We start from the raw sequence: 144,179 nt of genomic DNA on the forward strand, positions 1-144,179 counted from the left end.
ATGTTTCTTTATGACTTTATGATAGCTTTATCAGGACTGAATGCAAGTGACTTCAGCTGAATGCAGACAAAGTGTAAAAAGAGCAGGTAAATGCATTAATTTCCCTCCAATACAATACCACTATTACAAATATTTGACACTGTTAAGTCAGTTCAAATTCCCTAAGACTTGGCAATGAACTTCCACAAATAACCACAGCAACATGCGGTTCATTCATCAGAAGACTGCCTCTAGTCTAGCAGATTTAGACCCATTAGCTGAAGACCTAGGCACTGATTAACCCATGCATATGTCCATAATCCATCCATAAATATTCACCCTGGACTACAGCAGTTCTCTATTAGGAATGAACTTTATGCCCTAAAGAAGCTGAAGGCTGGCCAATGCAGATCACATCACCCAATATACAGTTCATTATAGACACTGCCAAATGATCAAGTTCATACAGCCTTAGAGTGAGGCAGCAGAAGCCAGTATCTCACGTTGCCTGACCTGCATCTCACAGATCTTACATGCCACCCAGTCAACCCTACGCTGAACCTAATTATTTGTTTTTAGCTACAAAGACCCCTTTCAGAAATCATAAGCTCTTGTTTCGATTTGATTGGCTCAAAGAGTATCATTCATATTCTCAAAACCCTGCATAGAATTTAATTCTGTTTTTGTATTAAAGTCCAAGGGAAAATTCCAGCAGGGGGACGTTCTGGTCTGAGGACAAAGCTTTCACAGAGAATCACAAAACTTACTATGGAAATAGCAATCACTGTTGTCAAAGCTAGTAACATCCATCCCTGTATGCACGTTTCTTATGAAGGTACACTAAAGTACACATGCTTTTTGAGGGGAAAACAATCCAAAACCCAACCCAAACAACAACAGAAAATACTAGTGCAGTCTGCTTCTTGATAGCAAGCGAAAAAGAGGAAAATTAAGTCACAGGAAGCACCACAGTGATACTGTGCTGTGGTTTATGCAAATACATGCAGAGGGAGCTTCAGATCAGGTTGAATAGCAGCTTCTGGAAACTATTGAGAGTGGCCGTACTAATTTAATTCCTCAGAAATTTTTCTCTATCTCCAATAAAAGACACACATTTTAACAGTAATTCCAAACTTATGTTCAATATAAGCTATGTTAATACGCAAAACTCCTCACAAAATAACCAACCACAAATAATTTTCAGAGAGTTATCCACTACTGCCAAGAAATTAGCTAGTGATATCTCTACTGATGTTCATATGATAAATCTGTCTCTCTTGAAGCACTGCCCAAGCAGATGGGTCAGTTTTTAAAGTTAAAAATTGACGTTTGAAAATGCCCAAGGAGGAGCAATGATGTTCATTGTGTTGGGACCATAAAGAAAGTTAATGTGTTCAGCATATTCTAAGTATATTGATATAATAAATACACATAAACTACAAAATGCAGGCCTCTATATTTTGGGGTATGCCTTTTTTACTAGACAAACCACAAATTTTTTTTAAAGATGATCCTCTGTGTGATTACATTTGATGTAATTTACTTTAGGGTGCTTGTTAGAGAAAATATTGAATTGGGAGAGAAAAGATTTGGGCTGGTTATAGCCTTGTAATGGAGACACTATTTCTGTGCCTTGCTCTGTCTAGTACTTCAGTGGTGATAATTCTTTTCTATGTTATTGTGACTATGATATAAAGTGGTGTAAAGATATGTTATTATTTCTATTAGTGTACCTATCTTTAAAAAATTATAGTGAAGCTTTTTACGGTCAAACCATTATACATACAAAACCCTCTTCAAAAATACCTTGATTAAAATAGGGGGGATGTATGGAAGGGTGCAATAAAACATCAAACAACCCCGTCCACCATGGTTGTCAGGAATAATCACAGACAGTTTGGATTTTTGAAACCTTCATTTTGTCAGAAATAACTGTGAAAGTTTACTCTAATTAAAAGCAGAATTTTGTCATATTAATCAAGTGCTGTGGTTCTAAATAATGCACAGGCTTTTGAGAACTAGAAAGCTTAATTTTTTCTGAAAGTGCAGTGCATACTGAATAGCTTGAATCTGTTGGTTGTTTTTTTTTTCAGTGTGTATTTTTAATTTTACTTGATAAACATCTGGGCCTGACTAGGGTCAATGAAGATTTTAAATTAAAAGAAGAAACACATCTACTGAGTTGGGGACTGAAGAATGCCCAGAAATTTAGTTTTAGGGAAATGTAAGTCTTAGAATGAGGACTGTTGTGCTGCAGAAGCATAACAAGTATCAAAAAACAGTCTAGGCAGCTTAGGTGTATTCATGATAAAAATGAAGCCAAGTAATAGTTCAACATATATTCTGATTTCAGGACTTATCAGAAATCTGCTGTCATTCTAATCCCAGCATTTTTAATTGTTCAGAGACTACTGAGAGTTTGTACTGGTTCAAAGAAAGAGTTAAAAAAGGTTACTCTTGAACAGAGTCTAGGTCAAATGCTCTCAGATATCTTTAGTCAAGCTCAGTCAATCTTCCTTACCCTTTCAGTTGTTTGAAAGGAGAGAGATGGTAGTCAGGTAGTTTCACATTCTCAAATATGCAGTTTCCTATGCTGCACTGGAACAATCACTTCGATCTTTCTGTGCCTCAGTTTTCTGGTGACTGTATTTTCTGATATACTGCTACTCCCATACAAGGCACTGTAAGCAACAAGCATTGGAACAGGCTATGAGAAGTAGAAAAAATAAAAATTTTAAGCCAATTCTTTTCTTAAATTTGTTAATTATTACATTCAAGTGAAATTATAATGGCATTAATTTTTTTTTGATCTTTCCTACAAGTGACTCTTTTTTGCTGTCATGACTCATTAGAATCCTAGCAAAGTTATGTTGAAATATACGTGTACTTATTTGCTAATATTCCTACTAAATGCGGTTTTTACTTGCTTGCCATTTTAAAACAATTACATGACTAAGCTAAAGACACAAAAATGTACCATGTATGTCAGGTTACAGCTATGGAACAACTTGCACAGATGGGGTGAAAAGTCAAAATATATTTTCTTTTCATGGCTGAACTTTTTAATGCTGATTCGTATCAGCATACAATTGCCACTTGAAGGTTCTTGTCTGTTCCTCACCCTAGTTTTCTACCTAGAACACATACACCATTTTTCCTTCCTTCTATTCTTTTGAAGAAAGTTTAATGAGACAGATTTATGCCAGTGAATCAATTAGACAAAAATCAGTGGTCTGGCCTGTGCAAATGTGTAAAAAGATAGCTGTTAGCAAGCAATGAATAAATCTAATCAATCATCAGACACTATGAAATTCCAGATATGTTTGCCAGTCTCTGTAAGAATTCTTAATCAACTCGCACTCTTCAGCTGTCAGTATAACAGAGAATGAACTGTTTAGAGGACAAGGAATCCTTAGTTTTCATTGAAAATAAATGTCCTGCAAAATCATCAGTAACTCAGCCAAAATTAAAACCATGAGCGTTGCTTCTATTTTAGAAAAATCTTTCTCTATAATTGAAATTTTGGCTTCTGTGTGAGGATTTCTTCAGTGGGTTCAAGAAAACAGCGAAACACATTTATCCCAAAACATTCTGTATTCTCAGTAGTCTAAAATCCCAGTTACTGTCTCTGAGTAAGCCGAGTCCTATCAGAAGGTGTTTACAAACGGCTGTTTTTAACCAGCGGCTGGGCTAGGCTTAACTCATTGACTTGCACTGTTTTCAGTCATGATTCTACCCTCTCCGCTTGGTGCCGTACCGTGGCTGGGCAGTTGTAGCAGGATGAAGAGCGGTAGGAGCGGCGGGGAGCTGCCGCGCGGGACCTTGTGCCCAGGCGCCAGGGCAGCAGCAGGCCAGGCTGCCGCGCAGGAGCCCGAAGCGCAGTTAACCTCTGCGCCCTGCGCTCCGGCGTCAGCTGCGCACCCACGCCTCGGCTGCGCTGGCAACCCAGCGTTTCCACCGGCCGGCTGTTTGGCACACAGCTGTTTTTATTTTTTATTTTTCCCCAGCTTTGTTCATTCCTTATTTCTCCGGGGCATAATCATCAATGCCTGGCCTCACGGAGGGACTGGGCAGCCTAGTTAATGATTGGTAAGGCGCTCAGAAAGCTGTGCGCGGCGGCGGTGCTGCCCGGAGAGTCACTCAGAGGGTGAAAGCAAGCCCCGTCAGGAGAGGGAAACGTTACCTCTCCTTCAGGCGCCGGGGCCGAGCCACGCGGCGGGGCAGCGCCCCGGGGCCGGGGCCTGGGCGGCGCAGGCCGTTGCGGCCGTTACAGCCGTTGCGGCCTGCTGCGCGGGCCGCCAGGGAGGGGCGCTGCCTGAGGAGCGGAGCGGAGGGGAGCGGCGCGGCGCGGCGGCGCGCGCCCCTCGCGCAGCCCCGCGCCGGCCGCACCTCCTGCGAAGCCGGCGCGACACCCCAGGCGGGCCGGGTGCCGCCGGGACCCGGGCCCGGGAGCGGGCGCGGCAGGGCGGCCCGGCGCAGGTCACCTGCTGGGGCGGGCGGCGAGGGGCCGCCGCGGCGCCCTGCTGCGAGGGCGCGGGGCGGCGGGGCCGCTCCCCCCTGCCCGCCCGAGGGGGGCGGCGGGAGGCCACGGCTTCGCCCCTCGCCCGCCCGCCCCGCGCTGCCTCCCCGTCGCGGCCCGGCGGCGGCGCCGGGAGGCAGCGCGGAGCCGGCGGGCTCGGCGGCCGCCCGCCCCCGCCGCCCGCGCACGTGCGCCGGGAAGGCGCTCGGTGCCGCTTGCAGCCCGGGCGGCGCTTACGCCCTCGCCGCCGCCTCCCCCCTCCTCCGCAGCGGGAGCGGCGAGCAGCCTCCGCCCGGCAGCGCCGTGCCTCCCGTGCGGGCTCCCGCGCAGCCGGCACTTGGCCGCCGCCGATGGCCGCGCCGGGGCGCTCCCCCTGCCTGGCGCCGCCCGGGGGGGCCCTGCCGCCGCCCGACAGGTAAGGCCGGAGCGGGGGCGGGCGCCCGCGCCGGCGCCCTGCGCTGCCGTCGAGGTGCGCGCCGGCGGCCCGGGCTCGGTGCCGGCGCCGCGGGACGGGACGGGACGGCGCGGCACGGCGGTTGCGGGAGGGGGCGCCGCGAAATGCCAGCGGGGCGCGTGGTCCGCTGCCCGCCGCGGCGCCGCAGCAGCCCCAGGGCGGCGGGGCCGGGCGCTGCCCCGGGAGCGGCGAGCGGCGGCGGCCCGGGGCTGACCGTAATTAGAAAGTTGTTTCGCGGCGCGGCAAGTGGCGAACTGCGCATTGAAACACATGACACCGCGCGGGCAGGAAAGTTAAACGCAGCAGAAAGTCCAAGCTTTCAGCCCCTAAATCATACGTTAAAAAGTTGTTCCATGGAGTAGTGCCAGTGAAAGGGGTTTTATGTGGAACATCTGCTGCTGCGGATGTGTCTCGCTTTTTTTTTTTTCCTTCCACCTTTTCCTTTTTTAGTGGTTTCCCAGTTTGAGGCGAAAAGAGACGACGTTGCCTGTCCTACCTTGTCAAACCGCGCCGAGCCACCATCACCTTAGTGCAGGAGCTTTCTCGCAGCGCTGGGCAGCTAAGCTGCTGCACCGTTAGCGATGCTGCCGTAATTGCTGTGTACCATCTATCTTTTACCTGTTAGGCTATTCTTAAAGGTATTGATTGGCTTTTTAGTGAAGGAAGCAGTGAGCTAGGCTTTTTATGAAGTGCCTGATCAGTTTCGGTAGACCGAAGTTTAGGAAATCTTAAAATGCTGCACGCAGTATTTTTCACTCCTCCTTAGCACTAAATTTCTCCTCAAATGGTTGTTCTGTGAGGATTTCCAGCTTCCTTCTGCATCATTACCTTATTCTGAGGTTTTCAACACTTTTATCATACCAAATAGCATGTGAAACCTAGAACGACAATGATGAAGGTAATAAAGTTAAATATTAATCTTGGAGCCATCAGCTCATGTATGTAGAAAAAACTAAAAGTATTTTGGCCGACTCAAATACTTGCGGTGCTTTGGGTGCTGCTCCCTAAATGAAATCCAGTAGACAAAGTGCTGTTTTATATTTTACATGTGAGAAAATTGTGCACTGTAATGTACACAGCATCCAAAACGACCACATTATTACTATGATACTTTAAAACAGTGCCTAACTGAGCTCTTTAGCAAATACAGTGGGGATTATCTTCACGACTCGTGCAAATGCTGCTTGGTAACATTTGCAACACAAATAGGTTTACGTAGCCGCAGACATCTTATACTGAGACCTTTATTTAATAAAGGAGCTATGGAGGGTCAAGTACAAAAGCAATTAAAGAGATAAATGAGTGTATTGCTTTGCACTATTTTGGCTTGTCGGTCACTTTGACTCCTGATTCGGGGGGAGGGGAGAGTGTGCATTTGCTTAACATACAGTTGTGATGTATTTGGGAAGTATTCCTGAGAAGTTATATGCATCCACTGTTGTAATATGTATACATAGGAACTGGCTTGAACAGAGGGGCAACAAAATATTTACTAATGTCTTTGGGAGCCAATATAAATATATCCATGCTCTTACTCTGCAAAGACTTGCACATATTCAAACAACTTTATATCCAGAGCTGAATATTTGGATTGCTTTCAAGTAGTATTAAGCACTGTGTGTTAATAGATTCAGGCTACTGATTAAAAAAATAACTGCACAAAAAAGCTAATTGCTGCAACCTGCAAGTATTGTGGTATTAGTGCATTATAGTTGGTTATTGCAATTTTAACAGCAGTTGTAATTATGCCTTGATATTTTATGTATTTTGTTGAAATAGGAGAAAAAAGAAAGATGCCAATATTTTGGAGATCCCATCAATTCCAAATCCGTTTCCTGAGCTGTGTTGCTCTCCATTTGCATCAGTTTTGTCAGCCAGCCTGTTGCCCAAGGCAACTTCAAGAAAAAAACAGGTAAGATTTATAAATTATTATTTGAAAAATATTAAATTGGTTTCATGAAGGCTTGAAGAAAGCCTCAGTTACCTATTAAAATATTCTTCTAATAAAGATATACCTTATTTCCATTATTGGGTGAAATTTTCTCTGGAGATCATCAGCGATGATGGAAAATGAGGTTTCGGGATCTGTGACTGAAGATGTGACTGTTCTTTCAGAGAGTCTATGTGTGACTGTATAACTTGTTCTGATGAAGTGGAACCACAGGCAGGCAGTACCTTGCATCCTTAGATGAAAAATTAATTTATTTTTCTTCCCTTCCTCCCCACCTCCAATTATTGTCATCAGTGCTATTGCACGGAAGGTTTTAACGGTCAGCGAGCAGCTGCTTTTATGTGAAGATCTAATTTTGCTAGTACAATTGAAGAAAAAAGAAATTAATGGGTAAGGAGCAGATGCACATGGCTGTATTTTGTATGCATGTGTGTATATAGGTCTATAGCTGATGTTACTGTGTTTATATAAAATATAAATAATAAACAATAAATATATTCAGCTATAAGCCAAGGGAAATTCTGAATGCAAAGACAGACTTAGCAGTATTTTTTCTTAGTTCTGTTCACATGCAGTGTGTTTGTTGTCCTGAGCAGGGGTAGAGGTTAAAAAGGACGAGTTTCCAATTAATGGAAATTACTGTTCTTGAAGATCTGTTTCACTCATTAAAAGCTGACCTGTCTCATTTCTCTTTCTTTTTTGAGACTGTAAAGAATTTTGACAAGGAACACATGTGGGATTAAGGGTACTACCTCCTTCACATTCTCTTTTCTGGTGGTCTGCGAGATCTGTGTTTAAACAGTTTTAAGTGTGATATTGGAGGTGTAAGAACTTACAGTGCTGCTGCTTATTCAGTGTTTAGATTTGCATCAAGAAATTGTGTGGAAGCTGAAGTTTCTTGCAGTTGTATTAACTTTTCTGAAGCTGATGAGCTATGGCTGTTCTTGTGCACCTGCTATGAAGAATAGATGCTAGAGGCTTTATTAGCAAATTTCTGGGTTGGCACATTAGTGAGGATTTTTTTTTTTTTCCTCCTGTGGAAAAACAGGTACCTGTTTGGAAAACTCCACTAATTTAAGCCTTCTACTTTGCTGTGTTTTGCATATTCTCTAAAAATAGCTATGGTGTCTTTCTGGACTATTACTGCTTTTAGTTCTTTCCTGCAACAGCAAAACTAATTTGAAATAATTCTGGTCAGCTTGTATCTAAACCCTGCTAATGCAGTGGGGTAAAATCATGCTAACTTCATGCCTGGGGAAGGTAGAAGCATTGATTATCTTTCCTCAGGGGCACGAAAAACACTGAATTGGTAACATTATCTTTGCAAACATAAGGGCTAGAAGTCACATTTTAAAAATTAGTTCAAATTACTTATTTTGCTTGTTTAAATTGCACTTACTGTTTTTATCTTTGTGCTTGCAACTGGGAACGGATTTCCCAAGCATGATTTAACACACAAAGGTCAACTCTTTGCTTTTATGGTCCATTGTGTTTAAAATCACTGACTGACTTGATCAGTTAAGTCAGCTAAATGTAAGCTTCAGTCTCTCAGAAGAAGCTGAAGTTCGTAGCTTCACTGATTTCACTTCTGTTTCTTTATAAAGGCTCTTGTTCTACCTTCTGTACAACTTCTGCTCCCAATCCTTCCTTTTCTTCTGGTTTTCTGTTAAGGAATGTAGTGCTCTTCAGTAAAAGCAGGATCAGTTAGTTTAAGAAAAACTGTTTTACCTACTGAAGTGAACTAAAGTAATAATAGTATCAATGGAGGGCCTGATCCAGTTTCCAGAGACCAGAAAAACTGTGAGAGGTCTTTCTGTTATTTTCAGGAGGCATTTTAACAAGACCATGTTTTTTGTCCAAAAGTCTTTTTCCTAGCTAACTGTTATGGCCACTGCTGGAGACATGGTACTGGGCTAGGTAGACCTTTTGTCAGACTCAGCATGGCTGTTCTTTTGTTCTTACTCTAAAGTTATTAAAGATTAAGGCGAAATGGGCTTAATGGTCTGAGTCAAACTTGTATCTTTTGATATCAGGTTTAAGTCCTCTAATATTTTTATAAAATTACTTAGGTTTAAAAAGGAGAATGAGGGAATGTTAAGCAGGTATGCAAAGAAGGGGAGGAATCTGGCTATGACTTCCCACAGTTGGCTGTGGAGGTTCTGCTTGGAAATGAGGTATTTCCGTGGTACATTCTTGTTTTGCCTACTTTGTATGAGGTCTGTCTGCAAATACGTAATCCATACACAAACCCTTCTTTGAATATAAGCCTGAAGGTAATGGATATTACTGTTGATAACTTCTTAACTCTTAAGAGAAACAAGCTATACTTAAGCACTCTTTTTTTTTTTTTGTATAGAGTGTTGACAGCTGCCAGAATTTTTTTCTGCTGCCGTTTTGATGATCTGCATATGTTTTCAATGACTCTTCTTCTAGAGTGCTCTCTTTTTGATTTAGTTTCTTTTTCTGTTCTGCTTTTAACTTCGGGCATAATAATAAAAAAAAAATTGCAGAATGAGTTTCTACTTGTGCCCCATAGATAACTATTATCAAGATAGGTGTTTCTAAAAGAAATGAAAGAATTTTGCCTCTTCTGTTTTATTTTTATCTACGGAAAACTTTTCTGCTTCCAGAAAAAAAAGAAATTGTCAGAAATACATACCTTCTATTTGTGATGTTACAGCTCATATTCATGGCACTTGTGATGTCTGAAAGGTGGAAGATCTTCAATACCTTTCTTTTTCTGAGTAGAATATTAACAGTATTTTGAACTCTTGGTTTTCTAAGCTGAAGTTCTTACTGTCTTCTGACGATCTTTTATCATAAGCCTCTTGAAACACTGAACATGCTGTTTGAACAGGATGTCTGTTTATGGGGCTAACGTACTGGAAATGAGCTTATAAAAGCCAGTTGGTATACCATGTAGCAGAATGGTTGGTTGCCTCTGCGCTTGGGAAGTAGGACATCAGTGTCTGAACATTGCTCTGTCTGCCTCGTCAACACAGCTGTCAGTCTCCTTTTTCCTCCTGCAGTTCAGAAAAGTTTTGTGTTACATCCTTACAGACTCATAATCCTAACGTGGAATCGGTGATTTGAACAAACTTTTGTGTAAGAGGAAGCCTTGACTATTTTTTTTTTTAATTTAATAAAAGGAGGTGGGGGGAAGTTATGGGGATGAAAATGAGAAGTAATAGTATGCAGTCAGCATAATGACAAGTTTTGTTCTCCTAGAGGGAGGACTGGGAGCTGGGAGAAGGGAAAGAAGAAATAAGCATTGAGCATGTTGAGAATGTGCAGACTTGTGGCTCAACTGACCTGTTCTCAATGGAACGTTTCATGGAGGGGATCCACTGGAGCTGATGTTACAGTATCACACCTGTGTTCAGGAAGGTGGAACTTGGAGAAGGGCTTACGTATTTAATTTTCTCTACTTTGTGGATTGTGTAATCCATTCTGTAAGAAATCATCAAGTTCAATATCCTTGGAAGAAATGTAGGAGGGTTGGGTACTTCTGGCATAAATGATATTATACTTATGGATATTCAGATAAACTGGATTATATGCTCCAGGATGAAAGACTTGCATCTGCAAAGGCCAAAAAAAAGTTCCCCTCATGTCCAGCACTGCACAGTCAACCAGCTGCATGGTGGGAAATGTTGCCTTCCTCTGAAGATTCAATCACTTGCTGTTATTAGATGTAGTATGTGAAGTCATGCGTGGAAAATATAATTATGTTTTGGAGTTTGTGTTCTCAAAGAAGTGACAAGGAACTGAATATATAAAATATTTTGTGCATTAATTATTTTAATTTCCAAAAAGAATGACTAGTACTTCTGTCTCTAATTACTAACAAAATGGATATTAGTGGAATAAAATGCTAATTGTCAGAGAGCAGATTCTAATTTTATGTTCTTTAGTGTAGTTTCCATTTTCTTTAGTCAAATGAACTACATACAGGTTACTGTAGTTTTTAAAGCTTAGTTTTTAACAGTTTTCATGATAACAAAGCAAGAATCATTTGCACTGGAGTGACAGTTCTTTCCATGCTCAAGGATAAGCCAAAAAGTGTTTCATTGCAAAAGTAGTTCAAGGTAATTAGTGCCTTGTTTCTTTAAATCCAATTAGAAGTGCAAAAATAAATCTCAAGTGAATCTCAAGGTGAAGAACACTCAACTCTTTGGAATGTTATCTTTGCTTTTTTGTCTTTCGTGATGTTCTAAACAAGGAGATATTTTTATCATTTAAAATCTAAATATACTCCCACAATGTTCTTTCCAGGAAATCAGTTGTATAAGGAAACCTTAAATACATATTTGATTGTAGTTGAACTTCTCTTGCCTTAACAAAGATTTTAATGTAAAGCTCTTTGGCAAAGAACAACTGAGAAGAGCTTTATGGCATAGTGCAGACATTTCTGTAAATGTTTATCCTTCAAAATTTATGATTAATACTGAGCATTGACTGTTATAACAGGAGTGCCATTTATGTTTGTTACGGCTGTAGTTCAAGGTCTTCTAGCGCACCCACTTGAAACTTCATAATTGTACAAATAATCTTATTAGCAGGCATAAATTGCTAAGTATCCGATACTTATGACAGATACAAATGACAGATTTTTGACTGAAATATCTGTTTTCTCTTGACTTTTAAGCAGTGCAAAACTGAAAGGATTTTTATTGAAATGTAAGAATTCATGAATTTCCAAGCAAGTACTTGCTGGTATGTTATTCTGGAATATGTGATTTATAATATTAACTAATCTTGATCATTTAATGCTTTTAGAACTTATTTTAAGAGTCACGATAAACTTTTATTTTCTGTTGTTGTGCTAAGTCAAGCTTTATTGTGGGCAATAAATGAGTGTTTACTAACATAATTACATTGGTATATACAAACTGTGTGTGGACAAGGTCTAATTTGTGGCGGTGTATCCTCTATGTAGCCATTTTCTACTTCCATTTTCAACTTTTGAAGGACAGGAGCTCTTTCTCATGTTCCTTTTCTTTAGCTTTAGTGGAGCTGTCAAGTGAACAATAATTGAACACAGGTTTGTTCTTACAATAAAAAGTATGGCATAGCCTCTAATTTGTTTTGGGCAGTGGAGGGAAAAAATCCATCCTCATAGTAAGGAGAGGCAAAGTGGCAAGACCTTTCCATCTCCTCTCCTCTGTCTGTTCCACCTACCTCGCTGTGCACAAACTGTGTCTGAACTCCCTGAATTGATTAGTTCTGGAAGGTCATGCCTTACGTACCCATCATTACTTTAATACATTTGGTTTCAAATGTTTTTATTTGATCTAATGAGGTCTAGAAACTTCTGTTTAAATAGCGTGACGCCGGGAGTTGTGCTGTTTTTGACTGCCTCAGGGCTGTAATATCTTTCCCAACCAAAAGATGCATTAGTTAAATTTACTTTATCATTCCAGTCTGCCTGTTTCTTCCCAGATTTCTTTCCAGACTTGAGAGGATCGCACACCTCCTCCTTTATCAGTTCTCAATTTTTTTACATCCAGCTCCTACACATATATCTGTTTCTCCCATGTCTTTCCTCTTTAAATTGCACAAAAAAGACTTTGAGTTTGGGAGAAAGAAGGGAGAGGGAAAATTTTTTTTCTAACAGTCTTTCCAACCAGTTTACAGATAAACAGAAAAAACATCCTGCACAGAACCAACTGGACGAGCACAAGATTTTTACTTGCAGATTCTAATATGAGTTCAATTAGACTGTGGCTCAGAGGGTGGGTTTTTTGCTCTACAAGTAGTTTCCATGCTGTGCTCTTCATTCAAGTGGTTTTTCCCTCCCACCAAGGAAAGATTTATTGCTATTATATTAGAGTAAAATTAGTTAGAGTCCTATTAACACTTGCTGTTTTAATGCATGTACCCATATGCTTTGACCAGACACAATAAAACTATGACAAAAGGTCACAGGTTTACATAGGCAAAAATCAGGAGGCAGAGTTCAACAATTTCTGATTTTAGCAATAAAGAATGTTACCTGATCAGGGGGCCTAGCAGAAACTGTCTGAAACATCAACCTGGGGAGCTGGGGAAACTTCTGAATAATCACCTGTTGGTGTCTTTTTTTTTTTTTTTTGTATTGTATTTTATCTTCTCTGCATTGGTTCATTCATTAGTGTCCTTCACAGATAGAAGACAAATTGCTTTCTGTCAGACTTCACGTCAGCCCTGAAAGTTATTACAAATTAACCTTGTACTTTGTTACTGTCCAAAAACAAGCCAAGCAAACAATCCAAACATTCTAACTTTACAAAAATAGCATGTCTTTATTTTTCTTTCTAATGAACAAACAAACAAGGTCACTCTAACTTTTCTGGTTACTGAGGTATTGCCTCTACAAACTCTTATTTCAATTCATCTACATCAGGCAAACATCAAGCTTAAATTTTTCCTCTTTGTAGCTATATAAAACTGAAAAATTACCAATTGTATGAAAGATTGGTAGTTTTTTTGCCCATGTTTGTCAAATAAGAATGTTTTTGATCATTCTTTTGGTTTTGATTATTCTTTTGGGCTTCATCAGCCTGAGGGTCAAAACCATAATGTCTTATCTTTTGTATCAGGACTGTTTTTTCAGCACTAGAAGCTGCCTTTTCTGTCCCATTTGGAAACTTATATTTAAAAGAAGGAACTTCCGGTACACTGCAGTAGATCAAGTCTTTGTGTAGAAAGCCTTCTCTGTAAATTTGGAAATCTGGTTCTCTAAAAAGCAGTGCCTTAGTATTGATCTCTTTAATTCCAAGTTCACTGTCTGGTATTTTCTTCCCTGGGTATCTCCTTGGTACTATGTAGTTACAAAGTAGCTAAAGCAGTGATAAGAAACAGACTCAGTTTCTTTGAATATGCAAGAGACTCTGCAGTTGAAGCCAACTGGAAGTGTAGGAAACTTCTGCTTTAAAGTTGCTGAGACACTTCTGATAACTTGGTTTTATTGACTTTGGCTTAAAAGCATTGACCTCTGACCAGTGGAGCCTGAATCTTCATAATTTTCAGGAGGGAAGGAGATGTGATGAATGCTAATGTTGTTCTTGCTTGTAATTGTTCCCAGGAATGGGTGCATTTGTGTACAGTTAGATTGGAGAACTGAGATGTTTAGATCATTTTGTAGCAGCTCCATGACTGCCATAGACAGATCTATGATTAGATAAATCCCTTATTGACAGATCTTTTTCCAGGTTTCTTCTGATAGTGTTCTGGTAGTGTTGTCAGTAATTGATACCACTGGGTGGGATGCAAGACTATAATATTGTAACAACAGAACACTAATGACATTTCTCTTTATGGAGCACTGTCTGAACACTATCAAAGCAGATAATGTTCCCATCTGATTTTGAGGGGCACACAGTTTAGGTTAGTCGCAAGCAGTGTTTGGTAACACTGGTAGTTTTCTATAGTATCTTGGTTTATTTATTCTAGATTATCATTATTATGCATATTGAAAAAAATACGTGGTTTGTTGTTTAAAGGCATTACTAAAATAGAAGACCCTGCTTCCATTGCTTTTTTGAAGCAATACTACTCCCAAAGTATTGAGAGCTTTTCTATTTCCAGAAAGATTGTTTTTCACTATCTTCAAAAACTTAAATGACAATGTTTTTAAACTTTTAATTCTAAACTTGCATGTTTGTGTTTGCATGTGTGTGAGAAGTGATGACATCGGTCAACATCCTTTTTTTGTTGCAACAGCAGTTTTCATTTTCAGCCAAATAAAAATGAGGCTGTGCTTTCAGTGCTTGTGTATTTCTTTTGTTTTTCCTCTATTTTCTTTTTTTTCGGTTTTATAAAAACTTTTGTGTTCGTGTTCTGGTCTGCTCTGTCATCTCATGAACCTTCTGTTTTTCATATTCTGCTAATTTTATAACATAAGCAATTTAACAGTTGCTTAATATTGAATGAGATGAAAGTAGTTGGTGATGAATAGTTAAATTACCTCAAATGCTACCAGTTTGGTAACGCTGACAACTTAGAAGTTTCTTATTGACTAATTTGCATGATGATTGTCAAGGTTTACAACTTCTGCCTAATTTGAATTAAAAGCTGTGCAATGAATGGAGAAAGTACCAAATATATATATCCATAAGTTTTATGATATAGCAACTGGCATAAGATGATCAGAAATCTTCGGATTTTATCATAATAAAACATTGTTATCCTAGTGTTTGATCTGAGTTTCAGCTCCATTCTTCAGTTAACAGCCAATTTCTATTAGAAGTTTTAGTGTCGTTCTTAACGTATCCTTGGATTCTTGCATTCCTATGTCCTGAAAGTTATTATTTCTGTTCAGATAAGACCTTGACAACTGTTGAAACTTAGTACGATGATGAAACAAGCCCAGGAATATCCCCATCCTACCACTGGATGTAAATGTTGCCGCAATAAGAATAATTTATATTTTGAGCAACCAAAACATATCTCCACATAAATATCAGCATCAAACCTGGTTAGTTTCACCAGGTGGAACTAACTTAATAGTGCATATGAGATCTTAGTCTTAAATATCTGTGAGTATTAACACAATTTTATATTCATTATACAAGTGTATCTTCTTGTCAGCTATTTACAATAGATAGCTGAGAATTTGTTTGTTCTGTCATGTGGTTACCTCAGAGCCACTAACACAATATTTGCGTGGGGGGGGTTAGTTTTTACTTCAGGATCTACTCTTTGCAATGGTAATCTTTATGCTGTAGCTGTGCCAATGTACTTAAGAGAACTAGGTAGAATTATAATGGAAGATGGCTATGGGAATGGTACAGGATATGAGACTAATTACCCACCTAGCATAGAAAAAGGACACTTCTTTTTTAAGTTGCCTCCTTCCATTTGTTCTATGCTTTACTTTCCATTGCTTTCATGACTGAGTTTCCCTTCTGTAAGAAAAAGTATAGAAACTATGAATAAACCTGAGATCTCTCACCCTTCCCACCACCATATTCCCTACAGTATAGTTAGTCGACATCTGATAACCATGTCTTGTCATCTGCAGATTACTTAAATGAAGATCTTTAGGGTAAGAGTAATCTTTTGTTGAATGCCTGTATAGCAGGAACAAGGATGCCCAGCCTATGGAAGGACATCAGCATGGTATGACTGACTAATGACTTTGAGCACTTTTTTGTGTGCAGAGGCATACCGTTTCTGATGGAGGGGTTTCAGGGCTCACAGATTTCAAATTTTTCTAGCAGCTGAACATTTCTATTAAGAAGATAGGATATAACTTAAGTAAGTGGTAAAAACTTGTAATCTTAAGTGTGGGATGACAGTTGACCACTGGCCATATTCTTCTTGTTTGTCTTGAACTTGTTTAAAGCTCTTACTTCTGAAGGAATTCTTTCCTCCGACTGCCTTCAATTTGGGATTGAAGATAAAGGAAAATCTTCAAGATATTGTATTTAAGTATGCCTCTCATGTTAGAGTCTTGATAGGAGTCAGCTCAAACAGGGAGATTAAAAAAAATGCTAATCAGGCCAAAGAAAATTTTGCAAGAAGGGCAGTTGTGGGAGGAGGGATTAAAAGGAAGAAGGAGAAATGAGACCTCTGCTCCAATAACAGCGTGAACTTTTTCTCCTGTTTCAGTCACAGGGCATTCGTTTGCAGCTAATCAGCCCATATTTTGGCCCAATAGTGTTCATGATATTTAATACCTAAGTCTCAAGAGAGAAATGTATGTCGGTTATCTTAGTGGTGTGCCTGTGCTTCTAATTAGTATACGGATGGATTTTTCCTGCCTATTTCTGGTATGTAAGCATGTGCTGCATATTGGTATGTTTATCTGTTTGTTTCTTAACTTGACATAATATCCAGCAGCAATACAAGATACAGTAGATTGCCTTATGATCAGAAGCAGATTTTTCAGCAAGTGCATTCTTAGGCTATAAATAGCTTTTTTATATTAGTTCTGTTATGATAACTCCTATTACTGATTGCATTAAGACCCTGAGTTTGTGAACAGCTGCAAACACTTGATAATGACACAGAATGGTATCAAATGTTGAGAAAACAGGCTGGAAGTTTGCAAGAATTTCTCATAATCACTAGTATTTACTGCTACAGTGAGGGGGAAGCCCATAAAATATGAGGGTTTTCTTATGATTCAATTGACAGAACTTTGTTATCAGTGTGCTTTTTGATCTGCCTTAAGCCTATTTTGTGAAAATAGGCAGTTGCAAAGTTTTGCAAGGAGTGTATGTAACAAGGATTTAAGATTCTGCAAGTTTGTGAGGAGAACTGGTAAGGATGGAAGGCTGCATTATGCTATCTGATGTTGGGAAATTTAGAGTTGCATTAAAGAACAGTATTCAGCTTTTTCCATTATCTAAGTTCAGATGTCGCTGCAGTGTTAACACTTCCATAATCAGTTGAGGGAAGATGAATAATCTGGTAAGGGGAGAAGTGAATATTTTTGCCATGCTGGTGTGATTTTTATTATTTGGCTTTTCTCTAACATAAACAACCTCCTCTGTGATTAGTGAGCTGTAGTATTATGAGGCAGGAATATTCTCTCCCATTTTGGGAAGCAGACAAGATCTGAAATCCTGACACACTCTGGCACCCAGTGTGTACTAGACACCAGGTCTGTCTGGTACAATAATTACTCATTAAGGCTAAAGGGAAAGTGTCCACATCCTGATTTTCATACTTTAATTTTGCTCCCATAGCTGTAATTTTTGACTGGTAGCACTTAATAATACATCTGACTGTTCCCACTGAGCTATATTTTTGAAGTAATTTTTTATTTGAAATTTTCTAACTGGGTTTTTGTATGTGTGTGTGACCTGTCCAGGAGGTAACAGCTATCCAATTTCAGATTGTCTTGGAAAGCTTTTCTACTTCTGCTTTAGATTGTCTTTGTGAAAACAGAATTGTGATAAGATGTTCATTTTCTGATTAAAACCTGAATTGCTCAGTTAAGGTAGACCTGGGAGAGAGAAAAGTCTTTTGGACTTCTCAAACAGGGAAAAAGACATGCTTTACAGAGTAGAAGATTAATGCCCTGGTTTGTGATGTTGAAGATGAAGGATTAAATCCTTTCCTCAATTTGAAATGATCTGGATTGAAACTGCTTGCTTTAAATTGAGTAGAGCTGTCTCTCTTTAGTGTTTCAGCAACCAACAGTTCCGGAAGAAAAAGAGATATTTCACAGCTGAAAACATAATTTTGTAGTATTCTGATAGGCTGTAGTCCTGGATTAGCAACTTTTGTAATGTTAAAACACTTTGAGTTTACTGTTTTCAGGTAACTTCAGAGCATGGAACTTTCAAAGGAAGTTTGTGTGTGCCACCTTCTCTGGACAATGGGATTCATTTTCACCCAAGTGTGCACAAAACTATTTATTAACAGGATTCTAGGATAATATTCTTCTCATTTATGGAAATGAGGAGCAACGAAGAAATGGATGTGCTGTGTGTTTTGTTTTTTTTTTCCTTAAAACATGATCACAAGTGAGTTGGAAGGATTTTGGAAAAGTGCTCCTTTTTAGTTACTTAGAAAGTTTTGTACTTTGTCCTTTGTACTTCTACTTATGAGACAATGACCTTATTAAATAATGTTTAAGATTAAACATTAATACATTCTTCAAGTAAGTCAAGTACCCAGTAGGAGTTTTGTAACTTTGTTCTTTTTTTAGTAGGCAGTGAGCAAACAGATAGAAGATTTATAAGTATGAAAGGTAATGGCAAATCCTATAATGTTTCTGTCATATTTTGGCACTAGATGGCAAAAGCTGATGTAAGGAATGTAATCCAGTTTTCTCTAAGGTTTACACAGTTGCTGTGTCAAATCAAGCCCTGTAGAAGGCAGAAGATACTCTAAAGGAATTGGGTCTAGTGAATAATAAACTCATCTTGGTTGGGGCATTGCTAATCTGGGATGGAGATACCCCAAGTTCTGAATGAGTTTTTAAACAGAAACTACTCAGCTTTTCAGGCCTAAAGGACAGGGATTTGTAGGATAACTGCAAATAAACAACATATAAGACTATTATTGGGGAGGAGAGGAATGAGTAGCTCTAGGCTTCTTCTAGAGAGGTGTTGTGGAAAAGTGGTGAAAAAACACTTCCAACCCTTGTATATGGGGCTTATGCATTGGTACAAAGCTTGTTTGGCTCTCTGCTGTCCACTTCCAAAACTCTTTCAGCAGTGTTACTGTTTTGAAGTAGGCATTGTGTTTACCCAAGTACCAAAATCATGGCCTGGGAAATTGTTTGTGTAGACTCCTTTGAATGAGATTGAAGAGGATATCTACTGTTGTGACTCCGAGACAAGGGAAAATGCATTTCTAATTCAGTCCAAGCAGAAGTGTTTCCTGACTGAACAAACAGTGAAGAAAATAACTTGTTCACGGAGCTCTCTTGCTTGCTTGACTCTCTGCTATCATTGGTTGATTTCTGTGTACTAGTGACATGAGAGGACCCACTGTTTCTCAGATGAAACTAGCTCCTTCGGAAGAGTGACCTATGAGGACATTAAAATTCAAGCCAGTGATTCAGCCATGGAACCAAGAAACTGTTTTGTGTGTCCTTGTCCACTCGCTTTCTTTCTGCAACCTGTATTTCTCTTTGCTTTGGTTCCATGTATATTACCGAACACATTTTCCTCTGGTAAATTAAGACTTGATAAAAATTTGTCTTCTAGTACAACCAGCTTGTAAACTTGCTGTCAGAAAGTACAGACTCTGAGAATTTCTATCTGAGAATCTTGTTTTATGTATGCATAAGGGTCAGTTTGACCCAGTCATATCATAGCTATAAATGAGGGGAAGAAGGAAGCTGACACTTGGGTTAGTTGTTCGGGGATAGCATTAAAAAGAACGGGTTCATAGTTCATGTGGCACATGTTCCTTTGGCAGCAAGAGGATAGCAATCCACTGAGAACTAAGAAACGACAAATTTGGAGATGGTTTTTCAGTGCAGGGTTTGGAATCTAAGGTTATCTTAAGTTTGCCCTTAAACTGATATGATGTGATGTGTTCTTTGTAATGCATAGCTCATACATGAAAAGGCTAGAAGAGGAAGAGCTGAAACTATGAAATGTGCTGTTTATTTTTTGCGCCACGAGTCTCTTATTATAGAAAAATTGAGTAAGCGGATAATTGTATAGAGAGACAGAATAAGAAAGATGATCATAGTTCAAACTTCATTGTGAAGTTCCTAGATACATATGTTGCTTTACAGATAATGTATTCTGTTTTAATGCAACTGTTTCTGCAAAGGAATTAGTTATCAACCCTGTAAGAGGTTGTACTGTATGTTCTGTTGGAGGAATATGACCTTGTTACATTTCTTTGTATCAGGGGTTGTGGGAGTAGAGAAACAACAAGTGACCCACCAAACTTTGAAATTTTTTCTTTTCTGTGGGGTGGTCCTGTTTCGGTTATAAAGAAAATAGTTATTTGGCAGACCTGTGCAACTGCACCCATGTGAAAAATACCCTGTATACGTTTCCGCAGTCACCTTGATAGTATAACTGATTCTTCTTCTAATAGAGACAGACGTGACTGACAGAAAGTGCAGATAGTACAACAGATAACTTACCTGACTTTATGTTGCTCTTGTGTAATAATCTTCCACCTTAGCTTAATGGAAAAACAAGTACAAGTACAAAAAAGCAGAACTTTTCAGCCAAGAGCATCAAAGTTCTTTATTAACCTTAACAAATTTAACTTCTCTAGATTTTTTTTTTTTCTATCTGCAGAGACAAAAGCAGAGTCTGATTTGCCCTTGTTGCCTATAATGCCCACATTCCTGTTATATCTGGCAGTCAGGAATAAAATCAGCTGTTGTGACTCCTTATCCAGTGCCTTAAGTACAACACTGACCTTCCTCTACTGGCAGGATATCTCTATTTCATACGTCGTTATAAAACCCTTAGTTGGAGCTACTAACTCTTCCTAAGAGCTTTTCAATTCTTGCCCACATAATTTAGTCACACTTTCTTTAGTGGCATGAAGTACGAAAGGTTTATATTTTAAAGTATCTGAAAAGTATCTACACAGTGTTCCCAGAACTGTAGCTGGTGACCTAGTGACAAAAATAGGAGTGAAGAGCTGCATGAACATACTCATTTTACGGAGCTCTCAAGCAAGTGGGCTGGATATGATTTCCTTCCTGTCCACAACCAACAGAACTCTTTGCAAACCTGCTGTGGACAAGCCAAATCTTTTACCTGTAGAGAGTGAAGCTTTCAAAGCCTTTGTTTCTCACATTTATCAATAGAACTCATGTTGACTTTCAGGTGGTGAGACGACTCTTCAGGGTTTGCACTTAGAAGTTGAGAGATGTCTTTTTTTTTTTAATTAAATCAGTATTTATGAAATTTAAGATATGAAAGTGTTCCTCAATACCATTTTTAGCATTCCTTGGTGCAACTGATGGGTACTGTCGTTAGTATACTTAAATGACTGTGGTGTTTTGTTTAAAATCAAATCAAATCTGAATAATGGCTGTTTGTTACAAAATCAGACATAGTACTTAGGTGTTTGCTTACTTTCCAGATAGGTCTGGCTTGTGTGTCTGCCTAGAGCAGATAAAATACAGATAGTCTCACTTCAGAAAATAATCCTCTGCTTCACCTTGCAGACAAATAGGTCAATATTATTCATAGAACAAAAAGATGCACATGCTCTGCAAGACACAAGGCCCTTCAATACCCATGGGAAAGGTAAAATGGCTTGGGTTATTTTTGTTTCTATTCGAATATAGTCACTAATAAACCAAGATTTACAATTGTTTCCCAAATATTCTTCCATAGGATCCAAGGAAAAAAGATTGTAGAGAGAGCTTTTTGCTCTGGTGCTGCAGACATGTGCATGTATAACTTTATTCCTGGGAGTAAAATGCCTACAAAATCAGGCTGTGGTACCACAAATTGTTTTCTGAATCTTACAGCAAAATTTTAAAGTTACATTATAGAATTTTGAGAACATGTTCCCATAGGAAATAAAAACTGTGTGCCTGAAAGGTAAAAACCTAATTGCAATCGTTTGACATTTATCATAGCTATGTGTAGTAGAAAAGGATGTTCACTCAGAATGTTACACTTTAAACTTGATCTCCAGAATAATTTTTTATTCTTCTGATTTCTCGAAACAGTCATAAGGATTTTGGACTTGAGCTTTAGAGGAAAATAAATAAGTATACTATCTAATATCTAGAAGATTACATAGTTACTAAGGATTTGTTGCTGCTAGAGGCTCAGTGTAAAATGAACCAAGGTTAAACCTGCTCATTTATTATGGATCCAAGAAAATGGCTCATATATGCCATATTTTAGCTGGTTTTATGGTTTTATTAAAAGCTTCTATTTTAAAGCTAGCTGAACAAGGATCAAATTCCTGTCGCCAAACAAATTCCCTTTATGACTTAACATCAGTTTCTCATAGCTGTTTTTTTCAGCCTATGTGTCATGATCAAGGACAAAAGGTTTTGAAACTGTAGGAAAATATCTGTCTTTACTTCCTATTCCTGGAAAGTATTTTGTTACTCTTTGACAGCTGCAGGTAAAATGCCAACATGTTACAGGTTGTAGTGCTTGTAAGGGAGTTGTATTTTTTTCATTTATGTTGTTTGTTCATCTTGTTCAGCAACAGAATATATTTAAGTCCTACTGATTTTAGGATTTCAGGAAGGTAATTTAGGACAAGAATAGACTCTTTGAATCCATGGAATCTAAAGCATCTTATTGGTGCCAGTGACTTGTTTTGCCACTTAAAAAACTCTTGAAACAGCAAATTATGTTAAATCACATTATTGTTTCTTTCACTTGTCAGTATATAATTCCTTGTGGCCTGGATTTGAGATTTTTGTTTTCTAGACATTCTGCGATTACTAATGGGTGTGCTCATTTTCCAGTTACTCATTGGAGGGAAAAACACTGTCAATAATATGATAGGGTGTATTTTGGCATGGATTATTACAGTATTTGCCAAGTCAGGTATGAATGCTTTCAGAGCATGTACATGAGATATGTGCTAAATAATTTACTTACAGTAACTGTCTGTGAGACTACAGTAGTCTGCATCTCTGATACATTCGTGTTTGAGATATTATGAATACTTGATACAAATAAGTTTTGCAGACCATTTACCATGTTCATCTACAGTGAGCAATGTTTCTGATGCTAACTGCTTTATCAAGAGTTATAAAACATCTGTTCTAACATCTGTTAAGTAATCTGGTTTACAGTAGGATTCTTGGTACTCATGCTGCTTAAAAACAAGAGAAAACTGTTTTGCCTGCTATTAAGCATGTTAAGCATGTTAGGAGACATACAGCAAGGTTATAGCTTTCCTTATGTGCAAAATTTTGCCTTTTTTGAGGGAGACAGGAAGAAAAAAGCAGATATTTTTCTCATAGCACCACATTAATGAAACCAAACTTTTAATGCAAATACTTGATGCATAAAGTAAATATGTGAGTGGGGGTCATCAACAACTGTAGTTCATGAAGTATTTTTCTGAAGTTTCACTTGACTATAGCATTTTACATACCTGTTTTTCAGGCCTTTGTTGTGTTGCAAAGGTAGAAATCACATTACTTTAAGTAAGGAAGGGATCTTTGCCTCTGCTTTCATAAAGGTAGTTAAGAATTATATAGATTCCATGGATTCAATGCATCTATCCTTATGCTCAGTTACCTTCCTGAAATCCTAAGATCAGGAACACTTAAGGATATTTTGTTTGCTGGAAAAGACTTGAATTTTGCAAAGAGCAAACAAACTTAGAAACAAACAAACAAATGCTATAACCAGTAAAGGGTTAGAATATAGTCTTGATCAATTTGGGAGGGGTGTTGATAATGAAGACAGGATTCTGAGTGAGCGATGTAAATGCATGTTGTTCTGCTTATTATTATATACAGAAATATCAGTGTGTGCCTTTCCAAGGACAGAAGACAAGTTTTCAAATGCTTCGGTTGGTTGATTTCTAGCTAGTCCTTCCCCAGTGTCTTCTGTAATTGGCTTAGAGTAGGACTGGATTCATATAAACAGAGTGACATTTACTGCATTCTTACCTTTTTCTTTGCACTGACTCTCAGATACTTGGGTTGTGAGAAGTTAGGCTTCAGGGAATACTACCAAGTATTTTGTTCTGTTTCATGTTAGCACCTGGGTGAAGGTTGTTGAGCTCTGTGGAAAAACAGACATGAGTTTGTGTCCAAGAAGAGTAACATTACCTGCAGTTACGCCAATAACTCTGCAGAAACGGGTAGGGCATTTATATTAATTTTGTAACTTTCACTTTAGTAAAGGGCGATAATGAACTTGCTCAGTGTAAACAAACAATGTTTTAAACAAACATGGCTGTATTTTTTTTCTTAATATTTTCTTATATCTCTTGTGTAATAGGAGTCTTTGTTTTCTGATAAATATAAATCTTTTTAATTTCATTAACTGAAATATATGCATACATAATTGAATATCTGTTACTCTACTTTTTTCTCTGTTGTCATTATAATGTACCTTATGGAAGAAATTGATTCTGCTTACATATTAATGTAGTTTCTAAATATAAAGTGTCATAATTGCATTTCAGAATATTGAAATATACCTCTGTGGAAGGCTATGGGTCTGATCCTAATGAAGGATTATTGGGGTCCACTTCCACAGGCTTTGGATTAGCTTTGTATGTGGCATGCTTTTTCCTCACCCTCTCTGGCTAACATCTTAGCTGTTGACAGTTCATCATATACTTTGGGAATGAAGATAACACTGTACAGTGTTAACCCGCTGCTATAGCTTGCCTTTTTTTGGTTATCTGGCAAAAATGTGGAACTTAGCAAAATCATTTTGCCTGTGTACACTAGGATTGCCTAGCGTAACTCTACACAGTGGCAGTATCTATAAACTTAAAAATACACATGGAAGTGAAGCATGGAAATACTACTGTTTGCTAACCCAGCTATATTGATTTCTAAGAAGTTCAAACAAACTATAACTAATTCATTAGTTTGATTTATTTTGTAAATGTGTAGATATTTTTCAAAAATTCATTGCTGCATAATGTGTTTGAATCACTGTTAATAGACTCTTTTGTTACTCAGAGGCTTTTAATATACCAGCAGTGTGAAAAATGAAATTTCACTGAAATATTGCCATAGTATTAAATGGTTCTCCTGAGCAATTTACACAAGACACAGCATATATGTCTTATGGCATAAATCCAGTGGGTCTGAAGTAGTATATGCACAGTTTTATTGAATTAAAGATTTGTGATATTCTTTCAGATTACTTCATTATTTCAGTTGGAAGAAAAGCCTATAAATACATAATTTTAGTGTGATTGTTTGGTGCAGGTTAAATTATACTGTTGTCTTAATTACAAGATCATATACTACTTTTATTATATAGTAACTTCCCTTTCAGATTTAGATGTGTACAAGATGCTACTTCACGTGTTCTTACATGGCTTGTATCCTAATAATTTGGTATCTCTCTTGTTACACTCCACAAAAAATGATGTTTTAAAAATAAAGTTTAAAAATGAAAAGTAAAAATGAAGTTTATTTTCTCAGCCTTCATCTTCCCATCCTGTGATTTCTTCCCCCTCCCTCCCCCCAAATCTTCAGTTGCCAAAGTTGTTTTATTTTCAGCTGTTCTTTCGTTATCTGTATATTAGGAGATGAAGCTCTTTGTCCTTACAGCCTGTATTTGTATTGGACTCCTTCTGGTATGCACAGAGCAGTACATGGTGATATGTGGGAGGGGAGAAGTGTGTAACTTTGCTCAGTGTAGCATTCAGAAGGTTAGGAAACTCAGTTTTAACTCAAGTGTGTAGTTTAATGGAGAAGAATAATTCCACTGCAATGGATTGCCTTTTTTTTTTTTTTTTTTCCTCTCTCTGTTGAGAAATGAGCATCATTCTCTGTGGAAACTTCAGGGTTTTTCTCTTCTTGACAAACACATGGTGAATGAGATAGTTTCCTATGCATTCTCACTGATATTTTCACTCTACTTCCAAATTGTCAATAGTTATTGGCTTTAGTTCACTTTATAAGCCTGAAAATAAAAATAATGGGGGTGGGAGGAAGAAGCAGCACAGGATGTTGCATTAGATAGGTATTGGATTGCACACAGTTGCAAAAATACTCAAACACATATATCTTCACTGAGAGTTCACTGTATGCCAAATTTAAGTGTCCTGTTCTTTGTTGTGATGTTTGTATCTGTGCATGTAGAATTCCTCCTGAAAATATTTCGTCTCTCCATTCAGAAGGTGCTTCTGTTACTGCTATAGCACTACCCTAATTTTGTCCTGATACTGGAATACTGAAGGGAAGAAAGGCAGCAGGCAAGAAAGGGGCTTGCTTATAGGGGGTAAAGGGTATGCGTGCGCATGTGTAAATTTTGTTTTTGCTTCTCATGGACATTAGAAACCTAGAAATACAATTCAGTTACAATCTCTTATTTTGATACAGTGCCTTCAAGTCAATTGGTCTGGATACTACTTATGAACAGTATTTCTTTTAGACACTGAAGGCAAAAATTACCTTTCACTTTTAGTAGTGCAACTTCTATTTTTTTGTAACGAATAAGGGCCTGGAAATTGGGTATGTAAAAATGTTAGCACTGCATAGTCAAGAGAACTTCACATTTGCTCATAAAGTATTATTTTAGGCTATCTTTCCCAATCATTATGTAATTACTTCTGGCATCACTACTTGTGTTCGAAGTCTAGTTTTATTAATTATGGTACTGTAAAAATTGCAATTCTTTTAGTTCTCTCTCCCTCACAAAAGGTAAAATTTTGCATTATTGATGTGATAATCTGGCTGTTCTGCCAGTCTCTTTTGAATGCATGTTTTTTTTTCTCATTTTAATTCCAAATACCTAATATGCTTTGTCCAAAATTTTTTCATACTACTTTTATTTTAAAATCTGATATGAAGTACTTATCATAGTTGACATGTTTTATTCTTAAGTAATATATTTGTAACTAAAGCTGCAGGACCTGATTTAGATTCCAAGGGGCCTTTTAGCACAGGCAGAAAAATGACTTGCCTAATAGGCATGTGGAATTATGCATACTGAATACTATTAAAACCGGATTTATATAGAGTAGACATATAATTAGTTCAACACAGTTAGAAGAAATGTCTTATCTTTTGTATGGGTAACTTTGTACTCCTCTAAAAATGTTTTTAGGAAATTAGATTTAAAAGGCCATAATGCATTCAAAACATTGTTATACTGTTAGTTTGAAAAGTCCTTTATTCAAGATAAACACCCCAAAATCTACTAGACTAGTTATGTGATAAACAGAGGAGTACTTATTATGTATATGCACTTGATGTTGGACACAAGGTGTAGAAACAACCAAATTTGTAGCTTTTTCACAACAGCCGAGCACTTCATAGAATATTAGGTCACACAGTGTTAAAAGGCCTGGTGTAGGTAGTTCTGTCACAGCTGAATCACTTCCAGTGGTTCTTAAAGAGATGGCATAATTTCTTCTAAATGGAATAAATATTGATTAGAAAATGAGGATGTGGTTTAGATTGCTCAAATTTAGGACTGATATAAGCATGCAGTTTGCAAGATTCTCTTGCATCTTTAATCCATTTATTTTTCTGGCCTGAAATCACACACCGCTTTAAACATTCCCCCCACTGTAAAAATGGTCACTTAGGACAACTGTATTGAGAACTAGCAATGACTGTCTGCAAGGCTAAGAGCATGAAAGTAATTTTTCAGTTTTGCATTTGGGTTCCCTAAGATGAAAGGTCAATGAGCTAAACAAGGAATTTTACGTAAATTGATACCTTTCATGAAATTTCTGGAGGCAGACAAAGCATTCATGTTTGAAACATCTCTTCATGAGGACAGTTTGAAGAGTGGAGTCATTTAAAGATGCATAAACATCACCTATGCCCTCTTTGCCTTTTGTACAATATCATGAAGAAAGAGTAACATCACGAAAAGATGTGAAGACAGATGAGGAACTTGAGTGTGAAATGGGCTTCAGTGTGTTTGGAAGACTTTAGGAACAAGTCTTATTTTTAATGAAATATTTTGTTTAGTGACTTGTCAGGGAGCCTGAGAGAAAATAATGGGAATAACCAGGTTAAGTGTAAGATGGGCTTGACCAGGAATTCAGTATAGAATTAGATCTTAGAGATAAATTACTAGGAAAAAACATCAAGATGTGCCGATATTGGGTGTGCAGTTTGATAAAAATGGTAAAGGTTTTGGGCCTGAACAAGAATTGAGGAAGGTTGAGGAGCAAGAGTATATATGGGAATGGGCAAGGAAGTGAAGTGAACTCAAGAGCCTGATAGTGTATTTTTGAAAGAAGTTTATGTTTAAAATTGCCAGAAAGGGGACTGGCTCAATGAAAAGTCTTCCACCGTTGTGTATGTACTAAGATAGCGGCATTTTGTTTGGAGAAGCCTGCTTCCTCTTGATTAATACATAAAAACTTTGTGAAACCATTTTTACAAGTATCTGTTCTACCTCAATTACTTGTTGGAAGGGGTATACAAGCTTCATGTTAGCCATGAAAGAATTTGTGAACTGCCTAGGATTCAGTTATTTGTCATACCTTACTTGCAGATACTATGTTATCTACGCATGGTAGAGGCTGATGTGATGCTAGAGATTCAGTTTGTGGGTGATGGGAAAGAAGAGTGGCAGACTAGCATTATCTGACTTTGTGGAAGAGGTCTGGTTAGATCCCGGAACTGTTTAGGGGAGAGCTACCAGCTACCTCACTGGTGAAGGTGTTTGCCAAATAAATCTAGACCTAATGCCATGCTTTAGAAGGTTTCTGGGACCAACTTTTGCTTGGAATATGTACCCTTTATATTCAAGTAGGCTTCTAAAGATGAATTCTGGTACAGTGATCATATACCATTTGACCAGTCATAGCTACTGCTTTTAGAAATGTGAAATCAGTAAAGCTGCCTGCCATTTTTATTATGTATAAAAATGATCCCACAACTAATAAATAAAACAAAAACATGACTGACTTTATAAATCCCTATGGTTCTGCTAATGTGTGTGGGAGATTTTTTTTCTGATCTATGACACTCCAGTCTCTACAATCAGTTGAACTTTACAGAATATTTTGTACATAAAATTGTAAATGATCTTGGTATGTAAATTGTACAGAGTTATGTTACATAGCTGCTATGAGATGTAGGTGGGTATATATGTATGCGTGTATGAGAGAGTGAGTAATAAGTGCAAAGAGCTTTTTTAAGTCTTTTAAAATCTTGCTGGTTTAATACATTTGGTCATTACTTGTGCCTTGTATGGTTTGAGAAGGTTTAGTGGCACAATTAATGTTGCACTCTCTCCTCTCTCTCTTCAGTTCTTGAACAAATCTTTGATATGTTTTTCAGTTTCTTCTTGTCTTCTTTGAACATCTAACATTCTTCATACAGTAACCAAGGAAATTGGCAGTGTTTAGTGCCCTACTCTGCTCATAATCCTTTTCTGTTGGCAGAAATCCTTTGGAAAAAAACAGCTTTTTCATCAATTGAGAAAAGTGCTTGGCCATTTTCTAGCTCTAGTACTTTAGTTTCCTCTTGAATGAATTGGGCTTCAAGAAGTTAGAACTTGACCTTCAGACTGTGTTATCTAGCCTTGAAGTATATCAAGAGCCATTGCTGAATAGTTATTTCTACTGGTAGTAAATCCTTTACTTATTATGCTGCATAGCTGTGTATGAAGGGAGAAACTTAACAAACTGTACACAGGGTGCTGGTGTTGTTGACAGTCCTATGCTAAAAATCAAAGGTATTTCCCATACTTGTATTATACTGCTGCTGTGTGTTACTTTCAGCATGCTAGGATACTTAAGTAAGTAGATGAAAAATTTGAAGATTTTATTTTCTTTTGATAAATTGAAGATATGCTAATTTGTACAAAGAAAATTCATCACCTTGCACCAAGGAATTATTCAGATCTAAGCTTTCTTCCTCATTTTCATGCTGTGGATATTGGACTTGCTCTTTATGCTCTCCCCTTGTTTTTCTGCCTTGTAGGTCAGGAACGCAGGCAGGACCTATCCCAACAAACCCTCAGCTGCCGTAAGGAGGAAAAAAAAGTCATGGCTACATGATCAAAACTTTTGAACCAATATAAATCTGTCCTAACACTGGAAATTTTACCCTGGTTCTCGTCCATCTTAGTCTCTTTCACTTTGTGGTGTCTTCTTAAGGTTTGTTTTTCAAAGTTGCCCTTATTCAGTTGCTTTCAACATTTTATTTATGATGACCTATTTCAGGGCAACTTGGTTTGCATAGTTTTAAGTAGTTACATAAGAAGAGATTTAGTCTGGCACAGTACAGCACGTAGTGGCTGCATAGGGATCAGTATAAAGCAAGGTGAGTAGTCACACTTCCCAAGATTACACATCCAGTTTACTAAGCCAGAATTTGTATGTTTTATTTTGTTCGCTTACGAAGAAGAATTTTACTGGAATTGTGGCTTTGAACCCAAACAGACAAGCTATCTTTTACTTATTTGCATTCTGTCCAGTAACATACTTCGTCTCTTCTCTCTGTCTGGCAGACCCTAGTGGGTATCTTGGACTGCTGACTAATAACTCTACCAATACACATACTCGGACATCAAAAATGTTAACTGGACGAGTCCTCTTTGGTTCCTACTACTTTTTGTTTCTTTGCTAATACCTTTTCCATTTGGCACTCCTTAGATTCTTGTGAAGGTCTGAGAAATGGGAGGAAGTTCTCACTGTGTTCAGCTGACAGCCTTAGTGCTTTTCCTTCATTTTTTTACTAGAATCGTCTTTCTTTGTATATTTCTCAATGTATTGTGCTTTCTTTGAAGTCTTTTTCATTGGTGCCTATTGTATAATTTCCATCTCCCGCCTTTGCCCTACCATAACAACATGCTTTCTTTTTAGACTGCTTAGACTGCTTTTCTGAACCAGATAATTCCCTTCTCCAAGAGATTAGCAACTAAATGGTATCTAGACTGAATGGCAACTGGAGGCCTCTGCTTGTGCTGTATTAGCTTAACAACCAGAAATAACTAGCTCATCAAATTATCCACTGGCTGCCTATGCAAGCCCTCATTTTTCTTTGGGTCCTACTGATTGTAACTGTTGTTGGACCGGTGTCTGTTGCCATCCTGTCGAGCATCTGGTTTGACAAGACTTTTAGGATAATCGCAACAGAAATAAATACTATACATTTATGATGATGTGGACTCGGTTTATATGTGGTGAAGAAGAAGAAACACACAGACAACCTAGAAGACTTCTGAATGTAGGTTACCGTAGCATGTGAAGAGATGAGAAATTTACTAGCGACTTCTCTGTTTTTACATTTGACTGAAGAATGTTCAGTCTACATACTTCATTTTCTTTTTAGAACAAATGATTAGAGGTAAATATCATTCAAATATAGCAAATTTCTGAAATTACACACCTCTCTATATTTCTATTCATCCACTTAAAATTACCTTCTTCTTCAACTTGTTTTAGTGAGTGTCTCTTGCATTAGATGACTGTAACATTTTTGCCTGCAATTGTGGGGCCTAAATTCCATACCTAGGTGGTCCTTGTCTTTTCTGTTTTCCTGTAATGGTGTAGATTTGTCAGCAAAGTTTGTCAACCAGTCTGCAACAAAGTGATGGTGTCTAGTTGAAGGTATTACATGGTTTGAGAAGACTTACTAGCTTTATTGCTGGATTTACTCTTTATTTGGATTTTATGCCTTGGCTGCAGGGAACACTGCTATGTGAATAAAATGCAAGACAAGTTGTAAGATGCTGAAGGATAAAGCATTCTGTCAAAATAACTATTCTACAGCAGTTATGCTTTGCTGTTACATACCGCCAGTGACTAAGAGAAAATACCCAGAGACAGTACAGGGCTGGAAAGATACTGTAGTTTGAGCCAGTAAAGCAGTTTTTTTGGTCTTATACCAAATGGTAAAGTACTTCAGCATTCTAAAGCAACTATTTATTATGGTGGGTTAACCTACATAACCTTTGGCATATTTGTTCTGAACATTTCTGGTTCCACTCCAGAAATTCTGTGAAAATTACCAAACTGTATCTCCTTCAGCTTATATCTAAAACTTTCTTAGTCTTATTGAGTCTACATTCTTTTTTCCTCCTTTGACCTCCTTGAGAATACATAGACAATAAAGGCATTTTTACCTTTGAAACTGTGTTGTAGTTCAAGCCAGAATTTCTGTATAAAATAGTTGATGTGAAAGAATGTTTTAAGAAAAATCTTTTTTTTTTTTTTAATATATATTTTAGGATTGCTGCAAAGGAAATAGGAAACTAATTGGTCTCTTAATGGTGTTATTCAGAGACTCGGTTTTAGCTTCAGCAAGAGATCTGCTCTACTGAGAAACCAGCAACATGGTGTGAAAAACCTGGTAGAAACAATAGGTACTTCTTTTTATAGCTGATATCTCTTCAGAAACATAGAGTGCAGCCAGAATGTGGCAGTAACAGATTTGCTTTCTCTTGTGCTGGAACACAGCATTCTATTTATCTCTGACAAGCGAAGGATATGTTGGACAAACTGCACTATTAAATACAGAAAGCCTCATTTAAATAATGTTAACACTTTGACACAAATAGGGACAAGCTATTCAAACATAAGGCTGATAACATTCTGCCCTTAACTTCATTGTACGCAGAAAACAAAAATTTGTAGTGTCTTTTAGTGGCTTTATATTGAAATTCCTTTCTAGCCCAGGCTTCATACATGACTTCTTTGGGAAATGCACTAGTACATGGATAATTTCTACTATATTGCTAGTTTAGGGGATAAAGAACACTGGTGTACTGAGAGCTTTTTATATTTTCTGTTCATTTTCCTTTTCAAAACTTTTTTTTTAATAATGAAATACTGAAGTTCCTCTTGCAAGTCAGATTCTTTGAATCCTCTAGTATGATTTTCGATCCCCTCCTCTTTTTTAAGTCCTGTTCGTCTAACTAGGTATTTTTCCATCAGTATTATATATATGGTTAGTACATTTTAAGTGTTGCTATCATATGCTGTAAAATATAAAATTGTGTATTATTACGCAATACATGAAATATAAAAGCTATATAAAGTTAAGACTTAGCAGGCAGTGTGGAAGCAGAGGGTTGAAGATACTAAATTACATGAGTTTAGTAATAGGGCTAATAAGCTGCTCATCTCCACCTATCTAGCTGGTTTTATGAGCACTAAATTAATTTTTGATGAAGAAAAGTACTGTTGAAAGTACCCTCATATTCACCCTAGCAAAAATCAAGTCAGGTCTGTGTATTTATCTCTTTAAATTGAAACATAAGGCTTTTAAATTTCAAATGGACGAGGGCTGGGGGAAAAATACAGAACACATAGCCACTAGCAAGCTGAGTTTCTACCTTGCTAGTTATTTTAGCAATTGTCTGTGGGTTTTGTGAGGAATACTAAGTTAGCTCCCAGTGAGGATAATGGGTCATAGAGCATGTACATTTAGTCTAAATATCTTCGCTATTCTGAATTGTGTTGGTTGGACATACTGAACTATATAAAAGAGCATGGGGATTTTGACACTAAGAGGTGGTGGTGCATAGCTAGAGGGGAGAAGAGCCTACATACAAATGTAGTTGTTCTAAAGTTGGATCATGTTACATTTTCCACTGAGTTTTACAGTTACTTTCCCTTGTTTAAAGATTTACCCAAGTTTCACTGGATTTCATTTATGTATTTATTTTTAGTGGACAGGAAGGTGAATCTCTTATCTTCCTAGCTGACATCTATGTTTCTGTGTACCATGTTAGATTAACAGGGGAGTAATGTGCACTGTGTAGTGAGGTTGAGAAGTGCCCTCCATTTGATTAGCTGGCTGTAAGTAAGTGATACTTAGAAGACAGGAATAGGGAACCTTTTACCTTCTGCAGGGCCAAGAGGATTTTCAAATACCTTTGGGTTAGATGTTAATGTACGCATTTAGCATTATTTGATAACAGAGCAAAACAACCCTGAGACTCACTTTTATCATGGCCTGTGAGAAATAAGTTCTCCACTCTGATTTAAAGGTTAGTATGAGTGACAATCTGAATTTATTCAGTTGTAGCCAGCTGTTCTAAAAATGAGTCATTCATTCCAAGTTTATTTTTATTTTGGAGTCTTTCCCTCCATTACTATTTAATCTCCGTAATAATTCTTCTTCTGAAGAACTTTGATTTGTATCAACTTTTCCAATGTGAATTGTATTACCCTGCTGAGACTTTTCAGAAGTATAATGTTTACTGTAAACCATCCTAGTAACTGCTATGAACAAGATGGGGAAAACTTCACTTTTTTTAAATGTAACACTGGATTTTTGCTAGGATGAGAAAGATTAAAGTAATGTTACTTAGATTCTTACCCATCTGCCTGGGAGTGGTGACTCACAAATTCACAATGCAACACCCCAAAATTAATCTGCCACAATAGCCCTGTGAAGCAGATGGGCTTTTCCACTTTCCTAGGCCCGAACAGAAGCCTATACTCTGTGCGCATGAGATGAGGGAATAGACTGAGCCTCAGCCTCCATTTCTGCATATATATTCTTTTTTTTAACTATTATTTGGTTTTGCTTTTCATTTTCAATCTCCCCTCTTTTTAAAGTAGCAGTTTTATCTCACCTGTAAAAAGTAGATCTAGGAACATATTCTTTAATATCCTGTATGAATAATTAATGCAAATAAATCATTTAGCTACTCTGCAGTGTGTTTATCTTGTATAAGTGATCCTTTGACTGCTTAATCGTCTAGCAAACCTGCTAATTTTCTTTCATTCCTGCTGTTTGATAGAATTCTCTTATTTGAAATTTTCATCAATGCTGTTTTGTCTCTGTTCTTTAAATTTCCTCACAGCTTTCTTAGTTTTTCATACACATCTTAGCAGTTGTATTTGAAATGCCTCTTTACCTGCTTTTGTTTTGAATCTCCATTGTCTGAAAAAATCTCTGTCAAGACAGAATAATTTGAGACTTTCTGTTTAAATAAATTGTTCCTTTTTTCCCCCTTTGCTTTCCTTACAAAATATCTGTATTCTTTTTAAGGGCCTGATTGTGATTTCTGCTTTTGTAGATCCCTTTGCATTTCTTACAGCTGGTTTGGTCCTTTGTTGTGATGATGGCTGTTGATGGTGATAAATCTTTCACTTCCTAGGTTTTAGTGCATTTCATTTATTACTGCAATTCTTATATTGTGAAGTTCAACATAATTTAAGTAACTGTTGTTATTCAATTGTGCAATTATAGTAACTTTCTGAGCAAAGTATTATTTATCATATAGTTAAGAATAACTTCACTTTTTGCTCAAAAAAAATAGTTGTACTATGAGTTAATTGTCCAAAGTGTGGAAGTTGCTTTCTCTAGACCTTGCCTTTTGTTCAGTTTTATACAGAAAACTAAAATCATTTATAACTATTTTACTAGTCTTTTTTGCTTCTACTGACCAATATTGAAAAAACACATGTATCACCTTTATGATTAATAATGATATTTATATTTTAACTATCTTGTCTTTCAAGCCTTGTTTCTCTTCAGTTACACTGACGTTGTCTTTGAGATGATTACATGTCAGCATTGTCCTCATTCTGCCATTTTTTTAACATCATAATGTGATTGTCATAACCTTCATTTGAAAGAACTTTGCTAGTATATTTTTTTACATAGCTTAGTATAATCTGCATAATTCAACCTCCCTTTTTATAATACAACATATTTACACATCTAAAGCAGTAGTCATATGAGGAAGTCTAAGTGCTTTACAAATCTTAATGAGTTCAATCTGTTATCCTGCTGTACAGAAACAGATTTTAATTCCCCTGCCCCATTTTACAAAAGGAACCTGAGGGACTAATATGGACTTTCCCAAAGTCAGGAGGAAAATACATATTCTAAAGCTGTGAATCAGGCCTTTTTTTGCCTACAGGTAATCTCAGATTTTTGTTACTTGGCCCACTTTTTTTTTTTTTTTTTTTTTTTTCAGTTTTCCATTCATGGAATGGTCAGTCTTGTGGTGGATTAAGCAGGACCATTCTAAGAGTCAGGAGGGGACTGGCTATATGGACTATAAAGCACAGACTATTGTATGCTAGTGCTACAGAAAATAAACAGAAATTGTCAGAAATTATCTAGAAAATTCCTTGTGTTTTGAGGCAACAAATTCATGAACTGCTAGAGAAATCCAGCTTGTCAGTGGTCTTGTATTTGAATAAAGGCTGAAAATTGATGTTAATTCTGCTCTTTGAAATGTCATGTTTAAAATGATTAGATTCTGGAAGCAAGATGAGACTTTTCTAGGTCGTGGCAGGAAGAATAGCCAATTTTCCTAGACTTTGCTCTTCCTTTCTTGGCACTTTTTCATTGCAAGGCAGAGATGTAATTGATTATTATTGATTTTACATCTTTTAATGCTTCTTGTGGGACCATAACTCAATCAATCTATCAATAATAGATAAGTATGTATAAAATTTACACTTTTGGTCGCTTGAAAGAATGGTTCCCTCTTTCTTCAGGCAGCTGCTTCGTTCTTTCACATTTGCTGTCCTTTTAATCAGTGACTGGAATCTGAGGGTTTTTTTTTTTTTTTAAATTGATCTCCCAAGTCTTTAATATATGTCTTCACAAAACATACAAGGTTCTTAACTTCTCCTAACAATCTTGATGGTTCTATTGAAAAAGATGACAGTTTCTTTTCAGAAAAATATGATTTCTAAAGTAGCCAATCTGCCCATCTTGGTTGGTCTTGATCAATTTTCTGTTTTGTACCTTGAGAAGAAATCAAAGCATTGTGATCAGATCTTGCATAGAAATCTGAGCTAGAAAATGTTGCTGGCAATAGGTTCTTAAAATTTCCCCATTCCGAGATTGATAAGGATATAGGCAGTCCATGCATGACAGAGAGTTATAGTCAGCATTTTGGATTTGGGTACCTAAAATATGGATAGGTCTTAATGAATTTTGTGGGTTTTTGTGCCTGTGCTTCAGTTCTCCCTTTTCATTCCTCACAGAGATATTTACAAGACAAATTTCTGAAAGGTCCTTATGCATTTAACTATTGCAGCGATGGAGAGAATAATTGCTTTACAATGAATAGCTAGATTTTGTCATTGTGCACTACTTTTTTTTTTTTTTTTTTGACAGATATAGTTTTCTGCAAACTGTGAGAATCCTTTCTGCCTGGAAAACTCCCCTTTGGAGGAAATATTGGAAGCTGGCATTTTACCTGCAGACTGGGATAACTAAAGGGAAATTTTTGCATTCACACTTGATAATGAAGACAGTAGACTTTGGCCAACACTTTTTTGTTAATCTTTTTTTTACTAGTCTTAAGTAAACATGTCCTTAAATATTTTTGTGAATGTAGGATTTCCCTGTTTCTCATAAAATGATCCTTAAAAACATGACAGGTTACTGCTAGAAGTCATAAAACAGTTCAAAATGCTAGAAATTTCCAAGTGCTTCCATTGCAGTTCAAATACACGCCAAATTCCATTTCTCTCTGCCACTATCAATAAGTAAAAAACTTTGTCAGGCAGGGGACAAGGTTGGAAGTTGGAGAACAAATGCTCCAGGCAAATGGCCTGTTAGTTAACACTAAAGACAGAGGTTAGCACTGTATCAAGCAGGATCTCAGGGGAAGTAAGGCACCCTGGAGTGTAAGACTTTTTAAGCCCTGGTTTTGCATACAGTAACTGTGCATTTAACATAAATGTGACTGAAATTGTAATATAAGTACAAAATGTGCAATGTTTTATTCATGGGGGAAAAATAATTGTAGAAATGATAAGCTAAAGTTAGGTATCTATATCCTTATAAATAAAAGTGGCCTGGTTTTCAGAGGTGCAGATCATCTACTGTCTTCATGGATGTGCAGTTGCAGTAAGTGTCATCTGAATGTCAGGTCATTTTGATGGATACAGGCACCTAAATATGGACTCTTACGTGCTGAGCTTAGGCAAAGCAATTTTGTTTTTTCTTTTGGTTCTACCTGGCTTTTTTTCACACTTCACGACTTAGTTTGAAATTTGAAACTCTTCAGGGCAGGGTATGGTCTTTCCATATGTTTGTATAGTTTCTGCAGATTGGAGCTTCCAAAACAGATGGCTTGAAAATTCTGAAGAATCAGACTTGGACACTCTCTCTTAAAAGTCTATGAAATGCATTATTTAATTATTGTAGTGGAGATGATGTTTGAGTATGGCAGGCTGGAGGGAGTATGGTACAACCTTCTCTTGCTCTTCCCTCCTCCCACACTGATTACCTTATGCTTTCATTTAGTTTTCTTCTTTTACAAAGTTTCTGATTTTCTTTTTGTGATTATGTTTTAGTGTCATATCTAGTGCCTGCTTTCCCTTTTTTGTCTTAAATACTATGTTATATTTGTCCATATTGATTTTACATTCTGAGTTAACATTAGTGAAATACAAACAATATACAAACAAATTTATTTTGAAGTAGGATTTCTTAGCAAATTAATTTCTGGAGGGATAAGGATGAATTGCACATGCTGATTTTTAATATATTGATAAATGGAAAGAGGATGCATAGGAAAGGTGTACCTCCTTACCTGGCCCCACTGGCAATGAAAATGCTTAGTGCCTGTCATGGTCAGCTTGGTGCTTTCCTCCTATAAGAAGATTCTGGAGTTGCTAATTTCTTATTTCCATTAGCTTAAAATGGAAGTTCTTGAGATGTTTATTTTTCTGACCTTGGGAAGAACTAAAGTCTCCGTATTTATAAACTCAGGCAGAAAAGAAGAAGATTTGAGCACTATTGAGGCAACTTTTTCTAACAGTCTACTAATAGGTATAGTCAAGGCAAATTACATGGTTTGCTTTAGGACAAAGCTTGAGAGTGTATGCTAATGAAAACAGTAATGACAGCTTGTTCTCAACTAGCAGCTCTTTTCTTGTGTGCTATTTCTGAGACAATTTTTCAAGAAAAAAATGGAAGTGGGTGGGGATGACTGGCCAACATAAGGAATAGTGATAGCTGTTTAAAAAAAAAAGAGAGAGAGAAAAAAAAGTGGTCCGGTCACTCAGGCATTCTCATCCTTATAGGAGGCCAGCATAACTGCATCTTTAACATAATCCTGCCACCCTTTAACTCTTAGAGCATCTTCTGCTTTTGGGAGGAGGAGTTTTTATTGCCACACATTTCCAGGGAAAAATAGGACTTTGCATTGATCCTCTTTCATGCAATCCACTCCCCTTAGAACAAATACATTGCCAGCAAATCCTAGCTGAGACTCTGCTTCAAACACAAACCAGAAAGTGCAGACTGAACAGCTTTTTCTAATTAAAACAACTCTCAAAGGTCACTCTAACCTGATGAGGTTTACACTATCACACTTACTTCATTAAACTAAATCACTAATAAAAGTTCAGAAGGGTCTATTAGGTGACTGCCTGTCTGTTGTCTCTTGCTGTATCTGGATCCCTTGTAAGGAACAGAAAAAGGGCACAGCATTTCTGTGTTTTATAAGGTAGCACATGTCATAGCTGTGAGCTGGGGTAATCAGTTGTCCTAGCTTGTGCAGGATTTATTTCCCTATCCTGAGAAAGCCAAGTGAGGAAACTCACAGAGAATACAAACTCTGCTTTGTTTTTTTTTTTTATTTTGTTTTGTTTTAGCTGTACTGGTGTAGTCCAAGGCCACCTTCAAGGTTTCCCTCTCCCCAAGTCGAATGGCCGCAGGCAGCTCATTATCATGACTTGTGTTGCTGTCTTCAGCATTTTAAAAAGTCTATTTCTGTTTCTTCGGCAATAAGAGCCTAGTCATCTGCACTGCAACTCTTAACCCTTTTAAAAAGAATTTCTGTAAAAGTCTTCCGTCAAGGGCCTCAGCACAGGCTGTACGTGCTCTTGCTGGAAAACAAGCACAACATCTAACTTGATGAGTACCTGGAGAAAACTGTAGCTGCTAGTACATGCTGGCAATGTCCTTAGCCAGGGCACTGATGTGGGAAAGCTGGATTCTCATCCTGGCTCTACTGCAAGAATGTTGAGAAATACTAGGAAAATCCCTGTACTTCTCTCTGCTTCTTTCCCCCTTCTATAATTCCCCTCTCTTTTCCAGCACTTTACACTGTACTTACTGGAGAGGCTGATGAGGCTGTCCCTGCCCCTTAGTACTGCCCAGAGTAGGACATATTTTAAGGTCATGGGGTGCTGTTTTGTCTATTCAACTGTATAACCCATTCACAATGCACTATGCCAGCCACCTCTTCTAATGTTATCTTTGAATCCTTGTAAATACTGCAGGAATGTAAAAAATTAATGCCAGATTTTTCTGAACTGCAGAACATAATTTTTGTATGACTGGGGCAGGAGTTTACCGGTAAGTTGTTGTGTATGGAACAAGGCCATATGACAAGCAGACTGCTTTGCTACCAGTCTAATTTGTTTAACAGTGGGAATGCTGCCAAAGAGGATAAATCTTATAAAACCAACTGTAGCAGTCACCCATTGTTGTTTCACCAGTACTGATCATTTAATTCACTATTGATGTGGTCTCCTTTCCTTTTATATTAAATGCAAGTACTTGGCTCTAGCATAGCATAGGCTTGTGGAGACTTTGGACTGCCTTTCTGCAAGACCTGCCTGCTTTACATAGAAGGCTCTGCTTTGAGGGTGTTCATTCATGAACAAAGAGAGATTTTCACCACTCAGGAGTCTGGTGTTAATGTCTGCTGTATCCTGGCAATTGGCACTGTTGTGGCAAGGGTGGCTGAACCTCATGGGAAACTTCTGAGCTGTCATTTTTTATGAGCTAACATATTAAAGGAAATTTTCATGGATTTCATGCTGATTTAATATGCTGGGCCAAATACTGAAACAGAACTGCTGTATATGTAGTTCCCTAGAGAAATGCAATTTCTTGGAAAGGAGTGAGGCCATCAATGCTTTAATCTGTATGTGTTTACAAATGGAGTCCATTTTCCTTGTTCTGGTGTTAAGACAGCATGGGAGAGCTGGCCTGAGCTTTGTTTTTTTGCCTTCTTGTGGGAGGTAAGCAGGCTGCAGGAGATGCAGTTGCAAATCCTTGCTGACCTTCCTACCAGCTTTGGCACAAAACAGCAAAGGAGCTGTTCTAACCAATTAGGACAATAATGCATTGTTGGTTGTTCACTGGATGCTCGAAGTGAGCATTAGTTTAGTATGATAGCAATTGAGGGCAGACTTAAAATAACATGCTTGTTTGTCTTTAAAGTAGGAACTTATGTCCTGATGTTTAATGAAGGGTTTACAGTGGTATGGAAGTTTGGTAAGTAAATTTCAGGTGAGGTGTGTAGTGTACACTCATGGATGTGCATTCCAGCATAAACTGAATAAACGCAGAGAAGGATTTCTGGAATGAATTAAGAACATCCTATTTGGAGGCCCTTTGTCATTAGGATGTTTGTGCTTTGTTGGCAGGGTAATTTAACCTGTGTTGAGCTCCCTGCTACTATGACTAGACTATTACTAGCCAGTGGACTGCTTAGTGCACATTGACAAAGTACACTGCAGGCACTGCACTACACTCAGACTGTAACAGTTTTGGTAGAGAAGCAAGATGGTGTGTTGCTCAGGCTAGTGCTACTTCAAACTACTAGAAAATTTAAATATTGCAGAGTAAGTCTTGTTCTTAGAAATCAATTAATGCATTCACTTCCCCACCTCAAAGACTTTTAACTGGCTTTCAGGTGAAAATACTTGCTTGGAAATAGAAAATAAGATTAAAAAAGATGCATTCCAGACTCCACCACTTGCTGTGTTTCTGAGTACCTGGAAGACTTTTATGACATGTTTAATGTCACATCAAATCCTCTACACCTACTTTGTATGTTTACCTGCCTGTTTTTGTTCACAATAAGATTTCAAACATCTGTTTTATTTTAGGGGACTACATCAATATTTCAACATACAGTACAACAGATAAGAGTTGATCCTAGTGCCAGGAGCCTTCGTATTTTTCACTGTTTGTGTTTTGACCATTTTTTTTAAATGACAAAGAGAGGAAAAAGCATAACAGAGAACTGAGTTTCTTGACTGTTGTGAGAAATATGAAATTATTTTCTACTGTTATACCAAAAAAGCTTTCGTGTTAACTTTAATGAGATTAGTCACTGTGCAGAACTTAATGCAGATAGGGCAATAGTGAATTTCATCAATACTGTCCAAGTCACTGAATGTCTTTGATGCTTCAGAAAACAAAATAAAACAAAAAATATCTAAATTGACATGCCTTCTTTCCAACGGTCTGTACATGATAAAATTTCCTCAGCCTCTTGGTTAAAATTGAAGCATAAACAGATTTAGCCCAAGCTTCACTTCTTCAAGAACTTAATGCATACCCATTTCTCAGGACTCTAAAATATGTACCAATATTGAAAAATATGAATTTTTAGTGAAATTTGAAAGTTAAAATGTCAAAGATGTAAGTCATGAAAGTTTATATTGCTTCCTTTCCCCTGCCCTCCCCCCAACATCCTTAATAGAATAAAGAAACTTGGAAAAACTACTGAGATAAAACATGACAAAAATTGTCTACTTTGTACCAAGTTTTTTGTATATACATTTTCTGCAACATTGTATTTACTTTCCTGGTCCTACATATTATGGTAATTCTTTTCCAAGTATGACATTCTGGTTCTGTATATGTGTGTGTGTCAAAATTTGAAGTAGCTCCATAGAATCTCATGTTGTCTATGGAATTATGAGTATCTTGAATTTGATTGCTGTTCTCTGAACTATATCAAATTTTCCCATCATTTTGCTTAATAAAGTTCTTGAATTTTACTGTTTATCCTCTGTGGTTTTATCTTTAACTTATATAGGGATATGGAGTTTCACCATATTTATCTACCTCTCCATTACAACTTCTTTTTAAAGTGGATGCACTAATCTGTCTAGTGACAAAAGATGTCCAGTAGCCAAATTTAGAGTGAATATGCTTTGCTCAGCTGTTTTGTTCTCAGTTACATCATTTCTCTAGGGAGAAATAGCTGTCTTTAGTATTGCATCTTATGCATAAAAGTTCTTGTCTCAGTCATGAAATTGGGAGAGGAACATATTTGGACTAACTGAACTGAAGATTAACGTTACGGATATTTCAGCTTTTCTATTTATTGCAGGTAATTAAAGTGTATAGTGAAGATGATACTAGCAGAGCTTTGGAAGTACCAAGTGATATAACAGCCAGGGATGTATGTCAGCTGTTGATATTGAAGAACCACTATATTGATGACCACAGCTGGACTCTGTTCGAACAACTTACTCACACAGGTTTAGGTAAGACTAATGCCATACAAAGGTATGGCAATAAATAAGTTTTTGTTTTGTTTTGTTTTTTTATGTAGAAGTAAAATTCTAATAGAATGGCTTGGAAGCAAAGCCTAATCAAATTTTGTCTCTTCCACAGCAGAGAGAGGAGAAAATGGTGGGAGGATTAGTGTGAAGGTTTTAATGTTTTGGGAGTTTTGTTGTTTTGTTTGAGAGCCTAGCCGTAATGTACATTCTGTCAGTGTTCACACACTGCTTGATCTGCATCTGTAAGAGTGATTTGGAAGACACCCGCCATTAAGGTTCTCACCGCAAATTCTGTCTGGCTCTTACTTGCTTTTTCTTTGGTATTTTTTCCTCTTTTGCCTGTATCTCCTACTTATCTCTAGCAAGAGTTGGAATATTTTCATTGCAAATAAAATCTTTGTTTTTCCCAACACATCTGACATCAAGGACAGAAAGCGGTCACATAGTGCTATCCTATCTGGACAATAGGGCTCTGTTTTCAGAAACAACATCGAAGTAGGTTGTCAGTATTCTCCTTCAGTACCATCGGTTTGGCTAGATTTATTGTGCACTCTGGGACAGGGCTACTTAAAGCAAAATAAAACCATTTTTTTAAACTTCCAGTTACGCACCAATACAATTGTATTGAAGTGATTTTATGCTTAGTATGTCAAGTTGCTAAAAATGAAACTCTGAGCTCCTTCTGCAACATCAATGTTTTCCTAGTGTAATAAAATTCTCTATTTCTATTACACAGTATAAAAATTCTAATTTGTGGCTTCAGATTACAACTATAATTTTGAATTCTGGTCTCTATTTCTTTTTGTAGTGTACAGACATAACTTTGCAGTATAAAAGCACATTAAGGCAAATAATAACTAAAGCATGTTAAATACAGGAGGAAAGGGGATATGATGGCAGATACATTAAAAAAAAAAAAAATAAAGCAGAACACAGAAAAGACTGCATTCAGCAAAGGATAGTTTAGGTGCCTACTTCCAGGATGTAGTATTTAACTGTTACTCTAATTGAACAATCTTAATTCCTTTTACAGCACTACATTTCAGTATTCTATTTGTTTTTGATTGAAGATTATATCAGAAAAATCTTCCAGAAGACAGATAAAGTATCTGTTTTTAATTTCTGATCACTGTTTCCATATTATTCTTAACTCCTCTAGTACAGTGCCATAGTTTATCAAAGCTGATGCTTCTCCTTCTGCAGTGTTCTTAGCTGCCAGTGCAGAAGTGTGTGGTTTGAGAAAGGGGAAGTTTTGGGGGCCTTCCTGTATTCTAAAAGTATATAGAAAGCTCCTCCAATGCCTTAATTCTCAGAAGAGACAAAACTGGTACATGGTTACTCCAGTACTGTGGATGCAAAAATAGGGTTGAAAGCTATTTTCATGCTACCTCTGTGTGTATTCATCTAGGGAATCTGGACTCATGTATTTATGTAAAATAAGCTTGACCGTGCAGCTCAGATTGTATTATGTTTAACAGCAGTATTTTAAAGATGAACTACAAAAGCTAAAATGGTTTGCTGCCCTTTTCTACTCCTTTATCCTATGAAGACAGCCACAAACGTTTTAAAAAAAAATTTTTTTTTCTTGCTTTGTAACATTTCAAAGATATTTATAACCTTTTGCACTGAATGTATCAGTTGTAAGATGCTTGCAGCTCAGAGTAAGGTCAGAGTTAAATCTGGGTCAAGACTGTAAATGACTGCTACAGAAGAGGAGGTATAAAAATGGTTCTGGACGACACTACTGTATAAATAGTAGAAATGTTTTCTGTATTTTATAGTGTGGCTAATGTTTAAACAGTGAAGTAATTACTGAAGAAAACACTTTTAACAAACTATGCCTGAACAATTGCAGTATTGTTTGTTCACTTATTTATTTGCACAATATACATCCTGTCAAATAGTGTGTGTCAATCTAAATGATTTCTTGGATGATTTCAATATCAAATCATTAGTGAAGGTGCTTTTTCATAAAATTATAAAATTCTTGAAATTGGTTGTATGTTCTCTTAGAGCCATACTGTTAAAGAGTTTCTTCCAATATATCTTATGAACTATAATGTTAAGAAGCACATCTGTTCCTTTTAGTAAACAAATTACAACTTTATGTTGTTTCATGTAGGCCTACTGTTTGGCTTTGTCAGTAGGGACATCTGAACTTGCTATATATCCTAGTTAGATTTGAACCAACAATCTGAAGACCTGAATTCTCCATACAGTCTTCTGATCGGTCCAGCTCCCTTTTGGGTATAAATTTAGAGAAAGACAAAATGTTCATTTTAAAAATAAATGATTTCTTAGATGATGAGGATTGAAAATCAACATTACTAGCCAAGGAAAAAAGCAACTGGAGATAGCTTCTAGTTTCTTTTCATAATACTTAATAATAATGGATTTATTGTTATGATACTGTTAGATTTTTTTTGTGTGAAAGGTTTAACATATTGATCTTCATTTCCATTAAGTATATTCTTAAGCACTGGATAAATAACCTGAAAAAATACTTTTCAAATGATGATTTAGTTTTGAACTGTTTGCTATTTATAATTTGGTGTGGTTTATCCATGGAAATCTGGACACTCTTTTTCTGTTCCCAAGTTAGATGAATGAATACTGAAAGGAGAAATACCCTGAGTGACTGTGTGTGTCTGTGTTCCAGTATGATGGTGATTAATAATTCATTCATCAATTAGTGAACATTTTCTTTAATATCTAACAGCTGTCTGAATACTACTGAATTAGATACGATTGCATGAATCTTAGTGAGCTGAGCACAGTGTTCTGCTTTTAATCAAGACAGACATTAGTTACATCACTGGAGTATACCCTCATTGCTGTGTAGGGCTATCTGCACGTGAAAGTTTAAAAAAAAAAAGAAAGAAAGAAAAGAAAAAGCCCACTCCAAAACAAAACACATCTAATTCCTGTCAGAACTTGTCATAAGCCTATATACCTCTTCATGTCGAACCGTCTGGAAGCCATGAATCGGCGTGCCGTTCCCGCTGCGCGGTACCGCCGGTGGCAGACGCGGAGCGGGGCAGCCGTTACCTGGCCGTTACGACCGTTTCCCAGGGGCGGTGGAGCCCCGCGCGCACCCGCGCAGGCGCCCTGCGGGCGGGCGGGTGGGTGGCCCGCGCTGCGCAGCGCCGCGCCGCCCCACCGGGGGCCGCTGTTGCTCCTCGCAGGCGGCCGCCGCGCTGCTGTCGGCAGACGCCGGTGCGGCGGAACCGGCCGGGCCCCGGCTGCCGGGGCGGCCGGGGCTGGGTTTGTACGTTGCTGAAGTAAGGGCGCGGTTGTAGCGCTGTTAATCGCAGTATGTTTCAGGACCGTGTGCTCCCGGTACGTGTCATTTCAGCCCCAAGTTATTTCAGAGAAATTCTTGGCTGGTTGCAGATGTTGGGTGCCTGCACTCTGTCCGCAGTTACTGAAGGCGCGTACCTAGATGTGCTTGCCTGCCATCCCTGCTCCTGGTTTCTCTGGCCGGGGCGGTCTGTGCCTAGGTGAGTTGGACTTAGAGCCCCAGCTGCCGCTGCGCCGCCCCTGCGCAGGGCAGGCTGCGAGGAAGCAGCAGCCTTCCCTAGCTCTTTCCCTTCTCCAGGAAAGTGCTTTCTTTCCCTTCAGAATCTTCCTTTTCTGCGGCGCGATTTTTGAACATCAATTGTAACCTGTTTTCCATGTGCTTCTTCGGCTCAGTAGACTTGCACGGGGAAAATATGTTCTGGCGTCCCTCTCTGAGCTGGTAATACGTAGTCCCCTGGCCAGGCCCGTCGCTGGGTTTCCATCTCCCGTTTGGCATTCGGGGTCTGGGCACCCTTACGAAGCCTGTGGGAAGGCTTCTGGTCTCTGAGATGAGAAACCCCACAGAGAACCATCTATGCAATCCTACTAGGCAGTGGATTTTCTACCCCCCCCCCCCCTTTTTTAATGTTTTCCCAGGGTGGCTAGAGAGGAGGCTATATGAAATGTGTTTTGTCATGTGCTACAGTATTAAATCTTTCAGGTGCTCCAGGTACTTTCCCTAGTTAAGGAAACCTTTTGTTTTGGACTGTGGCAGGTGCTCATCAGAGTAAAGGTGGTATCAATAATGAAAGGATAGAGGGGAAGGCTGGAACTTTCCAGATCTAGCTGGAAGAAAAAAATGATCTAGCTAAAACAAAGGTGAAGCTTTCTTATGGCAACATTTAGTAATTTGACTACGGGACTGTGTTTTGGAGTGCACTAACTCAGTGTTTCAGTTTCTGTGAGAAATAAGTTGAATCAATTGTGAAATGTTCTATAATGTGACACCTTAAAAAAAATAGAAATATCGGCATCCTTACCCATTCATTGGGGTGTTGCAGAATGTCTTACTTTTGTACCAAGAATTCTTGAGGAAATGGTATTTTCTTAAATGTCACAATGCCAACCACTCAGGAGTTTTAAATGTCACCCCAGAGGAGAGCTTTCTCTCTGTAAAACTGGATGGAAGAAAAATGCTGCTTTTGAGTAAGTCTTTCAGTTCTTTAATGTCTCTTTTCCCCCACAATTGAAGAATGTGTTTTGGAGTAGAACAGCCTGCCCAAGCTTTACAAATATTTTTGAGGGTTTTCTGAATTTTTTAAAAATTCCTTTATGTTTTTATTTGCTTCATTTGATCTAGTTACAAAATGTGAGTTTTGTGTAGAATCCCTAACGTCTGTCTTTATGGACTCAAGAATGAATTAAACTCGATGAGAGTTTAACTTCTCCCTACTCGATTGTGGTCATAAGAGTGCTTTGTCTTCTGTGAGCTGTGAGCTTGATATTTTCATGCTGTGGTGGATTTACTGTACAAGCATGTTGTCTCTAGGTTTGCTGGCAGGAAGCTTCCTGAAGAACAAGTCTGTAGGTTTGCAGCTAGAAGAAGGCTGTTACCCATCAGACTGGACAGTATGGAAGCATGAAGCGGTGATTGATGAAAGAGGTGGCAAACAAAGATCAATAAAAGCAGGCTGCAATTCTAAAGAGGCTTTAATTATTTCAAATTTGAGGTTTGATTTTTAGTTCTTAGAAGATTGGGCATGCAGCTCTTCTAAGGGTTGAAAGGTAGGCTCTCTGCTTAGCCGGGGACACCTACAAAAATCTTATCATTTGTGTTGATTTAATGGTATGCCTAAGTTAAGTTGAAAAAAAATCTAGTTTAAGTTGTATACATTACGTTACTTTTTACGTGTTATGATATTTTTAAAAGTTCCTAACATCAGGCAGTTACATGAGAAAGTTAGTGTTCACTTCAAATATAGAACCCTTATGATAATGCAGTGGGGTCTAAAAATGTGATCAGAAAATTGCATGAGTTACATGGTTTTATAATATATTTTTAATTGCCTTTTCCATTTAAAAGCATGATCAGAATTGGATGTTAAAACCCCATAATTGGCAGGGAGACCTACTCTTGGCCTGTAATTCATTTGTTGGAGTGTAATTTAAATTTGGAGGTGCTGATGACCATTTAAATAAAGCCTACAACTTTGTTAAACTCCCTCTTGTTCTCGTTAGTTCAAGTCCATAACAAAGTACAAGTGGCCACCAAAATTGTATACTTATTTGCAAGCATGTTTTGCTTTTTTCGTGACAAGATGATTTCACAAACTTCTGAGGTTTATTTAAAAAAAAAAGATAAAAGGTAGTATAAATAGTATTGTACAAAAGTTATCCTCAGTCTTCCAGGATTCATGCTTAACTTTTTGCGCTATGAATAGTCTCACCAAAATCAATGGCATTACTCAGAGTATGCAACACTTCAGCATGCATAACATCTGCAGGAAAGTTCCTAAATTCTGTATCTTTCCTATAAATGCACTTGATATCTTTCAAGAAACTGAGCTGCAGAAGGAGTCTAAAGCAGTGAGAATGCTGATTCTAAACTTGAGTGCTGGAGTACAAATACCTGGATACTTTCTTTTCTTCCCCTCCCCCTTTGCAAAACCAAGCTATACATTAGGACTCACTTTGCAGGAGTTTTTTATTTTTTTTGTAGCTTACTTTTACCGTTCCTTTTGCATACGCTAGTGGTTTAACTACTAAAATTCTCAGTTTCCCTGATACGTGTAAAAGCATTACAACTCAAAAGTGCCCTACCTTCATTTGCTGTTTTAGAGATGCTTCAGAACATAGTAGGAGCTTGGGGAAAAGAAGACAAAATAATGCTTTTTTTATATTGGGACAACTCATGTTTTGTGAATGATGCATTATAAAAAGGAGAGTCAGACGGACATTCGTGACATCCCAGACAGGCTGCGTGCAGGTGAATTGTTGGAGTAGTCTACTTCCTGCTGCTCTCTGCATCGCTCGGTGGGAACTGCCTGGGTTTTGTCTCATGGTGCATATGGTCATGTAATGGAGTAAAGCCTCTGGGTGCCCCTGTAAGAAACTGTGTGTAATACCTCAGAAGTTGGGCTCCACTGAAGTGGAACACTAATTTAGCATAACATGAACTGTGTTCGGCTTGCTTGCCTCATGTTTTGTAAATACACATTGCTTTAATTATCTGATCTCTGTGCTTTCACATTTTGCTGTTAATAACTTGAGTGCAGGTTGTGTGTCTTCTTTTACAGGAAGAGCTATAGAGGACCATGAATTAGTGATGGAAGTCCAGTCAAACTGGGGAATGGAAGAAGAAAACAGACTGTATTTTAAAAAATATTATGCCAAATATGAATTTTTTAAGAATCCAGTGGTAAGTCGTAACACCATCTCTGTGAAGTGGTGCAATTGCTGCAATACAAAGTGAAATAGCCTCCGTGCAGATAGGCAGAGTGTAAAGCTGTTAGTGTAATATGGGTCAGAATGAGTAATTGGGAGGGGATATAGGAATATATTGTAGTATGTGTAGCTGTTGGTTGGTCCCTCTGATTTCTAAACATCCACGTTCATACCTTTTGCGGGGGGGGCAGGGGTGGATTTAACTTGAAATTTGCGCACAGACCTATAAGAAAATGAGAAATTTTTGAAGTTGACTGCTCTAAATGAGGTTTCCATAAACTGACAACAAAATATAAAATGAAGCAGTGTGGGGAGGGGTATCTGTAGCAAAGATGACTTTATTAAGTGAAAACTGAATGTTATGGCCCAGCTGTGCCCAATAGCAGCTTCTCACAGCTGCTGCTAAATGACAGCTGACACACAAGGCCATGAGCAGCCATAACCTACTAGGAACAAGCGAAAATGAAGTCAAAGTTAGTGTATGTAAGCAGTGGAAAGAGCAGAGACAACTAGTAACTCCTGGATGTTGCCAAAGGTTAACGCTGCTGATTCAGATCTTTGCTGATGGCAAAGGCCATGGAAGAAGTACTGGCTCAGCAAGAGAAGCTCACTGTCTGGTTACTCAAATGCACTGTGCGTTTGGATCACTCCTAACACTGTCTCTTATAATGCCAGCTAGCTTCAGATGCCAGGGAGAGAAATAGCAGAAATGTACGAGGGCTTGAAAGGTGAAAAGTGGAAGGGAACTCCACTTATCTATCTGTGAAAAGGACAGAAAGGCAGATATTAAGACACCAAAAGACATCGGTGATCTGAGGTTTTTCCTTGCTCCACGTGTGTTTCTCTGGACAAATCATGTAGATGTTACTGTCTATTGGTTGACCAGTGGGTGGAAACAGCTAGGGGCTATGGTAGATGTGCAGCTGTGAATAAGATCAACTGTTGTGGCTAATCAGAGTCCTTATTATTCCTGTTGAGTTATTCTTTTAGGTACTGTGGTCCTTAGCAAAGGGTAATTGGAAAGCTCTGTCTGAAAAGGGTGAATATTAATTAATCCTACTAATAGTTCAACATTACTAAAAATGGAAGTCAGTGGGCATTGGATGGGCCTTGAGAAAACTTTATTAGTAATGGTCAAACTCTTTGCTGATTCATGTCTGCATAGCTACATGGAGATCACCAGCTGCAGACCTATCCCATAAATTACCCCTTGAGCTTTCTTTGACAATGAAATTGGCACTTTAAATGTGGAATTTTTAGCCACGTCATGTTGGCATAGGCACATTTTGGTGGTTAATTCATACTCGTGTTATACCAAATCAGAAAAAACCTGAGATGAATTGTTCTCTGTTAGTGGAAGGTATGAAATATTTTACAGAGATTGTGTAATAAAAAAAATAGAAAACATTATATTTTTCAATATGTTGTTGTATCTTCCCTACTTTGTAGCATATTGAACCCCGGGGCAAGTTTTATATGTCAACAGTAACAGAAATTACTACTAGAAAAACAACATTAAGGGCCAGGTACTGTGATTTGACTTGCATTGCAGCATAAAGTTCTCTTACTTCCAGAGTCCATTGATGTTTTCTCAAAATTCTAAGTTTTTCAGCAGATAATATATGGGATGTCACAAAGGTAGGAAGAGAAAGATTAAGATAAACTAGAATTATTGGATCAGAGAAACAGCAATGTCTTACACAGCACTGAGAATTTTATGTCCAAAAGAGATACAAAGTTTTATATTTATTTTTACAGAACTTTGATACAAATTATTATCTTTACAGAGCTTTTTTCCAGATCATATGATGTCTTTTTCAAGTGAGACAAATGCAGCTATAAGCCACTCTGGGATGCTACAGGTGTGTAATCTTTACATTAAGATGAGCCAGTATAGTTCAGAACTTCCAAATACCTATATTATGTAATGTAGCTCTCTCTCAAATCTGTCATTTGTTTTTGAATGACTCAAAACATGGTTAGTAACTTTTTTCCTTGTGAAATGTGAAGTGATGTCTCCCTTCCAGAATGTTACTGTATGACCACACTTAGAAAATTGCATACTCTCTCAGGATCCAGGAGTACAGAAAAGAGCAAAATGCAGTACACATGGTTAACACCTTTGTTGGGTATTTCACATGAAAGATTGTGTTTCCTTAAAATGTGGAGTGCTGTGTTATCAGCACATAACAGCAGGCCTTGGTAGAATTTTGAGGAACCTCTAAGTGGTACGAATGGATATAAAAAAGAGTTAAATGGTTGAACTTAATGAGTAGAAAATTTAGACTGACTAGTGTGATTTGTTAGCTTGAAGGCTACTGTAGCCTTCCAAAAAAATGGTAGGTCACTCAGTGTTAGTCATCTTTTAAGTGGACACAAGATTCTAATTTACAGTGGGAATAATTTTGCAGAATGACCATATCAGGGATCATCATCTTACTCCTCAAAGAGGGGAAAAATGAGTAATAAAGGTGGAAATGTGCACATCACTCTTGTTTGCTTGTCATTGGAAAAATTAATAATAGAAGAACTTTCACTGGTCTTAAGACAACAACCTACTGTGTGAGTTCTGGGGATAAAGAATGATTGGAAAGGCAATATAATAAGACTTTTACAGTAGAACTAAAAGAAATATAGAAATTACAAAATATTTTTTTCCATTTATATCATGAATTCTACCTTAGCATCTACCAGAAGATGAAAAACATTAAAGAAGTAACTTCGAAAGCATTTTTCTGTATCAAACAGTTCTATCCTTATAGAAGGGGATACTTAAGTCAGAAGGTTTAGGTGCCCCAAATATGGCAAAAATGTTCCAAATTAAATTTAATTGACACATACTAGAGTCCATAAATCATTTTTACAAACCTAAATAAAAATGTTATAACTTTAAAAGGTGCTACACATCTAATGAAAATTAGTTCACTTTTGCTATCTAAATATAGATTATGTAGTTTAATTTAGGCATTTAATTTTGAAAACATTGTCTCTTATGTTAATAGAATTTAGTATTTTTTGCTCTCAAAAGTAATCTGGTAGTTTGAAAAAGATAATAAAGACTTCTGTAATGAAACTGTTTGCCATGTACCCTTGCACAGAAGCTATTCTCCCTGTACTGCTTGAATCTCCTTAAACCCTTGAAATAGAACATATGTGATATGGAGAATATGTGCAGAGCTTGTGGGTAAGATTGAGAATCATTCTAAATATATATAGTTACATCTAATTTTGATTGCTTGAAAAATTTGTTATGAACTCTCCTCTGTTGCTGTTTTCTGTTTTATTGTCTGTTTAACTGTATTTGATCTAATAAGACTTACTAGACACAAAGTACAGAATACCCTTGTGGCTTGTGCAGCCGTCACGCACGTTTCAGCAGAAGCTGTTCAGTAGGTTGTTTACAGTGTGTCGCTATTTCCTTGGAAACTTTTATTAAGACAAGTTAATGGGCTTGCGTTATTATTTGTGATGTGCTTGGTCAAGTATCAAGAGAGACATTAGTTTTAACAACTCAATGCTTACAAGTGATTAAAAACTCACTTCTGATACTTTTACAGCTGTATGTGGATTGAGCTGTAAGGAAGAAAAATGTTTTTCAAGTATGTTCTTCTTGACTTTCCTTGAAAGAGATAGAATAAGTATTTTGACTGATGTCTTTAAATCAGATCACCAAAACTGCCTAAAAAACAAAAAAAAATTACATACCCCATCCATTTAGCAAGTGTTAAGTAAAATCACTGTCTGAAGTATACCAAAGCTCTATTTATACCAAAGAGAGAGAAGGTTCGATCTCTGCCATGAAGATCTTTAATGTAAAAAAGTAAAGAAGCATGTCACTATCTTGACTGGGGTATGGTTGTTCTGAGAGACAATACTGTAAGCGTACATATAGAGGTAGTCAGTATGGGTCATTTGTCACTTTTTTTTTCTTTTCCAAATTGAATGTTTTGAGATATGTTAAAAATTAATGTAGTAAGTAGATTTTAATCTGAGGCCTCTCCAGTAGTAAAGAAATATTCTATTATTTTCAGTTTTATATTTTTTTTCTTTGAGAATTAGTAGTTCTCATAGGTGGGCCACAAATTAAATCACTTAGTCTAATTAGATGTGAAACTGATGCTGTCAACTGCAATTTAAGATGGGACTTGTTGCTTGTCTAAAACATGGTCTGTTTATTGGAACAGCACTTATTTTGGATGAATTGATGTACACACCAGATCTGTTGGTATTCTCATTCATAACAGTATTCCCGGTGAATAGACCGCACTAGATAGAAGGGCTCAAATCTGTCAACCCTGAGTTAGTGGGTGAAATTTTAGCCTCCCTGAAGTCAATGGATTTTTTTTTTTAATGGGTCAAAATTTTATCCTGTTTTTTTTTGTCTGTGTGTAACATTACTCTGATTTGCCACTCTGATTTTTTTTTTTGAACTTCTAGTTGTATTTGTACCAGATTTTTTTTTCACTATGCAGAATATAAGCCACTGTTTTAAATCATGCACCTTCAAAATAAAGGTCAAAATTACTTGGGCAATTATGCTTTTTCTGGTTTTACTTTAGCAGTAGTCCTATTTCTCCCTCCCCTCCCCCTGCCGTCACTGTTCAATAGATGTGATTGATATGCAGGTTCTGCAGGTTGACTTGAAGTTCAGAGTACAAGTCTTATTTTGACCAATTTAGCTGTTTCTTTCTAATAGCTTTTTAAGTATAATGTGAATACATTAAAAAAAAAACTATTGTAGATAGCACATGTCCAAGCCATCTTCCAGAGCAATGAAAAAACCTTTCACCTGATACAGAATGTATTAGAGAAAGGAGCATACATCTTTCCCAGATAAATATAAAAAATAAACATTATATATGCAAAAATTAAGTAAAGACAGAATAGGATTTAAAAGACAAGCCCTATGAATTTTAGGAAAGGTAGAATTATTGATACAGTCTTTCTCTTTTGCTCCCTCCTCTTATTTCCTTCTCTACTCCCTTCCCCCCAATATTCTTAGTTCCCATTCTCTACCTTCAGAAATTTAAGATTCCAGCTTCCTTCTCCTTAACCTCTGTGCCACAGCAAATCCCTTTTTCACTGCCCAGTTTATCATCTGACTCCATTCCAGCTCCTATTCCCTGTTTGTTTGGGCCAAAATTTCCATGCACTGAATTTCAGTCTCATACCAGTCTCCTGGACGTGTCCTATCTGGCCCTGTTCCCTTTCCTCATCTCCCCCACGGGGTTTTGCTGGTCTTTCTCCCAGGCTGATGCACTCAGTTTGACTGGTATGGAGAAAGAACCGAGAATCAATATCAGTTCCTGACTGGAATCGCTTACTGCCACAAAAACTCAGTCACTGGTTCAAAAGAAAATCCTGCTCATGCCCAGTAGTGTTGGGATGGATCACGGTCTGATCTCAATCACATCTTTGAAGAAATTAGCCATCAAATTCAAACTTGATTCATGGAGCCTCAAGAAAATGACAGCTGCTCTGACTTAACTCTGCAGAACAGAGTAGCTCTGCTCAAGAAGCATCCACCTTGGAAAATGTTGGTCTCTCCCCTAGTGCAGCCATTGTTTCAGTGCAAATAAATATTGAAGGTGCAGACAAGTAAGCTGTGTATTTGGGAGTGCATCTTTCAGTCTTTATGTTCCATTCAGGAACATCTAGTATTTCTGCTTCTTTTACTATTATATTAATCCCTGACAGTGGAATGTGCTTCCTGTTCAGTTGGGGTTTTGCTTGTTGTTTTGTTTTGTTTTTCCAATTTGCAGTTTTAGTTAGTTTGAAGTTGGTTGGTTTTACAGCCTTTAAAATCATAATGCAGTCATTGGTACTGTCATATATTAGTATCTGAAGGACATGGTGACATTTGACACCACTCTGCATATCATGTAGAGTGCCTTTCACTGCACTGCACTGTACAAGCTTATTTCTACACATTGTGTGACTGGTAACCCCTGTTTGCGGCGTACTGTCCTTTAACTCTCTCCTCTTCTTCTACCTATATCAAGGGCTCTTCTTATTTTTGCCTTGCTTTAATTAACTTTTCCCTGTACAAACATGGAAATAAACTTGTAATAAACTTTAGTCTTGCATATACTTCCATTAACAACAACAAAGAACTCCTAAGAAGTTCTCTTTTCTACCATCTTTAATGGTAGGTTTTATTAAAGAAGTTTGATTCTCACTCCAAAATATTTTTCATGCTCGTTTGCTGTGACAGTTAATGGTTTTGACTACAGCTTGTTCATGTTATGTTTCCTCACATAGTCCTCTGCTGTGTTAGAGAAAATAGGTGGATCTAGGATTGCCTTTTTCCTAGTATTATTTCTGTTTTATTTAATTGATAATGTGGGTACAACACTGATGAAGCTGAGCTTTGTATTGCTCATCCAGTTTGGCCTGCTGAGTAAGGAATGTGTTTTTCATGAGTGCCCTTTCTGTTGGAAGCTCTCATGGCAGGAATCCTGGGCAAGATGCTTGTGCAGGCTAGGAGCCAGCATTTCATTTCATCTTCAGCAGAGGTACTAAAGCCCAAAGAGATACTTTCCTCATTTCACATATATTGACTCTTTTAGATTATTCTAAAGCTTCTATTTGACTTTGTTTATGGAGTTAAAATACTTTTTCAATGCAGGCTTTTATATTCACTTTCAGTGAACCTGTTAATACATGGCAAATGGGAAGATTAACAGACTGGAACACATACCAGGACCTACCTGTCTGCTTCAGTATGACTGAAGTAGCTTAAACTGCATTTGTACAGAGAATGTGACAGCAGCACATGTAGATGGATATACCTAGTCTTGCTGTAATGTAAAACTACTCAGGTTTGAATAGCGGCGAAGCTCTCATAATGCATTCTTAGTTGTGGGTTAGATATGCCAGGCACTCCCGTCAGATGAAGCCTGCCCATATTACTGCACTCAAACCAGCTAGATTTAATTAACTTGGGATGGTCTGGTCTGCTTGTGCTACAGTTATGCATCTGACATGCAACAGTAAGAGTGAAAATGACCTTATCTTGGTTGGGCTCCATTATTTAGTGGCCAAAGAACTTGGTGTTTGTCCAAGATCACGCTCACTTTATCATTTGCTGCAGCCAGGTGCCGGCCAGTCTGTCTCCTTGGCTCAGAATCTGCTGCTTCGTGTCTTCGGCTCTCCCAGCCGGGCAGACCGTGCTTGTCCTGCGCAGGGATGGAGGTACCTGAGAATATCAGGAAGAGGCAGCGGATGGGAGGAGACTGCAGCAATGAGAGCTGCAGAACTCAGCAAGAAAACCCCTTGCACCTCACCCACATATGAGCCTAGACAGTATTCATGATACTGCAGGCTAGTCTGGGGCCGGGTTGCTTGACAAGCTCAGTAATAAAACCTATGATCTGATGAAAGCAAAAAATCCTATATAGGGACAAACACCTTGTGTGTGTATATACAAATGTGCGTGCACACACACACAAATACACACACAGCCTTCTTTGCATTTATAGAAATTGAAGAATGCTAGGTTAATATTTTTAAATATGAGCCATAGTTCTGAGTAGTTTTATTGGAAGAAGAGGAATAGAAATTATTATACTGCATGGAATTAGAATACTCCCTTAACACTGTTGCCAAATTTTAGTAGGTGCTTTTGCAGATTGACTGAAATTGTGTGTGTACTTGGTCTTAGCAAGATACCAGCTGTGTTGCACTCTGAACAGTGTCTGTTTGAAATGGCTAAACAGAAGCCATTGAATATCCTAATTAGACTCAGTGCGTGAGTTAACTTTTCTGTCTACCCCTGTCGTTCTGCTGATAGGCACTTCCATGGTTTGCGAGGGTGCATACCTGCTTCTTGCAGTTCCGGAGGCAAAATGGCTGGTACCTATTTGACTTTTAAGCCCTCTTGCTTTCCTCCTGGTGTAGCTTTTTTCACCTAAATACTCTCTATGATATGACCTTGAGTGAAGCAAGTAAGTCTCTTGGAGGCAGGCCCAACCTCTCCTGTATTGAGTCAGCTAAACCTGCTATCTAAGCACCACTTTAGACCTTAAGACCTTTGTTCCCCCCTTCTTTGGGAACAGTAGGATCAGGTCAGGCCAAGAGGAGAACTCCTGGTCTGTATGGTTTTGTGATTTGTTTGCCGAATTAATTTTAATTTGTGTCAGTTCCCTTATCTGGCTTGTAACACAGGGGAGGGGATGGCGTTTTTTGCTCTGTTTGTAACTTGATTTGCAGTTTACATAAAAATAGGGTCTGAGGCATGGGATCAGGCCTTCTTAAACTGGTTTCACTGTTGAAGAAATGTATTGCATAACTAATGCTCTTATTTCAAACCATATGTTCCATTTAAATATATAACTTACTCAGCATGCCTTGGAGTTATGTAACATCCTGCACGCCTTAAATCAGAGGTAATCTTAATGGGATTAGATGTAATGGTAACTGAATTAATGTGGTGTGATAGTGGGTTTAGGGGTTTATTACTGATAGTCCTGTGTGAGTATGTTGATAAAACAGAAAGCTGGTTATGGATTTAAAAAAAAAAAAAAAAAAGCATATCTGATTTTCTTTCAGATGTTTCTAAACTCCAGCACATATCCTGAAATTCATGGTTATTTGCATGCAAAGGAGCAGGGAAAAAAGTCATGGAAAAAGCTGTACTTTCTTTTGCGAAGATCTGGTCTTTATTTTTCCACTAAAGGTACATCAAAGGTAAGGCAAAAAAAAAAAAAGAGAGAGAGAGAGAAATACAAACTTAGAGCAAATGTTTATGATTTGCTGTAATATTAACCTAAATTAAAATATATAGAGATATTGTGGTATAAAACTGGGAAAACATAGTCTCAGGAAAAGTAGTTTCTTTTTGCCATATTAGTTTGCTTCATTCTGGTTATACATAGTTAATATTTTTCCAATCAGCACTGTATATTTTTAAAATGAGTTTTCAAATAGTAGTTAAAATTTTTGAAGTTTTAGAAGGTGCTCTGAAAGATGCACACAATAGTTTGTTATCAAAAGTAAACCAAATTAAAAGTAAAGTATAAAAAGATTTTATAGGAACATTTTTAGAGTTCTCAAATTTTATCACAGTTCAGTTTTTCATTTTACTAGTTCAGTTTTTTGATGGCAGTACTGTTAACCTGATTATGGCAAACAGCATACAATGCAGATGAGACATCTTTTATGTAAACCACTTAAAGTTTTTTGTGTTGTTCTGAATTTTCTGTGTTAACTGCCAGTCTTCCCTGAGCTGTTTTTGTATCCTTCAGCAAATATCTTTTGTTTGCTTCCTGGACTTAACTAACCTTGGAGGATGGAGGTAATGCTTAGAAATAGTACTGGACAGTAATTATTGCAGTATGTTGTTTTTTTCAAATTCTGAAAGTATATTTCATTTTGCTGTTTAAAATGCATAGTGAACTCAAAACTTACCAAGTTACTTTTCAGTCACACTCTAATATTACTGTGGCTTCCATCTAGTGGATGTTTTCCTAGAAATCAAATCACTTGCACTGTGTTTTTTCTCTCTGTGGGAGAAGGAATTCTTTGACTAGTTTGAGGAGTTTTTTCCCTGTATTAGAAAGTGAATTTTGAGTTGCCTATGTCTAGATTTCAAGAGACAATGTTATAGTTAAAACTGATGTATGTAAGACCATACTTTGGAACAGGACAACTACTATACTGTTCTCAGTTTCTTATCTGGAAAGGCTGGCTAAAAATAGTCTAATGGTATTATATCTTTCTTCTTTTTAGGAACCAAGGCATCTGCAGTTTTTCTGTGAATTCAGCAATAGTGATATGTACATGTCTTTGACAGGCAAAAAGATATCTGGAGCACCAACAAACTACGGATTCTGTTTTAAGGTACAAGCTTACTATTCTTATATGTATTAAAGCAAGCCACAGATTTTAGGTAAGCGTAAGTTTCTTTAAAATTTATGAAAATAATATTCAGCTGTCTATTATAAAATAGGAGAATTAGTGGCTTTTATTTCAACAGGTATTATCTTCAAGATATGCATTAATGATAAAAAAATGTGCTGTGGCCTTCTAGCCTAACAAATCAGGAGGAACCAGAGACCTGAAACAGCTTTGTGCAGATGATGAGCAAAGTAGGACCTGTTGGATGACAGCAGTTAGGTTGCTTAAGGTAAATTTTTTTTGTGGAGTTAACTTCTTGCTTGAGGTTTACCATGTGGAAATATTGATATTGTGAAATAGAGAAGTAACATTAATTGCAGCTTCTCATGCAACATCAATTAATTTTGTATGCTGAGGGCTTCTTTTCCTTCATCTCAAAAGAGAGAGACCAAATTCCTGGAATCATAGTAGGGGATGGAACGATATCTTGAAGCTTCAATCCTGCAAACACTTACACTTAACATTATGCATATGTTTTTTATGTAACTCTGCTGAATTTAGTGAGATTGCTGATGAGTAAGGTTGACCGAAGCTACAAGTATATACAAGATTGGGACTTTAAAATGTTTCTAAAATATATCTATTTGTGATAAAATATGAATAGGTCAGTTGGTGTATTGAATGTCTAGAATCTAATGCAGATGTATACATTTAAAAAATGCAACAACAATTTCTTTATTTTAACAGCATCTGTCCCTGTTTTTTAATTGTTTGTAAAGAAAAGCAGTACAAGTGTTATCTTTTACACCTGGGGAAAAAAGTTTACTTGGCTTGGGATTGTAGTTTAAAATGCTAACCATATTATTTTCTGGTTTTAGTACGGGATGCAGCTGTATCAGAATTACATGCAACCTTATCAAGGTAGAAGTGGCTGCAGCCCTTTGACTATAACACCTATGGTATGTCCTACAGTATGTCCATGAATGAATACGTTGTTTCTGCCATCATGCTATTTTTAAGTAACTTTTGTCAGTTACACTACTGACCTGATCCTGCAAATCTCTGTATGTGTGAATGCTTATTGAAATCTTTAGGGATATCAGGGTAGACTAGACAGCTAATTAATTAATTTACTTAATTAATACAAATCTGGTAGTTCAGACCAGTTAACAAGCTTTTTCCCATTGTCAAATATGAAGTATTTTGAGAGTTCATTGGCTTATTATCACTGTCAAAGAGAATGGAAAGAGGATTTTAAAAGCAGAGCAGCAGAACTATAAATGAATTAAAAAAGCAGCACAGTGTTTAAGGTTGCACATCCTGTAAATTATTAATAAGTGAGCTTTAATAAATGCTTTTCAGTGTACAGTAATACTTCCCTTCTATTTCTTAAAAATGGTTAAGTACCTAAGATGAATTTCAGCTGATAAAATACTGCCTGGACTTCAGAGGGACACCATAATTTGGCAGAACTGGATTTTGAAGGAACACCAGCCTGTAATAGAGAATGTTTGTCTCCAGAGTCAGATAGCTGGGATTGGATCAGTTTGTCCTTTTCTTTAATACCTTGCCCTCCTCATTCCAGTCCTTTGTGAGTCATTTAACTTCAGTTTTTTTCTTGGATGACTTATATCTCTTTATGTTTTTTGGTTGGTTAATTTAGATAAAAATTATTTATTGCTAGGACTTGTGATGATGATCTGATGGTGGTTTTTTTGAACTTTTATTCTAGCTCTTGCTGTTAAAATGCCTAAAATATGTAATTGCTTTTATGGGTATTCATGAGAAAATTATTTTCCGTAATATTGCTAATAAGCATGGCTTCAATATTGTGCATAATGCAGTGACTGTGTTCTTACTTGCTGTTACGTGTAGCTGTAACAATAGCCAGCTGCTTCTTTTATAATGGATCTGGGAGCCATTACTGATTTTTTTTTTTTTTTTTTCCTCTCTCCTCTTACATTGCCACGTGCATTTTAGCTCATGTAGATTCTAACACAGGCTGCATCTATAACCAGTATTAAGCATGGCATCGCCTTATACTTGTGTATAATTAGTGAACTGAACAACAAATTTGAAAAACTCAAGAATTCGGTATTGAAGTTATCGAATGTACTTCGTAGAGAAATCAATTCAATGTTTCACATTCCTGAATAATTCACAGCTATCTCAGCTGCGAGGAGTTCCCTACGCTCTCCTAAAGAGACACAAATGTCTCCTCTTATTTTGCCCTTGTTTTTCACTTTTGCAAAGTTCTTTGCAGGTTACAGTTATTCAGGCAGACCTTTAGCTTAGACTACAGTGTCAAGAGTTACAGCAAACAACAGAATTACTCTCTTCTATTTCTAGTTATCTTAGAGGAATCTATCTGTAACCAAACAGGAACAAAGCAGCTCTTTTGGTTTTCTGAGTCAGGATGCTTTGTTAACTCTACTGAAATCTGTGAATCTTACATTCTAGATATTTCTTTAATTTATAGAGTGATAAAATGTTTTTAAATTATTTGATATCCCAGTGACTACCAGCATTTAAGCCATTACAATCAGCATCAAATTTGATTGTATAAATCTGGTTTCTGTGTAATATATCAGTGAACTTTAAGGTTGTTTTGTCAAACTTTAATACTTTTTATTCTATTGTTACAAACTTGATCTTCACTTGGTGAAAAACAAAAAAACCCCTCTTTTTTAATAGTAGGTCCTATAGTTGTTGAGTCTGTGTCTGTTCCATGATAGGAGTTTGAAGGAAAATATTAAAATAGATCTTAAAATCTATAGAAATTGATGTTTTCTATGCTTAAATCTGGTAAATTTGATTGAAAGTTCATGTAGAGAATGTATAAACTTATATTTATAGCAAAATATTTCAAATCTTTATTTACCTGATGGTTCTGTTCAAGTATTTTGTTTATTATTTTTGTGTCTGTTACTTGGACAGCTTAATATCAGCTTCCTGACTTGTTTTGACATGCAAAGGGATAGTTATAGTTAAAAATATAACTAGTGTTTATGGTAAAGCGATGTATTCATCATTCATCACAGTGGTGCAAAAAGATGATCTGTCCTGCCAAATTGTAAAATTGAGCTTTGCAGGAACATACGGGAATTACAAATGTTCCCCAGAGTAAAAACAAATTTGGCTCTGATAGGAAACATTGCAGATATTTGAAACACAATTTAAAAAAACATAATGTTTTCTCAGAAACTCTGTTTTAAAAGATAGAGCTTTTAAAAAAAAAAAAACAGACAATTTTTTTTTTTTTTCAGAGAAGCATTTCAGAAAATTCCTTAGTAGCAATGGATTTCTCAGGACACAGAAGCAGAATTATAGAAAATCCAACAGAAGCCCTTTCAGTTGCAGTTGAAGAAGGATTAGCATGGCGGGTATAAACACCTTTTCTTTATCAGAATACTATTTCTGACTTTTTTTTCCTTACAAAAAAGCTTTGAAATCATATTTTTTCTCCTCTCCCACACAGAGGAGAGGGTGTCTACGGCTCAATTCACATGGTAGTCCTACTGCCATGTCTAACATAGGTATGTGTGAGTTAATTCATTGCAAGAGGAATGCAATAGTTGATAGTTTCAATAAAAGCAATGTAATTTTTAAGGATCTTTATTTCTCCAGCTATACACAGATCTCAGTCATGGTTTCATCATAAAATCTCTAGAGATGAAGCTCAGAGACTTATTTTGCAGCATGGACTTGTAGATGGGTAAGTTAATTCTTTACATAACTCTTCTGAGGCACATTTCTAGTCAACAACTGCTATTTTCATGTACTTTTTATTGTGGGGGAGATGGGGGAAGGAAGATTTTGCACTTACCTAATAGAAATATATATATATTTTTATATGTAGGGCTATCTGGGGATCAGTTGGTTTCTATTTTATATCTTCTCCAAGCAATAAAGTGGTGATTTAACACTTTGATACTGTCACTGACAGATTACTTATGTCTGCTCAGAGCCAGGCATTTGAGCTCTGTATTTGCGCAATCTTCTCTGTGAACCATCCACTTTGGCACCAGGGCCTTTTGTATCTCTTATTAGTGATGAAAGACTGAAAGCAAGTCTGAAAACATTGCTTAACCTTATTCCAGGATGAACTGTGCAGAGACAGCAATTGAAAAAAAGTACACTTTTCCTCATGAAATGAGTAAAAATCTTACTATCCCTCAATGGTAAACAGTAAGCATTAGGGTAAGACTATTCACTTTTATTTTTCTTGCATTTAAATATTCATTCAGAAAAAAATTACAAAGTATGTATTTCCTGTTCAAATCCTCCTATTTTTCACTTAAATCCTTCCTTTATCCTTCCTCATGTAATAAATGTAGACTTGGGCCTCCTTCATTCAAGGAGTTACTCTGTGAAACCTAAAGTTTCTCTTGATCTGTTTCTAGTTAGGTATCTGTAACATTAGACCACTGGTTACATTCCTTCAGTTTTAGAGCAAGTATATTCTAATACTATTTCCTACATCTGCAGAAAGAGCTCTGAAAAAAAAAAACTGGGGGGAGAGAGGGAAGAAAGGGGAGGCAAAAACAGTTTTATTTAGCAAGTGAGGATATTTACACTTTTTTTTTTTTTTTTTTTTAATTACAGGGGTCCCATTTTTAAGCCTGGCTAATCATTGTGAAACTATTACTGTAGTCTGCATTGATTTCTGCATTTGTTACAAGAGAGGGACATGGGATAAATCCAACATTTATTTCTGAGGAGTATGCAGTTCTAGATCTGATGAATTTTCTGGTGTATTTCAGTGGCCACACACAGATATTGTTAAATGACACCCAGGAAACTTGGGGAATAAAGAGCAATAGCATTTGAAATGAGAAAGTGAACACCTTGCAAACATTAGCTTAGTACAATGTTTTTTATGTAGTAGTCTTGGACCTATTCATAGATATGCATTGTGATTTTGATGAAGATGATCCTCTTGAGAAGACTGTCTAGAATTGATTGGAACATGGTAGTGGAAGGAATCATGTGCTGATAGATATGTATTCATGAGTCGCAATGAAGACATGAATGTATTAGAGCATTTGACAAATGCATTGCTTTTTGAAGGGCTGAAAGAGTGAATTGTCACCAGAAATACAGAAGTTTTTCATGGGAATAAGAAGATTTTATTTTTTGCTGGGGGAAGAAAAACACATATTGAGCCTTTTGAGATTCTTCAAAGATAAAACTGATCCCAAGCCAGAGATCTCCTGCATATATAACAGCCGGTGGTAGGGCCCTCTGTAATAATATATGAATAATATATGTACCAACAAACACACTGTTCATAATGGCAAAGGACTATTATATAAAGTATCTACTTGGTAGTCTTGGTATTTGAATAACCCAATAACAGGTTAGAGCATGCTAGGAGGGGATGATGATTTGGGATCTACTGTTCTGGTGTAAAACATCATTCTTAAAGAAGTTTATGTAGCAACATTGCAGATTTCATACTTGACCCCCCCTAAAGAACCTTACAATGATAAATGATTGACAGGTTTGCAAACCTGTCAGCTTCTGATGAGTAAATGGGGTAATAGCATTACCAGAATTCCCAAGTCAAAATGCAATTGGTTGTTCAGAGAATTCCTTATACATTCATGAAGGAGTAGTTCTTAGGAGTCATCCAGCCTGTCTGAAAAGCTCCCTTTCAACCAAGATTTCTAGGATTCTGTGAACTAGAGCCCTTTCTACATAATAAAGTAAGTGAGATTTTAAAGGTTCTTTGGCAGCTAAAGTAGGGCTGTTGTGATTCCTGAGTAAAGATCTTTATGTGTGAAGGAGAACAATTCTTGCTTGTCTTTCCTGTTTAAAAAAAAAGTAAGAAAGTGGGCTTTAAAGGAATTTATGAATGGGAACAGAGTGGAACATCCACCTGTATTTTCTTTCCTATCCTATGTGATTACTTCGTGTATTATTTAATGTGGATCTGAGAATTTGGTTGTAGAGACCTCATTTTGGTTATCTGGAAAGTGCCACATTCTCATAATGCCATTTTTCTGAATTAAAAAAAAAAAAAATCTGTCTGACCCTAATGACATATATAAAAAAATTCAAGTTCATTCAAAGGATCTAACTGTGCTCTGAAAAATTTATTTTATGGCCATGAAAGGGGTGAAAGACCACTAGATGGTGAGAGAGAGCTTATTAGGAAAGCCTGAGTGTATCGAGAACTTTGTCCTTAAACTTGCCGTGTGCTCTTGCTAGCTATATGCTGAGTTGGCAGTTATCCCTCATGAAAGAGGGGTAAAAACTGAATGAAGAGGTGAAAAACTGAATAAGAGTTCTGAATTAGTCTGAATGGGGGATTTAATGTTAATGATTAGGGACTCTGAATTTGTTAATTCCAGGTATTTTCTTCCTTTTGTTGTAAGAGCAGGACTCTGAAAGTTTTGAGGATAAAAATAGTTTCTAACAGTTTGGATCCATGCCTTAGTCAGTGAAAGGCCACTATAAACCTTTGTTGTCCTCTTTCTTCTCCTGAAATCCTTTCTCATCATAGAATAGTAGTGCCTGCATTCCTGATAAGCTGTTGAGGAAAAGTAGGTGGCTAGTTCTTGCTTGGTTGATAACTGCAAATCCATCTTGCCCATTATTTCTTTGTATCCTGAAAGAGGATAATGCTTGCCAGTGACTGTCCTTACATTTCCCTTCTTTAACATTCGATAGCTATATCTATTCCACGCCTGTACAGTAAAAGTAGTTCAGACTTTCTTCACTATAAAGCTGCACACCAGAAACTTCCCTCTGTCCTGCAAGCTGTTCTTCTCTGCTGATATTGCAAACTCAGTGATTCAATTAAAGCTGTCTCCTATTGGTATTCATCCGTTGTCCATACCAGATAATCTGGCCAGGATTATGGCAAAATTCTGTCTGTCAGTAGTCTGGCTGGAACAAATTATCAGTGGACCAGTTACAATGACACTGTTAGCAGGTGAGAGTGTTTTGATTTGAATAATGATGCCAGAAAATGAACAGCCTGTGGCTCCGTCTCAGTGAGAATTTTGCTGATGTGCAGATGTAAGTGTGCATTTATGAATATTGGCCAGATGTGAAAATCGTTCTGGAATAATGTAGTGTATTACCTTTTTTGTAGACTTTCTGTTGAACTGCCTTGCAAATTGTCCCCACGAAGATTGTAATTTAGGTAAACTGTCAGAGTCCAAGGAAAAACTTTGTTCAAAGCACAACCTTTGAGGGTGTTTTTCTATCTATCTGAAGAGATGCATTGTAATTCTATGCAGTGTAAAAACTAACACCTATGGTGTCATTCATTTTGAGAATGCATATTTTTCACATAATAGACAAGAAGATGAAGAAAAAAAAAGTATTTTCAGTGACACATTTTCAAAGAAATAATGATTATGAGCATAATCATTGTAATTAACATTATTTTTGGTTTTCATTAATACTTATTGTAATGAATTTACAACAGTTTTAACTGAATGTTTACAAAAAACTTTCCAGAGTGACCTTACTGTGAAAATTTTCAATTTCTTTTAGGGTATTCTTGGTACGTGATAGTCAAAGTAACCCCAAAGCATTTGTATTGTCATTGAGTCATGGATTAAAAATAAAGCATTTTCAAATTGTACCAGTAAGTAAAATTTTCAGTTTATATATATATACAGTTGTAAAACAATATAATCAAATAATTGTAGTAGAATATTAATGGATTGTTTGCATTTTACTGTTATATGGAATATGGTAGACATAATACCTCTATCACTAAGAATCATAAATATTCTCAAGTCGAACTGAACATTTCTGAGCTTTGCTTTGTGATTTGTTATGAAACTGGACTGGTGTTGTGAAATCCTGTTTTCATTTACCTAAAAAGTGTCTTGAAACAAGGGACAAATCTATTTCAACTGGAACATAAGCAAACCCTGCTGGCATGAAAATCATATTAAAATAAAGGTCATACTGTCTTTTTTCATTTTTTCAATATGTGCACAATTTCTTTTTAGTCTTCAGTTTAGGTGGACTGCCTACAACCAGAGAGTGTGTGTGTGTGTCTCTCTCTATCTGACTCATCTGTTCAGGATAGTTTCTCTCAGTATTTGGGGTCAAACATTTTTTGCTGACCTCCTTTCTTGATTCATGTTTTTGTGGTATATCCATGTCCAAGTCTGTTTCAGGGGGACAGTTTTTGCTAAAACTGATATGCTTATTTAGCCCAGTTATTTACAGGTAACCTGAAATTTCCTAAGTTGAAGCTGTATTTCCATCAGTTTTCATTGATAATATCATCTGATTCTTCTGCCAAAACTGCCAGCTTTCCTCATCCTTTCCACTTCCTCCAAAGGTGGTTTATACCATTTTCTTTCCAGACTGCTTATGTTGAGATGAGAAATACTTTAGCATTATGTGTTTTAACCACAGCTGCTTTACATAGCTGAGGAGACCTGTATCTTTTTCTTCTCTCTTCATAAGAGAACCTTCCTTCTGGGCTATATAATACTATAATCTCTGTGTTTCTTCCTACTGAAGTTTCTAGGACATTCTGCTAGACTGTTTCTTGGTAGGGATGAACACTGTGGGATTTTCTCCTTTCTTTTCTGGTGGCATCCTGTGAGCATTCAGCACCGTTCTGTATGCCTTATCCAGTGCTTCTAGCTGATACCCTAAAAAAATTCCCTAAAAACTTTCCTGTAGAATAAGTTTGAAGGTTATTTGGGAAGAGGAAAGGAGTGAGATTAATGTCAGGTAAAAGAATTGCCCGGGATTTTCATTGTCTTAAGTGTAAATGATGCAGGATCCTCTAATCCAAAGGTGGTAGCTATGCCCTGGATCCTATGTCAGCATCACCGTATGCTCTGTGATGAGATCCTGGGTCCTCTGTGTGTCTGTTGACTCCAGTTGCTTCTAGTATTTGCTTTGGGATAGATGTTGTGTGGTTTAGAAAACCTTTTGAACTCTGTACAAATACTGTATGATTCTACTTTATCAGGATGTTGTTTAACTCTTAAATTTGAGAGACAGCTTTTTCTTTCCCTATCAGAAAATGGACCCTCTCTCCTCTAAGAGCAGATGGGGCAGGAAGCTGCAGTTATCTTCGGTTTCCTCTGACCTGGATGCTTCTCCTCTTCCCTTCAAAAAAAAAAAAAAATCTAATCAATTCTAATGCACTTCTGCAAACTGTGTTTCCACAGAAATAGGAAAATGCAAGCAGTGCCTTTTAGGAAGGAATTGTATACATGGATGCTAAAACCTTGCTCTCTTGTGGTAGGATCTTTGGTGGAGAAAGAGGGAATCTGTTTTGACAGGGATTGTATATGGGTTTGGTTCAACTTCTCCATGATCTAGAAGACTTGTATTGCTTCAGTGCAAAACTTGTCGTCTTTGAAGGATTTTTTTTGATGTTCTCTAAAGCAAAGCAATTTATCCTATGCTAGTTACCAGGGGGGTGGGGGTGGGTGGGAATCTATAATGAGAATAACTTAATCCAGAGAGAGAGGATGTAAATGAATGAAATTGGTAATATCCCAAACATACACATATTTCAACTCCCTGAAGTCAATCAATTTTCAGTCCCCCTCATGCAGTGCCCAGTCTCTGACTTGCTGCATGCTCTGTTTTTGCTAGAACAAGAGTTTTCAAGGAGGTAAAAAAAATATTTTTGGAGAAAAGGAGTTTTGCTTCCAATTCATGCTTATCTTCTCTCTCAGCGAAGTTACCGTTTTCTAAGAAAGAAGGCATTTTGTGTTAGTGCAGTAAGTTGGAAGCTTATTAGTTGGAGATCAAGGTTACCTTTTTGAACTTCAAATCCTACTATTCTTCCAAACTCTCATCTTTTTTCAGCCATCAGGAAGAGAAGATAAACCTTTCTACTCAATGTAAATAAATAAATGACATTCTAAAGGTCTCTTTTACAGGTTAAAAAAAAAAATCATTCAGTCTCTAAATGAATTATTTTTTTTTCTTACATTTTAGGTTGCTTCAGATCATACTGCATTTAAAAATATCCCCTTACAGATAGGGGATGTACCCTGCCAGTCCCAGTTTTCCCACATTAACAAGTGCAACATGTTAACACTGGTAACATGTGCAACAGATATTGCAGGTGGGTGGCAGGAAATTGGTTGCAAGAAGTTAAAAGAAAACCTTTGGGATACACTTGGGATCCCATGCTGTGAAAATTAGAGAACTCCATAACATAAATGTATTCTTCATCCCTATTACTCTGGACTGATACAAATTAACCTCAGTGTAGTCTATTCTGAAATTAGCTATTCTGTAGTTCAGGTGAAGAAAGAAAAATTGATACGCATGTATTTCTGGGACTGCTCTTTTTCTAATAAATGTTCTTATAAGAGCCTTCCTAGATTGCAGAAGATATTAGGTTCCTGGGCAGCATAACTTCTATATGAATTCTTACTTTGCAAAATATTGATCACTTTCTTCAAGGTTTGGGAATAACTTTAAGGAGTGTTTAAAAAAAAAAAAAAAAAGCTAAAACTGAAGTCCCAGTCAACAGACATCTGAAACGTCAACTGTTCTTTGTCTTCAGTGTGTTGGCAGGAAAATTGCATGCATAAGAAAAGTCCAGTGGCTGATAATCCATTTTCAGGTTTTTGGCTGAAGAACAGGAATTTACGCATGCACACACTGATAATTCCTTAACTAGCAGTGTTTGACCTGGATTGACCAAAGTCTGAGAATAAAGAAATTAAAAACTACTTCCAGACATGGTAGAAAGGGGTAGAATAACCAGGAGTCATAAGCAGTCCAACAGCTGCTTCAGATGAGAAATCTTAATTAAAGGTAAGAGAGCTAATTACATCTTCTCCCTTCCTCTATACCCCAAGTAGGATAGTGGCATCTTTCTGTAGCAGAGCATCTGCTGCTCTGTGCTAACCCTACTTCAGGAAGTTCTTTTGTTCACTATCTACATCTTATAAACTCTCCTTTTTTCCTCTTCTCTCTTTAAAAAAAAAACTTTTCTTCTCCCTTTTCTCCTTTATTTACATTATTACTAATTGGTCACTATTGTACTGAAACTTTTTGATATTAGATATATCAGCAGAAGAGGAAATCTATGAAGAAAGTATATAGGCAGAATTAGCAGTGCAATTCAAATTGTGCGAGAGCTAATTTTAAGTAACAGAATAGGGAAATACTGATTTTAAGTTTTCAAGTTTCTGAAAGAGTAATCTTTCAGGGGATATTTTGCAGTTTCTTCTTTTTCCTCTCGTGTGGTTATCTATGCTAGAACATGCATTTGGAGCAGCCGCAGTTCGTTCTTATAACAACACGTTACTACATCAAGAATGTTACTTTTATGATGACCAGTTCCTTGTACAGCAAGTACCATTCAGTACACTGGTGTGTAGCCACATCGCACTCTACAAAATCAGTGATCCAAAATACATCAGTTATACAGACTATTGAATGGAACAAGGGTTGATGAGTAAGTCTGAGTAGGCTGAAAATTGACAGTTCACTGTTACTCTGTAAAAACTCGATGTTTGTATATGCTCCAACTTTGATTCTAAATCAAAGGCATAAAACAATATTATTAGTCCAGAAAAAATGCTAATAATTGAATACTTACTTAGCTTTCTTTCCTTTTAGGCATGTACCTAACATAAATGGAAAGTTAAAGAATGCATTATTTTTCTATTGGTTATTTCTGATCTTGCTGTGAATGATCACTATTTCTCCTTCTCTCCCTAGTCATAAGATTATGAATATCTTGGTCTACAAGAAGACTTCTCAAACAAGTCTTTCAATCAGGAAGAAATACCATAGCAAAAGAGGATTTTATTCTATCTTGTTTTTCCATTTTTACAGTTGGAAGATGATGGGAAGCTATTCTATACCCTTGATGATGGTCATACCAGATTTACTGATCTCATCCAGCTAGTGGAGTTCTACCAACTTAATAAAGGAGTACTGCCTTGCAAGTTAAAACACTATTGTGCGCGAATTGCTGTTTAACCAAAGCATATATTGTTTCATCAGAGGGAAAGGAAGATTCTAGAATGCTTTTTCCCCCTCAAGGCAATTTCTGTAGTAAAAAGGGAAAAAGCATTTCATTGAAAAGATTCTAAATTTCAGCTGCAAAAAGAATTTATATGCTCCATAGATTAAGTACTTTGCATTGTGATTGTCACTGCAAAATAACTTTATGGTTTAAAAAAAAAAAGAAACATTATTTCATATGTAATTATTTAGTGTTGTCTTGGACTTCCTTTTTTTTTCAACTGAAAACTTTTTTTTAATAATATTGTGTAACTTCATCTACAAAAATAAAACCGAAGGGAAGTTCTTTGTTCTTAGCTTTAAAATGAATTAGTTGCCTTTTCAAATGTTTCTCATAATTTCTATTCATCAGATGGAAGAACAACTTTTACTTTGGGAGAATTAGAAGCTAAACTGTGCATTTTATTTGTAAATAAAATGAAAAAGTATTTTGCACTATATTTTTGAATGCTACTTTGACGATTATCACGTATAAAAGTGAAAATAATTAAACTACTTATAACTGATAAGCCGTATTGAGTTGTGCTCTTACTACTATAATATTTTTAAAGATTTTTTTTTTCTCTAATCTAATGACTATATCTACACCTTTATACAGACCTGGAGTGTCATTACTTGGCTATGATATGTATAAACATGCATAATGTATCATGTAGTACATAACATGGTTTAATGTACACCTAGACACACACACTTCTCTCTTTCTCTTTCTTTCTTTTTCTCTCTCTCTTTCTCTCTCTCTCACTCACACACACAGAGCTGTTAAATACTGTGTATTGTTTCAGAGTTGGGGAGGGAGTCAACTTCTATGCCCCTTAAAATAAACAAATAGAGGTGAATGCAGTGAGCTTTACTGCTTGCTTAAAACCTTCTTAGAGTGTATCTGCAGTCAGTCTTGGCTTAATTTATCACAGAATAACAAGCTTAAACATAGCTACCAGTCAACAAGTCTTTAAAGATTACTGAATAGCTAACATTCCAACTAAAGAGAGCTGTTACGGTAGAGCGAATTGAATTTTGGACCATAGCATTAGAAATAGTTTTGATATCTGTATTTTGAAAGAGAGGTGATACTGTTGCATCTTTGAACAGAGTCAGGTGGAGTGGGGCTTGGATGGAAAGAGGAGCCCCTGTGTTAATGCTTTGCCGGCCAGCAGGTTTGATCTTGTTATGTTCAGGACCTGGCCCTGGGGAACTTCACTCTGGGTAAAGGCTGTAGTGCAAGGTTGTGCTCGGAGACAGACCACCTCACTGAATCCAGCCCCTCTTCCCTGTGCTTTCTCCTTGAAGTCTCTGGCCACCAGACATATCAGCTGTTCTGCTGTAGGAGTTGTTGGGGAGAGAAGGCGAAGGAGGCCTGGATGAGGGACAGAGTACGAGGGAGCCGAGGTGCAGCGGAGCCCGTGCGCGTCAGCCTACTGGGCCACATAGAGCCAGGCACTGCAGTACAGTTGTGGAATGATGGTAACTACAGCCTGTACATTTGGTATCATGTGCCTGTGGAAGGCACTCATAATAACATAATACTGTGATACTTAATTTACTAACTTCATCCACACATCACTGACCTTTTCCTCTGGTATGCAAATACAGTTTTTAAAGCTCATTAAAAAAGCAGCTCTTCATAACATGTACCAAAGATGCAACATATGTGGTGCCTGAGCTCATTACATTATAAATGCCTTGTAAAACTCTTCACAGTCTAATAAATTTAACTCTTAAACCTTGAAAATAATTTCAAATTGTAATCACAAAAAAGTAGATTTAATTAAAACCTCTCCAGATCTAGTCAAACAACTTGATTACTTTTGAGGCCTAGTATTATTTCAGAGATTGGTATAGAATAAGGAGAAACTTTCTCCTCTGCATCCATGTTTTTTTGATTGTCAACTGACACATTAAATGAGTTGTCTATTGCAGTGCATTTCTACTTGGATATGTTATAACTTTGCCATCATTTCTGTATTTATTTTTTTGCCAGCACACTTGATTGATAGAAAAGTTAACTGCTCAGTAAGTGAGTACCTTTTCACCTTTAGACCTATTGGAAAAGGAATAAGAATATGTGGATTATGTCATATAGTGGAGAGCCATCAACAGTCTTTGCCTGCTGTTTCAATTGTTTTTCACAAGTGAAATTGGAAAACAAAACAACCAAACCCCAAGCAGTGCTTAATAAGCATTTGAAACAGTGTTTAACTGACAAGTATTCAAAGCATCCTTGCTCTGTAAAATGTTGCCTCTTTCATTTTATCAGGTCTTTTAATTAAAAATCTAAACTGAAATCTTGCTGAGACTACAAATTTTCCTTTTTTACAACTCTGCATAACTTTCCTGAACTGTACAGTTGTCCATGACCATGCAATAAAAAGCAAAACAATAAAAATAATAAAATCTAGGTTGATGTTTAAATGACTTACTGGCTACCTCTTTGTTTAAATGTTAAGGAAGAAGCATGAAAGATGTAGTCTTAACTTTTAAACATGCTAAATGGTACAGGTGGCTGATACATGATTTGCAAGATCCTTGCTGGCCACAGGTATTTTCTTGTCGGAAAAATGGATATCTTTGATCATAAACTTCTTGGAGGGTGTCTGCAATACTGTTTAAACAAAATTTCAGTGTGCTACTGTGGCTCCAAAATACGTATACTAGACTTCCCTGGTGCACATCTTCACAAAGAAAATTGGGTAATTAGGAGTTGTTAACAACAGCTCAGTGAGAAATCAGTATGATTTTGGGTAAGCAAGCCAGTCTTTCTCCAAGTTTGCTTCTCTGCAAAATTATGACATTTTTGCATCTACCTCATAGAGGATTTAAAGATTGATTTTTTTTTAAAGTATAATTACGATTAGTGTTGTTTGCAGAGGCTTTTTTTGTACATAAGGTGGTGTTTACTTTGGGGAGGTCAGAATCTACAGTCTTAAACTTCTTGGGGGAAAAGTAGTTTCTAAGCACCTTTAGTGTGAAACATCATAATTGACAAGCACTTTGGATTTCCTTCAGATTTAAAATTTTAGTCTTTTGTGAGTATATCTGTATAGTACAGTGCAGTGCCGGGAAGAGAGAACTAAGCTTGCCACACAGCGGTACCAGGAGCCGTGTAACGGTTACAAGCCCAGCTTTCTATCTGGGGTAATTAGCCCTGCAGGGGGAGGCGCTGCGAGATGTGAGCTAGTTCAGAGAGTGCTATAAAGCTCAGCATTGTATTTGTTGGCTTATAGCCTTTGTGCCTTAGTTTCCAATCTTAAAATCTTTTAGGTTCAAAGGAGATTAAAAGTTAATTCACTGGTGTTTCATAATGCATACGCATATAGGGCCAGAATTAAGGTTGCACTGGCAGCATTAAATGACATTTTTTAACTTCCAAGTGTTTTTACTTAACAATCTTATTAAGTCACTTAATGAATTTTTTGACATGTAGCAAGTCTTCAGTTCATCAAACTAAATGTTTTGAATGAGAGCTTTAACCCATTAAATAAAAGAGGATTACATATGTAACTAACTACAAGTGGGGTCTTTCAAGGATAATTGAATTTCTGTCAAATGTTGTCCGTTACATCCTGGTTTAAGAATAGTAGCATTTTGTGCTTCCCTGGGGGTAGAATTATTCTGTAGTGTGTGAGGCTTCAGGGTTTCTATTTTTAAGACACAAACCAGCTTATTTCAAGAGTTGTTGTTAAATCATTTAAACATCATCCTCATCTAAATAGAAGCCACTCAGCCACCAGTTAATTTGTCTTTTAACTGTTAAACATATTTAGTGTAATTGGAGCTTACGTATCAGTCTGGCATTTGTCAGTAAGAAATCTTACATAATTTTTAATACCTTCATTATGTTATTTTAGAAAAATACAAGGTAACCAACAGCTTACATCCATTTTTCTATTTGGTTAGTACAATAATTGTTTTCATTACCGTTCTGATATTTCAAACTACTCTTCTTTAGCACTGTAACTCTCTTTTTTTTTTTTTTCTTATTTTGCTTTTGTATCTGAAGATTTCACTCGAAATCGTCGCAGCCGGGACGTACAGCGTTCCTTGAACATACTCGCAAGCTCTCCGAGGTTAAACACTTACGGCCCATGCATAATCAATGTGTGCGGTAGCCCAATTAATGTTAACTTTAATGAAATGCATGAATATTTAAAGCTGAACGGATCCGGGCAGGGAGCGAGCGCGGCCGCGCGCACTGGTGGCGCGCGGCCTCTGGAGGTCAGCAGCGCCCCGCGCAACGCCGCGCTCCGTCCGCGCCGCCCCGCGCCGCCCGGCAGCGCCCGCGGGCCCCGCGCCCCGCGCTTTTTCCGCACATAAATTATTCACTTGCTCTGTACCAATTAGTTCTACCAGTTGCTAGGTTTGTTATCGAGTTAAGCTTCAAGACAAGAACCTGAACTCAATGAGTGATTAAAAATTTATTAGCAGAGATGATTAAATATGCAGATAGTCTGTGAAGCTTGTTCTTGAAACCATTATATTACCTTTTTAATACTAATGATTTGTATAATTAATTAAAAAAAAGCCTGAAAGCCTTTAAAAAAAAAAATCAGAGTAGGATGTAAAAGGGAAGAGATTAAATGCAAAGGAGGCAGTGAACCTGAGTATTAGAACAGCTCATTCACGTGTATGGGCAATAAAGTGATTTCCTTACAAGACTAGTTTGTGTTTTTTCCCTCTGCTAAGTTGATTATTTTATTAATCTCTTAAGCAGCCTGGGAAAACTCTACCCACCAGCGAGCTGTATTTTCAAAACAGCACTTTATGTGATTAACACTGATAATGCAGACTATCCCACTAAACTTCACAGCTAAGAAGTAGGCTGCGGTTTCCATATGAAGACGCATTTTCAGCAACCTGTAAGCGTACGCTTCCTTTTTAGGTGCGCGAGTAATCCTGGGGTTTCCATGGGAACTACCAGGTACATTAACGCTTTCCTGAACAGGCACCCTCGTTACACCTGACAGCGCGCGCCCTAACGACCGGCTGAGGGGCGAGGGCCGCGGCGAAGCGCGGGGCCCCAAGGAAGGGCCGTGCCCAGCTCCCGCTTCCCGCCCGCCACCCGCCGCCTCGCGGCGTGGCCGTTGGAGGCCGTTGGAGGAGGGCGGGGGCGGTTCCGCCTCCGAGGCCCCGCGGAGGGGTAGGGGTAGGGGAGGGGGAGGTGAAGGTGAAGGGGGCGGCCCGGCGCTGCCCGCGCGGGAAGGTCGGAAATGGCCGTGCTGCCCCGAAGGAGTGTGGTGGGGGCGCCCCGGGCCGGCTGTGGAGGCGGCAGGTCTGTGCTCCCCGCCTGAAGTGGGCGTAAATGACTTCTGTGGCAATGAGGAAGCTAGCTGGTGTGTGGGACAGGCCCCTGTGGGTTGCAGGCCCGGCTTTTTGCATTGTGTTGTCCCGAGAGACATGAACCCTAAAACAGCGTGGAAGGAGCTGTGGGTAACTGAAGGTTGTGCCCAGGTGCGGGCGCTGAGGGAGCCCTTACCTGTGTTTCTAGGAAACACTAGCAGCTTTGTTCAGCTGTGGAGCATGTTCCCGTCTTTGGGCACATCTGATGCATTAGATGTGTCTGGTGCCTCAGCGTGAGGGGCAGGAGGCCTGAGCATGCTGACGGCTGCAGCAGGCTGGGGGAGGCCTGGGGTGGGCTGTGTCGCAGACCTTCTGTGGGGAGGTCTGGGGGTGAGTGGGAGCAGCCTCTGGGCTCAGTCCTGTCTCCCAGGAGAGCTGGGGTGGCCCTTGGGATGGGGGGAGCAGAGGGAGCGCCCCGCTCTAGGGCTCCGCTATGCAGCTGAGAGAGGGCAAACTTGTGGTGGCTCATATTTCGCTCCCTTTTCCTTCCAGCTCTCCCTCCCGGCTGCCAGGCCTCTCAGCTCCCAAAGCATATGGCCAATAGCTTTGGATGGACAGGGAGCGGGACGAGGCTCCGTGCAAGGTGAGGGCCTGCCCTAGCTCCTCGCGCTGGGCCTGGGGCCTCTCTTTCAGTGCACCCTGCTGCAAAGGGGGGCTGAGCAGCCCTGGAGGTGCTCCTGCCTCCTCTGCCTCCTGGAAAGGGTAGCAGCTGCCCCTAAGCAAGGGCTGCTCACCCTGGCTAGCAGATACTGGAGACAGGGGAGTTGGGTGAGCATGTCCATAGTAAATGTGTGTGTTTTGGGTTTAACTAGTAGGCACGGGGTAGGCAAATTATGCATCAGATTGAGTGCAGCACAAATAGTGAGCTAAGCAAAGTAAAAACTATGACAAAGTGTTTGTTTTTTGGGAGGTTTGGGTGATTTGTGATTGATACATGTTGGGCTTTTTCTGTTATGATTATAAATTAAAGTGCCTTTGTTTTCCGGTGCTAAACTCTATGTGGTGTGCTTACTTCAGGCTCCACTTACATCAAGGGTGGTGTGTGTTTCTAGGCCTAGCCATAGTGCACAGCCGAATTAGAGCACAGTCTTTTTTTTTTTTTTTTGGAGTGAGAATTGAAGAAGGTATTTGTTTCACTGTCATTACTGAACTTGCACAACTAGGATTTCACAATGGAGAATAAATCTAAGTAAAAGTAATTGTTCTTTATCCAAAATACCATGCATGCCTCTTTGATGGTGTGAAACTAGACTGTGACCTAGGAAGTTCTCAAGTCCTTGAGGCATTCCACTAGTCCTCCGGGAGATGCTGTGACTCAGATGTACAACTTTCTTTTCTTGCTTTCTCCTTGCCCTGAGCTAAGTTGAAACACCACTTTTCATAAGCTTATTTCAGCTTCTCCTTCCATCATGCCAGCTAACTGCTTGGGGAGAGAGAGGGGGCAAAGCAAAGAGCATGCCCTTGGGAAAGCAAGCTGGTGGAAAAAATTGGGAGGGCGTTCCTTGAATAAGGTGCTTCTTCCCCTCCTCTTTGTGGCTGAATCTGAGCAAGAGAGTGAGCCCTTACTCTTAATACCTGAATATTGGGTTGGTTGTCATGTTCCCAAGTGGGATCAGAAGTTTGGATTAGTATTTAATGCCAGCAAACAATTTGTAATGTGAAGAAAAATTCTTAGATGGAGCAAAAGGAAATGAATAATTTTAAATGTTTTTTACAATGCAATAGGGTGGAGGTGCGAGGAAAATATGTATAAAGTTTTGACAGAATTTTCACCAAAATCTCATTCTGTTAAATTTACAGAACTTTGCAATTGCCAAATCTGCAGTCTAAGCTAAATGCTTAAGTTCTGGGAAATAACTTGTGGGAAAATCTTTTCTGACGATGGATGTGAGGTCAGTTATTCAAAACTAAAATACTCTCTCCCCAGTTATATGGTATAGGGCTGTGGTGCTCAGACCATATGCATAGTTAGTTATTTTTAGGCATTTAAGGAGAATGTAAAGGAGGTGAGATGTGTAGGAGGGTGGAAGGGTAGGAAAAGAATTTTAAAAGAGATATTAACATTTGGAACAACAATAGATATGCCATTGGAGTGGTTTTCATAACATGTACACATCATATTCAAAGGGGCTTGCTTCTATGCTGAACAATTAATGAAGTCCTCACTTCTGAAACGATACATGCATTTTTGTGTGCTGTGCATAATGCTATGGATTTCAGTATGCTTAAGATAATGTGTGTAAGTGTTGGCAGGATCAGAGTCAAAGATGTCAAAAATAACTTGGAGGGCTTGTGGAAATTCACAAAGTATAATAAGGTGATACTTCAGTTGCTGTTGAAGTGGAAATTGTTGCTGATATTATATTTAATGATGGACTGTGGTCACTGGGTTCACTGTGACTGAACAATACCCATTTCTGTTTTTGAGGTAAATGAAGAGAAGTATATGAAGTTGAATTAAAAATTAGGGATGTTTTTTCTCTTTAGTACTTATGCATTGATAGTGTTATTTGCACTTATTATCCTGTATTGTGTGTGCTTAAACACACACACACACCCCCCCCACAAAGCTTCTTTACAAGAATTTTTTTCAGTAGGAATCTATATTTGAAACAGCCTTGGCCTTGTGAAAATGTAAGATGCGTGATACTTCTTTTAAAGAAAAAGTTCCTCATTCCTCACCACTGTAGAGTTGGGAACTAAAATCATAGTGGGAATGTTCTAATTGTTTCTTCCATTTCTAACTATAAATAAAACAAGCAGACCAGTCCAGAGAATCTCAGCAGTACAGGTGGCCCTTAAAAGAACATCCCTGCAGTATGAAATAAAGTAAAGCTGAATTGTGTTACCCCTTTGCTTAAGATATATAACATACAATAAATGAATTCAAGATTGTCATCTGATGAAATGAAATCACCTCTTTGTCTGCAGAAACACATGTTCTGCTACTCCCATTTTGCAATAAAGCTAAATCACTCCATATGCACTTAGAAACATAGGAAAGAACACTCACACTGTTGCCATCATGTTGATCTAAGAAGCTTTGAGAACTATCTGCTGACATTCCTCCAGGCTTTCAACTTTTTTGCTCCCTGTGTAATTCTTCCTAGATTATCTTTTTACTCCATGAATTCATCTTTTTCTCTCTGAAATATTTTGTTTGTCAGTTATTTATCTTCCTATAATTTATTCTAGAGAAAAGAGGAAAATATCCTTCCTGTTTTCTGACAGGATTGTCGGTTTGCGGTTCTTTTAACAAGTTTTTGATGTAATCCTGGAAGCAGTGTGATTTCTTTATCTACAGGTAAGGAATCTGGTGCTGAAAAACACGGTAATGAATGGATTAATGCACATGTACTGTTCAAGATGCCTTCAAAGTCATAACAGTAGGAGAAAAATATATCTGATGTTATGCAGGCTCCTCGGGAAGGAATGTAGTGGTGGAGAAATTTTACTATACTCGGTTGTGCAGATAAAGAAATCAGACTGGAGGTAATTGGATGTCTTTATAGAGGGCTGGTTTGCCTTTATAGCATATCAGACTGGTTGTGAGTAGTTGAAGGTAAGAAAAATGAAACAAACAGAGTTCTTGAGGAAGAGAACTGTGATGATGAGGAGGTTGGAGGCACTGACTCCCAAGCAAAAACTAGAGAACTACTACAGTTTAGCCAAAGGTACTGTGACAGTTTCTACCCTGAAAAGTTACATTAAAAAGGGAAAGAACATGAAACGGAAGGAGGGAGGAAAGAAGAACAACAGCTAGCTATCCAAAAAAGTCTTAATCTGCTTGACCCAAGATTCTGAGGCATTCTTGCAGGGATGTGTATAAATTTGAAAACTATCACCAACTTCTCTCAGTTACCTGTGGAGTCTTATGGAGCAATTCTGAGCTAGTGAAATGCCAGTAGTTTTTTACTAAATAACTCTGAACCCATAACTCAGCAGTCTGATGTTGCAGGGCTAGTTTTATTCTGAGATGTGTGTTGAGTCTAATCTTGAGCTTTGCCTAATACTCTGTTGCCAGAGAAAGAACATTAGCATAATCTGGAGATCAAATATCTACCTATTGAGATGGTAAGAGATGGGGTAGAGGGAATGAGGCACTGTATGTACCAGAATTAGGAGGACTGACTGAAGATGGAGAGACTGGATAGTGAGACATTTTATTTCTGCTTTGTAATATGGCACCATTTGGTGATGGCATGTAGTTGTAACTAAAATGCAGTTTTGTGACTTCTTCTAGCTAAACTTTCTTATGCTGAAGATGTGGCTCTACAGTTTTTAAGGACTAGTTATAACAATTGTTGCTTGGAAGTTTCATTAGAAGCTACATGACTTTGGAGTGCGAAAGTAGTTGAATACACTAAAATTTTGAACTAAACTTTACTTTGATCTCTCTGCTAAGGAGTAGTGTTCATGTGATATAAAAAAGTGAAAAGGTGGAAACCAGATACGTAAGCACTGTGAACTTTTAATAAAAAGAAACCATTCCAGGAGACCTCATTAAGCCAGGACGATATTCTAAATGTGAATATACATGTTGACAGCTACACCCATAAATTTGAAAACTGCAAACATGTTCAGCATAAAAGCCATTTTAGAAAAAAGCTGTTGCTCTGCCCTTGTACTAATTTAAGAATTGTTCTTTCGTTCTGATTTTTATAGTTTCTCTTCACATATATAACTGGGACACTTTAAAAAATACTTTTAAAAATCTTTCATGATGTCACAAACTCTTTAATGCAGAGGATTATTTTTGAAAGTGCACGCATTATGTAATGACTTGAAGGGTTAGATAAGCTTAATAATACCTTTCTTTCCCTTTTTAAAGAAATAAAATTACCTGTTCTTAGGCTGTGCTTCTGTACAGTATTCTTACATGGAACCTCTCTTTCCCAGGAATAGTGATAGTTTAAACATCGTGGCTCCAATGTTAGAAGAAGAGAACCTCTTCCCAAAGTCTATTAACACTGTACCTGGATACATAATGAAGTCTTCACAGTGAACACAAGAAGATCTTAGAAGATCTCTTTTTTTTCAGTGCCTTTGTGTCAGAGTACAGTCAAGGTACATACACATTTAATTCAGTTTCAGTAAAGCAGGGACTTAATATTAGCCCAGCATTACGTTTGGAGAACTGTAGTTGGTACAAAGAAAACTATTATTCTGTCTATGGACACAGACTCTGTTGAGGGGCCAGCAACAACAAGTGGTGACCTCAGCTTTTTTTTCTTTTTTTTTTTTTTCTCCCCTCATCTGCATGGGAGGAAGAAGGAGGAACAATTTGTTTTGTCCCCTGTGTGAGGTGGAGGGAAGATGATATTCAGAAGTTAGAATTTTAAATGAAAAAAGAAACCCCACCACAAAGAGTGCATGAATATGGCAAAAGACTTCAGCTGGTTGAGAGGAGCAAGGGACAAGACCTTGGGCTGGAATGGTTCTTGGGCATTGCGAAACATAAAAATGTGGGTTTTTTGTTTTTCTTTTTTCTTTTTTTTTTTTTTTTGAGTAGGCAGGAATTTTTGTGGCTACCATTCATATCAAAACGTGTGGATACAATCTGAATATTGCCATATTTATGCAGGTAGCTGCTACATTTTCCATGGTCATAGTTACAGTTTGCTTGGGAAGGGATTGTATGTTATACTTAAATGTGTACATTACCTTAGGTCTTACTTCTGACAAATGGCCAGTGTTGTGTTGTTTTCCTGTGCAAACAAGTCTGAAAATATCCTTGAATTTAAATATTTTTATAGGCAAATATATTCCTCTGACTTTCTGAGTGATGATGTAATAAAGAATGGGAGGCACATAAAGTGCCATTGATGAGCATCACTGGATGAGCTATGGCAGTTGAGACAATTCAGTAACTTACCAATAGAAACAGTGCTTATGAGGTAGATTCTGATATGTTGACCCAACTGTTACTCAACATGATATAGAGGATGAAAATTTTTGGTAGGCAGATAATGATAATAAATGGAGGACTGAGGTAGAACTATAATGTAAATTCTGTAGGATTTACATTAAAGTTGCTATGTTCAAATGCTGGCAGGATTCCTTTTAAGACTTTGACTTACCAGAAAAAAATACAATTTTTTCTACTGAAAGGTTGTCAGGTATGTTGCGCTGCAGAAATGAAATCAGTACAGAGTCAAATAAGTTGTAAAAGCTGTAGAGTTCTGGGACAAAACTGACATAGAATCTTTCTAATGAAGTTAGTTGCTGACATAATTGTATTGTTTCTGGCCTCTTTCAATGTAACTGAACTTAAGCTTCTTAAGTAGGCTCTTTATTAGTGAACACTAGTGAAAGCCATCTGGTAAGGGAGAATTTGTTTGTTCAAAGTACCTCTTTGAGACCCCTAAGTAGAAATAGATTTTCATTTCTCTGGTAATATATTGCCTATGTTATTTGTGGGTAGTGGAAAGAGGAGTAAGAGTAAATTTCATATCTAAATCAAGTGTGTTAGTCAGCAGTAGTCCTCTGTCTGTCCCAAGGCGGTCCTACTTTCCTGTGTATTGAATTAAGACTCCTGCTTTAGTTATATGTTTTGTAACACATTCTGCTCTGGTATCTTTGCCATAAGGAGGTGCAGGAAACAACCCCCAATTGAAGTGCATAAAAATAAAACTCTTTTTTAGGTGACAAATCATATTAAAAACAACTTAGGCATCTAAGCCAAAGGATTCATATATGCCTAGGAGGTGATTTATATAGTAGAAACTCAAGAAAAATGCAAGGCTTCAGGGCTTTGGCACATTCTCTACAGCTGAAACTCCCAAAGTGATATAACGACCTACACCATGGACTTCCAATAGGAAATCTTGCCTGTAACTATTCAAGGTTTTTGAGCTTGGAATAGAGTCAGTAACAGACCTAGACAAAGACAAGCAACAACCATGGCAAGGAAAGGACTAGTGTGATCCTATATGAGGATAAACACCTGCATTGAAGAAGAAAAAGAAAAAACGTAGGCTACAGTCAGTTAACTACGTTACTCTGACTTACACACTTCTACATTGTCCAGTGTTTGTACTGAAAAACATCTTTAGGAGGAGGAAGAGCGATAAAGACTCATGCTATCATGTTGCTAAATGTGGTATAAATGTAGTGATTGGCATATACTTGTGTAAGAATTTCAGTTTTCCTCTGCTGGCTGAACAACATTAGAGGTTACTGCAGAGGTAAGAGAGAGCAAGAGGTAACAATACATGAAGCTGTGGAAGAAAGGACTGAAGAACGAGGTGCCTGATATTGAAGATGTTTTCTGCTTCTAAATTGAGATATCTGCCAATCTACTCAATGTTGAGCCTGGTGACAGGAGGAAAAGAATTGTGCTTATGCAATACTTCGGGGTCAGATAAGGAGGTGTGTGTTGGGTTCTTTGCTTTTTACTGAAAATCAGCTAAACTGTTTAAGACAGCAAGCTCAAAATAATTGCATAGATCTTGAACATATAATTACAACTGATATGTTATTGGTACTCAACAGTGAATATTCTTAAGTATAACCTCTGTATACTGTGTACATAGTAATGGTGAATAGCAGTGTACCAAATGTATCAATATACTATTAATATATTTAATGGCATTCAGCTGTGACTGCTCTTGCATATGGTCTTTTTTTTTAATGTCTTTGGGTAAATAGCTACATTTTGTTTTTATGCCAGGTAGTGGTGTTATCAGTCAAACAGGTAAACTGTGATATTTATAGCTGGACAAACAGATTTTAAATAATGCATTACATCTAGAAGAATACCTTTTTATATAATGTTAAGTTTTTGTGCAATAAAAGCTGCTTTTGTACTGGAGGAGAAAATAGATGGAGCTGGGCAACTGAGCAAATATGACCATATGGCAGGAGCCAGCATATCATTCCAGATTCTGCTGCTGCAGCAATAGCAGTAAGACTCTTGTGTTATAAAAATTGTTTTTGTATCCAGATCTCAGATCTTCAGACCCAAATTCACAGTACTAATTTCATTATATAGTCAAACCTACCTACATGTGTACAATTCCTTGTTAAAGCTCCTTCTCCAGTCAGCATGCTTTCATCATTCAGTTCCTAAATACTTAAGCCTGTAACTGGAGGTATGGGCCCCTGCAGCTTGTTTAAAGGACACAATTTTCTTGGATTTGAGGAATAATTTGGATGTATCCTCTTTCCTGTGAAACTTTATACCCCAAAGTTCCTGCACTTCCTAATACTTGTCAGGCATGGAAATGCAGACTGACTGGTTCTCTGAATGATAGAGAAAGCAAAACAGAGCATCAAAGAAATAACATGACTGTGAAAGGAGAGGTAGTCTTTTTCACTCTAGAACAGCTACTTTAATATTAAAAATTTCTCTCTCTCTCCCTCCCCCTGTGCTGGGCAGGGTGGAGGAATAACTTTGAGATGTTCATTGCTGTTTTTGGTAGTACCTCAAAATGATAAGTCAAACAGATTCAGTGTTCTCTTCCTACCATGGTCAGCTGTGAATGCTGGGAGTAAGAGTACAGGAAACAGGACTCGCATGGAGGGATCCTCCCTGTGGCGCATCTGCTCTTCTGCAGTCAGTTGGTCATTAGAGGACTTCCTTACTGCAGGCTGCATCTGGTCCCTTGTTTTTAATTAGTCATTACGGGGCCATGAATTGTTTTCAACTGTTTGGTCCTGTTTGTACTCTTGACTTCCACCACCTCTAAAGCAAAGAGTTTCACAGTTTCATTTCTCGTTATGTGAAAGAAGTTTTTTTGGGGGACTTTTCAAATATGCTGCCCAATACGTATACCAGATGTCTAACTTTTAAAATGTGATAAGTAGTAAGCAGGCAATTCATGGTCACCTTTACCATTTATTACTTTATAGACATGGGCATAATGCTCCTCATTTGGGAAAGAGTAGTTGAAGAGTCCTGGCATATTTAATCTCTTCCTTTTGGAAGTTTTCTATATTCCTAATTATTGTTGTTTTGCTTTTCTGAATGTTCTGCTTTCTTTTGATGAGGTTATCAGAGCTGCACTTAGAGTGAAAGATCTGTGTGTATTTGGATTTAAAAAGACACATAACATTTTGATTTTTATTCTCATTTTCTTTCTTAACAATTCCTTATGCTCTGTGTGCTCTTCTGACCTCTGCTGAGCATTAAACTGACTTTTTTGGAGTGGTAATATCTAACTTGTGGCCCATCATTGCATAAGCATGCATGTGCGTACTTTAGGTTATTCTTTCCAATGCACATTACTTTGAATTTAATGACACTGATTTTTATCTTTTAATTTTTTATCTGCTGTGAGAGCAGTATGTGGACATATATGAGAGAGAGATGATGTGTCCCTGCCTGGTGTGGACGGTGAGGTTAAAAGAGATCCCTTACAGCAGTTAGAGGCAGATGGAGTGGGTAGGTTGTGTTTGTTCTTGTCCAATGAGACTTGAAAAACATATTTTAGAAGGAAAAAAAAATTGGGGATTTCAGTTTTCTGAAGATGTTTAGTGAGCCAGTAAAGATAAAGACTGCTGGGCCAGTAAAGACAAAGCACGCTGGGCAACAGCTGGCTAGGACTTGAATGAAGAAGCAAGAGTGGAGTGAATGAAACTGTGTGGCTGGATCGAAAGTGGAGCATGAGATGTCTTGGTTACTGAGAACTCTGAAAGTAGAAACTTTTTTTTCTAATTTGTTTCATAGAATCATTTGTGTACACTTTTACAAATGACCAGTAAATTAAACTTCTAAAAATTGCCATTTGTAACTATTCCAAACTGCCAGTTTGAATGGACTGCAAAGTTATCTTTCCATCCACTCCACTTCCCCTGCCACTTTCAGTTAAGATTGGATCCTGATGGATAGCATTATTTTGTCACATTGTGGCACTTTATAAATAACATAATGCAGCGATGTACAGTGCACTGACAATTGCAGTTTTAGTAGCTATTGGAAAAGCTAAAAATGAACATTTTCCATAATCTAGATTGTTTACTTTGGCTGTCGGGCTTTCTGCACATCTCCAGTATGTATTCCCATAAGATATTAAAAAGGATATATATGTTTTTATTATATTGTGTATACACTTTGGTAGGTGTAAAATAAGTTTACATTTTAAATGCATTTATGCTGCTATCAGAGAAAAGCAAAACAAAATAAATTGATGCCAGGGGAAATGTCAGGCATGCAACACAGATTTGTTAAATAAACATTACTGTGTGGCATTAGCTAATGTTATTACTTTGTGTCCCTAGTGGCTCTTTTTTTGATTATCTGCATTTCTAAAGACTGCACATTTCGTACACGCTAGGAACAGAGCACAAGGATTCTGCTTACATGTAGGACCTTGCAAAAAATAAATAAAAATGCCATCGTATTCTTTGCAACTCTCCAGAAATATGTCTATTTTTTGGTGTAGAAGAGCTAATGTGAAGAAATTTAACTGTTGTAAACTTTAATGCTTTTTTAAACTATGTTGGAACTATATGTAGAAAAATTAAAAAGCAAAGTAGAATCCCAAGGATTTTAATAAGGGGCAAATGTATATCATGCTTTTCCTGAATACCTTCCAAAAGCCAAACCAAAATGCTCATTTAGAAGTTGTTTAAAACATTGAACAAATGATAGCAGAGATTCTTGTAATTGTGGAAGATTATTTCATACCTTCCGCTCAAACCTTTTAGAGGTAGATGCTTCTTACTCATAAATGTCTGTTGAAGCCAATCTGCAATGTAGATGTATATACATAGTGTAAATTTGGAAAATCTTATGAAGATGGAAAATGCATTTGTTGTCTCAATTTTTTCCCCTCCGTGGCCACTTCAAATTCAATACCCAAGAGCAGAGACTGGGGTACCTGCCTCTAAGTCACTGCATGGTTTATTAGCAAGAATTCATAACAATGCCAGCTGAGTGCTGCTCTGTTTTTAGATGAGTGGCTGCAGCATTAGATTGGATAGTGTATATGTTTTATTTGAAGAGTATAAAACAGGTGCTCATTTTCAGGGTTTGCATAATCAGCATATTTCAAGTAAGTCTGACTGGGGTAAGTAAGAATATCAAAACTGAATGCTGTCACCATCTGTTCAATTTATTTCACATACCGTGTTGCTGGTCTTAGTCCAAGTTCAAATAGACTTGTATCCATACTACAGCTGACATCAGTTGGTCTGCCTTTTGGCTCTTGCTAGAGGAAGGCAAAGGCCTAGGCAAGAGTACTGATCTACATGCTCTTGAACATGGTTAAGACACTTTGACAAGAGCATTTGGGGGGGGGGAACTTTGCACTGCCATTGCCTTTTTGAGGAAGACAACTTTATTTAAACTCAAAACAGTAGGTTAGACACATGCTTAATTGTCCATGTTTATTTAAGGAATAATTTTCTGTTTGTTGAATGTTTGACTTTGCAACCTAAATGTTATTTCAGTATAGTTTGTTGGTTTCAATTATAAAATTGGGAAAATATAGAAATCTCATATTTAAGGAAAAACGTCGACTTCTTTCTTGGCCCACAGTATAACCTACAGTATGAATCTTCACTTGACTTAATGGAGCAACTTGAACATAAGGAAGTAACTTTAGAAGGAGAATACCATTAATCTGTGCTGATGAACAAGAACATAGAACCTGGGTTTCAGGGATTTTTAATTTATATTTCTGAGGTGTGTGTGTGATTTGCCTTTTTTTTTATTCATTGTCTGACTTTCTCTCCCTTCTACCTTCATCTATCCATCTCAGTCTTTTAGCTACTGTCCCCTTCTCCTTAAGGCAAGAGGACTGACAAGGCGTCAGCTTCAACTCTGACAGACTGCTTTTGTTTTCTTTCTGACTGTTGTATTGTTCCCTTCCCTAAAATCATGTTATTTTGGATGGATACAAACCAAACAACCGTCTTCCTGGTTTCCTTTCTAGAGCCTGTAATACCTTAGGGATTTCCTGCTGCCAAGAAAAACAGTCTGGCTCAGGTGTGACTGTTCCAGACCATGGTATGTTCAGTGCAAATATATTTTCTGAGGATTCTGACTGCTAAAATCTGGCAATGGTCATTTTAGTACGTGCAAACTAAATATAATCAAAAGTCCTTTAGCTTTGCCAGGACAGGTGGAATTTCTGTGTGGGTTAGGGGAACTCTTTTACGCAGATTTCGTGTTTCTTTTCTAAAGCATAGAAGCATTAGAGCACTCTGATAACATCATCAGAGACTTTTGTCATGAGAAAATTCGTGTATTTCTTGTAATAATCTAATAATCAAAAATTTTTTTCCCCTCTGAATCACAAGATATTCAAGCTATAAATGATCATTCTGAAAAATGTAATTTTAGGAAAATTATGATCTGCTGAAAATATGGTTTTATTATGGAGAATGAGACGTTTAACCACAAACTTTATTTGTCTGTATTAAATAAGTTAGAAGTCGTATGCATGCTGGTGACCTGCTGAAGAGAAAGCCCCTTTTGTTAGGGAAGGTGGTATGTCTTGATGGACAGCTGTGTCAAAAGTTCATTGCGCATCATACTGAACCTATATTAGAGTATTTCAAAATGAAAACTTAAAAACACTCCCGAGCCTGATCCAACTGAAGATGATTGTTGCTATACCATGCATTTCAGTAGGTGCTGGATCAGTTCATAAATTATTCTTCCTTGTTACATAAAACTGAAAGGAAAAAATTCAATGAGTTTTGCTGTAGGTATAAAACTAATTGTCACAACTCTAATTTCTAGGCTAGTTTTCAACTCTCTTTTAAAATATGAACTGTAAAAATAACCCTTCTTTTTTGTTACTGTTAACCCTATTAATGGATTCTATCACCTAGTGGTAGGACTTTAATCCTAGCATCCACCCTTTCCCATAATTTTCCTGAAATCTATCATTTGCAGCATGTGGCAATGGAGACTCTTAAATAGTGACATATTTATCCTTAAGAAGCAGGTTTAGCTGGGGTTCATGCTTGAGTCCGTTTTTCTTATCTTTCTCAAATGGCTAAAGTTAACTGATTTGAAAGGGCCTCATTTTAAATTACATTCATTCAGTGAAAACAGAAATTAACACTTAGAGACATCTATATGCTAATGATTGTAGCTCAGGGAATACCCTTCTAACCTTTTTCAAAAGGAGTTGGTAAAAAGCCATTTCACTTGAAAGCAACTTAGTAAAAATGGTAGATTAATTAAATACAATAAAATTTCCCTAAAATCTTTATCCCATTTATCACTTATCATTATTTTTCCTTTTTACATATGGTACCTTAGGTCCAAACTGAATGTTCCAGGATGCATTTATTAAAACTGTTTTGCTGGTGACATCTATTAGATGCTGAAAAACAGAGGTTAATAATGTCATGAGTTTTAGGGATGGCATGCAAACAGAGGTGAAAAAGCAGCTTCATCCATCACCATCCATAAGATACTAAGTGTATGAATTTTGGCAAAAGGGTCAGGAATGGGGTAGGGGAAAGACTTCCTATGACCCTTCCGAATGCCAAGCAGTGAACTGAACAAGATCTCAAGCATTCAGACCTTTTAAGTGCTGTATATCTGCATCCATTAGTGAGTTTACTGTAAATGCAAAACATCAGTGTTGCTGCATATAGGCATGTTTACTATAGGCTTTTTCTTGACTCTCTTTGTGGGTCAGAGCTCCTGAAGAGCAAGAATGGAATATTGCACATATTAAGCTGTGTGTCCAATTGGTGTTATACCTGGTAGTACCTGTGTCAGTGCTTTATGTATAACATATCTTAGATAAGGCCACTGTAGTGACAAAGGACTTGCAGGTCCTTGCATCTTGCATTCCTGTTTGGAATAAAAGGAAAAGCCTCTGGAAACAGTAGCCCTGTCGTTCTTATACTGACTACTGTTCGTTTTGTGGTTCTTAGAGGAATAATTTCTAAAGAAAAGGCCTAGAAAGCTAATGCCTGAAGTTTCTTTGAAGCAACCCATCTGATTAGTCTTGTAGATTCTGATATGAAGTCAAACTAGGGTCAAATAAAGTATTAAGCCCTGGAGTAAGATGCATCTGCCCTAGGCTAGAAGCAATTTGCAACTCATACTTGATTTAAATTTAATAGCAGTAAAAATCCTATTGAAACAAAATGTGGCAATTATTGCACTTGAAGTTCCAGTAGAGGAGAGACTGGAGGAAGGTCACAGATCTGTGCCTGGTTTACTGATAAAAATCTGTGAAAGTGATGTGAAGATCCAAAAAAGGATCATAAGCTGTAGTAGTACTTACTTAAGCAGGTGTGATGGAGCAAATTCCTCTCCACTGAGCAGAAGAGGCCTAGAAAGCTTCCAGGTTGGCTGAGCCATGTGTCTGCCAGCCCTAAGGAGGCAGGCGGAAAAGACTGCACTCAGTTGTACATTAAGAGAGAGAAACAAATATGTTAGGCAACCAGACAAGAGAAGATAGGCGGTGACGGTCCCTGAGCAGAGAGGGACACTTGTGACTCAAGGATTGGAGGGTGAGATTTTTCTGCAGGAATTGGGGGAGAAAGCTAAAAAGACTGGGTGATAGCTGCCTCCTACACAGCAAAGAAAGAGAGGCTGAGAATCTTTTGACGAAGAGCTGCTAACAGGTAATATATGATTAAAAAGGAATAACTGTGCCTTGAAGACACACCAGAAGAGTATGTGGGGTGTGAGAAAATGGCTTTCGCAGGCTTTATTAGCAGCTCAACTGTACCCTAGGTTTTTTAGTGTTGTCAGAAAAGTAATGATCTGCACTGCTGTGTTTTTGTCCCCTGGACTGCAGAAAGACAGTTTTTAAGCAGCCGTTGCCTAATACCACAAAAAGCTAACATGACCTGGGATCAGAGCAGTTATGAACAACAGAATCTTTGTTTTCCACTGTTCTAAGCAGGAGCTGTTCTCTCTGCTCTTATGATTTCAACTTTCCCTTGGGTTTTAATCAAAATGATGTTTCTTTCAAAATGCTTCAAAAAGGGGAAAACATCCCATTTAGGCTGGCAGCCTTTAGTTGGTGTGTGTGTGTGTAACGATGAGACCCATTTACATGGCTAACGTGTCTATCAAATCCCCATCCTCACCCCACCCCCAAAGATAAGACTACTGTTAAAATTGCAATTCTTTACCTAATCAGTTTTGGACGCACTACTCATTTCTTTCTGGCAGACACTGAATTCTGAATTGCTTTTCTCCACTGCTTCAGCACCAGATAAAATACAATGGTTCAATTAATTTTCTTAGTTTAAAATGAAACTTTTTTTTTTTCCACCAGTTAGTACCATAGGTTCTAGGTTAGTCTACCTAAATAAAAGCCCTGCTGTCTTGGCTGTTATATGGGGCATTCCAGAACTGTTTGAGCTAGACAGCTAAAGCTGTGTCCTTGTTCTCTTATACTTCTCACATCAGTGTGTTGAGCACAGCAGGGAACTGTAACATACTGCTGGTCGGCAGTCTGAGGCTGGCTGCAGGCTTTCAGTGCTCTTCTTGCAAAAGGTGAACTGAGAAACCAAACATTCATAACCTAAACTATTTGATATGTTATAAAACAATGACAAGAAGCTTGTGGAGTCCATGGCAAAACAATACCCACATGTTCAGAGTTCAGCATACTTTTATAATAATTTCTCTGATTTTGTAGCAATGGTTAGTATAACTTTCAGTACCTTGGTTATATCACTTGTGATTTGTCGTGCTCAGTACATTGTAAGCTTTAGGGGCTAAACTATATGCAACCATTTGGACATTTCAATCATGGTATTTGTACAAACATTTGGAATGAAAGAAATGTAAATTGTTTAAACAACTGCAAATGAATTATTTTTAGTGCATGGTGTTCTGAGTTAATATAATTGTAGTTTAATTACTTTTTTCTGTGGCACTAAATGAGGGCTGCTATGCAGTTGTGGTGGTGCTGAGAAGGTTTTGTAATGAAGGTTGTGCGACTCCCAAGGTGGTGAGTCGAGGGAGTGGGCTGTGACCGCTCCAAATGAAACTCATTAATTGATCCTGTGTGCAAAAATAGTGACAAGGTTCATAAAATACAAAAGTGAGGAAAAAGTATTCTCAGAAGAGAAGGCAAATAAAACTGTTGCTTTCAATGTGCCTCCTGTGACATGATCTCTGATACTTAAACAATGTTGGTCAAATTCTGCACATCTATGCACCCATTGCCTTGATTCCCCTGAATGCAAATACTGTGGTTTGGGCATGCTATCAGACTACAACTTGGCCCTTGGTTTGTGAACTTTCTGATTGCATGATTTCTATAAGGAACCAAGTGTATTCTGTGTGCCTGTATGTATGTACATTGTGGGGTTTTTTGTTTTCATTAACAGAAAAAACTTGTTTAAACTTCATGGGTCAGATGCTATAATTAATTACCATAATGTTGGTGGTTTTATTGCTTAATTACCCGAGCATCAGTATGACTACTTGGTTTTCTTTGTTTCTAGACTTAAATGTGTGTATTATATATATATTATATGTTTTGATTTCCCCACCCCCCTTTTCTTCTGCTAAAAGAGCCAACTACCAAACTAAAATTGGTCATTTGGGGACACTTTACATCTGTGATGCTTTGATTTTGGTTGATTTTTGCAGACTCCAAGTGTTAGCAGCTTAAACTTTGTGTTCATAAACAACTCGGCTAACTGAGAGCTGCCTGTTGAAAGACTGCTAAGGACCACTGGTTCTTTTCTGTCCTCCTAGGAAATGAGAACAGAATTGAAGGAAAGGGAGCACGGGGGATAGAGGGTGTGCATGCATCTTTGATCCAAGGCCTGAGTGACTCCTTTTTGCAGCTAAGTACTGATCTGGAGAGTGAACTGAAGTCCTAAGAGACATCCCTGATGGAGCAGAGCAGAATTCCTTGTGTGTTGGTAGTGGGAAGTAGGGGAGCTGATGGAGGTCAGGAGCTTCCAGAGCAGCTTTTTGGGTTTACCAATTTTTCTTGTGCTTTACCCCACAGCACGTGAGTACTGAGGGTCTGCGATTATGGAGTTTTGAGCTCCATGGAGGAGGTGGGGGCGTGTGACTGATTATAGCTCTGTGCACCCTGAGAAAGGTTCCTCGTGTCTGTCAGTAAATCTGCCCACTTCTGATTCGCAACAGTCAGTGCGCCAGACTGGGTTGCTTTCTCAGAGGTGTCAAACTTTGCTTGGAATCTGTCTTCAGCTTGTGGTTTTTAAAAGCAAAACCACATATAGACCCCTTTGGCACTGTAATAGGTCTGGATTTGTGGGAGTTTAGCAATCTAAAGAAGATCCTGCAAATTGGACAGGTATAGATTTAAAAATAGAAAAAAAAAAAAAGGAAAATTTTGACTGAGAAATTTCACAAATCCTGTTTGTTGAATACATCAGTAATGTTTGGTTTACTATGGCAGGAAAATATAGTTAGCTGAGACAGTTATCAATCTTTGAGGGTTGTACTCCCTGCAGCAAGATCAAAACTGACTGATGTTGATACTGTTTATGTTAATGAAGATATTTTTAAATGGATAGCTATATTTCAGCTAGCAATTGTCATGGTTACGAGAACAGAAAGAAAAGCCTATCGGGAACCTTCTGGGTGAAGATAACTGTAAAATTTCAATTGCTTAATAGTTTATTATAAAAATAAAACAAGTCTGTCATAATGAATCCTTATTTTCTGTTGGTGATGCTCCGTTTTACTGTACTAGAACACAGACTGTTGCCTGATGGGGAGAAAACTGTTCAATGGTAGTTAAATGTCAGCTAAAGTTACTAGTTTTTTAAAATTATCAATTTAATGGAAGGGTCCTGTTCAGGTTTATTTGAACAGTGTCAGTAGAATAAGATTGTATCATATCCACCTGTGTCACTGGGACTGTCTGGAAAAAAGTATTTAATGTACTCTACCTTTCCCCTTTATCTTTTTGGGTTGATATTCAAACTGGTTCTTCAGCTGTAATGCTTAGAATCTGCTATGTCTAGGTAGATAGTTCAGCTGCTGAAAAACATCCTAATCTCTTAAATTCACCTCTTTTGGATACAGTACCTAAGCACTCGTGCATCCTGTTATAAGTAGGTGAAGTGTTAATTGCTATCTGATAGATTCTTTCATTACCTGAGTTAATGTAGATATGAATGAAAAATTTATCATGGTAATGTTTAACAGTATATAATAATAGTACAAGTTTCGCTAGCATCAGATTTCAACTGTATCCAGAAGAAGCAAAAAACAAGCTCTATTTTTTTTTTATTCTCTCAGATCTCAGACTCTAATTAGAGTTGAAAGTAAATTCCCTGGTTTTATACCTTTTTATGAAACTTAAAATGTAGAATTTTCCATTCTAAATGCTTTAATGTTTTTCCTAAAAAGGCTTCTTTAAAATATATAAACAGCTCTATGTAGTCATTACAGCTAGATTCTTGATACTGCTTCTAAGCAAGTTTAAGAATTTGGCTTTTTTTTTCCTATGTGCATCTTGGTTAAAGAAGCATCGATGTTAAATTACACGTAATTTCAGCTGATTCACTCAAAGAGGAAACCAATTAATTCTCTTCACTGTTTCACTCTGTGTAAAACTATAAAAATCTAAAAAATTGCCTACTATAAGCTAGTCATTTAGAATATTAGTGGCACGGAAAGTAGCTTGGGCAGGGCGATGTGTGTTGGACCAAAGACTGAGCAAACAGTTATCAAAACAAGGAGAGAAAAGGTTTCCTGCATGCATAAGCAATGCATTTGCATTATATAGTGTATGTGCAGGAAGATGCGAGTTTAATGTTAATGGACTTTTTAAAAAGATATGTTGCCTGATTAGCTAATTTCTACTTTGTCACTTGCTGATAGAGATTTATTTGTCTTTGCGTTAGGTTTTAGGTATTCAATTGCTATAATAAGAGTACAGCAGAGCCATGTAAAGACAAGGAGACCCTCTTGGGAGGGAAGAAGGACACAAGGCCAGCTTTGAAGGTTTGGGTCTCCCATGCTGTAACCAGGCACAGAGCCAAACATCCAATTGATATATCCAGTGTATCACATGTAGGGGTGACAATAGGTTTATAATCCAGCCACAATAACATTGGTTATGACATATTGAATTGGAGCAATCTGTAGTTTTAATAAGGACCTTATGGAAATGGATCCTTTGGCAAAGTTCAAGGGGTTTAGGATTTTCATACAGGAGAATCTGATGAGTCATTTAAAAAAAAGAAAAGCACAAACACCTGTATGTTTTGTTTATAATTGTGCTGTTTATCATTGCGTGATAGTATGGATATTTTTATTAGCTTTGTCTGACTCTGTATCACGGACACTTGGGCCTTTTGCGAAGCAGTATTTGTATCTTTGGAGTCCCCGTTCCCCCCCAGTCTTCTCTCAGAATGAACCTTACAGCTAGAGTCTTTACATCTAAACTTCTGAGAAGACACATCATGCTGGCACTGCTTGTGGTAAAGCTTGCTTACCAGGAATTAAATGCCTTTAGAGGAGAGGACAGATTACAGCAAATATAAATTGCCCTTTTTCCCTCCATCGTCTTTGATTCAGCCTTTAGTCTCTGTGGACCAAAATGGAATTATTATTTATACAAAGCTTTTGAGACCTGCCTCCTTTCCCCTGTTCCCCCCCTCCTCAAGTGATTGCAATTTTATGACTATTTGGAGGTTATCTGATATAGTCCATTCAACTCCCATCTCTCCAAGCCTTCATGACTGAACAGTACAGGACCGAAAGTAGGCATTGGCCATAGGATCTATTAGCAAAATCCTTTCTGCTATCCATGCAAACCCTCTGAGATCCACCAACAAATCAAATTTTCACTTCCTTCTTCTGTTTAATCTTAATCCCACTTGTAATCCTAGGCTAACAGGTAAACTGCTAATGTCTTGGGTGTCCCAAAGTAACCCTCTCTCTTAAGACTGCTGATGTCTGCCTGCATTCTGCTGGCTCTGTGCTTCACAAGATGAAGTTAAAACCAGAGCTATTTTGGGCTTCTTTTCTCAAAAAAAATCCAAGCCTTTAGCTTTGTCCCATCCATGTCTTTAGCATTCGGGCTGATATAAGCCTTTGTCCAAAGAGGATGGAAGCTGGTCCTCATCGTCGCACTACCAAGGCAATAGATACCTGGTGTGAAGTGCAGGCATACCAAAGTAAAATAGACATAAGGGTTACGTTGAAGGATTCAATTTAATGTTGTGGGGAGCGGGGTGGGGAGGTTAGCTTTTCTTTTTTATTTTCCTGTCAAGCAACTTGTACATAATTTCTGAAACTGCAAGGAGTACTTGAATTTATAATTAAAGATATGATTCTTCTGGTTCTATCCTTGTAAATAATCCCACTGGCATCCCAATTTGTAATTCCCTGTACCTAATCCTACAGCCTTCCCTCTCAAAAATAATTTATCTTTGGAGTTTTGTTATCTGCTAGTGACTCTCAGTGTGTCTAGTGTTCAAATAAGAAATGTATAAAAGTGCAAAATTATTCATGCAGGAAAGTTATAGTGGACTGTCTTCCTTTAGTGCACTCCATTCTAATCTGTTCTATGATACTGTAGTTTCTGATGCAAGCTTTTTTGCTGTTTAGCTGAAGAGAATCCCAGATCTGTGTAAAATGTAGGTAATTTTTAGAACTATGAGTGTAACAGGAGTCCATGTTAAAATATCCATCGCGCTCTAAGCTCCAAGTTGTCTTTGTTTAAAAACAAACCATAGTTTTCAGTGCGCCATTCATTAAACCAACATATATTTAAAGTTTTTGTATGGCTGTATATTTTTCATATCTGTGAGATAGGAAAACCATACTTATTTTTCATTTCAAATAGGAAAATACTTTAATTTTTTTTGCCTCTTTGGGGTAATGTACGTAGAATAAGAATAGATCCTTAATGCATTTTGTTTTTGCCTTTCAGACAGGGGATTGGAAAGGGATCTCTGTCACCAGATCTTGACAACTCTTTATTTTGTATTTTACCAACACAGTTTAGCTAGCAGACATTTGTAGATGCATTGGAGTTAGAGAGCTCTGCTTATTCGGTCCTCCTCTGTGGTTCATACCATAGTCTGAAGCCACTCTTACATAAATCTTGCAACATTAGACTAGGTATGCAGTATAATGCACCTATGATGGAATGACTGGCTGGGTAGATGAGGGGAGAGCAGTGGATGTTGTCTCCCTTGACCCAAGCAAGGCTTTTGACACTGTCTCCCATAACATCCTCATAGACAAGCTCAGGAAGTGTGGTTTAGATGAGTGGACAGTGAGGTGGATTGAGAACTGGCTGAATGGCAGAGCTCAGAGTGGCGCAGAGTCTAGTTGGAGGCCTGCAGCTAGCGGTGTCCCCCAGGGGTCAGTACTGGGTCCAGTCTTGTTCTACTTTTTATTCATCAGTGACCTGGATGAAGGGACAGAGTGCACCCTCAGCAAGTTTACTGATGATGCAAAACTGGGAGGAGTGGCTGATACACCAGAGGGTACATTCAGAGGGACCTTGACAGGCTGGAGAGATGGGCAGAGAGGAACCTCATGAAGTTCAACAAAGGGAAGTGCAGGGTCCTGCACCTAGGGAGGAATAACCCCATGCACCAGTACAGGCTGGGGGCTGACCTGCTGGAAAACAGCTCTGCAGAGAAGGACGTGGGAGTGCTGGTGGACACCAAGTTAAGCATGAGGCAGCAATGTGCCCTTGTGGCCAAGAAGGCCAATGGTATCCTGGGGTGCATCAGGAAGAGTGTTGCCAGCAGGTCGAGGGAGGTGATTCTCCCCCTCTACTCAGCCCTGGTGAGGCCACATCTGGAGTACTGCGTCCAGTTCTGGGCTCCCCAGTACAAGAGGGATGTGGCACTACTGGAGCGAGTCCAGTAAAGGGCTACAAAGATGATTAGGGGGTTGGAGCATCTCTCACATGAGGAAAGGCTGAGGGAGCTGGGCCTGTTTAGCTTGGAGAAGAGAAGGCTGAGAGGAGATCTTATCAACGTGTATAAATATCTGAAGGGAGGGTGAGGCCAGACTCTCTTCAGTGGTGCCCAGTGATAGGACAAGAGGCAACAGGCACAAACTGAAATACAGGAAGTTTCATCTGAACATGAAGAAAAACTTTTTTATTGTGAGGGTGACTGAGCCTGGAACAGGTTGCCCAGAGAGGTTGTGGAGTCTCCATCCTTGGAGATATTCAGAAGCCGTCTGGACACAGTCCTTGGAAATGTGCTCTAGGTGACCCTGCTTGAGCAGGGGGGTTGGACTAGATGATCTCCAGAGGTCCCTTCTAACGTCAACCATTCTGTGATTCTGTGATACAATCACTAATGAAACTTCAGCAGTAGTGCTTGTAAAGACTGCTTCTAGGTGAGCTGCTCCAGGACACAGTAATAAACATGAACACGTTTTTAATACTCAAAAGTAATACAGTATATATTTTAAGATAATATACTTGCTGTTCTTTTCTTGGTACTAGTTGTATGGAGGAAATCTGATACTACTTTATACATTACGTATCGCAGCATACTCTGCCAAGGATCTGGGAGTTCCCTCCATGGCATATTTAGAAAGTATTATTGACATTACGCCCCTGGATGTTACTGGTGAATGACATGTCAATGCTTTGATGCCTGCTGTTCATTATTCATAACCTACCATTCCATGGTGCTTAGATGGTACTATTTATGCTGACATATAAAATACACTAAATAGCATTACTAGACTTTGGAAGGAGGTGAAGAGAACCATGTTGTGCTAGAACTGAGAGGAAGAAAACAGAACCTTACCTAGTCACAAAAAGGCACTATAAAGACTACTGGTCTTGTGAACTCTGCTCCTGGCACAGTTTACAGAGATATGACACCAATATTACCATTTGGTTAGAAAGATCACACAGTATAGTGTTACTAACATCATATTTCCAGTTCTAATAATAATGGGAGAAAGTGCTCTTCAACATCTTTACAATACCTTTTGGAAACATTTTTGTGCTTTTCAGGATAAGCAATGCAGGTTGTAATTTTCTCATCTCAATGTAGAATCTGGAGAAAATATAGCAACAGATTCATGCGAGCAATGTTTTTTGTGAACAGTCTACAATTAAATATATTAAATGAAAAGAGAATATTGAAGGTGATTGAAGCTTCACTACTGTGTAACAGTTTTGAGAACTGTTGATGACTTTGTGTCATTTTGCAAAGTGTGGGAACTGGCAGTATGACGCAGATGCTTCCAGAAAGGTGGTAGACTTTTTTTTATTAAAAAAATCCTAAATTAAGTATTTTTCTTTGTCCCAGTCTTTGCATATGACTTGTGTTAATTAAAAAAAAGTTCTGCTCAGAGGTTAGTCAATGAGATTTTTGTTGTCAAGTCTTATTAAAACTGAACCCCCCCAAAAAACAGATTTATGAAATTCCTATACTTTTTTACATCTATTTTTGTGCTAATTTTTAAGTCCTCCTAAGTTTTTAGTGCATGCTTCTGAAGAAAGCACTAGTTCCAAATTAACTTTATTTAAAATGCAATAGAAACATGGATTGCTGTCATGTTATATGGCTTACAAGCTGTAGCTGAAACCTTCCAGGACTTAAAATTCTTAATTTGCTTGACAGAAAAAGGCCCTATGCATTTGAATGGAAGAGAAGTCTCTGGACTGAAACAGTCAGTTTGGTCCTGAGGCTGGAAAGCTTTAGGGGACAGGCTAGTCCTCTACTTAAATCAGTAGTTGAAAGTGTGTTATTGCATGCTACAGCATTTACCAGGATACTCAGGGTATTAAGACTCAAGTGTGGTATTGTATCTTAATATGACATTATTGGTATGGCCAATGTGGTAGCAATTACTTTGTTTATTCCTGAGCTCTGCAATTCTTAAATATTTGTGGCCAAAATGCAACTACTTTTAGGACTTGCTTATATTAAAATTCACTGGTTCAGGTAGACTTCGGCATTTCCATAAATGCATATGAGTATTCCTGCTGATGTGATCAAATCCGAACCTGGACAACAATGTTTAATGTGGTGGTTTTATTTGAATAGAAGGAGACCAATAGGAACTTTTCTCTCTTCATTTTTGTTTTCTTTCTCAGATTTCCTTACTGCTATTCTACTTGGGACTTGCTGAAATACTTGGAAAATATTTTCCCTTTGTAGCATTTTGGGTAAATGTGCACAGAAAATGATGTAGTAGGGAGGTAGTTGGAGGGAGTCTTGCTTGTTGCCTGCCCTAGTGTGTTAGGGTTGTATTTGCAAAATGTTTGCAAAATGTTTGGTGATCAAGTTTGAAAGAATTTAGCCTATATGCCATCTAAGCTAATTGTTTTTCCCGTGTCCTGCCTGTGGTATTAAAACTAGGAACTCAAATGTTTTTTGGCCTCAACAGAAAGGCCAAAGAATTATTTTTCCTGTGCAAACTCTCAGCCGTTTGGATTGTAATGAGAGGCTATCTTAAAATCGGCTCTCCTTCCCTACCTTTTACAATGACTTATGGTGCCAGATCTGTCTGTCTACTTTCCTTCAGTCGGCTGTAAGGCTTTCTTAAGGGGGAAGATGATTGATAGTCTTTAGATTCATCCGAGACCATGTTTCTGTATCACTGCGGGCAGGAAGTCCAGCACTGAATTCCAAAAGGTGAAAATAGGTGTGTATTTAGGAAAAAAACTCTGATGCATCGCATAGTATATTTTTGTAACACAAATAATATATATGTTTTTCTCTTCCCAAACCCAAGCAAAGTTCATTGGAAAATACTCCATACATTCTGCATGTGATAGCTGGGAGTGCAAACTTTAATTAGTTTGTAGGGTTTTTTTATTATTATTTTATCTTTGTTCATTATTTTTTGTTCAGTCTCTATGGATGTTCTGCATTTTCATCATCAAATAACTTGCTGGCTATTTTTGTCAAACAAGAACCCTGAAACCATCACACTGGAGTGCTGAGCCTATCTGCCCATTCTGTCAACAGGATGAAAGTGAATCGCAAGCTTTTTTAATTACAAGGATAACATGTTCGCTCATCTAATAATGAAGATGGTTAGCAATTTTAAATTTTAATAATCAATTACTGAAAGTAATTCTCCATTAAACCACAAGAGAGCCATTAAATCTCAAAAGATGGAACATGCTGTATGTAACAGTAGCAAAATTTCTATTTTTAAATATCATTAGGGAATATCTGATTTTCATTTCTCTGCTTTTCTTTTACCTTTTTCCTCATGCAGACCATCTCATTTTCAGCAGGAAGACAGCACATGATCTTATAAATAATAAAAGAAAACTCTTGCAAGACTTGATCCAATGTGTGAAATATGTGCTAAGAATCTAATTTGTTTCAATCCGGCATATTTTGACTGAATAATAAGGAAAGTGACTAATTAATATCTTAATACGCTGAGGGCTAGGTGGCATGGTGGGCCTGATACACTCTCCTTTCACCTCAAGAGACCTGAGTTCAGATCTTATTGATATCACAGAGTTTGGTGTTTTCTGCCTTGCTGCTGATATAACTGCCGTGGAAAACCACCGTAAAATTCAATTGGCAGCTTCAACTGTAAGCACGCTGAGACTTGGAAAGCAGGGATACTGCAGGTCTGAGGTAGATTGGTGTGCTTACGTGAGGATGTCTGTTCAGTGACAAGCTAGTTGGCAAACAGAGATCAACTGTTGCTTCCAGCAGAAATAAAATAACCCCCAAGTATTAAGGACATAGGAAAGAAATAAATTAGTCTCGCCTTAGTTGCGAAACAGGCATTTTTCTTTCCGGGCCATGTAAAATTGTGGGGGGGAACCCTCCCAAATTGGAAACAGATACAATGATTAATTTCAAAATGAGACTTGCTGTCTTCAGTGGTGCACGCCCCCCCCCCGCTCCCCTGGAGCCACTGCTGTTACAGCGTACGCTTATCTTGCCAGCAGACAGCGGAGACAATAGTGTATGTTAGCACTTGCACTAGCCCAGCTTGACCTTGGACCTCCTCACTGAATTATCCTGTCCCGATATGCCTGTTGGCCCAACATCAGAACAATATGCAGTTGAGGGTCTCTTTACTGACTTGATGCCAATTAATGTTTAGTCAGAATGGATGCAATTGTAGCTCTGATGCCTTGGAACAGCTTAAAGCAGAATCTGCTTATATCAACAGAAACTTTATCAGTCTTTTCAGAGGAGCCTAGATAACTTAGGAGCCCATAGTTTGTTGGAAGTCAGGTGGAGTAAGGCTTAAAAACTTTTTGAAGCCATACCTGTGTACCGCTGACATCTGGAAAATTCTGTGTTTTGCTCAGAATAAAAACCTGCTGCTACAGCCATGATAAGTCTGATTTAGAGACGGAGAGAGGGAATTGTCTTAACATAAGATTTTAGGCTGTTGCATTGGATGTATCTTGTTCCTAGCTATTTATTTATTTATTTATTTTTAATCTAGGAAAAAGAATGACAGCAAATTGTCCCATCTCTTCCTCCAGAATTTCAGTTTATTGATATAAATTGACTCTCTAGGTAAAGTTTCTGTGTATCTGAAGGCCTAAGTAAACTAATAAGATGGCTGTTAGCTTTTTGATTAGTTTGAACAAATTGTATTCCCTCTCTTAAACTCTTTCATAAGACTGATAAGAAAACAACTGATATAACTGCAGGGTTGGAGGGGGGAAACGAATAAGATTTTGAACAAAAAGCTGTTCTTCATGTCTTAAAAAGGAAGTAAGAAACCTTCAAAAACTAAATACAGGTTGAGAACAATTGCTCTGAGTTTAACCTGATTATGTTCATCAATTAGGCAATTTGAAAGAAAAGGTGATTGGACCTGTGGCGTGAAGGGGAAGTATTAACAAGGAGAGGGGTGACAAGGTCATTAACCTCAATGGCATGGAGAAAGAGATGGATGATTATAATTTGTGGAAGATTGGTGAGGAAATTGTAATATTGCACAAAACCATTGTCGCTTTATTTTGTCACTAGAGTTGTCACTGTAAAGTTATGAATTTTAGTTCCAGTCTTGTCTTTTATTATTTCTTTAGGTGGTCTTTACGTCAGGGCTGAGAAATCAGAGATGGAATGGTTCTTTCGTGAAAAAATATTCTGCTGTAATATTAAGTCTTTCTGTCCTTTTTATGAGTTGCCTATTCACATTCTGATTCATAGCAGTCATTAATAACTATGTGGCTTAAATCATGGATAGATTTGTATGAGGCATAAATGCTTTTTGCATGGTAGTTGTAGCAACAAATTGCCAACTTTTGTCTTGGCTGCTCTGTGACTGTCTGCATCCATTTGATAAAAGTTGGCTTGTGGGTTATTTGCTTCCAGAGTTGGGTTTTGCTTTAGACTTAAGGGGTTTGTAGACTAAAAGCAAGATCTGCCATTGTGGGTGAGTTTCTTTTGTGTGATCACTGTGTGATCTTCCCCAGTATAATTTGTAATGGTTTAATGAGATTTCAGGGAAGACTGGTAGATGACAATCTAGGATAAAGATGTGGTGGGCATTTCTTTATGTATCATGTTAAGTATGCATGTAGTACTCAGCACATCTTTGAAGGAGCCATGCCTTTCCTAGAGGAGTTAGGAAACTCCCAGGAGCCCGAATTAAAGGAGTGTCTGGAAGTTGGCCTTGGATTGGTCAAGGTGTTCTGAGAGCAAGTGAGGTGCTCTCAAACCACCGTGTTTGAGAGCCTGTCTCTGGCCCCTGGCACTTTTTGGATGAGTTTTGGAGGCCTGCTGCTTTTGTGGAGTAGGTCTAAAAGTTTCTTATGTTTCATAGCTTGGCGGGGCTGTGCTTTTGACACTGCTGTTTCAGAAACTGTTGTTGGAGAGAAACAGGAAGAGTCTATAAGAGGGATTAGATCACCTCCTCTTCCAAATTAAACTAACCTTGGAGCAATTGTTCTCAATTTAGAAGCAACAACTCTCAAAACAATTTCAGACCTGAAGAAGGGCTTGTGTGCTTGGAAACTTGTCTGTCTTCCCATTATTATTGAAAGTTTATTTTTTTTGTAGCTTGACTAAAGCTAAGCTATCAAGGAAGGGCCATCTATTTTAATTATAACTGTAGAACATCATGAGTACAAGTGCATCACTACTGGGGAACAGAGATGCATGAGTATATTTGGAGACTTGGATCTTCTGTGTATTTGCGCGTGAGCTCAGGGAAATTTGCTTCTGGATATCTTGAGTCTAACTGGAAATGCTGTGATGCTATTAGTGTCCCTTGAAAAATGCTGTGTGTGAAGAACACTTTTGTTTTTTCCCCACAACCTTCATTGTTTAACTCTTCTCATTTTCTCCTTTCTGAGGTTTGTCCCCCACTCTGTGGTGTATTTGCTTGTTTCTTTCTTTTTTTTGTTTTTGTTTTCCTCAAACAACCTTTTCTGTCTGATGTTGAATTTTTACAAAACTTTTCAAATTTGAAATTCATTATGTCTAATGCCATCTATCCTCTATGCAGCTTCCCTGCTGGCTGTGCTAACCTGGCTGGTGACACAACTGTTGCTCCTTTGATATCCCCAACCCTGTCCTGCTGTGCTTTCAGGGCTTTGGGCTGTTTCCTGCTCAGTGTAGAGTGCATGTAGTTTTTCAGAGTACAGAGAAAAGCTTTTAAGTGGAGGCTTGCATGTTGCAATGACAGGAACCCAAGAAATACTTAGATATCACACAGATAGAGAGAAACACCACGAAGTTTAGTATAGCTTCGCATCAATAAGCATTGCCCAACCCTTGGCCGTACAATCATAACATTTCCCCAGAGTTATTGGTTGTGCAAGCTGCCTTCTGGCAGGCTGCATGAGGGAACGATTAAATGCTTGTTTAATGATGTCTGAAAGAAGAGAAAACTATTGACCAAGCAAATCAGCTGCTGCCTAGGACCTGCACGTGAACTATAGTGTAGAAGGGTTTTCTCAAGTGATAGGTAGATAGTGCAAATTAAGTTTAGTTGCAGCTAAATGCAGTATTGTGGAAGTACAGGAAAAAAACCCACACGCTGTTGAGGCAATAATTTAACCTGCTTCTGTCAGCTCAACAGGAACAAATTTTTGGCTTAGGTGTGACTAGAAGTCTTCCACTACAAAGAAATAAATTTTCCTCTTCTGTTTGATTTCTCTGACTGTTCAAAAAAATGGGATTATGTTCTGTGTAAATAAAGTGGGCAGCTGCAAGGAAAAAATATGACCAGACATCTTCAGAAAGAGAAGTAGAAGAGGTTATCTTCAAAAACCTGGGAATTATTTAATTGCTCAGGCCAAAGTAGTGATAAAATCTATCTGTTCTTGCCATCCAATCCTGGTTGCTTACAGTAACAAATTGAGAGGAGTTTGGACAAAGAAGAAATCTTGTTGGGGATGCAGTGTGGGAGGAACTGATTTATGAAGATGAGTTAATCTATTGCAACCACATTTGGTTTGGCTATGTGAATATCAGACATGTCAAGGGCTTAAAAATAACAAAGTGTAAGGAGTGAGAGGAAAAGGGAATCTTCAGCATTAGTAAAAGGCTGAAATTAAGCAAATGGAGAATTTCCACAAATGAAAGCTTGCGGTGAGAACTGTTGCCCTGTGGAAGTGATGGAAACTCTGTAACTTGGAACACTTGAAACTGAACTGCTGAAAACGCTTGCGAAGGTGCTGTAGGGAGCAATCCTCTGCTGGGCGGGAGCTGAACTGGGTGACCTACCTGATAGATCTCTTCCATCCCTAGCATCCATGATTCAGTACCAAGATAGCATCTCAAGGGGAAGAGGAAGATCGAGGTTGCAGAGCATCATCCTGCCTGACTTTAAAGAGGTCTTAAAGAAGCCATTCTAAAGTTGCTCATGGTATTTAAACTCAGTGAGATGCAAGAAGGGCTTGTGAAACAGTGCAGCCTTTCCCTTGCAGGTTCCAGTGTTCACTGGCAGGTGAATGCCACTCCACTGTACTCTTTGTGGCAGCCATACAGCTGCTGTATCACCTTGCTTGGAGGGTTGCCCTGTGCTGGACAGCAGTAAGAGATGACAAATGGGAGGGAAAGAGTGTTGTAATTTACCCTCCTGAAATCTGTCCTGCACTATGCCTGGGGGTGCCCTCTGTGTTCTGAAGTTTATACTTGTACTAGCCTTTTCCCATGGAAATTCATGTATGTTCTTTGTATATTGCTTAAACCTCCTGTTCTGCACCTTGCTGCTATCGCTGTTCTATCTCCTTGACCCACCTCTCAACTCAGATACTCAGTGCAGCAGAGATACCGTCAGCCTGTGCTCTGCTCTGCTCCGCTCCACTGTTTGGCTGCCTAAAATGAAGTCTCCTAACCTAATTATCTGCCTTATTGCTGCTTTCTGTGGGCTGTTGCTCTAACTGAATCTTGGTGACATACAATCATTATTTTTTCCTATCTTTATCCAATTGTTTGCTTTTGTTTTCAAATCATTCCTTAGAACAATGCACGTATTTGCTCTGGTATAGTGTAAAAAGCAGAGAGTATCTTCCTGCATTGCTACAATTCTTGTTTCTGTGAGGAAAAAGCATGGGCATGTCCATGGAAAACACAGCAAAGGGATGTTAGAACTTTTGCATGAAATATAAGGTGATGGACTCAGTAATGTTACATCCTAATTCTATATGATAAAGCTGAAGTTGCATGTGGATTTAATTGTAGGCACTTTTTAAAAGTCCTGCTGAACACTGGATGCTACTAGATGTTCAGCTGACACAAGACTACTTGGTAGTATAAGAAGAATTTAATCATTTTTGGCGATGGCAGGATGGATCTGAAGAAGAGTGGGGTAGAAGGGCTAGGTCTTAGAGGCCTGAGGTTGGAGACAGTTCTTGGGGGGACAGACTTCTCCCCTCACCTTCATCCTCCCAGGACATCTAAATTCATCCCTCACGCTTTCTCTAGAATGCGTACAAGTTAGGCAGGTGTCTGCTGAAAAGCTATCTCCATTCCCACCTGGTCTTAGTAAGTAGTAGCTCTGGCACCTTCCTGTGATGCTGAGGAAGAGAAGATGGGCAGGGCTGGCTCTTATTACAGGGAGAGGAAGGGATGAACTCAAAGGTTGCTGTGGAGTAGAAAGTTTTCTTGTCCCTACTGCTGCCAGCATTTGGGAGCTGCAATTGCTTTGGTGCATGACAGCTACTCCAAGAGGGTGCAAGAGGCAGTGACTGTCAGGGAGTGACCTAGAAGTGCTGACACTTGTGTTCTCCAGCGCAAATAAACTGAGAGCTGTGCAGGGTGGTGAACCATACTCCTCCTGCTTTCAGGCTGCACTGGGGCAACAGAGCCTTTGCTCAAGTCTGATTGCAAGTTGCTTGTCTGAAAGACTGCAGTGATCTTTTACAGCTCAGTACTCTGGTGTACTAGAAAACAGTGAATATCTCTTCCAGGTGACGCAGGAAAGACAGGTTAAGGATCAATCTTGCTCTTGTTTGAAAATCTTATTTCAAGGGTTTAGAATCCCTTCTCCCCACCCTGTCTGAGTCTCATGCGCCTTGGTCAGCAGGCCGGATTGTTTTATCGTTTAGAGGTTGACTGGGAATTGCAATGATGTGTCATGCTCAGTTACACATTCTTGTGATTTGTTGAATGAAGCAACTGAAAAATCCTACAGCTTCTCCCTCCCCTTGCCCCAAGTGAATGGCTCTGAATATAAAAATAAATTATCATCAGCACCATCAACTGTCTTTCTCTTCCCCCCTCATAGTATATGAGGCCTTAAGTGGTGCACAGTGTTCCTTCTCTTTCTTGCTCTTTTGCTCCCTCCATTTCTTCCTTCCAAGTTCCAAGATTCTGGGCTTAAGAAAATTCCTGGTGTTCTTGGACCTTCATCTGAATAAAGGAAGCTGTCTGCTGTAATAGCATGTAAAATTTCTGTGACATCCAAGCAAAACTCTTAATTTGGTTTTGTTTACTCCTTTTACTGTACTAATGAACAGTGCCTTGGGGTTATACATTGAGTTTGGGGGTTCAAGGATCAGCTTGTGTTAGGCTTCTAAGTCTTTCTTGACATTAAATTTAACTAGAAGAATTACCCTTTTGACAGCTCAAGACTTTCTTTTTCTGTGCATGCTAGTGTAACACACTGCAGGTCTTTCAGACAAGATGCAAATTCAAGGTCCTGACCACCTGTGGTCATTAAAGACTTCGTGGCACTTTTTGCAAGAGGAGGAATGTTAACACCAGTGACCTGGCCAAATTCCAGCTTCAGTAATTACATCCTGCCTTCCTAAAAATCTCTCTGCTGTTTTCAAATGGAGAAGCTAGTCTTCATTTTCTTTTCAAAAATACTGTCTGATGGTGCTGAGTGCTATAAAGAGCTTCAGTGTGAAACAGGCAGGTTTCAGTACAGACTTGGGCAGTCACCGCTTCCATGGCTGTGTCTACAGAATTAATGACCAGGGCACCCCCTTGTGCTAAACGGTTGTGCACACCCAAATAACTAAAAGGTATTTTAGGTAATTTATAGTTGAAGTGTGAATCTTAGTGTATAATATCTTCTTTCAAGATCAAAGGATTTCATTCCTCAAAGGACTTCTACTATTTATTTCTTGTTTCTTTATGAAAAATTCAAAGTTCCTTTAAGAATATGTAGTGCTTTTCTCTGTAAAGTTTCCTCTTTTTTTTTGTGGCCAGAAAAGGAGGAAAAGAATATTTAGAAATAATTTCTAGAAATCTAATACTGCTATTCAGTTTTTCTTCCAGTTCTTGGTCCCATGAACAACCATCAAAGTATAATCACGGAGCACCAAATGCCATTCTTGGTTGGCTCTTGCACTCACCAATGCTAAAATAAAAAATTGTTCTTCAGTCTTTCTTATCATTACACTGTCTTCTACCACCCTGTTGCTATTCAGTATACATGTATGTTGACAAGGCATTTTCTGGAGGCTTGCATGTGGCTGGGAAAGGATAAAGGCTAAGAGTGGTGATAAGGTCATTCAGTTCAGTTTTGCATTAATAAGACAAGCCTAACTAAAAGCCAGAAACATATCTTAAAAGAATTTTAAATAATGTATTGAATCTCTTCTGAGTGCTGTGTCAGGTTGCACAAGAGTATAGCTGTCATGGGCAGGGAGTTGGGAAAGCCGACATGGTGTGCTGGGATGCTACAATGGGAGTACGGTTCATCTAAAAACTAGATAAATGTTTCAGCACTTTTCTAACCCGGTTGCTCTAGTTTGCTTTGTTGCTTTGCTAATGAATTCCCTGTACACTGTAGCCTTATAAAACTAACCTCACCATAAGCTGAAACTAGCTTTCTCCTTTAACTACACTTTGCAATAAAAATCACAAGTATTATAACAAATAATTGTGAAGTTTGTACAGCATGTGCGTAATCAGCGGAACCTACTGGAATGTGTGAAGACTGCATCTATTTCACTGTTTAAAAAAATCCAACCTAAAAATATAAGAAAAGCAAAGTTGTATTCTGTGATGCTAGTATGATTATTAAACATAGCTATTCAAACATAAACTTGTCAATTCTTAATATGGTCGTGGGAAGATATAACTTCTCACTTGCATGAATGCAGTTTTGTTAAGTAAAACTTGCAAAATACAACACCACAATCTTTGGAAATGCAGTTTTAGCATTGTTCTGTGTTGAATAATGAAATACAAAATGCAAAAAATTGCCTTCTTGTCTCTCAGATCGTAATTTCACCACATCCAAAATGAAACACAACTGCAGGGTACTAATAAAAGTAGGCATGACTAGGCAAGGTAATTTCTTCCTGCATTAATCTTAAATTCTTTAAGAGTCATCAGAGTTTTATTTCACTGTTTCCAGTTTAAGTGGCTGAGTTAAACAACACATTAAAACTTATGCTGGGAGATCAATTTCAAACAAATGCTCCTTTTTGTGCCTGTATGAAGAAAAACAGTGATCAGTTGACCAGAAATTCAGAGTGGTTTAAACAGCATTTGAAGGAGTCAAGTGACTCATGTTTATGTTTTAATAGGGCTGGATGCTTGATGTCCAGTTTTTTGTTAAGAGCAATTTAATTTCAACAGCAAACACTCAGGGCAGTGTTTCCTTCTGCTCTGAGACTCACTGAGCAGAGAATGGATGAGTAGCTGTCAGGAAGCAGGTTGCAAGTAACCACAACCAAAGTCCTGCTGTGCAGTAGATCACTCACAAGCATTTTTTTTCTTCATAGTGACAGTGTCTAGCTCAAATCCCTAAGAAATCAAACACCATTTTAATCATCTCTGCAAATTTATCATTCTTCTTCCCTTCTGTGCTCCCTTTTGCAGGAGGGCTGTGGGGCAGAAATAGTCCCAGTTTTATTCCCTGAGTTAAGGAAAACTCTTAAATAGGCTTTCTCCCTTTCCATTCTCTGTGTTACGGAGAAGAAGATGACCATATTCCTTTACGTTACCACTGGAAAAATGGGACAAGGCAAGACTGTATCATGTAATCCTTGCTCATTTCTATAATCCTAATGTGGATAAATGCATATACCAGTCACTGGGAAGGAGAGTGAGACAACATTGTTGTATCACTGTGGGCATCTTCTTATGCTTTGGTATCTGGAGATTATTTAGGTAGTGAAAGCACTAGGTAAGACTGAATTACTGTAACAGCAATTACTCTTTCATTTGAATAGTCCTAGAGAAATCTTTGCAGCTACTTATATGGGTAATAACTTCAGAATTTAAACTTTCTAGTTTCTGAACTGTGTTGTCTGATGTCTGGAAGCAATATTTGACCCAGCAGCCAAATATGATTTAAACTTGACTTCTATTGCTTAGCAGCCCATAAATGATTTCACGTTTATGTTTAGTTTCCAGTGATGTTAGCTGACATCAGTGCTGGAGTACTCTGGTATTTTGTGGGGAGACTAAAATAGCTCTTGCTGAGCTTTGTGTTGCTGTTTGGCCTTGACCCAGCTAATTTGATGGCTGGTCAAGTCTACATGGCAGGTGCTTCTGTGACAACAATGATATGCTGTCATCATTGGAAATATTTTTCATTAAAAGGAATGCGGAAAGCTTTATGCACCTCTCTTCCTTGGAAGGAGCTTGCAGTTCTGTCTGGGAGGCAGGATTTTTTTTCTTTTCTTCTTTTTCTTCTTTTTTTTTTTTCTTTCTGGATTGTAGGCCCTCTAGGGGATCAGAATGTCTTAAGGTTTGCGTTTCATGGATTAGTCTCTCTGCTCCAGGACTTTACAAGTGTTGTACATTTTATCAGTCTCATGCATCCCTCTTCACCTCATGCATTCAGTTGGCCATGGGCAACAGTCTGTTTATTCTGTCTGGTTTCTCATCGGATGATACAGAGCCCGTTTTGCAAGCAACAATTAGGTGGCCTTATGTTTCTCTTGCTTTTCTCACAATGTTAGACATACCAGCTTTTCCTTTCTAATTTGGAAGGAGCAGAATTAAAGGAAGGGAGAAGAGAAAGTTCTTCAGAGTCCACCAAATACTTTTTCTAGGTATTATCCCCTATTGAAGCTGACTGTTTACAGGCCATGCACACCAGACATCTGAGTAATAATTCTACCTTAGTTAACCAAAACGTGCCTATGTTCCCATGAGCTTCCGTCCCCGTTTGAACAGCAGCGGGCATTCCCTGTGCCAGCCTCTAACATCCTTAGCAGTTGGACCTGCTAATTTTTCAGTGACCACAATAAGTCGCTGGTGGTTATTTTCAGATAACTTTCAAATATGTATATTAGGTAATTAAATTTGCAATAAATGTCACTCTGTTATGCTAATGTTAAACACCCCATCCCTTTCCCTGTCCTTCTATATTAAGCTTTTTCTAAACTGATGTGTCAATAACTGATTTTTTCCAGCTGTTCTAGATCAACAGTTATTTTCTGAGCTGTAATGTGAAAAATGCACTTACCTCACTTATGCTCTATGCAAATAAAATATAGCATCTTTAGAAGTCACTTCATTGCATCCAGGTTTCATAGTCTAAGTTAGAAAATTATTTTTCTCCTCTAGTACCATGTAAAGCTTAAAGATGAAAGGTATATGTATTGCCTCTATTTTGGGCCATTTAAATCTTACAGGATGAAGACAAGTAAACCTTTAACATAGCAGAGAGTCTGAGGGTATTAAGAGAATATTCAGTACCCAGAAAATATACTAATTGCAAGTAATGAAGTTTCAAAAATACAAAAATCTTCCCTTTAACTAACTGTCCCTTTTTCCCTTCAAATAATTTCCTGAGAAAGAAACTGTTCTTGTTGTGGGAGAGAGAAAAATCTTAAAACTTTCGAAAGGCTCTGTTTTGCTTTTTAGGTTTACTGGAAAAGAAGGACTCTGAATTATTCTTAATTTTACTTAATTCTGGGGTCTTGTCTCCCAAATGCAAGAATTTAACATCTGTCCTGGCAGAGAACCAGGCTATTCATATATCACCATTCCCCAGGATTTTTGTGGCCCCCTCCGCCCAGTTCTGCCATACCCCCTTAACTGTCATAGTAGAAGCAATAATGCAACATTATTCAAAAATTTTTTCCTTCAGCCTTTCTGACTATAGAAGAAAGGTGATGTTTACTAACTGATGTAATTAGAAGTCATGATAATCAGAACTGAAGAAGCTTTCCTTGATGAGAAAGAGAAGAGGAAGTAATTTGCCAGTACCAGGAAACCAAGCCAGTCTCCTGCCTAAATAAGCTTCAGAGTTTTCTGTGCATGATATGTTCTTCTTTTATCTCAAAAAAGAAAAGCGAAAGAATCATTGTTCTCCCTCTTGACTACGATTATTTGTGAAAAGCAAACTCTAATCTGTTTTACCTTTACCCCATAGTTCCAAAACTACTGCCTACTAGCAAGTGCTTGGTAAAATCAGGGATGACTGTAGTAACATAATTTCAGCAGTGGCAGCGGTGCTTCCTGAAGACAAAAGAGTCTTTTCCCCCATGTGACAAGCTTATGGACTTAGGTAGCAGCCATAGTATGAATTTTTTTACAGCCATCAGTGTGGACTCCCTTAGGTGCAACAAAAAAGGTGGGGGCAGGTAACTAGGCATTCAGCAGAATGATAGCATAAAACAGATGTTTGCGCTTCGTTTGCTATATTTTGGATAGGTATTTCTTATTGTACATGTACTCTGTGGATGTTTTAGAAGACTCTTTATGTGGAATACATGTATTTTTACCTATAGAAAGTACGTATTGTGACTGAAAAAAGAAAGTGATTATATATTTCAACTCTGTGCTGTAATACATACACATCAGGGAACGGAGTTAATGTAGTGTGTGCAACCTTAAACCTTGTCATTTCCTGACTTGTGAGTTCTTCCCAGGGCAGCCTTAATGGCAAGCACTATATCCCTGCTGGATTTCAACTTTCGCACCCTAACAAGCTCAGCATTCTTTTATGTGGCCCTATTGATGTAATCATACATAAGATGATCCCAACATTAAAAAAAAATAAAGAACTTTAAAATGAATATTGCTGCAGAACCAATTTCTTTCAACAAATTTGACTTGGGGAGTGAAATGTCTGCTGCCAAATGGCTAAGCCCGCTTTCAGGAGTTTACAACACAAGTTCTGACTACACTTAAATTGGAACAGTGACAAGGTGATTATATGCAGTCTTGATATCTTCCTCAGGATGGGAAATATAACATAATAGGTTTTTGTGCAGAAAGGTGCTGAATGCCCTAGTTTTTCCATGTTAATATAATTTAAAGATAGGTATGTGCAGACAGCCACTGTCCCAAAGGAAAGATTCTTCATGAAGTTGTAGTTTGCTTTGTTGTACATGTTTAGTGTGCAGAGGAAGACATTTCTGTTTCTCTTCTCCTTCACCCACCAGCTAGAAGAATACATGAAAATTCTAGTGGTTTTTTTTTTAAATAATGCTGTTTTTAGCTTTACCCAACCTTACAAAATGAGCTTCATAGGACAGCATAGTACTGGGGCCATAGAATTTTCAGTTAAAAGAAAAAAAAGTCTTTCCATTTTCTTGTGACTGTTTGTTTTCATGATCAGCATACTTCGAAGTATTCTGAGAATTCAAGTGATACAAGCGCTCATTTCCAAAGGTTTCCAAAGGAAACCTTATGACATAACAGAACTAACTTGAAGTTAGTCAACCATGAGAGATTCAGGGTAAGGTTTAAAGAGGCTCCAGGTTATCTGTGTAGCTTACACAGTGTGTTTAGACCTGGAGGGTATATGCACCTTTAAAGGGTCACAGTACAGCTAGATGTAGTAACGCCTAGCTGTTACAACACCGGGCATTGCAACACCTGACATTTAGGTGCCTGATTTGCAACGTGAAACTTCTGCTTTGGGTTCTCTAGCTGACAGAGATTTACAGATAACATAAGACATCAGATTTACTGATCTGTTTTATGCAAATCATGATTTCTTATTGGGTAATTTAGGTGATTCCCTAATCCGTGGAACCATCTAAATTAGCCAATAAGAAATCATGATTATAAGTGGTATCTGAAGCACTACATTAATATTTCAGAGCTTAAATATTTACCTCTACATGTTATTTATAACCCTAACTCACTTCCTGGTGTTTGATTCCTGAGCTGTTTCTTTACAGGAAACAAAAGAGATGATATTCCTTTCCTGAAAGAAATTGCTGCCCACTGGTATGGGCTGTTCAGTGGAGCATCAGTCAGAGTGTTAGAGACTCCGGTTCAATTTTCCCTGCTGACTGAGGAGGTTCAAACCCCATATGTCCTTTCCTAGCGAGAGGCCTCACTATCTGATAGTTATATAGCTATCTAGGTTGCTCTGCTTCCTCTTCTTGCAGAAAGTTGCACTGGCCTGGAGGAAGAAAGCAGGACTACTGGCTAGGGCACTCTGCTGGGAATGGGAAATCTATGTTCTGTTACCTGCTCCAGTGTTTGTTTATGTATTTTAACAATTAAGTGTTTCATATAAAGTGCATGAAATCTACTTCATAAAAACAACTTTCCAGGGGGCTATATAAATACAGAATTGTTCAGTGATGACAAGAGTAAGATGCTTCTGGGCATATTTAGAAACAGAATGAGCGAGTAAGTCTCCATAGCCCAGTGAGTGCTGTGAAAAGATACCTGAACTACAAGCTGCTTCTGCACTGGCAGAAAAAAAAACAAGCCATATTAGCATTATGCTCTGACAGTGCTAGTCACTGCATCTCAAGAAAGCTAATATGGTTAGACTGCTTCTGGTGTCTGAGATGGCCAAAGAGCTTTAAGGACTAGTACTGGTTTAGGTGTAGGCTGTGCCTAAATGTAGATACTTAATACTGTCTAAAACAGCATTTCAAGATATCTGCATGAGGCCAGAAGATGTACTATGGGAAGCCTGCACCTTTCTGAGGTGGCAGCTGGAGACCACACAGAATACCCCAGGGCTCATACAAAAGTGCTTGATGCAACTGATTCCCATCCCTGGGCACAGCTTTGGACATCTATGAAATTAGGCAAGCATCTTGAGGCTGACATTTTTGGATTTATGAGCATAAATCTGCCCAACGCCACTGTAGTCCATCAAGCATTTTTGTGTGCGTTTTCAACATTTAATTGCAACTTCCACAAAGAGTAAAGTGGAGGGGAGAGTGTAGGCTGGAGTTACTGACAGATGGTTGGGCCACTCCCCGGGGAAGTAGGAGGGATGGATTTGAACCTCCTCAGACAGCAAAGGAAACTGATACCTTACCACAATTCAGTAATGCATGTGAGCGTCCACTCAAAAGCACCTATTGGGAGTGTCTGTGCTGCAGAGCAGATGCTCTCCATGGTGCAACTTGCAATCCTGCTTCCTGCCTGCCTGAACTGAGGTCCTTCTGTATTGCCTGTGAACATAAGTTTTCCTCTGCGGGGACCTCTCTGGGGGGACCCTGCTGAAGACCTTGCTCAAAGAGCAGTCCAGGCACAGCCACGGGTATGCCCGGGCATTCAGCAGGTGCAGGGGGGCACTGTCCTGCAATTCAGATACAGCTAAAACCACCTGGGTTGTGGTATCTGCAGAGGCCTCCTGCGCGCTAGTATTTTCCTGTGTGTGACTATGCCTAGCTGAGTGGTTTATAGATGCATTAGCCACTTGACTTTCTAACTTAGTCTATGCCCAACTTACATTGCAATGTCTTTGTGCACAGAGCATACACGTTCTCCTTTTCCATACCTTTGTGTAACAGTACTGTAATATAGACTTAAGTTACATTAACGGAATAAAAAAGTTATTTGCAATGCGTTGTTGTGATGTGTGTGTTTTGTTCCAAAATGCTCAGCTTTAAGCTCTCTGGAGCATGGTTGGTCCTTTACTACATGTCTGGATAGGACTTCACACAGTGAAGCTTCCTGCATACCTGGTGTTTGTATGTTATTTTGAAATAGGAAGTAGTGATCTTGTAGTTGCATTTTCATGGAGTATGGCAGACAGTAATAAAGCTGAATCCTAGATGTATGGTAAAATTCATCTTAAAGACTAATTATAAGAAATGTAAACTTTCTATTACGCTTTTGCACTGCAGTGACATATGCAAATACAGTTTTTTCAAGCCAAAATCATATCATTTGTATATATTCTCAGGACAGCTTCAATTTTTTTTGTTAAATGGAAAGTGGAAATGATGATAAAATAAGCTTCATATGTCTTATTTTATTTGTTTTTTTTAGCTTCCTAGTAATGTATGAACCACTCATTCAGGCAATAGCTGTAAATACATAGTGGCAGACAAGCTGTACAAATGAACTCAGAACTATACATATGAGAAAGAGAGAGGTTTTTGCACTGGTTAAAATGGAAAAAGGAACATTTTCCTATGATATCAAAATACAGCTTGATTGAAGATATGCACAGGCGTACAAGCACACACAATTACTGCTTGAGCTTATGAAAATGTAGCTCTTAATATCTGTTCTAACCTCCATTAGGAATATTATAGAGCTGCAGTCTGCATCTATATTGGTTATTTAACAGTGATAGTGCATATTGTAATTGATCTAGATAAAGATGTTAGCATAAAGTATGGCAGATGTGCTTAAACCTTATGTCCCTATGTAGTCATATTGGCCAATGATGGCTTAATTTTTCCTTGAGATAAAATGTGCAGCTCCACGTTGTAGCCTGGCATATCTTTTAAAAGCAAAAGGAAAATTCCTGTGCATCTTTATTTAAAGTGACAGATTTGTTATCAAAGAATACAGATAATTAAGTGCTGAAACTGAAAACCATCTCTGAGTGAAGAATTTTGCTGATTTTATGCGTGTGATTGTTTACAGATTTCGTTTTCCATTTACTCCCAAAGAATACAGTTAAACACTCAATCAATGAATAACCTACAGCAGTTTGTTGTAGATTCAATAATGGGGAATGGTGCATTGTACCAGGATAGTCAGATATACCCATAGGGAGTGTCAGTGGTCAAAATGCTTCCATTGCCAGAAGGTAGTCTGAAAATGGTCTAGAAATTCAATACAGCATTGACCTGGCCGTGTATACATGATCTGCAGTCAGTTTCTCAAGCTTACTTGAAGTTTAAAAAACAGCCATTTTAATTCTAGGGCTCAAAATATATATAGATGCATATTCTGGATTAAAACTATTTTTCTTTCTCTAAAATTGTAAGTTTAGCAGGGTTTTTTTGTTTGCTTCTATATATGCATCCCCCTTATTGTTTTGTTTTAGCATAAGCATGTTTTGTGAAAGTGAGGTTTCTGAAAACACCATGTTAGAAAAATTACTTTTTTTTTTAATCTCCTCATTGTTAGGTATCTCTGCCTGTTCTGTCTCCCACACCAAATAAATTTTTGAAATATATATTGTCTGTAATTTGACATCACTGTGCATGTTTCAAGATTTCCTGAAAAGCTTTGACTCCTGTTGATATCAGAAGGTGTCTAAAGTTATGATTTTCAGAATTCTGTCCACTAATGATGTGGAAGTGTGCTTCAGTTCAAAATATTTAAATAGATGTATGAATGCCTTTTTAAAAGTAAAATGAATATTATACTTTTTCATTCATTTGCCAGAGTACAGAGAATAATAAATGTTTTCTACTGTTTAACAGAAAACTAAAATCATTTCCAGCCGTGCATATTTTTATACTCTGTTTTTCAGGGTGGGCAGGAATAAGATTCTAAATAATCCTGCCTGGTATCCGGCTTACTATCAAAGCCTGAATGGATCCTATGCCGTGACTTCTACTTGGACACAGCAAAAACTTTCTGCTAATTTATAAATACCCACCTTGCCCCAGACTGCCAAACAGTCGAGGTAAGTCAGACATTTTTTTTCTACAGTGTGTTACTTATTTTCTAAATGGACAGTAAAAGTCTCACTAAACGAAAGCAAAATAGTATGTTGCATTGCATTATGCTTCAGATTGCTGCATATTAGAGTGAGTGATACTACTGAATACTTCAAAATACACCTTATGACTAAGTGCCTTAAGTTCCACATATGATCATAAAGTGAGATTACACCACTTGCAATTTTTACGGCAGTATCTGTACTGTCACAGGCTGGTTTTCAGAAAACACTGTACAACTGTAGTGTTTGTTTTCCAAACAGAAGTCTAATTGTTTTATTAAAATAGTTACCTTCAACTTTTTGGTTCAATTCAAGTTTTAACAAAGACCTTTCTGCTTTGAGGTTGTTTGCCATGATGAAATGTTTCAACTGTGTACTATTTAGCCAATGCAAATGTTTCCTAAAAGCAAGAGAGCAAAATAACCTTTCAGCTTTTTCTGAAGCCTAGAAGTGTTTTGTTTTGCCAGCTGTCTATGAAAGTTCAGTGCATAAAAGGTTAGGAGCGTGACTTTTTTCTGTCTTGTATATCTTTGAAAAATTGGTTTATGGCGAGTCATACATCATGTAGCTAAGACATATGGGAATAGTTAAAGATTAAGGTAAATAGACAAATTGAACTGCTTTAAATCATTTTTCCCTGTTTCACTTTTATGAAAGAGCTTATGAACAAAAGTTGACATTAAGCAATCACAATAGGCTATTCTATATATTTTAGACAGTGGTAAAGACTTTAGTGTCAGAAAGTGTTGCATCACTGATACTTACATCAATTTGATTGGTGTCCAAGTTTTAAAAATGTTATTTTGTCAAGTCATAACCTTTTCTGAGTCTTTCATTTGTCATTGTTTTGATGATTATATCTTAAAAAAAAAAAAAAAAGAAAGAAAATAAATGTTCTCTGCATCAGGAATCATATCATAGTTCATAAGACTTTTCTTATCAATTGCCTTGATAAAATTAGCACTTCTGTCATTCCTATGTTACATGATTGCTTAGATGTTTTGGTGTATTTTTTTAAATACAAACGTGAGCAATTTTACTCAAGAAAAATATATTAGAAATACATTTCCATGAAGTGTCAGAATATATTTTGGCATAAATGAGAAGATTTTATAGTAATATATAGTTACCATACTCTGGATGTTATTCATAATAATATTAGTATTACTGTGAGCTGTGAGCTTCAAGACACAAACAAAGCAAGATAAACTTGATAGAAGCAGACAAGTATTCTATTGTTCTTGTTTTAGCTGGCCCAACAAAATATGGATATTCTGCAAATGCTGAATGATAGCTAAGAGGGGATGGATCTGTTTTGCATGTTTGTATTCTTTGTGTGTTTGGCATGAACTTAATAAATGAGAAACAATGGGAGTTTGCACTAAAAATGCCACCTGTGATTTAAAGTGTTGTTTCCTTTACTTTTATGATTTCAGAGCAATTATTTGTGCTGTGATTTTGAAGAACTGGGAGCTAGGGTGAATGTTCATGATGTTTTAAAGATGAATTGACATTTTCTAAATATTTCTGTGTATTATAGGAAGATTTAGGGGGAAGATGATCAAGCTACCAGTAAAAATTTTGTTCAGATCCTTGGGCACAGCTTAGCCAAGCAATCTTAAATAAATAAATAAAAATCTTAAATAAATAAAAAAAAAGGATTTTTCCAAAATGGAGGCTAACTATAATGATGATGGTTGTGATGCTTTTACAAGTGTAGTGAGTGATATGACTACATCAGTACATGAAGTTTTACTACTTTATAATATTTGTTTCATATTTGTTTCATATTTGATTGTACACATACTTTCGTAGGCCTTAGATTTTTATTAGTCAAGTACTAGTCTTGTAACTAATTGCTAATCAAGTTTTATTTTTTGTTATATGCAGTAATAGTAGATACACTAGTAATTTCTCTGATCACTTTACAAATTGGTGGTTTGTATCAATCTATCTGTGTGTATAAATAAAAAGTTTTTGAGTGTCTATCATTTGCAAAGGGTCATTTTATTTCCAATACAGAAGATCAAAAGAATCCATAAAAATAGAATTTTGAGACATAAGACTTGAAATACTCTACTCTGTAGCAAGACAGTATTGCTTTGTAGCCATTTTAAATGGGTTGCTTGTTGTTTTGAATTAAGAGAATGTATTTTCACTGTTTATGTGCACTATGTAAGAACAGGCACTGATTATTTTCAGTACCATGGGTATTAATGCAGCTTTTAGTTTCTGTGGTAGGAAACTGTTTCTTTCCTGAAAGGTATTGTTACCTTTCCTTCCTATCGCATCAGCTAAAAAAAGGCAATGGAACAGAATCCTTAAAATACTCCTATAATTCTTAGGATTTTGCCTAAACTGATGGAGAAATGACTCTTTTTACAAAGTGAACCTTTAAAAAGTACTTTTCTAGATTAAGTTTCTATACTACCCTTGATTATTGAATTAGATTACAATGCTTTACGTTAAAAAGTATATTAACATGATTTTCCGGTGAGGCAACTTCTTTTTCCCTCTTTTTGTTTTAATATTGGCTATGGAAAGAGTAACGGGAAGCTTAGCGTGACATACAAATGTTGTTCGAATTAGGCAAGGGTACCTTTGACATTTCAATCACAAGAGGGAGCTGTTGGAGCTAAAACTACTAGAAATGCGTGCTTGCACATTGCCTTTTTAATCAATACTGCTCAGTTCTAAATATTTAATGAAATACATTAACAATTATTAGTTTCCACCATCACACCCTATGACTACCACTGACATGCATTTTCTAAGAGAAGTATGAAAACAATAATTAAAGTGAATAAACCTATACATTGGTAGTAATATATTTGGCGTGTGTGTGGGAACAACAGCCAATCTTTTCTTCTTATGTTGGTGACAGGCTTATATCTGCTTCAAAGAAAACAGTCTTGTCAACCAGGGAAACATTACTTTCGTTACAGAAACCTTTGTTACTCATTTATGTTGTTTTGTATCCAAAGTCTGCAGGTCCAACTTTTCTAGTGGCTGTGATAGGAAATTGGACGCGCACATGAATGTCATATGGTGAAGAATGTCAGTTTATATGAAAATTGAAGAATTATCTGTTTTCCCCCTGCAGTTATGCACAAAGGCATCATTGTCAGTTGCCTTCCTCAGACCTTCCCTGCAGGCATGATCAGACTCAAGCAGACAGCTATTTTCCTTTAATTTTCCACAGCAAGCCAGTAATGCTTATGATTATTGTGAAGTCAGGAAAAGTTTAGTTTCATCAAGTGACATGTAGTGTTGCAATTAGTTATTTAAGCACTTCTTATAAAATTTTCTTCTATCGTATCTAGCTTGTCAGATGCAGCTAAATATTAGCATCTTGTATTAAACAGGAGTGTAAAAACTCCTAGCAGAAAGCACAGCTGACAGCTCTCAACATGAGCTGAATGATCACTCACAATTGTAATCGATTCTGTAAGTACTGAACACAAACCCCCAGGCAATTGAAGAAAATAGGATGATGAAGGACTGCAAACTAATACGTTACACATCTTCATTGATTAGTCATTGATTAACCATTATTTTCCTGAATGACAAACAGCTAGTTGTAAAGTAACTGAAGCTGATGATTTATTTACATGTTAGACAGAAGATGACTTCTTTATTCAGCTGATCATGAGCTAATGCGAAACCAGAAGACAGCAACAGTTTAAGAATAAAGGCAGGTTTATAATCTTTCTTGACAGCATTTCTAGATTTAAAGTGTTTTTACTGGAAAGATATTTAACTAGACTTTCAAACAAGGCATGAAATTCAAATGAAGATCATCTACATAGTACCTGTAGTATAACTACATTTAAAGAGAAGATCATTTTATAGACTTGGTATTTACAAGAATATTGATCAGTGTTTATTGAACTTTTAATTTAATTCTCTGTTTTGTTCAGTGCTTTATTGGCAATTAAACACAGTTGCAGAAATGGCAGAATAATGGTTTTTAATACACCTACTATATTTATTATCTTGAAAGATATCTCCAAACCTTATCTATGAACACCCCATGGAATTAGGAAACACATAATTAGGAAGCAGCCTGCACATCTGTAGATCAGATTTTTCTTTAATACATATCAAACATCTAATTATAATCAGCTTTTACCAGTATAGAGCTAAGTAAAACTAATTGCAGTGGAAGGTGGCAGGGCAGAGTTTGGGGCTAGATTGGTGCCAGTCTAGTGGACTTATGTTGGAAGTCCAGTTGACCTATTCCCTTTCCATTTTTTTCTGAACCCCCTTTTTTCCCTGAAGCTATTCCAGGCTACTATAGTGTTTAAATCAGTTTAAGGAAAGAGGCCTCTGACACTGTCTATATGAGACATCCCTGCTACGGTCTACTTCAGGTATGAAAGTATTGTGGACAAGATCTGTTACTAAGTATGATAAATCATGAAGATTCTTCGATTCTTCACTTTTATTTTTCATAGCATTAATCATGATTAGCTTTTTATATTCATGTGGATGTATGTTTCTTCACAGGGATTACATTGTACATCAGCATTAATTAATGTCCACTTAATACAAGGTGTTAGTGATCTGTGATATATGCTAACTAGTTATCAGAAGGCGTTTCAGTGAAAGATGTGTGCTTTCAGGGATATGAATGTAGAATAACTATTTAAGAGAAATTTATCACCGTTGCTAGATTTAAAAGTTAATTATCATATCATATAAATTAAGAACAAGAAGGATGCTAGTACACCATAGAACTGCAGTTGAAATACAGATGTACTTGATACTACATTTAATAATTGTTGCATTATTAGACATATAATTGTGCAATTCTGTTGTCTTCTGGCCTTAATAGATTTCTAATTATGTAGATTAATACATTAAAACATCACTGTGTACTCGACCAACCCTTTACACTTCAGATTCCCCCCCCCCCGCCAATTATATGACAGTGAAAACTTTAGCATATATCTCTTCTCTTCTGTAAGTGTTTTTGAGATGCTTACTTACAAGTGGATAGCAACTGCTATCCAGCTGGAACACATTTAATGTGAACCTCTGTTAAACTGTTAGCTTTACTGTTGAAAAGTTTGTCAACCAGCACTAAGCCTCGTCTTATTTCAGGATCCGAGCTTTTTTTTCCAATTAAAAGCAAAAATCTCACACACTTTGCTCTCAGCTTTTGCGAAACAGCTCTTGAACAGTAGTGGATTTATACCATTAGTAGTTTTTTCCTTTCTGCCGACTGAGTAAAGTTTGACCACTTTGCCCCTCGGGATATCCAGTTCTCTCCCAGTTTCAAGAACTGGGCTGGACTGCGCCACAGAAGCATCTTACCAGGTACCAAGTTGCTACTTGCTAGGTTGTTCTACGTTGTGAGCTCTGAAACGATGATACGTATCAGTTAGACACATCTTAATTATAAATCACTACCTCCTCACCGGCTAATCAGCCCTGTGTGTTTCTGAGGAAGCGCTCGTGCTCTGCCGAAAGTGTTGTCTCATGCTGCCAAGCGTTTGGAGCTGGACAGTGCTGATTGCTTTAACAAGTCTGAAAAATAACAAAAGAAAAATTGCTCTTGCAGCAAAGGAAAAGCCTCTAGGACAAGGTATGAAAATACATGAATCCTTTACCCTTACACCTGCACTTTCAATCTCCATTTCCAGTTCTCTGTGTAAAAGTGCAATAAGAAATCCCATGAATTCTTTTATAATTGTGTGTCATATTCTGTTTGTATAACCCATTTAAATTACCAATTAAAGGGGCTATTGGCATTAGCAAGAGTATGATGCGGCCTACTATGTAATGCTGGTACATATTTCGTAATTGGAAAAAAAGAAAGAAGTATCCTGGATTTTACTTCTCATTCTTTTGAGTCCAGATATGTTATCACAACTACACATGGGGTAGAATATGCCTCAGCATCTTCAAGCATATTTAATATCTTTAAATTTTTAAATGAAAATGTAGCTGTCAATTTTAAACTAATTTGGATGGACAGCAATAAAATGCAAACCTCACTTCAAATTAGAATTTTCAGTGAGGATTTCTAATGGAAAGTAATTGCTGACAATAGGAAATGACAAATTACTAATTACTTAGTTCAATTAGACTTTTGTGCCTTTGGTCCTAAGTGGCAAGCATACAGCAAATCTTGCACTTTTATAACAATTAATGACACTAAAACTATTTAAACTGCCAACAGATGTGAGTAAGAAGACATGAATTGAAACTTACTTAATTTACATACTATCCCAATTTTATATTAAGTAAATGGTGTTTAATTTTTATGTTACAATTAAATATCACTGGCATAGTGTAATTTCTGCAGAACTTTTCAGGATAAAATAGTTTTGCTGAAATGCTAGTGCTAATGCTTTTTTTTCCTCTTATCACAGCACTATTTATCTTAAAGTGATTCTGTAAAATATATAGGAGGAGCGAATGAAAGATAATTTTTTTTTTTTTTAGAGCTTGTGCTAACAGTTTCCCTAAAATGGGAGGCCAGAATTACATCAACTAGACTACTGCAGTGTAAAAGTTCAAATACCCAACTAATTTATGCAGGACTGGTCCAGTACATAGCATTCAGAAGCAGTCCAAGTTTTGATGTGTTTGCTTCTCAGTCTTTATTAAAGTACTTCCAGAATTCATGTGTTAGATGTTGTTTTGTGCATTAGCCCTATAATGGTTTATGTCATTTTTTTAATAAAAGCTGGATTCTTCATACTTCCTCACATTTCACAGTTTAGCTCTTTTGAAGTCCTTTCAAGTATGTTTCTACTGGATATGAAAAGTGGCAGATCTTCAACTGAGTGTAATGATTTCTGTGTGGTGATTAATATATTAATGCACAGGCATGTTTTCACTATAAATTTTGCCTGTAAATTTTGCAGGTCAAAATTTCTAAAATTGGATGCCTAAAATTAGATGCCGAAACAAATCTTTTATAGCTTAGTGACTACTGGCCTCTTTTCAAGGTGCTTAATGTGCTTATTAGGATTTGTTTAGGTGTTTAAAAGTTCTGAAAATTGACCACTTCGATTGGGATGTATGAATACCTAGCTTTGGAAATATTTCCCAGAAATATCTTTTTAGTCAAGACAAACAAAGGAAAAGATACTAAATTGTGAAGCTATTGTTTGTCTTTACAGATTGTTTTGCAAAGGTCCAATTCTGTCTTCTTCTCTTAGCCAAATCAAAAAGAAAGCTAAAGGCAACATTTAAAAGAATCCATTAATCCAGTAGTATTTTATGGGTATTTAATTTTCCAGAGGAATCTCCCTGCCCATTTGTTTTGTAGCAAGATATAAGGCAGTACAGGTATAATAAAATGGATCTTCTATTTGAGAGGCTGTATAGACAGGAGATAATATTCTCAATATGGGAGTAGAAATAGGAATGTCTTCATAAAATATAAATGAGGCTACAAGAAAATTGAAAGGTAGGACCCAGATCTGGAAAGATTTATATAATTGCCAACGTTTATTTTCAAGAATTGCCTTGAAAAAGAGGGCGTTTTGTTAGGAGTATCATGCAGATGTGTAGTTTTGGTTTACAAAGGAATAGAAGTATTGATAATACTATAAAAGCCTTAATCAGCATGCTTTAAAACACACAGAGTATCAGACTAAATATACTAGTACTGCATTTCTTCCTAGGTGTGCTTATGTCTAAGAGCTCTGTAAATGATTGCCAACTAATCAGCACTTTCCCCACTCATCTTACACTTTATGTGGTACCACAAACAAAGTAATATAATAAAATCCTTTTTGATTTTGAAATATTAGGTGGCACACCTGCTCAACTGAATAGACATAGAGGGTTCAGTAGATATTTCGAATGAGGGTTACAGCCACGGAAATACACAGTTTAAGAACTAGCTCTGCCCCTGGATTCTGTTGGTGTCATGTGTAGTTTTTTTGTTCCTGGAGAGGCTTCAGTCTGCACCACTTAAGGATCTGGCAATTTCTGTTCAGCTTTACTATTGTTGTAATCCTCTAAAGAGTAACCATGTAGTGTAGGCAGTTTGTGAAATTCCTGGCAAAAGGATTTCTGTAAGTGTATTTCCCAGAGTGATTTGTCTTGTTGTGTGTTTGTATATGTGTGTGTGTGTGTGTGGTTATTTTTTTTTATTATTTTTTTTAACATTTCCTGTAATTAGGACAATTATACCATTACTTGAGAACAAAGCTGGTAAGTGAAATGAATTGCCACCAGTAGTTTTGGACAAACCTATGTTGTTTCACCACAGCTGTAGTTTTCTCTTCCCAAAAGCTTAGTGAACTTTAAGAGCTAGAAATATAAGAGAGACCATACCTCATAATAGAGGAGAAAGGAAAAGCTTAGGCAGGGGGTAGGAAGCCTGGGCAGGGACAGAGGAAAGAAAGACTTTCACAAATCAGAAAGGGAAAAAAAATGTGGCACTGGTATTGTGCTTAGAAAGAGATAATGTGGAAAAGAGGTGAGAGCAGGGACAGAAGTATACCTGGAGCAAGAAGGACAGAAAAAAAGAAGTGGCCTAATTAGAAGAAAAAAGAGAGAGACAGATGATGGGGGGAAGCAAAAGAGGGGTCAAAGATACCAGGCAAAAAAATAATGAAGCTAAGGAAAATTAGCAGGACAGATATAAGGCTAAGAATACGGTGTCTTCATTCATGCCACAATGAATCATGAGAGCAGAATGTTTAGGCTGATTTAATCATCCAGGGAGTGTATCATTTCCTTTATAGCTCCATCATAATTATTGAGTCGCTGGCAACAGATGAAATGTGCAATTCTTGATTGTTTGGACTGCGGAAGAATATGAGCATTAAAAGGACAAAAGGCCAAAATGCAAATATATTTATGTTTAGTTATATTTGGAATGAAATGTATGGATATAAGTGTACATATAGCTTGCATGAGCAGATACCTGTATTTCTAGTGATACATAAATGTGGAAGATGCTGGCTAGGTTTATAATATTAGTGTAGCTTCAACCAAAAAGGACTGAGAATAATAATTTACTGTCAATATATTCTAGTAATAAAACACATACTGGGTAAAGTTAGTATTTTCTAAAATATACTAATGTCATTACCATTGTAAGCATTTCCTTTAGCAAAATATTAATTGTTTTTGCATGATAAAAAGGTATCTTTATGTGATTTGGGAAATGCAAATACAAGCAGTACTTTAGGATCTAATAAGAAAATAAAGACAGTTTAGAATTGCCACACTTTCTAAGTTTCTATGGCCTGGAATATTTCAAAATGACATTTTTCATTATAGTAACTCTTAGTTGTCTGACATGATTATTCTGAGGTACTTTTCTCAGATGTGAAAAAAGATATAAATGAATTTGTACCATGCCCCTCTCAGATAATTTTCTGTTTTCATAGCAGTGAAAACTAACAATACATGATAATACAGTAAATATTTCTAGCATATAGAAGTAACTGTGCTGCTAATCTAATAAATAATTGGCATGTTATTCTTTATCATGGAAATTATGCACATCCATTTTATTTTTTAAGATAGTGAGCTAATAATGACTCGGTGATGAAATTTAACCAAAGTGACGCTTCTGGAAATTCCCGATAAAAGTGATTTCATCCCTTTATTTTATTCATTGACAAAGACACTACTACTATTTCAGTGTTTCTGAACAGGTAAACAGTCTTTGTTCTATTTTTTTTTTCTTTTTAAAGAGACAAAATCTGAAGAGTGAAAAGAAAAATCGGTATCATTTAGAACTAAGACCCTGATTCAGCAAAAATCAGCCTGGCTCGTGCACTGGGCAAGGCCACGGAAGGCCCAAACAATTGTTTTTCATAGCTGTGTGTGCCATGGAAGACAGATGGCAGTTTTGCTGAATGAGGTCTTAAATATGCTTAAATAAAGTGCTTATTTAGATTTCTTCAGATGCATAATAGCATTAAATGATGGTTCATTATTAGCAACAGATTTTCTTGCAGATTGACAGTTGTCTATACCTATATGTGCTGTATCTGTCAAATGTGTTAGTTAATGAGTTAAAACTTCTTTGTTAGATTTCATGCATTTGGTAAACAATTGCTATGCAATATGAAACTTTTCAGAAGAAAGAGCAGCTAAACAATGAAATGCGAAAATAAGGAAAAATGAAGTATGTTCTAAAGATATATTAAGGATAAAGCACTACCATAAGTAAAAGACAAAAATCCATATGAAATTAAGATGAAAGCAACTGCTCCTTTTAAAGTGCAACTGTATAGGAGAATAGTAGAATAAAGAGAAGAACAGTGTATTGGAACAAATATGATAAGAAGGAGATGCTTTTAGAATCAATAGATAGGTTTTAGAGAAAAAAAGCTGTTCTTTTTTTGTTTTTTTAGTTTTTTTAGCTAAAGGAAGAGAAAGAAACTAGTAAACTCAGTTGTTGCTAACATCTGGAAGAAGGTATACAAATACAGTCAAACAAAACACAGATTATAGATCTGGATTGTGTTGTTGCTTTGTAATGGATTTGCTGCTGATATAGACAAAGTGTTTAAGGCCAAATGCCTTTTTAAGTGTACAAAGAGTATAGAGTATACTAGTGTGTGCTCAAGATTATGAATATTTTCATTTCTTTGTAAATGTATTTTGAATGGCTGGACTACAGGCTAGAGCTAAAACAGGGATACTTGATTTTTGGCAGCACTGAGCCTTGGAAATGAGGCAGGTATGTGCCATCTATTTTGGCAACCCTCTACAGTGGTTGTGACTAAACAAGTTACCTCATTATTGTACTACTAGAGAAATAAACCAATGAATATTGTAAAGCAGACTAGGGAAATGTATTTTGAAGTCAGCTACCAGAAAAACTAAGGTCAAGCTCTTGCCTTGACAATGCCTGTTAAAACAAAATAAAGGAAAATAGAAACCCATATATATTTAAAAAAAAAATTTCCCTTAATTTTTGGCGAAGATACAGATATGAACGAAAATTGTCTAGTGTTGATTACCCTACCTATTGCCATTGCTGGCAATATGTTCTCAAATAGTCAGTATTGTCAAACTGAAGCAGTCAGAAATCAGTCTCCTCCAAAATCATGAATTTTTATAATCTCACAATGTTGTAATGATCATTTCTTGGTGTGTGGTGTTGTGTTTTTATTTAACTTGAGATAATTTGCTAGGCTTATACTTTTCTGTCTTTTTCCCTTTTTTTGTAAGTAAAAACAGAGGTGCTCAGCTTATGCGGAGGATTTTCAACCAAACAGTCTATTCCAAAGGCTTTACACTAGCAGCACTGGACAAGGCAATGCTGAAAGCCCTTGCCTCTTGATGGGGCAGATACTGCCGCTCCTCAGGAGGAGTAAGAGTCAGTAAGGGCCCCTCAAGTCGGGGCTGTGCTTTTCTAAAGTGCATTGCCTACCGACATCCTGGAGAGGTGGGATTGGCTGCCTCAGAGCCTTACGGCCGTACCAGAAAAATGGATTTGTGTGGCATTAAGTTGTTCTTGCCCCCATTAGGCTGCATCACTACCGCAGCCAACACCTGCTTTTAAACTTCTGTGTTTGATCCCCTGACTTACGTCCTCTCGCTGTGGCAAATCGCTTCCTGCAGGGAAGGAGAGGGGCTGGCCGTATCTGTATTGTAGCTCTTAGTAAAAGGTGTGCTCTACTTTCTGCAGTGATTAAAAAAGAAAAGTCTCATACAGTAATTTTTTTCTTTGTTTTGCCATGGAGAAATACCAATTAGTAGATTTAGTAAAGGCTGATCACTTAAATTGCAGAGAATGGGAGAACTTCTCCTGCTTCTCATTTGTCAAAAACCTAATCCGGCATAGTCGGGCACTGGACTTTTCTGGAACTGGTTAATCTGATGGTGTTTGCCGTGACTTGAGGTCAGGTTCTTCTCTCGGTTACCCTAGAGTAATCCTCGTGCAACCCTGCTGACACCCAGTGGGCCTGCAGACTTACCGGAGGGGCAGCGCCAGGCAGAGCCAAAGCAAGGCAGGCTCTGGTCCCAAGAGAGTGCGTGCGGGGGCCGGCTCGGGGCTTGCAGGCTGAAATCGGGGGATGCTCAGGGCGGCTGAGCTCTGCCAGTCCAGTGCTTTCAAGGAAGAAATGGTGAAAATGGTAAGCTAGAGACACTGCTTTTCTCTTCTGCTAGGACCATCGTTCTGTTGAAAGCACTGTATTGTAAAATACAATGGTTTTAACTGCTGTCCTGTTGTTTGCTACAAAGTGATGGGTCTTGGTAAGAAGAAACAGCTTCTGGCTCCTCAGTTTCCCTTTTTTCCTTCTCACTCCTCCTTCCTCCCCCCTTCAAAAAAGCCCCCATTCTTTCAGTATGAATACTCATAGTTTAAAGGATAATTCTTCATTGCTGCTTATCAAATATTACGTTTCCTGGATGTATCCAATAGTTTTGTTTTGCTGGTAAGGATTTGTTCATGAAGAGCTTAGACAGTGGAGAGATAATAAGACTTATTCGACTGTAAAGAGAAGGGTCTTCTGGGATCCCATACTAGAAGTGTAAGTTTGTCAAATACTGTTTTCCCTCCAGAGATTAGTTAGGTTTAGGACCCACAGCCTGTTAGCGAAATCTGCCTTTTGTACTGTAGGAGTGTGAGCGCTGGCAAACCCTGAGCGTGGGAGAGCAGCTCCCTAACCAATTGTGGGACAAGCTGTCTTTCTTTATAGGTTTTCTAGATTCTTGCTTAGTCATGATAGCTAATTTAACTCTCTGCATTTAGAACGATCCACAGGTTTTTGGCAGTAGTCTATTGATTTTTGTGCTTTCTTTCTTATTTACCTCTCTGAATTCTGTATGGCTTTCGATTTAGTTGTGCTGGAAGGGGACAAAGAAAAAATCCACTCTAGTATGTCAAAAACTACACTTTGAGTCAGTGAGGAGTGATGAGGGGTGAAAGACATTTTTCTACAGACTTACAGAATGCTGCTGTTGTTTCAATAATCCACAAAAGCGGTGGTGGTTAGAAATCATTGTCTTGTGCCAGGACACAGAATTGAATACAGCTAAGAGAGACGGACAGTCCCTGCTCCAGTGAATTCACTGTCTTCCTGTTTTCCTTCTGTGGTCAGTGAGTTCCTTAACCTTTATTTATTGATTCACTCATTCCTGCGTTTTATTAATTTTAATACTGAAAAGCTTATTTTCTTCCCGAACAGGCTGATTTTCTTTCAGGACTTGTTGTCCTCCTTCTGTTACTGAAACAAGCTTTTGGTTTCCAGGCTAGCTAGCTGAAAGACTGTTTGTTGGCTATAAAAGAGCCAAACCAGGGCTCAGTACATGGATCTGAGAAGGATTACTAAGGATTCTAGGGCATTTTGCTTCTGTCCAAAATTACTTTAAGGCATAGGTGTCAGATAGCTTGGCTGTGTCTGATGGATCAAGGGGACAGAGTGAGAGTGAGAAAGAGAGGTGAAAGGGATAAGGAATGGATTGAGGACAAAAGGAAGATCAGAAAGCAGGCTGGGTAGCAAAGGGAAAGACAGGAACAATATCTTACTTGTGAACTTCTATTTCTAACTCTTTGAATACCAAAGGCAACTGAGAGTATCTCTTCAGACATATTGACACAAACTGTAGACAGGTGGCTGGCTTTAAAGTTTGTGGCTGAATGTAAATAATCTATGTTGTATTAAAATTACTTTATTTGACAGACTTAAAAATCGGAAGGTATATATTAGGTCATAAAAATGAATAAAGTATTTTCCACTGTGTATGTTTATTTCCTTTAAAACTCATACATTTTGAGAATTCTGGCAGTAGATGTTCAAGAAACATTCAAAGCTGCAATAAACATTGTTGGAGGTCAGAACTGAGGTGCATTTGCAGAGTTATACATATAGAGAAACTTTCTGTCTATACCGTACATGGCTCTGGGCACTAAACAGGCTGATTCCCATGTGCCCAAGCACCTAGCTCTTCTTTGTATGCTGTGCCATTTAGGACATGCATAATGCACCAGGGTTTCTGCAGAACTAGTACTTGAGTACTATTTTATATATAAATATATATGTATATATGTATGTATAAAATAGGACTTGAGTATTTTTGCACAAGCAGAAGTCATGGAACTCTGAAGTCTCCCCCTGCCCCTCCTGTTTTGAATAAAAAATACGGCATTCGTATTCCAATATAAGCGCCTAGGCACTGGCTTATATCAGAATAATGTGCAAACTATGATTGATTTCATTATCTCACTGCCCATCTATGAATACAGAGCCCTAAGTAAAGGTAAATTTTTATTTAGGCTACTGTTGCCTGGGCACAAGCATGATCTGCTATGTATCTACAGATGTTACTGAATAATCTTTTGGTTCAACTGGGGCAGAGAATGATGATTGTCATGGGGATGGCAACGAAAGAGACATAGTTTTATTTAACTATGTTCAGTGCTTGGATACCAAGGTGACAGATGACCTACAAATACCTAAGAGATGTAGATAGAGTGAGTCAACAAGAACCAAACTCCTTGATATGGGTGTTTACAACACACTGGGGAGAGGAATGTGAACTTTGATACAGTGGGTCAGATTTTGTCCTCATGTCTTTTAAATTTGGTGTGTATATTTACTATTCTCTGTGTATTTTGCTAATATCCCTTTTATGAGCTTCTAAATTACAAAGTATGGTAAAGAATTGTTATGTTAGGGGGTTTACTGCGTCCTGAAACTTCCAGTGATTTGTCTGAAATGTATGAAGTTATTGTGCAATTCATACTTTGTGCCTGTAGAGGAGAGTACTAAAATGGATCAGAAGTTTGAAGAACAGCTTTCTTATTATTGGGGAAAATGATACCAGAGGAAACAGGGACCCATACAAAGCAGCCTACTGGAATAATAGTATCTGCATTTATAAGAACATATAGACTAAATTAATAAAGAAATCCTGGAAGGAAAATAATGAATATGCCAGTAAGCCATATTGTAAGAAGTAAATGGCCTCTTTCAGTAAAGGCCCATATGATCCAGATTTATGACTGTAGAAAAATTCATGACTGGTTAGTATGTTGGAAAGCCAGTGAAGGAGCAGTATGCCATCACATACCTGTCCTGCGGTCGGGGTACCACGGATGCCACCAGTGGGAGGCAAACTGAGGCATTCTTGGTCTGTGCTGAAATCCTTGCAGTTATAAAACTCCTTGTCTAGATTCCCTTTCTGGCACATTGTAGGGATAACACTAGTTATTTACAGACCAATTTTAAATGCTCCTTAGAAATAAGGACTTGATCCTTTCAGAATTTTTCCTTTTGCTAATTGCCATCATAATCACAGTTTGCTATAGCTACAGAAAATGCACAATCATTTATATCAGAAATAGATTTGGGGAGAGGAAAAAATAATAACGTAAGAGCATCCAGTCTCTGAAACCTGGTAAACTCTCTATTGAGATAGAGATATTGATATTTATATGTATGGGCAGTGAATAAAATATATATGCAGATATAATTATATGCTCTTGTGTTTGGTTGACTTACTAGCAAAGAACTGAGATCAATGTGAAAAAATGAAGAAAGCTTTGTATGCATATATATGTATTTATATATATATATTTTGTTTAATCCCTTATGTTTAGTCAAACTGCAGTTTCATTGCTGGATAGTATGATAAAAAGATTCATTGTAAGGGTTACCTAACAACATTGGTGGTGTTGATGAATAGTTGCAATTAATACATTCCCTTAATTAGTCTGATACCCAGAAGATGCACCTGGCAGGTCATTTTAATACTACAATTGATTTATTGCTGCTAGAAATGATTTTACCAGCTATCTTCAGAGAGCACAATTAGAGAGGATTTCATTTTTTTTATGCATTTTCACTGAGGAATAAACATAAAAGGTCTGTGTAATTCAGAACAAAGCAGCTATAATGTACTAATGGTTTATGGATTTTATTAATATTCAGCTAACATTAGAGGCAATTTTAGAGAATAGCAACCTGTTTTCTATGTGAAGTATTCCATTTTTAGTATCAGAGTGCTTTATTTAAAAAACAAAATCAAACCATGATATTGTAAATGAGTTACTATTATCATGTATGCGAAGTCTTTTAATGCTGTAACATTAAAAATATTTTGGTTGATATGCGCTTGTCTGTACTTTGTGCGGTGTGTGATTATGTGTGTGTATCAGATACATTGAGATTGGGAAAAAATATAAATTATGTACTATTTTTGAATCATGATGAGGTCCCTCTAAACAAAGAAGTGTTTTTCTAGGGTTTCTGTACTAACATAACTGTAAATTAATGTTGGCTTAGTCATTCATAAAAGTAACAACTGCTATTTTAATATTTTAACTCTGTTTTTTAAATTGATCTTGAAATTACCTTTTTTTCCCTTTCCCCCTCACCTTACTGTATTTTGCTCCATTTGTAGTGCTGCAGCAGCCAGCATGGCTGCCTTTTGTTAGCCTCTCTGTGCACTCGTATCACTGATGCTATTGTGAAAACATCCAGCAGGCTCCCGTTCTACGTCTTAGAACAAAAGGTTGTTTCTTGAATAGCAACTCTTATTTCCTAGGTGCTTAAAAACAGTCTTTTTTTAAAGATTCATCCGTTTTCCAAGAGACAAAATGTTTTTCCTTTGATAAGGAAAAAGCTGCTTAGGGTTTGGGCAAGAAACCTAGCTGCATATTGGTTGCATATGCAAAGTTTTAAATAAAATCATGGGGAATTTGTTCATGCAACAAATGCTATACGTTTTAGGCTAATGTGGGTTCACCTAAGCTTTGCCTGTCTTCAGAACGCCTCTGACTCTTCCTGGGAAGAGGGCCAAACCTGGTTTGCAGAGTGCCTCTCCATGATCCTTGACACAGGGATATGATGTGTAGGCACAAGCAGTTCCCTCAGACTTGGTGCCTTGAATTGAGTTATCTGGATTTGGAATTGAAGTTCTTTTGTTCTCCTTCACTGTTAAAGATCTTCAAATCTATTTTCAGTGAGACAAAAAATGGGCTAAAGCTGAAACAATAAAGTAGAAAATGGTTGGTAAACAAGGACATGATTCATAGCACAGCTGAAACCTGATTTAAGCCCTGCCTGAAATCAAGGTCCAAATCTGGGATCTCTGCTCAGAAAAGATTTACCCAGCATGCTGAAATTTCTCTCTTATTATCACGAAAATGTTTTGGGAACACACGTGCATCGTTTTCCACATAATTTACTAGTGAAGAGTGGCTGAATGACAATATGGTAGTAGCTTTGCAAACAAGCTCTCTGAGGGCACAGTCAATACGGTGGGTGAAACAGGAGTAGCAGGAGACTTGTCGGTAGTAAGGTAGCTTTGAACAGCTCACCAGTGAAGGAAGAAGGGAGTTTGGGGATGACTTAAGAAAAACGTCATAGCAAGAGATCTCGGTATGATATAGGTAACGTCAGGAATTTTAAGCGTTGTGTCTTATGATGGGGGACCTGATGGAAACATTCAAAGTTGCAGCCGTGTCACAGACAGATGAGCAGCACCGGAGGGTGTGCTGCTGACACGATTCAGAATGAGGGAGATGCTCTGTGTGTGTCTGGGAGTCCAGGGAAGATGAGCGTGCAGTGGGCAGTGACTAGGAATGACTACAAGGAATTGCTGCTAAACAGAAATAGTTTCCTTTCTGTTTAGATGACAAGGAAGCTGAAGGATATTAGAAATATTGTGGAATAATAAAGGGCAGGATATGGACACTGCACATAGGAGGCATAGGTTAAAGTTGAGAGAGAATTAAATAATGAGTTAGGTTATAAGGTAAAGTAGCAGGAAGTTAACACCTCTGGATGATTTCTTCCAGCAAAAAAATTCTGTTGGGGCCTTTGTTTTTGTTTTGTTTGTTTTCCTCTTTTTCCCGCTCAAATTCTCATTAGAATTGGTACCTAAGGTGTAATACAAAGCCCTTGGATGCCATATAGTCTGGAGGCTGTTGAAAACTGTCTTAACAAATATTTCTGTTGTTAAAATACTGTCCAGTCTTTTAACCTTTGTGGAGGACCCAGGGGCTTTCCTGTAATTAGGACTTAAACCAATTGATTAGAAATGTTGTATAACAGAGTGTAAATATAATTTACCTTCAGTATTTCAAGGCCTAAAATTACTTAATTAAAGAATGCACTGAGTATGAAAGAGTATAAAACAATAACTGATTCAAAACAAAATCATTCTAAATATTTGATTTAAAGCCAAACGAACACAAACATTTCCAGTTGCAAAGTTAATGTCAACACATGTTTTTTTTCTTTCCAAGGATTTTAGTGAAGATTTACAATTATCATAGGACTCAGTGCAGTTTGTTTGCTCCCCACAAAAGCAGAGATGATTTTTATTGACCAATCTTTGATCCGAGAGATTAAAGAAAGTACTGCAAGAGCAGTGAAAAGGATAACACCATGGGGGTCAATAGGCTTACTGCTACTTGGAAATGAAAGTGAAGCATTCCATTGGGAGTGGGGGTAATTTAGCATTCTTACTGGGAACTTGAGAGTTTTCCCTTTTCTTTTTTTTAAGGAAAAAAATTATTCATCTTACTTACAGGTTTCTCCATGACTTAATACCATGGCCATAATATGAGGTCATTTAGAGGGCACTAGATTCGCCAACATAATTCTGCACAATGCTTTTTAGCCCAAATGGCCTGGCTGTCACATACTCACACTCTTGATTGAAATGTTTCTGGTAGACTTTTGGAATGCAGTCTGAGGGCTTAGTGACTCAATATTTTCAACATGAATACATTTCCTATCTCATAGAAAGTTTCCCTGAACTACTGCAGAGTTAATGTGTCTTTCTGTTGTTTCTTGAAGCACTGTGAACTTTACACAAATCTGGTAAAATTGTGTGAGTCAAAAGGAAATGAAAGTCCTAGCTTGATACAGTTTTATTTTTTATGGCACCATCATCATCATGGTCTTTCTTTATGAGGATATCAAAATGCCTACCGAAAGGCAAATTTTTCTTTCTTCAAATACCCATTAATATCCTTTTTCCCTGGTGTGTGCTCTGTTTTCCTTTTTTTCTTCTTGTCCAGGCAGCATGATTTTGTCTTCCCTTTCACTGCAGAGAATAAGTGCTGAAGAACAACAGCTGGTATGACTTTGACTGGGGACACGCTGAAGTGCTTTTGTTTACAGAATATTCACAGAGATGCATGAGGCCTGGCAGAATACTCATGTCACGCTTCTTTCTATCTTTGAAAAATTGCCAAAGAAATCTGATTGAAATTGGCCAGTTGTAGTTATTTTGCTGTTTGCCAAAGACAGGTTTGGAGGCTTAGAGCATTTTAAAATTTTACTTTGTTTCCTATAGGTAAATGATAAATGATTATTATCTAAGTTTAAGAGGGCTCAACAAGTTTTCAGGAAGCTTCCTGAGTCCTAGGGAACTATGCAAGATATTACTTGCAGAGCACCACAAACGTTTCACATAGGAGGTCAATTTGTTTTATCACAAGGAATATTCATGGTTGATTTAACCTGGTCATAGCTTGTAAAACTGGCTTTTCCGCTAGTACTACTTGAGTTAAATGTTCCTTTATTCCAAAAATTAGAAAATGCCTTTCTCTATCTGCTTCTGAGGCTGTCTCAAAACTATAGTAGAATAGTAATTCCACTAAGAACAATGACAAAATATCCATGGATTTAATAGGGGTTGTGTGGGTGTTTTTCCTTAAGAATTTCCTTAAGACTAGTGACTTTGGATAGTTTGATTTTAATATGAGAATTAAAGATTTCAATTGATCGTGAAAATTCCTGAAGCATCTATATAAAATTTCTGTTCTGTTTACAACCAGGTGATTTTTTTTTGCAGCTTATTTATGTTTGGAACTGGTTGTTGGCAATATTCTTCAGGTTCTTGAAACTGTGCTGTTTTTATGTACTGGATCACATTAATTTTTCCAAAAAATCACCATCCCTGTTTTTATTCAGTACTTAGTCATTGCATCCTTGCTGCCACTGTTTGTTGGTTGGGTTTTTTTTGTTTGTTTTGGTTTTGTCCCTGGCCTTCCTTTCCAGGAAATTGTAATTCTCGGTCTTGTTAATAAGCACTGATACAGCAAAAAGCCATTTCCAATTTGACCATGATGACAAAATCAAAGCTTTCCGAAAGTTTACAAGACATACTTACTCCCTCTCCTTTATTGCCTTTTAGATTCAGTGCTCTAAATTTACTCCCTTCTCCTGATTCTTTTCCTTTAGGATAGCTTACATGTTTTCAACTTTTAGCTGTGGAAATGGGCTACTATGCTTTTGTTCATAGAAGATGTGTCTGACTTCCATCCTTTCTTCTGATCTTCTGTTTCACAGATCTCACAATATTTGTTTTTTGGGGGAGGATTTTTGTTCTTTCTAAAAGCCTCAACTTCTATAGGAATGTGATTATATGTGAACCATCAGCTTTCTTTTTTTTTTTTTTAATGGTAGGAGCGTAAAACCTAAAAATGTAGACTGACTGAACTCTAAAGCTTCAGAAACTAGAAGACAAATAGAATGAATCCCAAATGTACTATGGAAAAAACAAAGCCCTTTTGATATGGAAGGGCCTACCTTTTTAATGCTTCCCTCTTGGGGTGATGTTCAGCGAATCTAGCACCATTGCGCGGTGGTATATTCAGGAGCAGGATATAAGAAAAGGCCCCCAGTGTAGCAACAAAGATTAAGGGTTTTACTGGTAATGACTTAAAAATGAAACAACTTCTGTACTCAATGCTGCTTTTGGGTATAGTGGACAAGAAGCAGTATTAACTTCTGTGTGCCCTGAAATCACAGTATTTTCTCTAAGAACTAAGGGTGGTTTTTTTTTTTTTTGAAACATTTTTTTTTCAAATTGAAGACAAACGGAATATGAAAATTCATAAAGCACCTATGTAGAATCTCTACTGTGTTCACAGTTAAGTGACATTTTTTTTATGGTTCATTTGCTACTCGCACTGGCTGATGTCAACATTCTCCAGGTTCCTGAGGCTTTAGCGGGATCTGTGAACATAATTAAAAAAAAAAAAGGTATTGCAGATTTTCCAAATAATGCTATTGGTGGTTAATTTTGCAGTTCAATTTTGTAAAAGAATAATTTCACTGCTAATCTCAGGCTTATATTTCTGCAAAAATAAACAGAAGTCTTTTTTCTGCATTTTAGATTTAAGAGATATGCATCTTTCTTGCCAGGAATATGTAGGATTTGGGGGTACAACAAACGGAGGGATGCACTCAATATTATCAAATATTTCCATTCTTGTTTTCCAGTTCAAAACTGGATGACTTATGTTAGCAGGACGTAGGAGAGAAAAATTTTAAGAAAAGCTAATTGAACATTGCCATGCTTTGTAAAAAGATGCAGAGAGGTGTTAGGGCATCACCGGTAACAAACCAAAAAAGATGGCAGAATTACACAAGGGATTCTTTTTTCTGTGTTGTTATAAGTAAAACATTTGGGTATCAAAGGATTATTGGTTATAAGTATTGATATCAGCTGACTGAAATGCCGTACTGGGAATTTGTAGTCTAGTCGGTTTTGTTCCATGTCTTTAAATTTGTATCTTTCCACTCAGGGATTAAGAGCTTGGTAGCCATAATTTATTTCATTTTAGTTGTTTTATATTTAATCGTTAAATTGTCACCAGAAGTAAATCCTCAAGGGAGCGAGGAGTACTATGAAAAGGGCAAACCAAAGTGTTTAGGGCTGGCCTTAGAAATGTGTGCTGATTCTTTCAGTTGATGTGAAATTTCATAGTCTTAACAGTTTCTCCCCTCTGTCCCCCCAGCAAAAGAGGAAAGAAGGTCTGGGTCTTTTACATTGACAAGTATTTCTCTAAGTTTTCTCTTAAAAGCAGACCTTACTATTAAGTTTTCCTAAACTATTCTGCAGGTATGGAAACATATGTGTGTTTGGCATTTTGGTATTCACTTTATTGCGGTATCCTAGGTGCTCTAGAAGGTGGTAAAGAATGAAAGAAATATCTTTGAATGACCTGTGGGGTTATGATCCATTAAATTCTGTCAAATTAAATACATAATATATAAAACATGATTATAGCAAATATATCTTAGAACTAAGTGACATAGGCATTGGGGGGGGCGGGGAGTGTTGCTACGCAGAACACTAGGAGTCCCTTAGGGTGTCAGCTTCAACCAAATTAAAAAATGTGTGCCAGCCCCAGGTTGGCATGCTTGAGTTCACTTCCCTACAGTCAATGAGGCACCTTAGCGCAGTAAGCACAATAGAGACAAAGAGATGCCTTGCAACTGCCAGAGAGAGAAAAGAGTCCTTTGAGATGAAATGTTAACATAAGAAGTGAAAATGGTTTGTGGTAGTCTCAAGCTGGCTCTTTTGGGTTCACTTTCCTATAGTTACTGAACTATAGTGCTGTACCTTAACAGAGAAGTCTCAATAAAATTAGAAAGATATCCTAAAAAGGACAGAAGACGAGAGAGGGTAAAAGAGAAAGAGAGAGAGAGAGAGAGGGAGAGTTCTTTTGATGAGAAGCTTAACAAAAGTGGAAAAAATGGTTTATGTGAATGTTAGTTTTCATGGCAGTCTCAAGCTGACACTTGGGCTCCCTTTATTACAGTCAGTAAGCTACTTTAGCAAAGAAAGGAGAACGGAGAGAGGGATGGCTGGAAACAACAGAGAGAGGGAGAGAAAGAGAGACCTCTTTGACAGCAACTAACACAACATGAAATCTCCTGTGTTTCCATTTTTGAAACATTTTCTTTTCAGAATGGAGAGAAACACCAATGTTTGAACCTTTGTGAAGATCATTTGATAGATAATTAAACAAATGCCAAATTTTTTATTAGCTTAAGCAACACTGCATCTCAATTGTACACAATTAAAAGATAGGATGAGGGTTCTGAATTAACTCTCCAAAACAAATTTTTTTCAGCATGCTGTTTTCAAATATTAAGAAATGGTAGTCAAAACAGGAAATGCTATTGCAGTTTTGAGCCCATTTTAAATGTTCATGTAGGGCAATATATTAGAAGAAAGAAAATCACCAGAATTATATATATATTTTTTTAATATAGTAGTCAGTAGTGCTGAAAACTGAATGGATGAAAGCTTGTACCTCCATCACGTGACTGATGAGTGAGCCTGCCTTTCCAAACAGGTGCAAGACAAATTGCTAACTTGGCTTTTCTTTACATTCAACCTGATCCTTTGAGTTTTAGGTATTTAATTCAAGCTGGCACTTCAAGTTTTAGGTATTTAAGTTCTGCCTCTGACATCTAGTTCTTGGAATACTTCAGAAAGGAAGTATGTTTGATTAGCTTCCACAGATTTAAGCTTTGCAAGTTGAACTTGAGAGCAAAGTAGATTTCAAGGCTTTTGTACCTGTTAGGTAAATATATGAGATAAACCAAACCATACCTTTCAAAGCTGTAACTAAAAGACCCATGAAAACTGACGGATTTTGATCATCCATTCACTGCAAAATGGGCTGTTAGATATCTGGCTGACAAATGTTTTCATTCTGAACCTAATGAGCACTGGTCATACGTCATCTGCAAATTCTGTAGAGGCACACTTTGGAAAGGAAGGAAAGTCATGGTTGCAAATTATTCTTGCCATCCATTAGGCAAATTGTCAACTTCATAAAATCAATAGAAGGTTTTTTATATTATACAAATTGGTACCCATCCATGAGCAGAAGCAACTGGACAACCACAGATGAAGTTTAATTAGAGCAGAACTTGCTTTTAATGATATCAGATATAATGAAGGTGAACTTCTAAAGAAACAACATTGAAGCTTCCAACTTTTTCATCTTTTGTAATGTAAAATGTACTGCACTCCAACTTTACTCTCCTATCTACTGCACTCCAACTTTACTCTCCTTATAATAAAATTTGTCTATGGCGAAAAAATTTTTTACACAGAAAGTTAAGTGTTAATTTATTAACCAAGATAATTAAGTTGATAGAAGCATAATAGAAGTATTCTAAAAACAGGCAATAATTAAATTAACAAACAATATTTGCAGATGGAATAGAAGGAGAAAAGGGATTTATGTGAATAAATTTCAATTTGTGTCTTTTTGCAAATTGTTCATATCAGCCTTGTGCTGTTGCGTCATACATTTTCTACTCTGTAATGGATTGGTTTGAAACTTTTGAACATCAGTATAACAAATAAGTAGCAAATTCTTAATAGAATAAAAAATTATTCTAAGAATCATGAAACTTATGCAGTTCAGCAAGTTTTTCATTAATATCCCTCAGCAACTCAAATATTAAAGAACAACCTGTAAGATATGAGAGAATCCACTGATCTTGCCACTTCCTGAAAAAGTATTTACTATTTTCATTAATATTCAATGAAGTTCTGTTTGAATTTGTCCCTCAGACTTAAACACTGGGTATTTTGTTCTGAGGCTCTTTGAAAGCTTTTCTTAAAGCCGGAAGGCACCTGAGGATTGACTTCTACCTATTAGGTGATAGCCAAGGAATTATGAATCTGCTACGTTATATTTGGATTCTGCAGAAGACAGCGTTCTCTGCATCTGCAGTCTGGCCAGTCCAAGTCAGAAGAGTGTGGCAAGCAGATGGGGAAAAATAGGTGAGGAAGACAGCATTTCTTCCCACAGTGGAAAATGTGCTCATGTTAGTCAGATTAATAATTGCTCTTTGAGATTTATAGCTGATGGTGATGTTCACAAGGGGCTACCATGCCCTGTATGTACAGTGCTCCGGCAGCAGCAGCCCTCATGACCAGTCTTCTCACTTTTGCTTTGTTACTAATCCCCGAAATTGTGACAGCCCCCTGAACGGACTTTGTATTGCTCATTTCCTGCCGAAAAATGTAACCATTTAACTTGTGCTGAGTGGAGAAACAGGAGTGGAACTGCAAGGAAAACACAGAACTCTTCAGAAGTAAGAAGACAGAACCCCAAAGGAGGAAACTGGAGAGCAGTGGAATGAAAGAACAGGAGACAGAAAGAGACTAGAGAAGGAAAGCAAAAAGCTAGCAATAGCGAGGCAAAGAGGAATGTTTCAGTTGCGCCTTGAAGCACCTGTCCTGTATTATGGAGTCCCCTGAATTCTTGCTCTGCATTTTATTGATATTCATTTTGACCTGATGAATAGCTCACTCCCAAAGTTTAGATGGTTTGAGG

General features: G+C 37.6%; 1 protein-coding gene across 5 annotated transcripts; it reads left to right on the forward strand.

The window, feature by feature from the left end:
- The first annotated feature begins 4,778 nt into the window (after window positions 1–4,778).
- On the forward strand, window positions 4,779–72,233 carry GRB14 (growth factor receptor bound protein 14). Of its 5 annotated transcripts, none has more exons than XR_010884591.1 (15): window positions 4,780–4,913; window positions 6,732–6,864; window positions 42,996–43,152; window positions 49,746–49,867; window positions 51,681–51,755; window positions 58,444–58,581; window positions 59,623–59,733; window positions 59,924–60,019; window positions 60,609–60,689; window positions 62,997–63,113; window positions 63,209–63,266; window positions 63,358–63,445; window positions 67,240–67,333; window positions 70,250–70,503; window positions 71,533–71,611. XR_010884591.1 is itself a non-coding variant. In XM_067299118.1 (15 exons), the coding sequence occupies exons 1-15, from the start codon at window positions 4,849–4,851 to the stop codon at window positions 71,541–71,543; spliced, it is 1,476 nt and encodes a 491-aa protein (XP_067155219.1). In that variant the 5' UTR covers window positions 4,780–4,848; the 3' UTR covers window positions 71,544–71,621. The 5 variants fall into 5 exon arrangements, 4 of the variants coding, with proteins under 4 accessions (XP_067155220.1, XP_067155219.1, XP_067155221.1 ...); XM_067299118.1 differs by lacking the exon at window positions 70,250–70,503 and adding an exon at window positions 69,673–69,802 and having other exon boundaries at window positions 71,533–71,621; XM_067299119.1 differs by lacking the exons at window positions 70,250–70,503; window positions 71,533–71,611 and adding an exon at window positions 63,831–63,930 and having other exon boundaries at window positions 4,779–4,913; window positions 67,240–67,323.
- The last annotated feature ends 71,946 nt before the right edge of the window (window positions 72,234–144,179 follow it).

This window comes from Apteryx mantelli, chromosome 6 (genome assembly GCF_036417845.1).
Source record: "Apteryx mantelli isolate bAptMan1 chromosome 6, bAptMan1.hap1, whole genome shotgun sequence".
Lineage (NCBI taxonomy): Eukaryota > Metazoa > Chordata > Aves > Apterygiformes > Apterygidae > Apteryx > Apteryx mantelli.

Excerpts from the sequence above, each read along its gene's own strand:
- GRB14 (XM_067299117.1), top strand. The coding sequence starts at position 4,849 with ATGGCCGCGCCGGGGCGCTCCCCCTGCCTGGCGCCGCCCGGGGGGGCC. Across the intron at positions 51,756-58,443 it reads GCCACTCTGGGATGCTACAG|ATGTTTCTAAACTCCAGCAC; the intron begins GTGTGTAATCTT and ends ATTTTCTTTCAG. Across the intron at positions 60,020-60,608 it reads CAGCAGTTAGGTTGCTTAAG|TACGGGATGCAGCTGTATCA; the intron begins GTAAATTTTTTT and ends TTCTGGTTTTAG.